At 42.7% G+C, this 144,179-nt stretch overlaps 3 protein-coding genes across 5 annotated transcripts in view; all 3 read left to right on the forward strand.

Annotated features, from left to right (window-relative positions):
- The first annotated feature begins 21,216 nt into the window (after positions 1-21,216).
- Positions 21,217-93,257, forward strand: grin3ba (glutamate receptor, ionotropic, N-methyl-D-aspartate 3Ba). 2 transcript variants are annotated; one of them, XM_069152692.1, is made up of 12 exons: positions 21,217-22,017; positions 58,540-59,246; positions 65,152-65,645; positions 66,693-66,964; positions 67,720-67,956; positions 71,218-71,364; positions 71,685-71,830; positions 74,894-75,009; positions 83,075-83,226; positions 84,445-84,609; positions 86,058-86,125; positions 87,056-93,257. In XM_069152692.1, the coding sequence occupies exons 1-12, from the start codon at positions 21,484-21,486 to the stop codon at positions 88,029-88,031; spliced, it is 4,014 nt and encodes a 1,337-aa protein (XP_069008793.1). In that variant the 5' UTR covers positions 21,217-21,483; the 3' UTR covers positions 88,032-93,257. The 2 variants fall into 2 exon arrangements, with proteins under 2 accessions (XP_069008793.1, XP_069008794.1); XM_069152693.1 differs by having other exon boundaries at positions 87,076-87,264.
- A 2,344-nt stretch (positions 93,258-95,601) lies between these two features.
- Positions 95,602-113,084, forward strand: LOC138200183 (phospholipid phosphatase-related protein type 3-like). Of its 2 annotated transcripts, none has more exons than XM_069152694.1 (9): positions 95,602-96,197; positions 100,312-100,415; positions 100,746-100,931; positions 102,386-102,515; positions 103,420-103,615; positions 104,992-105,049; positions 106,972-107,145; positions 108,064-108,888; positions 109,334-113,084. In XM_069152694.1, exons 2-9 carry the CDS (start codon positions 100,335-100,337, stop codon positions 110,438-110,440), a joined length of 2,757 nt encoding a protein of 918 aa, XP_069008795.1. In that variant the 5' UTR covers positions 95,602-96,197; positions 100,312-100,334; the 3' UTR covers positions 110,441-113,084. The 2 variants fall into 2 exon arrangements, with proteins under 2 accessions (XP_069008795.1, XP_069008796.1); XM_069152695.1 differs by lacking the exon at positions 95,602-96,197 and adding an exon at positions 98,702-99,776.
- A 10,133-nt stretch (positions 113,085-123,217) lies between these two features.
- The window catches only part of palm1b (paralemmin 1b), a 22,303-nt gene continuing 1,341 nt past the window's right edge, over positions 123,218-144,179 (forward strand). The window contains exons 1-6 of the mRNA XM_069152698.1: positions 123,218-123,640; positions 136,187-136,229; positions 136,912-136,992; positions 141,233-141,348; positions 141,756-141,826; positions 142,076-144,179. The exon at positions 142,076-144,179 is cut by the window's right edge and continues 1,341 nt beyond it. Coding sequence (XP_069008799.1) covers positions 136,188-136,229; positions 136,912-136,992; positions 141,233-141,348; positions 141,756-141,826; positions 142,076-142,494 — 729 coding nt within the window. The 5' untranslated portion in view covers positions 123,218-123,640; position 136,187 and the 3' untranslated portion in view covers positions 142,495-144,179. The remainder of the gene's footprint in view (positions 123,641-136,186; positions 136,230-136,911; positions 136,993-141,232; positions 141,349-141,755; positions 141,827-142,075) is intronic.

A 144,179-nucleotide genomic window follows, 5' to 3' on the forward strand; every position in this document is an offset into this window, starting at 1 on the left:
CTGGGACATACTAAATCATTTTCTTGCACTCTAAATAGTATTGTAGTATGGATATTGGAACGCAGGCTATATTAATGTGGTGGTCAATGCCGATTGGTCATGGTCTGCTCCAATAGTTTCAACATTAACCTGAGGTCTACACCTATTAGGATGCAATGACTGGAAACAATACCCAATGTAGTGTAACCACCCATATATTCACGCAGTGAATTTGAGTCTGGTAACCCCAGGCTACTGGAAATTGGCAAATTGCATTTTATACTTCTATTTTTTGTTTTGCACAAATTAACCAAATAAGTTTTTTTGTTTTTTTTTTACCTCTGAACAGCCAGAATAACCTGTTTCTGCCTGTTGCCTGTCTTTATGCTATAAACTAACCGTCTGCTGGCTCTTGTACATATTTACCACACAGAAATGAGATTAAATGACTTAAACTGAACTTAGTCTCTGCATGAAAGTAAATAAACGTACACTGTTTCTGAGATTGTAGTACTTTTGAAATAGAAGAGGGAGAGGAGAGAGGGGGGAGAGAGAAGAGGAGAGTAGAGGCCTTTATAATCTAATGGAGAGCAGTGACTGCAGAAGAAAGAGAGGCAGGGCTGGCTGTAAGGAAATTATATGGCTTTTAGATGATTTAGAGTTTCCCTTTTATGGCATTTGAGGACGATCACATCTTGTGTTAAAGTTGTTTGCCGTGCCCTTGTAAATCTCGCTCCTTGTATCTTCAGATTATTTACTGAGCAAATTCATCAAAGACTCAAGTGTCATTATTCAGAGAGGATTATGATCCAAGGTGTTACAACAACTGAAGTATCTGCCCCCGTTGGCTGCAATGCTGCATTTAGTAACATTTTGTAAAATAAGGTAGCATTAAGTAGAAAGACTTCATGGAGCAACCATGATCACATATATTGGAAATGAATGCCTGCGGTTAATAAACCGAGTCTCAAAGTGACTGCGACTGTTTCTGAACGGCAGGAATGAATTGGATTGCTTGAAATTTGTTAAATTACAAGTCAGTCAGACATCTACTTTATATTCCTTACAGTAAAAGATATTTCTGTCTTTGATGTGAGAATTTCCATGGCAGGATTATTGATTCCCTTCAAGTCCAGCTGTTAATTGGGTCCAATGGAGAGGAAGCTTCATGAATGAACTTGTTGTATGCAGCCAACTCAATCTTCTTGTTTGGCTTTGTTATACACCTCTGCACTGTTACCATAATGCTTCTCAAATCTGTTTACTTGACAAACAATTTTTCCAATGTCAAGCAGGATTCCCAAATTACATTCAGCGGGATGAAATCACGTTTCTCATTAGCGGCTACTTTTGAATCAGTCCCCCCCCCCCCTCCCCCCTGCCTGTCTGAGTTCTCCGTTCACACGAGTGGATCAATAAACAGCTCTGTTTATGAAACAAACACACCCAGCAGGCCATTATTCTGGCTCTCGGTGTGATAGTAAAAAGGCATCATAAACATCTTCCAACTGGCTTGATGCCTGGAAATTGATTATGGTTTTATTGATACCGAATATAGCTTGTCATAGCAAAGGTAATGATATGAGCAATATACCAACAACACAATCTTCCCTTAAGTTTTCTTGTGAGTAAACGGTACAACACATGAGAGTTCAAATGTGTCTCATATAAGCGAGCATCTCGGTCATATTCTGTTTAAAGTATTGACCTTTTTTTTTTTCCTCGTGCGTTCAGTATTCATTGCTTGTCAGTTTAGAGCTTAATTATGAATAGTTATAATTAATGTCCTGCTTGTATGATGAACGGTCATCATTGTGCTGGGTGGCGCCCCGCGCCGGCGGCTACAGCAGTTTACGATATGGTTTCTCCTCTGAGCCCTTGGCGAGTTCATTCCCTGTGACCCTGAGCGCCCTGTGCATTTTGTGCCTCTGCAGACTGACTGCTAATCGATGAGCCAAATTGTCTTGTACATAAGAAATGATGCAACAGTGCATGGAGGTGATGCATCACTAATGGAGACTTGTCTCTGGGAACTGATGCATCTTTTTTTCCAAATTCTTCAGAATTCATATTTTCTGTATCGACAGAAAGTTAGCAATGTATGAAAGTTATTTCAGAGCACTTCAAAGACTGAGATGGATATAAAACTTTCCCAGCTGAATTATCAGCATGAAATGTTTTTATAGCTTAGTTACAAAAAATATTACAAAATCCCGTTGCTGGAAATTTTCCATAGCTTTTAGCTGCATCTTGTACACATCAGACTGCAGCAAAGGATGGAGTTACTCAGTAGTCATGGTGATGATTTAGCTGTTGTGACCTAAGTAAGGACTTTCCGTCATGTGCAGTGTTGTTTGATTGGACTTGATTGGAGTAAACACGATCAGTCCAGTTACCTCTAGCTTTCTGTCTTGTCAATATAATTACACATCTGATGAATTATAGCGGTCTTCAAAAATACAATAAAATAAAACCTTTTAGAAAATGTTGCTTTAAACGTCAACATTTTTCACGAGTAGACGTCATCTGTTTTGTCTTTTTCTAATGCAGCTGTGACAGAATGATAATTGGAAAAAGCTTGAACTTAATTGTACCAGACTGAAATGACATTTGGCTTTGACAGTCATCAGATATCGGTCATTGCGTGTCACGATGAGTCTGCTGAACTTGGTGCCCTGTTAAGCTATCTCAAGCATATGACTTGTATCAAAGGATTTATTCAAATTTATTGAAAATAGCAAAATCTCTTCTCAGTGGAAACTTCCCAAATGATACAAAAAAGTTGCTCAAACCAAACCACGCACTTAATTAAATATTAAATAGCCCAACTGATTTTTAGGGGTGGTTTTATTATGGTTTTAGGGTGCAATGGGAGCGTTTCAAATCAAAGACAAAAGCTTGCATACCTAAAGAAGTGAACACTTATTCATTTTAGTGAGACACATCCAATCACAGTGCTTAAAATTCTGCACTGCTAAGAGAACAGAAGCTCAATATTGTAGAAGTTTGATGATACTGTTATCAGTATCAACAAAATTTTTGATTTCCTAGTTTGGGTGAATTAAAAGAATAACTGAAGCGCAGTATGTTTGTAAAGTGTGATTCTGCCCGACTGGCACCCTTTTCAACAGCAGCAGCTGAAAATCTCCCAGAACGAGCAGCTCATCCGCCTTGTACAAGTAGACATAGGAAAGACATTTTATTTTTATTGAAAAACTATTAATATATTTTTAAAAATGAAATATACTTTAATAGTTAAATGTAATCTAAATACAATACGATGGAGAAAATCGAAAGAGAAGTATAGATCCCGGGAGACTCGACATGACTGCTTTTGATATTTGTCCCACTTGAGTTCCTGTTTCAACAATTGTTGAAGGGAAAATGACATATTTACTGCCTCTGGATGTGGACAACAGGCTGTAAATTAATGAAAGGTAAAGAAGCTAATGGGTTGACTTGGGACCGGCACCCTTTCCACTACTTTTACATTTGACTAAAACATTTCATTTCTTGTGGGACTGGAAATCTGTTTGGTCTTACACGTATGGAAATGTGTGTTTTCCAACATAAAGCTTCGTTCCCAGGAGACTTTTGAAACCTTTTCGAGTTGTGCGAAACCACTGGTCTTCAAATGAACTCTGACAGTTTGGTTTATGTCCCCTCCTCAATGGGTTATCACTCACTATCAGTGGCCCCTACAGCACTGGGAAAGAGAGGGTTGGAGAGGTCTTATTGGATCTGTGTGTGTGTGTGTGTGTGTGTGTGTGTGTGTGTGTGTGTGTGTGTGTGTGTGTGTGTTATTGACACCAATAGAAGGACAGAAACACCCCCAGGTTAAACGAGGATGTAGCTTTCTCTGATTTATTTTCAGTTCAGGCCATACCTCATAGGAGCACCTTTATAAAACCCTCATATTCATTTACAAAGACAGCCCCACACACACACACACACACACACACACACACACACACACACACACACACACACACACACACACACACACACACACACACACACACACACACACACACACACAGATGCTGCACTGTAAACACACAGCCTCACTGAAATCCGAGGATTAAAAGCTTCTATTTGGTCACAAATTAAACGTGTGTGCCTTTTCTGTGACTGTGACTGTGTGTGTGTGTGTGTGTGTGTGTGTGTGTGTGTGTGTGTGTGTGTGTGTGTGTGTGTGTATGTGTGTTATTAGTGTGTGATGAGAAAGAGAGAGAGAGCGAGAGAGAGAAGGGGAGATTTTTTTTTAAGGCTGTGTGCTGAGCAGAGAGAAGGTTCAAAGCTGTGGGATTTTTTTTTTTATTCCCATCTCCCTGCTTCAGCATGTGCACCACCAATGACCTCAATTAGCTTTGCGTCTGATAGACACACACAGAGCACCCTTAGATCACACGCACACATGCATAGCCCACACTAGCAAATACTGAGATGTAGTGTAAATAATCAGTGTGTGTGTGTGTGTGTGTGTGTGGGGGGGGGGGGGGGTCATCGTCATCATGATGATAGGATTAGAGGCAACCACCTGAATGTGCGGCTCAAACAAGTTTGTGTTTGTGTCTGTTTCATCATTAGAGATAAGCCATGACTTCCCTGCTTTTGCTGCCTATTGGCCAGAAAGAGAAGGCAAGTGTGACAGGAAAAGAGAATAAGAGAGAATGACAGTCCTTTTAAAAACAATGGTGTCAATGATTAGAAGTTTGTGGATCAAAGAGCAACTGTAAAGCAAGGAACTGAGGAGACAGAAAAAAGAGAGTCAAAGAGGCAAAAGAAAAGAAAAGAGGAAGTAGAAAAAGTAAAGGGAGTTTCAGTTCAAAGAAACCAAAAAAAAAAGGATGGAAGAATAAGCTGGAGAAGAACTTATAGGGAGGAACGATGAATGAATGAAAAGCAAGATGGCAGGAGGAGGAATGAATGAAAAGCAAGATGGCAGGAGGAGGAATGAATGAAAAGCAGCAACGTGATGTGAGAATATGAGGAACAAGTAGTCAAAGGGGAGACAAATGAGCACGAAGACCAAAGAGGAAGAAGCAGGCTGTGCACAGATGTAGATGGAGTAAGCGGGGATCTGTCAAACGGCAGGCACACGGGGAAAAAAACCCAACGTTCTGACCTTCATGGGACAAGCTGCTACCACTGACAAGAATTTATGTATCTCACTCTGTCTTATTGGTTTTAGTACAGTGAGAGTGAACATGTGTGCACGGCCACATGGTGTGTGTGTGTGTGTGTGTGTGTGTGTGTGTGTGTGTGTGTGTGTGTGTGTGTGTGTGTGTGTGTGTGTGTGTGTGTGGGGCCATATGCGGTCCGGCAGAGACTTAGGAACATGTCTGGCGATGTGTGTATTCGCTGTGTGTGGGTGCACGGCAGCCCCCAGCATGAGTAACGCAAAGACTGAGGGTTTTCCCCTCATAACACACACGTTCTCCATCCTTGTCTTTCATTTTTCTCTCTCTCTCTCTCTCTCTCTCTCTCTCTCTCTCTCTCTCTCTCTCTCTCTCTCTCTCTCTCTCTCTCTCTCTCTCTCCAGGAACTCCATTAGACCTCACTAACCGTGTTATCTTATCCTCGAAAAATAGCCAAACTGCCTGCGGTTCAGAGCAATTATAGTACACTGTATCTCAGGAGGAGTTACAAATTAAACATGGGTTGGGTCAGGCACGTTTAGCTTTAAGCAACGGCGTGCAAGCAAATGTTCGTACTGTAACATCCTGCTGTATTATACGCTATAATATGCGTCTGATCCCAAAGGTTCACACACGGAAAATTACTGAAAGAATGAAGTTGACAGCTCCTGGAGTATAGAATGAAAGAAAAGGTCATTATATTATACAGTATAAAAGTAAATGATTCATCACAAACAAGGGAAAGTATTAAACACACACTAGAGGTGAGGCTTTGATAGCTTTTGGAAAATATTTGAGAGTGAAAAATACTCTCTTGCTTCCAAACCCCTGAGGCAGTTCGTAGAAAAATTATTACATATTTTGTCCAAAGAATTTTTTCTGAAGGCATAAGTAGCTGACTTAATTGCGATATTTTGACTATCGCAGTTCCCTCCGCAACCAGATATAAGGTGGCCTAAAGCGAGGCAGCGGCTTTGAGCTGCTCAGTGAACCTCTCAGCGGTCAGAACTGTGATGTTCAACCCCTGCAGGAGTAAAAAGGAAAAACATAATTTCTAGTAAAGCTAAAAAGCAAAATGGATGATTTAAAGAGAGAATTATTTCCTTTTCATATTAAACAAATGATTTACTTGTGAAAGTGTATCTGTGAACAGCAATATTTCAAGTAAAGGGACACCTCAACACAAATCTTGCAAAATATTTGAGTACGGAACATAAGCAATTAACTATGTGATGTGAATACTTATTTATGGGAGGTTAAATGGTGCTACGGTTTCTTATTTTATGCTCCTAATTTATAGTTTTGAATGGATATGTTTCATTCTTGCTTATTCAGCACATTTGTTGGATGTTTTCAATGAGTTTGGAGGTTTATGGATAGTTATTTTACAGCTCAACATTATGTAACTGAATTAAATGCAGCCCATGGGGATGAATGCAGATGAACTGGGCAAGACACATTTGAAATGCTTTCCACACCACTGCTGTACTTACGGGGAAATACTGTAACCAAAACAAATTGCTTCCTTGTAGCTATCCTGCAGCACTAATGCGGGATAGCTGCACGCAAGGCGGAATCTCTACAATAGCCACCACTGCAGGTTCATTTTCAGTGAATTGAATAAATATCTGCTGCGCAGCTCAAAATGTCAGCAAACTTAAATAAATGTACACCAAGGGGGAAAAAAGTCAGTTTGCATACTCAGCTTTTTTATTGTTTATTCCCTCTGTGGTATCTCCTCTGATCTGAGTGTGCATATGTGCACATGTGTTTAAGGGTCAGGATATGTATCATGTCCCAGTATTTGTCTGTGTCTTTGTTTGATTTGCATGTGATTTATTGTGTGTGTGTGTGTGTGTGTGTGTGTGTGTGTGTGTGTGTGTGTGTGTGTGTGTGTGTGTGTGTGTGTGTGTGTTGCCCTAATTGTAGATGCTTGCACTCGCAAGCTGGCTGACATGAGAAGCATCTGCATCTTTGACGGCAGTCGTCCACCCGTTGTGTAAGCCAGCAGTGCAGAAGGCTTTCCAAGAGTTGGGAGAGAACAGGGAAATTATCACAAACACAGACCGATAGCTTCTGATGTCTGGCCATGAAGCCGGTTGGAGATTTGTGGCCACACCCCAACATGAGATTAGAAAAATTAGAGGACAAAACCTAGAGCTTCTTTTTATCTTCTCTTCAGCTGCGTGAAAACACACAGATACCTTTTGGCCTCGCACAAAATGTACAAATACCTGCAGACACTCGGCAGGGATTAAAACCCACACAACTAAATAGAAATACACCCAAAGAAACACACAGGCCAGAGGCTGTTTGCTGACATGTGATTAGTGATGACTCCTAAAAGTTAAACTGGCCTCTGGTCGCGCGCACACACACACACACACACACACACACACACACACACACACACACACACACAACACGCTGTACACACAGACACTCAGGTAAGTTAAAGAGGTTTTCTGCCCCGTGGTTGTCCTTGGGCAATATCATCACAGAGAGAATCAATAGAGCCATCGCTCAGAGTGAATGGAAAGAAGGAGAGAGACAGAGACGTTGAGAAAAATATAGGGGGGGGGTATAGAGAAAGATTGGGGAGGGAATAATATATGTGAGGCAGGGAAAGGGAGGGAGGATAACCAAAGATGAGGATGAAGGGGAGGGAGAGAGGGAAAAACAGAAATGTGAAAAAAAGAGTGCATCATTAGAGGGACTGAGAGCAGGAGAGTATCATGGAGGGATAAGAGGAGTCAGGAGCTGGCAAGAATGTTGGAGGCAGAAGAGCACAAAAGGAAGCTGGAGACAAAGTGACAAGGATGGATGAAGGAAGCAAGTAAAAGAACAGATGGAGAAAAAGAGGGAGGGAGTAAAGGGATGAGCATGTTATCAAACAGTGAATGGAAGAAAAAAAAAAGGTAAGGAGGAGGGATGTAAGGATGTAAATTAGTTGAGAAGGAATAAGAAGGAAGCTGCTGTGTAACATAATTGTGATTGACCCTGGTGCAAATATTTTTCTTGGGCTCCTCTTCTTGCCCCAAACTCTCCAAACAAAAGTGCACGCTCATTCATGCAATCACATTTTCCATATTCTTCTTGCTTCTTCTCCATTTGCTGAAGAGCTTCATGCTAAATACAATTCACGTCACAATGTCAATGAAAGTTATGAAGATTGACAGAGAACAAGGTCACTGGACAAACAGATCAGGCTTTCCCAGCAGGCTTTCTTCCTTAGCAATTTTGGAGAATAAAGCAACCAAATTGAATAGGTTTAAGTCATGGGTTAAAAATATTGTTTACTTTTTAATACACATTTAGCTTTGGAACATGTCAAAGATGATAAATGTAAATTAAATAGGTATGACTTAAATCCATTAGTGTTACACCCAAGGTGGGAAGGTGAGCTATCATAAGAAAATGGCGTATTATTGTTGACTAGCTACTTCAGAGACTGTGTGAAATGATAATTGCGTGAGGGAGCCCGCCTTGAAATTCTTACATGGGCCCTTGACAGCTTCTGGACCACGTTGATAATTATGCCATTGGAAGGAAGAAAGGAGGAGAAGGAGAGTGTGAATGAAGCCATGGAAGACGGGGGAGAAAGAAAATTAAGATGGGAGGGAGAAAGAGAAGGAGGGAGGGAAGGAGGGAATGAAGTGGAGATAGAAAAAAAGAGTGATTAAGCACTGTAGTGAGCCAATGATTAAGTGAGACAAAGAGTGACCCTGCAATCACGTCTTGTCAGATTCATGGTGCACCGTACATAAATGACACTTTATTATGTTTGAGGATCAAATTATGATGTAATTGCTCTTGTCAACATGGCCTGATCAGAGCAGGGATTTCTGCTCGAGCAGCAATAAATTTCATCCAGTAAAGCTGAAAGTAAAAAAACGTACAAATTTGTACAGTGCAGTAGAGAGCCGAGCCACTGATAAGAAGTTACAAAGCTGCACTTGTGAATATTCTTATATCAACTGTTAGTTAGTAGTTACAAGTCGTTCACAAAAAGATCACCTGAATTAGCAGTTCATGACAGCTCTGCAGATAATTTTAGCCTCTTTCAGCTCATTGTTTTGGTTTTGCAGACTGATGCCTCAGCAGAGTGGCTCCACCTGCACACGACTTCACACCTACCAAACAGCACACGGACAATGTTCGCAACTAGTAGTGTATAGTGAAGTATTTAACAACTAAAAAAGCAGATATTTTACTCCAAAGTTTGCAGACTAATCCTGTGTTCCAAATCACGTACTTCCCTTAGTACACTAACAAATAGTTCTCTTACATGTTAGGACATGAATTTCGACAGGGAAGTGTTTCAAATCGCACGCTGCCATTTTGCACTGACTGGAAATAACCGTAGGTTGTGAATGCTAACCTGCCAAAATATCTGCCGTCTTTTAATTATTTCACCCAGAAATGAACTTGTTATTGTGCCCTCCGTTTCACACAGTCACAAAACACATTGATGGCTTCTGGCCAGCAGCAGTATGGTGGTACTTAGTGAAAAATAAACACTTTTTTTTTTCATGTGTTCTGCAGCTACAGCTTTCTCATTTCGCAAGTGAACACAACACAAAACACGGGTAAAAGGAGAGGTTACTTACATTTATGGCCAGATTTGATTCCTAATTATGCTTATTTTACTCCATGTCTGCCAGATGTCGATACAGCACACTGTTTGCTAAGATGTTTACTCTACTTTATAGGGTGATCATGTCATTGCTGTATTTACAGCTTTGCTAAATCACTGGATGGAGGTAAAAACAAGACTCTCTCAACATTGTACCATGATGTATCCAGGGCTACACGGACAACGTAGGGCTGTGAATAAGTCAGTACTTTAGACATGCCAAGAAATTGTTAAGGGGTTAAGAAAAGAAAGAAGAGCTAGGAGTGTAGAAGAGTAGTAGCAAGAGGTGAAGAGAGCAGATGTGCTTCTGCGATGGTGTAATTACATTGGGCCAGTCCCGGCCAGGACGGCAGCCTGTCTGTCGTCAACTTCATTTGCAAGTCCCATGTTAATGCAGTGACAAATGGCCTACATGGGAAAGAGGCTGATTAGATTGAAATAGATCATAGAAGACACAGATTAGTTTATATTAGCCTCATACAGGACCTCTCATCATTACCCAGCTGGCCTGCGCTACTGCTCTGATGTGAGCTTGGGCTCCTCAGAACACCCCCCCCCCTGCCCATCCTCCCCCCCACCCAACCACCCCCCCCCTCCTTTCCCTCTTCCTCCTTATGCTCTTCCTCCTCATCCTCCTCTCTCCCATTCTACACATTGCAAAGTGCTGTGGACGCTCGGGGAGAGGCATAGTGGCCTATATTAATGTAATCCCCTGCACCTAGCATTGCCAGCTCAGCACAGTACAGCCTCCCCTATGACAATGGGAGTAATGGGCACAGCACTTACCTATTATCACAGCTCACTGTTAGCCAGGGGAACATTAACCTGTGGAACTCAACATGTACATCTTCCTCACCATGACAGTCTGCTACAGCCTGATCTCTCCCCCCCCACCTCATCTCACAGCGTGAAGAAACTGATCCACTAATGTTTAATGTCAGCCGCGTCTATACAGTACTGCTGTTCCAGGGGGAGTCTCTATCTCGGAAGGAAAATATTGGAAACATTTATTTTTTTTCCACAGCTAAGAGAATTGCATTTTGGAAAACAGTTGCAAGGTACAGCTAATCTTTCTGCCCTGTAAATTACCCCCAAAATGTAATTAACCCACACATCCCTCGGGCATGAAATGAACACGCACACACACTTTGTTCACACATATCAGGTTGATCAAAGACAGTTTGCTCCATATTTGTGTAGATCTTAATGATACAAATTCTTTTTTCAAACAGGCCTAAAACTTAACTTTTAGCTCAATCAGTCTACAAAGATTATATGGAAATGGGCCAATATTGTGGATCAAAGACTTGAATGTGATGATGAAATGAAGAGCATAATGGTGAAATGAAGAAATTAAGCTTCTTGAGAAATAGAAGGCAAGACCTCAAGTCAGACAAACTTTTCTCTTTTTTTTTTTTTCTTTTGAGACACTGAACTTTAGGAATTTCAGACCAAGTGGACACATGAAGGAAACAAAAACACAAAATGACTTTGAATATTAGTTAATATTGCAGGTGGGTGTCTGACAAAAACGATACGCAATAACAATTTGAGACTGATCCTATATACTTTACAGATCCTACATAAGGAAGTGAGCTGAAGAAACTTGTTAACAAATGTTACACATCGTCTATCACTGTCACATTAATTCTGAAACCCCGCTGTAATTACCCCACATAAATGAAACCATGGTTGAGAGGATTGGTATTGCCTCCATCTCATGCGCATAGTCTGTAGAGTCGTGCTTGTGCATCTCTAAATTGATATCACATTTCCCATAAAACATCATCACTTACTGCAGTAAAGCTCACACTAAAGCAACTTGTCACTCCTCCCCCTGCCTGGCATTGCTCTCTGTATGTTTTTATAATGTTTTTGTTAAGAGGATAAATATGTTGGAAGTTATTCTTAAGCTTTTCAGTCACTCTGCCATCTGCCGTCACGTTACATTCAGCTTCTGCCTCTCCCAGTTATGTGGTGTAAAATAGTCAGCCCAATGACATCCTTAAACTGCACAATTTTCATGCACACAGTCTTTATTTTTATAGTAATGAGTCTAATTTCCTGACATTTTTTTTTGTACTGCTTTATATATTCTTCAAAGGCACTGACCAAGTCAATTAAAGGCCAGTAAAGGAAAATCAATCAACATTTTAAAGTGGCATCAGTTTCTGTTTCACCACATTGATATGTTGTGCTCCTCTTTTTGCATCCAACAGACGTGGGAGCATTATAATGATTTTTAGTTGTATGTCAGGCTAGAGGATTTTGATTTAGATAAATATCTATTGTTACTTTGGCAGTATTATAAACTGAATTATCTGGGTGTCTGTGGTGATATTTCAGGGAAAAATCGCAAGCGGTACAACCGGCTTGCTCTTTAACTCCCTTGTGTGTGAAGTGGCCTTAAAAGAAGAAGAAAAACAGCAGTCTACTAATTTTAATGATCTCTGCTTATGTTGTGAGGTAACAATATTGATGCCTACATATGATGAAATTTCAAAAACAAGTGCAAATCCAAAGAAAAAGAAACAACTCCACAAAGGCAAAACAGTCTCTGAGATGTAAAGTCCAAAAAGCTGCAATTACCGTTTACACCCTTAGGGGTCACCAAAGAGATTTTTACTTAAATGTTCCATTATGGTCACCATAACCGCAACATGCTAACTTTGTATGTCTGTCATTAATTACTGGACTTGTAGTGTACAATCAGTTTATAAGAGCTTTTTTTTAGGGCAAAAACAGCTGCCTTTCAAAAAAAATGTAAGTTGCAGTGCAAAGAAAGCAAAACAATGGGCTAAAAAAAAAAAAAAAAAGGCTAAAAACAGCTGTAAAGGTGAGGGAATCTGTTGCGTCGGATGTTAAGATTGTTGGTTTGTTACTATGGGGAACTCCTTTCACGTTACACGTTTGATCCAGTGTTCAGATAATAATACAAATTAGCCCTGCTTCGATTCACACTTAACTAAATGTCCTTTTGATCATATAAATAAAACATGGCAAAATAACTATTGTCACAGCTGGATTTGTCTACAATTGTTTCACTTGTTTGTGAGCTGTCACAGTCCCCGCCAGCAGTGGCATGATTAAATGAAACATTTCATTTGAACTGAGCCAGTCTTTTCATAATGCATTCATGTGCAATCGTCAGAGATTGGGGACACCATGGGAATTTTTAACCGCCGATCAAAATGAGTTTGTGACAAGAGTGAGAAGGAATACAATACGTGTCAGCAGCCTTGATGTGACTTTTGTGCCTAAACAATCTGTATGTCATATTACTGATGACACAAACCTCGTCTCCTCTTTGACAGAAGGCTTAGTGTTGGAGCAAATGACTTGCAGGCTTCTCTGTAGATTATATTATCATTTTGAACAGTTCTTTCATCCATGGATTATAGTAACTTTTTTTAATCCATTTTCTATTCATATGTTTTCTTTCTCTTGTGTAAATGACGAAACAAAACACAAACAAGCTGCTCGTGTGCCGCCAGACCCCAAAACGTGCATCTGTCAGTTCTTTGTCTTTTGTGTACATCAGCAACAGGTGTTGTGTACCAGCTGAGATAAAAGACACGGAATATCAGCAGATGTCATTTGATGTATGTGCATCTTTCCTTTGTTGTTTTATGATTAGAACAAGCTTGTAATGTGTCTGAGACCTCCTTTTGAACGTGTTGTGTTAATCAAAGACCAAGAAGGAACAGAAAGAGAGAAAAAGCTGCAGGCAAGCTCCAACTTCCACCTTGGGAACGTTTAAATGATTAAAAGGCTCACGGTATCCCTCTGACCACCAACCTGCTGCTCATTATGCACGGTGTCCTACTATTGGACCTCATCATTTTCTATAATTGCCCCCATTGGCCGGACTCCTATCTGGCCTATTTTGTCCCATTCTGCTGAGAAATTAAGGCATTCCTCTGGCGACCCTGACCTGTCCCAGGCCTTGTCGTTTGACTGACAGCCCATTAGCGGATCATTGATTGGTTGAATCTTGGAAATGTGTGAGCCAACCTAATTAGGACTGAGTCCCCCCTCACTGAATGTCAATTGAGACCCTTGGAGGAAACAAAAGTGCAAGCAAATTAGGTCTTTTCTAATCCTCTGGAAGGAGACTGTTGTTTTTACACCGTCAGATTGGTGTAATTTACAGTTCAGAGACTTAAAAAGGAACAAGTGTGTTCATGGATAGAAATGTACAGAAATAATCTTGGATAATATTAAATACGCTCGCAGTATATTATGCACATATTAATCAGTACATGTATGCATCTTCTCAAATATACACCCACTTGGGTATTGACTGTGTATTACCTCTCTTTCACACATATATTCATCGAAACTTTTCCAGAGGTCCTGATTAACTCTTCACCTCGGTCACCTGCACAAACCCTCGATGTCTCAGAGGGAGGTGATCGAGCGGACACACACGTAAGTACATATCTGTATGCATACATTTACAGAAAGGAACACATCTCCTTTTCCTTGAATGCTAGTTTTGATATGTGTCACGTTTAGACACACACATCAGCTAAAACCCACACTGGATTGGGATACGTGCATGCATATTTTTTTGTGGCAGCTGCTCATGCCTACAGCATGTTTGGAAACTATTTGGACTAATCAGTGCAGCTCTCCAACACAGATGGTCCTTGACTGAATCTACTACTATCCTGCCATTAGTCATCTTACCTTGTTTTCTCCATTCGTGAACAACAACAATGTATTCCTCCCAAAACTCACCTTGACAGTTTGAGTTTTAATGGCTTTGTGAATTCAATCATGAAAACAGATCCACTTTTGTGGACATAGGAGGGCTCAAGATTATTATAATTGTATTTTTTTTTTTTTTACTGCAGGCGAGATGCTAATGGGATGTGTTGTTGGTGGAGGGTTTTTGTTGTGAAAGATTGGTGGCAGTGTAGATGACAGTTTATGAAGCTGGCTGAGGAGAAGATTGATATTTGTGTGGCGAAAGCAAGGAGGACCCATTTAACATCTAATATTACCTTGCTGTGTAATTCCGGAACAGGATCGAGTGTTTATTTCAGGGGTGAAATTTTTGTAGAGCCAGGCAGAGTTGCAGCAGAGGGGTGTTTTTGTTATTGTTGGTTTCTTTCTGAGGGTGCAAGGTCTTTTAAAGGACATAAACTTAACCTGATTTGCTGATCAGCCGTAGTTCTCCTTGGAAAAGAAGAAAGGGATAGCATATTAGGAAACACAATGCTTCAACGTAAACATACACTGTGTAATACAATTCTGAAGTGACCTATGAAATATTGACATGCTATCTAAAACATAAATGAAACAATATCTGCCAACTCAGCTCCACTACTACTTTATTCTGATATTAAATTGTTAAAACCTTTTTGTGTGGAATAATTTAGTACATGAGAGCATTTCTTTGTTATGAGGTCTGCAGTCTTATGAAAAAAGGTCACAGGAATCCATAACCATGCTATTGACTCTGTAGCTCGGGTTAAATGTTAAAGTCAGCATGGTACACATGCTAATCTTTCGCAGGTTTATTACTATGTTCATGGTTTTTAATTTAGTTACCCGAGTTAGTGTGCCAACATTGGCTTATTAGCAATTAACAGTCCATAAACCAAAGCTGTTGGACAAATTTAACCTTTGACCTGATGATGGTTACAGATTTAAGGGATTTCCAAGGTTGTTGCACCCTGAGGAGAACTGGAATGTGCCCAGCATATCCCATGGCAATCTGTCCAGAGTTTTTCATAACATTTCTGTTTTGTACATTTTGTGCCGAACCAATCCAAAGTGGACAATTGCAGTAGTTTCGGCAGGTACCGAGTCAATTCTAGTTACAAGGCCTCTTCCACCCCATCGTTCATGCTCAGCACGCTTCGTAAGTGAGGCAGCGTTCATTCATTCTGTTTGCGCTGTCCTCACCACATGGCTCCCACATTGGTCTACTGCAGATCTGCAACTCGTCTCCCCACCTCCCGACTCTCGTCTTGTATTAGCCAAACGTATTCCCTATTCATTCTGTTCATTATTTCACGTGTTGTGAATCTCAGGCTCCGCCGATGGTTTGGGATCTAAGGGACTGTCTGCATCCTGCTTGCTCAGATTATTTCAGAGCATCACTTAAGCACAGTCAACACCGAACACAAACGTTTGTCAGTCCGAAAACATGGTTTAACAATCCATGTCCCACCTTAAATGATAATTGACTGGATAACGGAACATTTTGACCTGTTGGTGGAGGCAGATAAAATGTCAAGCAATCACCAAAGTTTAATGATTTATTCTAATAAACCATCAAACAAAAGACAATTTGTCCAAAAATACTGAGGCATTTCATTCTGGACCAAAGTGGTGGACCAAGTGACCAAAGACACTGACATTGCCAAAACTAGATGTAAAAAATACCACTAAGAAAAATAGTATATATTTTTTTCAACTGACCAAGTAGCAAATACTTTCACATCGATAGGAGCTTATAAATAGGGCTGTCACAGTCATTTTGTTAATTACTTGTCATAAAAATAACTGCGATTAGCAATTTTATTATCTTTTTCAACTCGTTTTCGGCCAGACTGTAATATAAGCCGATTGATGGGTCAATACATGACAAACACCTTATGAGGAAGAAGAAACATTTCCTGGCATTAAACATTAGGACATATGCAGTCGTGTTTTATGACTGCTACCTTTTTGCTGCAAATCCAAAAAATAGCCTCCTCCAAGTTATTAGGCTCTCCTTTTTTCATTTGCCTTAAACCCAAAATGTGCTAAGAGCAGAACTGTGGTGTTTGCCTTTGCAACTAAATCCATAATGTTAATATCAATAGATGCTCATTGGTCAAACGTTAGAAATTAAGAAGCTCGAGCTTCAGTTGGTGGAGCTAATTATCCACACACTTGCCGTTAAACCACAGAGGATGACACATTAAGAGCGTTTTAATCGAACTTCAAATGGGGGAAAATCATGTGGAGACAGTGATGGAAATATGACGTCTGTTATTTTCATACAGCTGTTTAGATGAATGGAAACGATTCCAACGATTATGCAGAATGATCCCGGTCAGCTTATACAATTGCGATTCGATCTATATATAATAATTGTGAGAGGCACTTCTCTTAACACATGCATGTTACTACATAGAGTACACATACAGTTACAAGCCTACACGCACAGTACACATAAACCCAATTTTAAAAACAGAGGCACAGGCACACACACACACACACACACACACACACACACACACACACACACACACACACATGCTGGGTGCTGCTGTTGCTTCCAGATAAGTCTCTCTCCACAGACCACTGTCTTTGTACATCAGGGGAGAGCAGAGGGTGAAAGGAACTGAGAGGAATGAACTCGTGTCGTTAATTTGTTTCAACTCTAAAGACACAGCACAAGCCAACTCCAAATCTTCCCTAAACATTCCCACTCCTCCACAGTTCCTGCTCTCTCCAAGCCTTTCCAGCTTTGCAAACACTCCATTATTTGTCTTTCTTCTCCCCCTTTCTTCCTCACTGTCCTTGTCCTCCTGTGTATCTGTCTTGCTCCTTGTTAGCGAGCATTGTGCTAAAAGGTGATATTAGTGCCTTTAGCTCTGTGCCAGGAATACTAACTCACAGCTCTCTGGCATTTCCAGCAGCCTCTGTGCTACCTAGGTTTGCACTGCCAGATTACTTAGGATTACACTTATACACACAGGTGCGTGCACACACAATGAGACACACACACACACACACACACACACACACACACACACACACACACACACACACACACACATGGATAGACATAAACCATTCCCCCTCACAGAGGTGCACTCACCCTTATTCAAATTGGCAGTTGTTGTTGGCTCACCCCACGGCTGAACCACAATGTTCTCCGGCAGTCCTTTACCAGTGTAATTGAAGTTTCGGTTCAGGAATGAATCATTGATGTGGTTTAATGGTGTGGGTTACATGTTTGGGGGCAAATAGCAAATTTTCTGTCTAGCTCAAAGAGACACAAAATATGAAAAGGGGAGAGCAAAGGAGTCTCAAGAAGAGATCAGAGGGAAAGGGGATGAAGGTGAAGACATCGAGGGGAAAAATGGGGTGGAGCTCGGCAGATAAACGGAAAGGAAACGGATGAAGAGAGAATGTGCGTGAATTTAAAATGCAAAGACTGGGGGCAGGTAGAAGGAGGGCCTGTATAAAACAAAACCACAGAGGGCAGGAGGTGGTAAGTGAACAGGAGGAGGGATCCCACACTGGGAAACGGAGACACGGCCCCACTAGCTGAAGATGAAGGGCTACTTTAATTGGGTTTCTGATGCCGGCATAATCCTATTCTCAATATTAATCCCTTACAATGCACATAATCAAAACAAATACACCCATGGGGGAGAAACTGTTAATAGCAACAGAATACACACAGCGGGTGGTATGTGGGACACCTGTGTACACAAAGGACATGTTCCAGTCATCACTCTCCCTGTGCAGTCATTTGGCCACCAAATGTTTTTTTAATCTCACTTTAGAGTCCTAACACACATCTTCCTCCTCTGAGTGCATTGTGCTGCTGAAATGTAATTGTACCGCTATTCTATTCTTGAGCTTGCAAGGGAAGCAACAAGTAGAAAGAAGTCACCTTGCCCAAAAATAAAATTACTTCAGAGTGTGCCCTTTTATTTATTTATTTATTTTTTAATATCTGCGAATGCCAACTGCTGAAAAGAATTTATTCCTTTCTGTTTGGCATGGTGCCATTTACCAGCCGATAGAGTTGTGCCTGTACAGTTATTTTTTTTTTCTCCTTCCTGAAGGATTTGTTTTTGCACTGATTGCTTTGTGCCATATGCCCAACACTGTCTTTTGTTGAATGATCAAGCAGTTTTTTGATTGATACTTTAGAGTAGGGGGGTTGTGCTAGCATGGCTCCACCTGACTATTACTTACAGTTTGTCTTCGCTGTGATTATAGTCTGGAAAACCTGCTCACATTACGAACCAATGCGCAACCAGTCAGGGTGTCTAAGTGCGATGTCGTTGAAGTGCTGTTCCAACAATGGCGGCAGTGGTAGAGTTTCAGTGCACAGCCAGCAATGTGTTGGTCAGTGCCGATTGGTTAAAGCCTCCTTCAATAGTTTCGAAATGAACCTAAGGTCTGCCTGCGCCCATTATGATGCAACGACTGGAAACAATCCTCAGTGGAGTGTGGCCAGACCCGGATATTCATACAGTGAACTTGGGTCCGGTAATATCAGGCGAGCATGATGCCCCGCTTTAAACTTTCATCAAATTTGCAAGAAAAAACAAGAGGTTGCGGTCTCTTTTCAGTGTGTAAAGTCTCATCATGCAATAGCAAATATTCTAAACTACATATAAAGAAGATTTCCCCAAAATTATTTGTGCAGACTTGCAAAACTGGAGCACATAAAATGGCTTTTTTTTCCAGAGGACACCCTTCACTGCATGAAACTCATAAACAAACTCCACTTTACTGGCGTTTGACGTCACAGTCTCAGTCCCGTTTTGGTGTACCCCAGGGGGGGATCTCCCCCCTAAAAAAATCTTACTGTTATGTTTTTTACTATGTATTGTAAGATGCTGTGATGTTATTATCGTAACCATGGAGCATTTTGCAAAAAGTGATTTGTAAATCTGGTACAAGCTCTGTAATAGATGATTGACATATAATCAACAGAATAAACATCTGAGCTCTCCTTTTTCTTTTTTGTCAAATGCATGTGACATCAAATAAGATGTAACATGGCACCAAAGATGATTATAAGGTAAAAACTGCATGCCTTTTGATTACAGGTATTTTCTGTGTGCAGAACAGCTTTAACAGTCTTCTTCATTCCGATTTGCACATTTTGTACAGGTCACCTTGTACCGAACTTGACTTTACCAATAATCATCATATTTCACAAAAGAAACCGACGGAAACACATTTGGAAATACTTAGTTTGTGCTCCTTTTCTGCCCAGCTTCAACAGGTACCTGAGGGAGAGTGTGTGAAGAGCCATGCAAGTTTAATGCTGCCGGTTTCTGCAGTACAACAAAGCCCATTGTGTTTTTGTTTTTTTATCTTCTCTTCTATATGGAACAAGTGGAGCATGAGGAGGAGGGGGAAAAAAAGGTAAGAAAACACCCCCGCTCCTCCAACTGTCTCAGATTTGTCAGTAAATCGCACCGGTATCACACCCGGTCACCCAGCAGGCAGTGAAATGACTTGTTGATCCCTTGAATGTGTGTCTCTCTCTCTCTCTGTGTGTGTGTGTGTGTGTGTGTGTGCGTGTGCGTGTGCGTGCGTGTGTGTGTGTGTGCGTAAGTGTGCATAAGAGACAGACAAGAGAAAGGCAGGGATACTTCTATATCTGCAGGTTTCGCCATGAGAAACCTTTTCATGTCAGACCTCACTATAATGGCCCTGCAGCTTCCACCCCGATGCCAAAGCCACAGAGAGCGAGACGGAAAGAAAAGCAGGGACTGAAAAACAGAACATTTGATGCATCAGTGGTGTCTGACAAACAAGGAATTATCAGAGAAAGAGTGTGTGTGGGGGGGACCATGAGAACCACACCACAGCCCAGATCTCACTCAGTGGACATAAAGATTTACTGAATGTTCTGCTCTAACGATGGCAAATTAGATCAGGGGGACGGAGAAGGGGAAGGGGAACGCAGAGTGATTGAAGGAGGGACTGAGTGCTGTCCCTTTGCATGAAGCCAAATTAGCATGCACAGTAGATCTCTTTTTATGGCATTGGCGTTGTCCGTGGTGCTGAAAAAGATGTGGTTACACAACGGGTAATGTTCTACTTGGACGGCAGGAACGAAGTGGGGATAAATCTCAGGAGGAAAATTGAGATTTCAGCGAGTTATTAGCTTTGTGTTGGCCAACCTGGCAGGAACATCGTGGTGAGAGTGGCCCCTATTACCTCAGAAAACAAATGACCCCCATTCGTAAAATAATTCAATTTCAGAAAAGCTTCTGATCCTCTTTTTCCTCCGAATCAATATTTATGAAACTTACATCATAATACTTATTGTGCTGGGTGTTTAGAAATATCTCTGCCTTCCTTTTGGCTCTTTAAGTAAACATGATGAGCGCATTTATGCACTATTAAAATGCTTGAATATAAAAGTCAAATCTGGTGGAAGCAGCAAACTAATTTATAGATTGGATTGTCTATCTTAAAATAAGGTTCATAAAATAATGACAGGGAAACATCTTCCGATTGCTCCTCGTTTCAAATCTGAATGAACACATTAAGTGCAAATTCTCCCCGGGACCTGGTGGAGCGGAAGGAAATGTTACCCGACGAATTTTCATTAAAATTCAACAAGAGGCAAGCTCCGTGAGAGGTTACATTATTGGCGGGTAGGCGCATGGACACACACACACACACACACACACACATACACACTTCACAGCTGGTGTGCCTTCCTCCAGCAGAGACTGACAGAAGCGGGGCGACCGCTCTAAGCTGTGAGCGCTCATCTCTCCTCTCCTCCACCAGCGCGTCTTTTACTGTTGACATAAAAACTTTGAAGAGGTGAGAGGCGAAACGTCAAAACGCCGACAAATCACCGTCGACAGCGCGCATCACCAAAGAAGAAGGGGGCAGAGAAAAAGAAGCATCAAGTCCGAGAAAAGCGGTGGAGCCGGGAGAAAGAGGGAGCTATGCCATCTCCCGCCGAGCAGAGCCCAGTCCTCCTCTGTTGTGTGTCGGAGCTACAGCATGGTGTCTCTTTGTGGACTCTGGACCTACTGCCTCGCCCCGGGGAGAACTCATCTCCTGCTCCGCTCCGCCAGACCGCTCCTGCTGCTTCTCTTATTAACCGTCTTTTCCTCCCCGGAGCCCTGCTTGCCTCACCCCCAGCCGTGCCACATCCTCGCCCGTGTAGGACACACCGTGCGCCTCGGCGCGCTCTTACCGACCCGCCAGCCGGCACGGATACAAAACGCGCTCAACCGCGCCCTGGCGAGCCTCCGACACCAAAGTGGAGGGGCAGACTCCTCCACCACCACATCCCAGCCACCTCCGCTGCTGCCCTACAACCTGAGCCTGGAGATGGTGGCGCGGTCGCCCGCGGGAGGCGACCCAGAGTCGTTATCCCGCAGTGCCTGCCAGGACCTGGTGGTCAGAGGTGTGTCAGCCGTGCTCGCCTTTCCCCGCTCTAGGGAGGAGCTGATCCAGGTGGAGTTCCTCTCCTCTTTCCTGGAGATCCCCTTCATCTCCATCCTGGAGGACACAGAACCCCTTGTGACTAAGGTATGGCTGGATCGTAGCCTCTGTGTGTTTCTGTGCTGTCCTTTTTCACCTGTAGCAGTCATATTCTTAAAATAACCGAAAATCAAACATAAAACTGTAGAGTATGGTGATTTCGCTTCAATAAGCAAAAACACACAGCCAGATGTATTTTCATCTGAACATGCACCACAGAGGTGGCACTCACCACTGAACCTTGGAGTGACCCAGTAGCCTGTGAATATGATTGTGTTGTCTGAGCTGATGCAAAAATGATTAACAGCAGCTGCATATTTAGGCATTGGAACAGTGTAAGGAAAAGTAATTGTAACAGGCATAATAAGAGCAATTATCCTTAAGCTCAATCTAAAGAATGATTGACAGTTTTTGGAGCAGAAACACTGAAAATAAAGTATGACGTAGATAATTGAGAATAGCAGTTTAAAAGAGCGTTTGGTCTCAGATTGTTGGACTTTCAACAGTAAATGCCTTCTTCCAGCAAAGTGTGATGTTCAGATTGATCTCAGCTGGTGCACCTGCAGGCCCCTCAACATGCATGTTTAATATCTGACTTGGCATCGGACTGAACCCTCAAACCAAGTGATGTTTTTTTTTTCTCGTTAAGCTGTCTTCTTCTTCTGTGTGTGTGTGTGTGTGTGTGTGTGTGTGTGTGTGTGTGTGTACAGGCATGTCTGCAGATGCCTCTTGGCACCTTTCCGAGCGCATTCAAACAGCTGAGTTACTGATAGATGTTGTGGAGAGTTACGGCTCCTGCGGCTCATGCTAAATGTGGTATTGCATATGTTTACGTTGCTCTATCAGTGGACAAATTAAGTAAGCAATGATTGCACTTGTGTTTGTGTGTCATGTTAGTATTTCCAGCAGCAGCTCCTTAACCAGTCAGTCAATCCAGCTCCAGTCATATCCTCCTCTATCCAAATGAGCGACCAACTGCATCTCTCTGTCACACACACACACACACACACACACACACACACACACACACACACACACACACACACACACACACACACACACACACACACACATTAGAGTGTACACACTCTTGCACAGAGGGCAACCAAGGCACCACACACACACACACACAGGCACATGCACATAAAGAGGACTTTCAACTTTCACACAGGTTGAGACACACACACACACACACACACACACACACACACACACACACACACACACACACACACACACACACACACACACACAGGCTACACTGGGAGGCGGGTGAGAACGAGGGAGGAGAGAGAAGGGGGGGGAAGATCTATAGTTTAAGTCTGAAATCTTTGTCCTGTCGCGTCTCTTTGTCAACAATGGATTGCTTATTCGATTTCAATAAAGCATGAATGAGAAGTCAAACCACTTGACGAATGTGTCGGCAATGCGAGGAGATAAGCAGGAGAGAGTAGAAGGAGGGAGGGGAGAGTAGAGGGAGAGAGAGGGAGAGTATTTTGGATAGAGGAGAGGGTTTTTCTGAGCTGTGGGAGGCCTTTCAGTTCTACACAACTGTGCCAAGCAGTCAGGGGGCAAAACAGGAACAACCGTCACTCTTCTTCTTCTTCTTCTTCTTCTTCTTCTTTGTGACTCCGTGTCTCAGCTCTTTAGTATTTTTAGCAATAATTTCAAGCAGCATTTTTTTTTTGTATAAATGGATTCTTTGGTTAGCTTTTGTGTTTACAAAAGCAGTTCAGGCTTATATTAAATTCATGATTTCTTTTTTTTTCCTTTTTCTTTTCTTACTGCCAGGCTCATCTTTCTTGGTTTATTGAAGGTGATGTTTTCAAGATATCTGGGCCCAGTAGCATGTTTGTAAGCAGCGGGGAAGAATAGTAGCTGCAGTTTTTCTCTACTTGTGAACAGATTTTTTTTAAAAAGGGGCCAGAAATTGCAAATTCATCAACAAAAAAAAAAAAATCTCAGTTCTTGAGTACAATGTGTGACCATAGAAGGGGATGTCCAAGAAAATAAAGAAAAACTCAGACATTTATAAACAGAAATGTCATTAAATGAAAAGAAGAATGCCAGTCGAGAATAGCACAAATCCTTTTTTTCTGCTCTTGTTATAGTCTTGTTTAAAGGTTGGAGGGTACAGAAAGGTTTAGTCCATTAGTTAATCAATCTGTCAGTTGGTGAACAGTCAATAATTTCAATAGGTGACTTGTTGCTTTCCAAAAATATCTTTCATTGATTCCATATTCTCAGATTTGAGGATTTCACCTCTTTCTTCCATCTGTTTTTTTTTGTTTTTTTTTAAATTCTCTCTTTAATTCTCTCTTTATTTTTTTTATGACTATTTTCAGGACAGTTAAGGGTTGTAGACTGTGGTTGGACAGAGCACGCAATGTCAAGACACTGACTTTGGCTGACTGTGAAGGTCATTTTTCTCACAATTTCCTGACATATTAAACCCTAAAATATTGATCAGTTTATTGCAAAACCTCACAAGTGCTTCGGTGAGAATAAAAGCAGGCAGTGTTTGCAGCCCTAAAAACAGTGTGAATTTCAGTTGAATGCCCAGTGATGGATTGTAGTGTGTTCTCTTTTTCTAACACTCCGGGGTGCATCTCTAGAAAAAAAAAGAGCAACGTGAGGAATAAAAGGAGGCTGGTAGGAGGTGGGACAGGTTCTTAAACACACAGACAGAGGGCCAGAGGCAAGCGGGATCCGTCAACGGGGAGGTAAATTGCTAGCCTGTACAGACAAGGAACAACAGCACACAGGTTTTACTGCTGATAGCAAAAACACAGAAAGAGAAGATATAGTTAAAAATGCTATTTACATTTTAGCATCAGGAGGGAGGACTGCTCATGAGAGCGAGGAAGGAGGGCTGGAGAAAACCAGAAAACAAAACAAACGGCTCGTCCAAAAAAAATTGCTGGATCTGTCACAGATTGATCCAAACGAGGAGGATATTTTTGTTTGTTTTTGGAAGGAGCCTCTTTCCCTCCCCCCAGGGCTTTCTGAAATTGTGAAGATTTTTTCTGTAGGGTACTGGGAATTGAGCCCATGTTTGTTTTTTTTTCCTTTCTGGTGAACAGATCTCCTCCCTAGGCATCAGAGAGGTAGATAGACACTCATACAGAAAGAAAGAGAGAGACCTGCTGTGTATCCTTCCAACTGTCAAATAAATTTGAAAATACCACAAGAAAATAGTTGACTTGTTAAGTGGGCTTCCTTCACAGGGTAAACAGACCTCCTCAAGGTCAACAAACATGTTCACGAGAAAACAAAACAGCCTTTCAAGAACTAATTGGTACGTGACACACTATCTTTCCTTCCTGTCAGCTAATTTTGCCACATTTCATGTTGCATCTGAAGACTAAAACAAAGAAATATTCGTGGCACAGCCACATTGGAGGCGTCACACTGCGAGCGTGACATTTCTCTGAGGATGCGATGATAGATATTTTTTCCAGACCACCTTTCAGTACACCGAAAAAAAAGAAAGAAAACCCCAGCCAACCCAGCGGCTGAAGGGTTGTCATAATTTTGTAAATCTCCGCCATAAATTGTCACATGAAGTTTTTCTATTGTCAACATATTACTGAGTCACAAGAGTGGGAGCATTCCTGCACACGGTGAAGACAGGGATGAGAAAAAGGATGCAGACGGACACAAGGGTCGGTTGTCCGTTTGAGTTCTCCTCTTTCTGCTTAGTCAGTCGGAGCTCTGGGACTCTGTGATGCGTCTTAGCAAGGAAGTGCTTATTCCTCCCAACCTACTTAAGCTAATTAGAACCACTGTGTGACCCCTAACTGTAAATCTCTCTCGTCCATCGATAGCAGGCGGGGTGGGAGGAGAGGAGAGGAAAAAGGGAAGAGGGGGACAAAGAGGGGAGGGAAGAAGAAAAAAGGAAATGGGCTTCTACTTCCCATTAAGGCCATTACGGACATTTGGGCAGATGATTTATTCATCAGCAGCTTTTCACAGAATCAGAAGAAGAAATGAAATTGAGGATATTTGATTGTTTTAAAATTCAAAAAAATAACCCCACAATGAATCAGATGGCTTTTGAATTTGTACTGTATTAGTATGTTAGTGTGCGCTGCTAACACTGTCATCATGAATTCACATAATTTGTTTGTGCAATTTGCCCAAAGATGTAATTGAAAAAAAAATTAATGCCTGCAGCCTTTTTAAAAGCACGGCCCGACCAAACAATTCCAGATTGGCTGATAATATCACAGAAATTATTTTGTGGATCATGATTTCGATTCCGGAAATGTATTAGTAGGGAGAGCTGAAGGAAAATGGTTTTGCTGATTCCTGAATGCGATTAGGTCAGAGGGGTGGTATGGTATGAATTCATTATTTGTCATCCTTCACAGTGGAAGCTGTGTTCCTGCAGTTCACTTTTACTCGCAGTTACACTTAATACTGTTGAAATGCACCCTGAAATTCCCCTGTACAGGGCTCTATTTCACAGAACACTCATATTTTATTTCTTTATATAGTTCAGCTACCTCTGGAGGAGCATTTTATTCCTATTTAATAGAGTCTAGTTTCCCCACTGTTTGCACATATTAAAGGTACAAAGGCACGTTTTGCTTGACCCCTCCAACCCCATGCACCTGTTACATTGCTATGGTTTTTTGTGGCGCTGATAATTTTATCTGAATCTGCAGGTGAGCTTATTTTGCTGCTGAACTTTAAGTCCCTTTGAATCAAAGCACTACTAAAATACCATAGCTGCAACTGTTGATGCCCTTATCCCTAAAACATAATGAAACAAAACACCCTCATATAGTAATGCAGTGTATTATTCATGAGGTTTTTACCGTTTGTGATTCGGAATAACCTTTATCGTTCTGTTAGGGAACTACTTTCCCCCTTTGCCATCTATCCATCCTCCATTCTTTCATTAAGTCACTTCTTTTTTTTAATGACATACCTCATTCTGCTTAGTAAAATGAAGATTAGTACAGTAAAAAACCCAATTTGCGACTTTGAATGAAATTACATTTTAATCCAGGGACCCTGCTGAATAAGACACATTGTGGTTCTGAGCTAGCCCAGCTCTGAGGACACAGTCACACAGGCGTATACACACACACACACACACACACACACACACACACACACACACACACACACACACACACACACACACACACACACACACACACACACGCACGCATGCACACATGCACATCTGCAGAAAGGCTTGTGCACGGGCCCCACACAAATGTATACCTCCATATATAAAATGCCCTCGCACGCATACAGTGTCTGCTCTGTGCTCACTAAAGGTTATTAAGCCTAATGAGGCTTTACAAGGCCATGCTGCCTTTAGTGTTTTCTTTGAGATGATGAGGGGATTTGTGCCTCGACCACAGTGGAATAAACGAGTGGAAAGAGAGGGACAAAACTCGTGCCCAGTCAGAGCTGCGGGCAAACTGACAGTTTGAGACAAGCAGGCCATTTAATGCAAACAGCTCAAAGCTTTTTCTTTATTAGTGTTATGATGACAGTTCAGCGCAGTCTTGACTGAGCCAGATTAATTGAGCAGAGCAGAACCGGCGCAGTATGTATTACCAAAAGGACTGAGTTGCTCAGTATGGCATTTGAGTCGGGGTTCTAATGTTTGACTTGTGTTTGGCTTGTGTTTCTTTGCCTCTGGTGAAACAAATATCTCCTGCTATTCAGTCACCAGTTCAGTGGTTTTTTTTCTCTGTAGAGCTAAAAAAAAAAAAAGTAAATGAAGTAGACCAGTGATGGATAGAGGCACAGGGGAAAAGGAAGGGCTGCATGTATCAGGGAGAGGACTGGATGTGGGTTTCATTATATTGAGTTAATAGAGGGATTGATTGAGGTATGTAGGGATGAAGGAATGAGGGATCAAGGAAAGAAAAGGAGGAATCAGTTGGTTGTAAACGCAGAAAGGTCAAGGTTGGAAGAGGGTGTTGGTGGAAAAAAGGAGAAATAAATTAAGAAATAGAGGAATGATGTTGTCGGAAACATGGTAAGGAAGGATTGAGGTAGAAAAGGAAGAATAAGGAAGGACGTGTAAAGGAGTGATCATGGAAGGAACAGAGGGACTGCATGTAAGGAGACATTTGAAGGAAGGATCCAGTAAGAAAAGGAGGAATCAGTTGGAGAATGAGGAAGAAAAGGATGCATTGGGAAGGTAACAAGGAAAGGAAAGGACCAAATTGTGTAAGAATTACAGGAAGGAAGTAGGAAAGAAGAATGACAGGGAGGGATCAGGATATAAAGAATAAGGAACAAGGTAAGCAGGGAGAAGAAACCAATCACTGTTAGAAAGGAAAGACAGAGGAAATAGGGATCAAGGATGGAAAAGGAGGAATCATGCTCTTGTGGCTATGAAAGGGGAAGATTGAGAAAAAAATGGAAGAAGTGGGTGGGAGGTGAAAAAGGGAAGGAGGGATGAGCAGAGGAGGTCGGAGGTTGCAAGGACCGAAGAAGGGATGTCGGAGGGCGGGAAGGGCTTTGGAGGTATTGAAGGGATGCAGGGGAGGATGACGGAAGGCCTGGCCCTGGTGTTTTCTCTTCCATTGAGGAGTCTGATGGAGGCAGTTTTATCTAAACTGTGGCGGTTCATTAGAGGATTAGCGAATGATAACTAGGAGCTATCTGTGATTGAAAAAAACACCCTCGCACCAACATTTGCACACTCGTACAGATAAATTAATGTGAACACACACACACACACACACACACACACACACACACACACACACACACACACACACACACACACACACACCTATAGATTGTACTCTTGCAAACTTACAACTTCCCCATCCTCCTGAAGTTACTTGCGTCTTTTCCCTTCCATAGAACCGATGCTTGTGCTGCAGTTGTTTGTGTGTATACACATGAGAATGTGTGATATTGTGTTACAGTATGTGGCTACTGAGGCAGAACACCCACTATCTAGGCCAGGTGGGCTCCATTGATAAGGGCAGACTTGGAGACAACACACACCTACAGTGTGGCCCTATAGAAGCTCCCATAGGTGTAGGTCAGAGGTGAAAGACAAGCAGACGGGAGAGGCAGACAGGGGAGAAAAGGGGATAAAAGGTGAGAGAGACATGTGCTGATGTGAGATTAAACAGATGCTGACAGATGGCTGCGGGACACGGCTGAGCGGCAGCCAAGGCAACAGGATAGCCAAACACCTGCGGTGAAGGAAAGTGGGGTAAATGTCCGGAGAGAGGCAAGACGAAAATCAGGTTAAAAAAAAAAAAGGGTAAAAGAGTAAGCAAGAGAAACAGAACCAGACGCAGACTGAGACAGGCGGAGTGACTCAGACAGGTGGTGAGGTGGAAAAGGGAAGATTAAAAACTGAGGAAGAGACAGCAAAGTCAAACGAGCAAGCAAGATAAAAGAAAGAAGAAGAAAAAAAGGGACCAGGGGGTGTCAGAGAAAATGTGACAGAGCAAAAACGCTGTCAGAGATGAAGTTATTTGAGAGGCGGGCGAGGTGCAGGCAGGAGATTGAAAGATGGTAGACCCCAAGGTAACTTCTGTGTTCCTTCTGGGATATTTATGTTGGGAGTTGGCAAGAAAACAGGCTTGATTTAGAGCCCATCTGGACGGGCTTCAACACCACCTGCCCACAAAGGGAAAAACTGTCTGTAAGGAGACTCACAACAGTGGCACCCGCGCACATGTACACAAACACGCATCATTACATCGTTTATATCGGTTGCATGTCGAGAAAAAGCAACCGTTTACCCCGACTTGGCTCCACGCAGGTTGTTAGATTTGAATTTAAATGCAAACGTTGAAGACAATTATTTTCAACATAAATACCAGGTGATCAAGTCTAATTTAGCATGCGGGGCTCTTTCTGCCATGTGTAATGTTTGTGTTTTACATGCCAAAGACAAGACTGAGGGCAAAAATGCCCTCAGAGCAAGAAAGGAGTGAAAACAGCCTGGCAGGGCAACACCAAGGGAGGAACCAGATGTCTGCTTATGTCCAAAGAGCATAGACATCAAAAGAGGGTCGCTTTGTTTGAAGTAAAAAGTCGTCACTTTTACGTAGGAGAGCATAAACTGTAAGCCTATTGCAGCTATAGTAATTCAGTTAGCCACATCACATGGGATAGATTATTATGGAAATGCAGAATATGTGCTGCATTAATGTTTGATGTCTAGGCTCTGACCTCATCACTCCCCACAAGGAAACACAGAGCTCCACTCAGCAGGGAGTGGGGAGTCGGTATTGGTGTGTGCAGGCATGCAGGAGAAGAATGAGCAGAGCACTGACATCTTAAGTACGTCGCCGTGATTGGAAGGGTTTGTCGGATATGCGTTTTCTGCGTGAGAGGAGGATGTCATGTGTGTGCCGTAGAAGACTCAAAGGTGGACTGTGGTAAATAGCTTCCAGGTTTAGCTTATTTTCTTAGAAGAGGATGACATATTTTTGTAAAAACTTGGCACTGTGTGTGTTCATCCTGCATTCTGTTAGGGGCTCCAGCTAGCATCTTTCTTTCATGGATGCACATGTGGTGATGGCAACTTATCAGACGGTCGAAACTTACAGAAAGTTAGTCCATGATTGGAATCACAATGTGGTATAATAGCATTAATGGGGTCGCGAAGTAAGGAAGGGTGTATCGAGGTCCCAGACAGGGAAGCAACAGATAACGACTTTGGCTTCACATCTAGCTGCTGAAATTACTGCAGTGCAAATTGCAGTGCTGGCATTTGTAGCAAAAATTCACAACCGCCAGGCAACACTAAGTCAAATAAAACACCAAAACCAAGCATAAAATATTAATTATATTGATGTTTTTGGCAAGAATTAATTAAATTTTCAGCTCAACTGTCGTCTTAAACTGGAGAGCTACGTGTTCAAATGGAAACAACTTACTTTTAACAATTTCTCAGAAGCCATCAGTGTTTTGATTGAGAGTGTTAAACAGAGGGCAGAAAAACACGTTAATTTTGAGGTAAAATAATTAAAGCTACAGATATTTTGACAGGGTGATGTGTTCACATGCTGAGGTTATTTCCGGTTATTGCAGAACAAGCAGTGTGCGATTTGAAACAACACTACCCTGTCAAAATTCAAGTACTACACAAGTAAGAGTGCTAACATGTAAGAGCACTATTTGTTCGTGTACTAAGGGAAGCATGTCATTTGAATTTAACTTTATTACTTCATTTCAAATACAACCACAGAAAAAGACACCGCATGCTTTCTGACATTCTTGAAACCTTCACACACTTCCTCACAGAGATAAATGTACGCTGCACAATGCGGGAACACACTGCAGTATACTAGATAGGCATAGACAGCAGCTGTAGATGCAATTATACACACACACACACACACACACACACACACACACACACACACATACACACACACTTGTATCTGTACTCAAAATACAGATCCACACGCTCAGACATGACAGTCACAGCTCTGCCCCACACATGCATGGGTATGAACAAGTGAGTCGGATTGTATCTGGGAGCATCCATCACACACGAGCAGTTGTCATTTGTTGGGGAGTCCTGTTTCTCTCCTGCTCTCTTTCTTTGTCTCTCTCTCTCTTTCCCTCCTTCTCTCTTTCTGTATTGACCTCTGTGTTCGAGCTGCCTCCATAAAGCAGAGCAGAGCGGAACGACAGATAAATCCTGAGCGATATCCCAGTGCTGACTCCTGGTGCCGGGGAAAAGATCAAGATGATCTGATATTCATATGCACAACATCTAACACATAAACACTATTTATGGGATTGAAGGAGACATGCAGACACGGTGCAAGCGATACAGACAGTCACTACAAAATACGTGGTGGCAGGAAGAAGCGTTTGAAAGAGGAGAGTATGGATGGGTGAATGAGGCAGGAAGACTATAAATGAGAGTTTAAGGGTGTTGGTGACACAAAAAGAAAAGTAGTGACTGCGAAATAAAGGGTAAAAAGAAGTGTGATAGGGGGAAGAGAAACAGGATGTGATCAATTTTCCTTCCTCATTGCCCTTCACAACAGAGGACAGACCGTCCTCCAGATAGCGCTAAAGCAGCCTCCCTGTCGCACTTATCTCATGCCAAGTCACGCCAGAGAGCGAAGCAATATTTCACTCTAATTCAGGTCAGTAGCATGCATATATCTTGCATCTATCCCCCATTCACTTTGCATTTTTTTTTATTTATTTATTTTTCAAGAGAAACCTGAAAGCATAGTAAAAATTACAACTACAACACTTTTAAAGATTTATTGTGCAGCCGAGATTTCGGCTATTTGGAAAACAGAGTCACCCGAGCAGATAAAATAACAGTTTGACACAAAAACAAATCACTTTTAAATGATAACTTCATACCCGAGTACCATGTTTCCCCTGAAACAAATTCCACCAATCAGGGCTGTGTGCTCAGTGACCTAACTTGAGTTGGATCGTTGAAAAAAATTAGTTGTAAAGAAGCTGTTGCAGCAAGAAACAGTACAGAATTGAGCACAATCAATAAGTTGCGAACTACCCGAGGCAAGGAAAACCGAGAGGGGAACATATTTTAATTGAGAAAAAGAGAATGGGCAGCAAGTCTAAGGTAAAATGGCTTGTTACATTGCTTGTTTGCTTTCCCCCCTCTGTTTATGAGCAGCCCAGTGGACTAATATCAGTTCATCCCAGGTTACATAGATTTTTTTTTGCCAGAAGTGTTTATATATTTTTTTTCCAGCCATGACACACGAGTGAACAGGCACTGAGGCATGCAGGTGGAATGGTTTGGTAAGAAGATCCTTTTGAGACAGGCCAGCAAGGCAGAATGGTTGGATGGAGATATATTTTTCCGGCAGCTCATTGGTGACAACTGCTGTGAGTTGTCAGGTATAAAATTGAACCGGGGGAAACGATATCTCAAATTTAGGTGAGTTGCCACAGAAGAATAAGTAGATCAAAATCTCTACTTCCAAAAAAAAAAAAAAAAAAAAAAAAAAATAGAATTTCTTATTTAAGATGGTTGCCATGCAGCGTGTGATAATGCAACATACCCTATCTGCTGCACTGTTAGTCTCACCCGAGCAGCTTTGGGGAGAAGCACTTTGTGTTGCCTTTCATCACCCAACTGTCGACATCAAGCAACGGCATTCAACAAAGTGTCTAAAAATATTTACCCCCCTTCGTTTTTAATGCAGTGCTTGTAAAGCAAGTATAAAATTAGTGTTCAACAAATGGCTCCTGCTTCTTCTTCAGTATACAGAAATATTATACACAAGGTAATCAAATTCTGTCTATTTCCAGAAGGGTCACCTTGCTCCAATATCAGTAAGAATAGATATTAATGGAAATAAGGGTGGGCAACATTATGTTCCATAAAATCACAATATGCCAGGGTATTTCTGTGATAATATTCTTGACGATATGGCAAAAAACGGAAAAAAATTAAGTTCAAGAACGAACAATTGCAACCAAATAAGTGTTATGGTTGTATATGTCAACAGTTTACCTTCAAATAATGAGTAAAACTTACTTATTATTGCAGTATGTTGTACATCTGATCATTTGTCACCAAATCTCTTCTATACTGTTGAAGTTGCTCCACTTTTTGAAACCAATTCCTCCACTGTAGAGCTATTACATACATATAGATTACATCAACAAGTTTGAATATTTCCATTATCAGGATATAAACTTTAGTTTTTAGCATATTAAAATGATTCCAATATTGTCCTGAGAAATACAAAACGCCCCACCCCTAGTTGAAATATAATCATTTGTAGGCTTAAAGATGCCAAATTACTGAAATCATTATCAAACAGTGTATTTTGGCCCAGGTTTAACGTGTTGCAAATGTCTTACTCTGGAATCAGCCATCTTAAATTCTGGAATCCCACAATTCTCCTGTTGGCAGTTAAAAACTAGGATTCATTTTCCATGCGAGATTAAGCATGACAATTTTAATTTTATGCTCAGAATATTAATTTTTTGCTCAAACTTAATAAATAGTTGGATTTTACTGTAAGTCAGCAGGGAGACTTGGGACTTCCTCTCAGCCGGCCACTTGTGTTCGCTGTTATTCAGTTATGGCGTTTTTTTGTTTTGTTTTTTGCTTGTTCGTTTTATTGGCAGCCGAAACAAAGCGAAGCTTGTGAGTCAGCAATTTAATCGCCGTATTGGGCATTCCAGCTGCAGTCACTCAGACTTTGTTGAACAGTGTTAATTTTCAAAATGGCACTGTAGTACAGTTGCAGTGTTCACTGCCATGCTTGTCAGCTGTGGTTTAAGGATGCCTGATGGATCACGACGTCCCCGAACTGCCCAATGCAGTTCTCTGTCCCTGTTCTGTTTTAGCCTCGGTCCAACCATCGGATCAGCGGGGGGGGTAACAGGTCGACTGCCAAGGCTTTCCCAGCAGTGACGGAGCTCTGCCAATGTTACTGTTTGTGTTGCTGTGTGTTTAGTCGTAATGCTGGATGTGGAAAATGTTTTGTGGGGTCCATTTGTGTGTGTGTGTGTGTGTGTGTGTGTGTGTGTGTGTGTGTGTGTGTGTGTGTGTGTGTGTGTGTGTGTGTGTGTGTGTGTGTGTGTGTGTGTTTAGAAGTGTGGACATATCTGCACTGGTACACATTTCCTGTCCTCAGTTGGTTGTGTGAAAGGTTGAGTTGGAGCTCAAGTCTTGTTTTCGCATCACAGATCCAGTCCTCTGGGTCCGTTGAAGACTTTTTGCATGGTTCCTTTTAAAGCTAAGATTGACTTTTCTTTTTCAAAGTTGTTTTTTTCATCAGGTGGATGCAAAACCGCTCCATTTTGTCAGATTATCAAAGGTGTTGACTACTGGTTGTCGATTAAGAGATCCAGCTAACTCTGGGTAACATGAAGTATTTATCTGGACTTCGATTTCTGGTTTCTCGACTAATGGAAGTCTTAATTTTCACTCTTTTGTGTACGTCTCGATCTAAACTCCCGAGAAAAGTCTCCAGACCTTTTGATCCTCCACTCTGCTGTCTGTTTTCAGTGGCTGGAAACAAGTTGATGAAAGAAGAGTCTGTTTTAAAGAGGACTAAAAAGCTAGCCGAGGGATTTTTCAGGCTCAAGTGGTTATTCTCTGTGGGTTTATATGAGCAACACGTTTCACACTGTAACTGGATCCACTGCTGATATAAAAAGATAGAGTGCAGTTTTAGATTATTTCTAACTTTTTTTCTAATTCTGCTAGATATATTCAAAAGTATTTACACACCAAATTCTATTCCATATTTGAGTGTACATGAGACCATTAAATTCACTCTTACACTCTTTTCTAGGAGTTGATCTTTTTACCCTTTTCAGGAGATAAACCTGGACTGAAGTGGGAGTTCAACACTAATCCCATGAAGAGTAAAATTCAACTTTTACCTTGAGTTGTTTTAATGTAAACATTCATCACCTAAAAGTATTAAATGACAGTTATGGTGTTAAAATTTCATCACACATAAAGGTTTTAGATAGAAATGACAACAAAATAACAACATATTCATCACAAATTTATATTTAACAAATATACGCAGTGCACAACACTTAATGCTGCATGAATACTTAACAAGTTACAAGCCAACCAACGAGTGAGCGCTACTGTGCTAGATATACATATTTATATTTATACTTTTATTTATTATTATGCCTTAATTGAAATGTTCAAATGGCACGTTTTAACAAAAGCAAATATAATTTCTGTCCATCACTTAGATTGAATTTGTTTGTTCTATTCTCAAAAGTTAGGGAGAAATAACGAAGGCATGCTGGGAGATGCTAAAAGGGCAAAAACCTCTAGAGTAAAAAAAACAGGAGTCGTGTTGAATCATGCGCCGCAACACCCAGCGAATAAACACTGAAATATTACTCTGCCAAAGAGTCTCCCTGAACAAAAGTTTACCTTAGAAAATGAACTCCCAAAATGTAATTCTTCCACTCTGTTTTGTTTAGCTCCAGGATAGACCACTCCAGAAATCTGCTGTGTACATTTAATGATCCCTTTCAATTCTGGATTGAGTGTTGATCAAATGCTGTTGGACCTGTTCACCTCCTGCGTTAACAAACAACATGCATGCATGTAAGTGTGAGTGCAGTGGATATGGGTCACTCCGTATAAGGAATGCTGGTCAGTTGTAATTCCTCGCTGGCACTTAAAGGATGAGATATTGATCGCGGCACACACAACTTATTTTCCCGCTTTACGTAAATCAGTTTATGATTGACAGCTCCCCCCGACCCGGAGCTGTCCCTCCCACCGACTGTTGATTTCATCTGCATACCTGGCTGCGTTTTTCTCCAGCCGAAGCAGCGGTTTAACCCCAGCTTTCAAATTAGCATCAGCTGCTTCTCCCGGAGCATTTATTAACAGTGGACATTTTCCAGAATTTAATAATACAGCTGTTTTTTTTACTCTATGGTGTGCCTGGAATTGCACAAGCCTAAGTGATTAGTTTTACGCCGGCACAATTCGCTCAGAGGTAGATTGTCAGCGGATAGTGCACGAGGTCCTCGGGAGGAAAGCATTCAGTCCTCCAGCTATTTAATTATGAGGGCGGCAGACCCGTGGGCTTCATTCTCCCACAACAGTGGCTCACTAACAAACTCAGTTGAGTGCCTTTGATTGATCTGAAGCCATTTGAGGTGGCCGTGAAAAGACAAAGGCAGTGACGGAAGGAGGGAGGGGGAGAGGAGAGGAGAAGAGAAGAGAGGAGGGAGAGAAGAAGGGGAGAAGAAGGCAGGGAGTGGAGGAGCGGAGTGGTAAAGGAGGGTTGGAGGGGAGAAAAAAGGAGAGGGAGAGAGAGCGAGAGAGAGGGATGTCAGCAGGGAGAGAGAATGAGGGATGAAGGTGAGCAAGGCGTGGATAGATGGCTGGAGGGATGGGGAGGGGATGGTGGTGTCTCTTTCCTGGCACAGCAGTTTCCTACCACACAACGTGCACACAAGTACACACACAGCACCAATAGGTGCATTTTACACACACACACACAAGCCCACACAAAAACACACTTTGTTAAACTGTTGTTAGGGCCTTCCACAGTATCGGGGGAGCAGAGATGTGGATGTATTTGCATAAGTGGGTATTATGCTCTGAGCCAGTGGACAGCAGCGATGGCTAAAGCAGATAAGATAAACCTTTCATTCTCTCCCTCTCCTGCCCTGTTACCACACACACACACACACACACACACACACACACACACACACTCCGTTTATTGCTTACCCTCTTTCTTTTCTTTTTCTTTTTTTTCTCTTTTTCACTCAAGGCAGAAAAATGCTCTCTTCCTGCGTCTCCAACTCTGTCTGCCTGCAAACATCCTCACCCAACAAATACGCTCATCTTGTACATTCGTTGTTGTTGCAGCGAACATTTTACGCTCGCTCCAACTTCACCCTTCTTATCTGTTTTACTTAACTCCCAGTGTGAGAACTTTTTCCATTATCCCTGCCTCTACCTCTGAGGGGGTTAGGGAAGGAGGCACTGTTTTGGCAGGATAAAGAGTCCGCAGAGGAGAGAAGGGAGCGAAAGAGAGGGATGGAGGCAGGATAGGGGGAGGGAGGGGAGGAGAAGTTAAGGGAGAGATTCCGCAGTGACTCTGTTCCAACAAGTCATCTTTCATTTTTATGACTTCAATCAAGTGTCCTTGAAGCCTAAATACACTCAGATCATGCACTCTTATCCTGGCTAGAAGGCTGGGATACCTGCACTGCCCACTGTGTGCACGCACTTTAATGACTGTTACTTCGGCGCTGTCATTTATTAGCAAACAATGTCCTGTCCCAACTCCGATTGGCACAAATTCAAAAACCATTGACTTTCCTTTCTATTTTTTCTTTTCCTCTTGGTCATTGTCTCTGAGTGTGTGTGTGTGTCTCCCTGTTGTAACCCCTCCCACACTTTTACCTCTCCATCTTTTTCCAACACGGCGCATGCACACGCGCATGCACACACACACACACACACACACACACACACACACACACACACACACACACACACTACCTATCTTTCTCTTGGCAGGACACCACTGCAGTTTGTCACACACTGTGCAATATGGTACAGATTGGAATCACTAAAAGGAGTACGTTTGTGTGTGTGTGAGAGTGTGACTGAGTGAGAGTGTGAGTGAGTGTTACTGTGAGACAACTGTAAACTGGCCGAGGATATAACCTTGCCCAGAGAACTCAACAGATTCAGAAAGTCACTGTCACCCCTTTGTGTGTTCCAGCACAGTTACAGAGTCACAGGAGTGTGTAATTCCATCTGTCAGAGTCTACCTCACTGGGATGCACTCTGTATATATGTGTGTGTGTGTGTGTGTGTGTGTGTGTGTGTGTGTGTGTGTGTGTGTGTGTGTGTGTGTTTGCTATGTGTGTCCATCCAAGAGTGCGCACAGCAGGACGGCCTCCTGTTCCCTTAGGCGTTCTGATTCCCTGGTCCCATTTACATCCCTGCATCCCTCTCTTTCTTATTAAGACTCGTTCCCCCCCCCCCCCCCCCACGCCCCTCTTTCCTGTTCCTCCATCTCTCTCCTGTTCCTCTCCATTTCCTTATTCATCTCTCTGCCACACACACACTTCTTCTTCTTCTTCTCCCTCCTCTCCACCTCTACTCCTCGGTCTATCCATCTCCCTGCGCTCTCCATTTTTGTTTTGCCTCTTTTCTCTCCCCCTCTTATCGCTTTGCCTTCCCCTCTATTTTCCCCCTACTCATTTCCCACCTGTATGGGATTGCTGTTCAGAGCCATCGAGCCCACAGCTTGTAATACCCTGACCAGAGTTATTTAGCCGAGCTATGACAGGTAGGGAAATGAAATCACCACTTGGCTTGTGTGTGTGTGTGTTTTTTTCGTTTCATTCCCCTTTACTGTTTCTCCTTCCCATTTATGAGACCCTGCTGCAGGGCTATTTTTAGTCGGCTGCCACCTTCTCACTGGCTTGTAAAGCCGACCGCCAGAGGTTCACTTAGGCTGAAATTCTCTTTCATGATTGCGGGATTGATGAATGATATTGTTATCCACAGTTGTGTTTTGGCGTGAATACAATACACACCCCTCCTCTCTTTCTCTCTCTCTCTCTCTCTCTCTCTCGCTCGCTCGCTCTCTCTGCCGTGGTCTGTCATGTCATTTTTAAAACTACTTAGACGAAATATTAACAGCTAAATCATTCTGTATCATAAATTACAATAAATCTAAAGTGACTTTCCGCTGTATGCTGATGACTGACTAATGATGAATCGATCAATTCGTTTTCTGGTTCATTCACTCATGTGCATATCACACTGGCAGCTGAGTTCCAGGAGTGGCCTTGATGATCTATCTGTCTTTCAGACACTTTTGGTTCACACTGAAATAGCTCAACAACTTTTGGATTAATTGTCATGTTGTTTGTTTGTTTTTTACAATTATTGAAGGTCTCCAGGGAAGGAATCCTGACTTGAGTGATCTTTAGCACCTCTCGTACCCACAGTAGTAGTCTTCGGCCCGTTGGATACCCGGCGATACTACGTGCTGTTCACCGATATGTATACTTAATATGCATATTATTGACTTGATGAAATCTTCACTGTGACTTGCGTTTCATTACTTTGCTTCTGTACAGTATTTTGATAGTCGTAACCTCACTGCACCACAGGCCTGTCAATAAAACAGAAAACACAGCTTTCTGAAGTTTTATTTTTGAATTTAATGACAGGATTATTTTCAAATGGACGGCCAGAAAATAATAAGAAGGAGTGACTTTAGCGAACATCGAAATAACTCCTGGATACATTTTATTGATTTTGAATTTTATGAGACTACTTGAATGGGAGTCTATGGAGCTGGAGACTTCTTGGACCCAACTTCTAGCAGCACTCTGTACTATTGCACTTTATGGCACTTCCTCATCGGCCCCATTTTTCAGACTTGGAAGCTACGTCCATTTTTATATACAGTCTTTTACCCGATCGCATTTCCCATCCCGTGGCCCTATAACCGTCATTTAGGAGGGCCCTCTACCGGAGCTAGAAGGGGTAGGGCTTAAAATATTAAAGTGAGTAAATGTGACACCACTCGTTGTATCAACAGCAGCTGCAATTCTCCTGAGCTAATTATTAATACATTTGTAAATTTCTCTGAAATTTCATTCTTGAATTTATGGAAATATACATTATAATCACTAAATCAATCTCAGGGAATCGGCTATTAATGCTCATGACTTCATTAAATCTGTTTGAACCAGAAATAACTTTATTATCCCAAAGCTACAATTTCAGATTACTAAATTAATTTGATGGACCATTTATAATGTTATGTTGCTTCAGTTTACAAAGCATTCTTCTGCCACTACGTTTGGAGTCTGCATCTGAATACACTCCGTTTGGAGGGCTAGATGGCCACTACCCCTCTGTACCTAAAAGAAAGGCGAAACCCTACCTTACACCACGCGTTTGCACAAAATGGAGCGTTCGGGCCAAGTAGAAGGCTAACGGAGGGAATTTTGTTTGGGCCTTAAACTGATCCTGTGAAACACATCAACATTTACCATAAGGATTGACATAACGTTTTGTACACATAATCCCCTGACCTTTCCTCTTGTGCCACCACGTTGACATTCATGATTTTAAGTGAAATTCCTCCCTGGCTGACATTAAATTGGTGCAAGTGATTATAGCCCTCTCAGGATGAAATCTAATAACAGTAAAGAGTTCCTGTGTTTTCATCTATTGTGCCATCACCTAGTCAAACTTTTTTAATTAGTCTAACATTATCGTTTATGATCAAATACCTACAAAACTCCCATCAGCCACAGCTTTACTTTTAATTTAGTGCTAATTAGCACATGTCAGCATGCTAGTACGTTAAATATGTTGATCATGGATTGTGTTATCATTAAGCTTAAACAGCCAATGTGCCCTGCAGAGCCATTATTATGGGCTGACAAACTTGTCTATTAATGCAGTCCAACACAAACTCTTACTTCCCACTGCGGAGGAGATTTGTGTTTTATGTACTCCTCACAGATTGCCATTGGCACACAGTATCTATATTTGTTCTGATGGGTTTGTTCAGCGAATCTTAAAAAAAAAAAAAAAAAAAAAAAAAAGTTGAGAAAATGTCTGAAAGGAACATAAAAGATGGAATTTCCAAATCTTGTAGGTCACGAATTATGACACAAACGAAGCTACAGTCATCACATCTTAGGAATTCAAGTCAAACGACTGAGCAAAGACAGAAGGGATTGCTGTTTGGTTTGTAGTTTAAACAAAAACCTATGCTGTCGAGGACATTTTAGGTGTTGCTAGAAGTAAAAATATACCAAAGTTAAGTATGGCTGTTAAAATGAGTCATGATCCCTTCAAAATGGCTGCAGATCAAGCAGGAGAAGGGCTTTTTGAAGGTACTTCCAATGGCAGTTGGTCTGCTACGCTCTCGCTTCCTTTGCCAGGTTTCCATTCTCACGTGTAATGCATACAGTTTGTGTTAGTAACAAGCAGGCCGGTCACCCCAACTCTGCAGCAGAGAACAGTGGATTATTCTCCGTGTAGCTCTCTCATAACTCAAATGTTTTGTGCCCAAACAGAAAAGGAACCAGAGGTCCTGATTCTAGAGTTCTTACATTTAATTCAAAGCATTTCACAGTCTCTGAAAGAATCCCGAACCAGTCCTGGCATACCATAAAACTCCTATGTGGATCGATTTGCTCATGCCTCCGTAAAGAAGCCGGTGTAGTACCTGAGAGGTCAGGGAAGCAGGTTAGCAGTGGATTGTCGCTGCTGGGAAAATGTGTTGAGAGTACAATATAAGGTGCATTTTTAGGCGAAGTGGTGGATAATGGAAGTGGTGTGACGGTGCCAAAATGGGAAGGAGGGTGAACACGACAAAGGTTGATTGATACTTCCTTCAAAAATTTACAGTAGCAAAAAAAGAGAAAATGTCTTGTTCTCTAAATCTGAAAAACTGGTTCACAGCAAAAGTCCCTTTTTTTCTTGAGGGCACACCATTTCCATCTGCATGTTTTCCTCTGAGCTCAGGTGCCCAGCTGAGGTGACAGATCGGTCCCAAGGAAAGGACAGGGCTGCCTGATGTTCAAGAATGGAAAGACGTGTGAAGTTCTGATCCGTAAATGTCATTTTATCTCTTGGCTATCTTTCAAAAATTCATTCTCTCTCTCCGCCTCTCCTCAGGATGTAGTTTCACACACACTCTCTCTCTCTCTCTTTCTTTTACTTTCTCCCTCCCTCATCCGTCAGATGCTTAATCTGATATTAAATATACTCCCAAATGCGACACTACCCTTCAGAGCTCCCATTTACCTCAGAGACACAGGCGTGCCCCGCCAATGACACTCCCTCCTTTCGCTTCCCTGCTGCCTCTCTCTTGCTTATAGTGTATATGGGGACACACCTGCCAAAGATATTGATTTCTTCCCCTCCTTCTCTTGTTCTTTCTCTCTGTCTCTCTCTCACTCTTCTCACTCACATTCACACTCACACACACTCACACACTCACACACACACACACACACTCACACACACACACGCACACACACTCCGATGTGCCAATCCCACAAAGCATCTTCTCCCCTTTGAGCAGACTCCTTACAAATGTCAGGTGGGGTATTTGGAGGTAGGGGGAGAGGGGGGGGGGGGGGGGGGGGGGGGGTTGGAGGAAGAGGAAGGGTGCATGTTGGGGGAGGATATGGGATTGAGTGAGAGATGCACACATCAGACACGAGGAGGATTTCACTTTTGCGTGAAATCACGTTATCAGACTGGCGCAGGGTATGCCAGCTGGGAGAAGAAAGCAGGAGGAGGAGGAGCGGAGAGACAGGAGGGGAGAAAATGCTGGAGACACTGTAGGCTTTCATATCCTGGCTACGAAATATAGTACACTTTGAAAAAGCAGAGATTTTATATTGATGAATTATTTCTAGAAAAAAAAAAAAAAAAGGCTCCCAGAAGTGTTTTAAATGGTTCATTTGGATGTGGATGCCGTCCGGCCAATGGATTGGGTGTCAATTTCATGGTTACTTTGTCTTGTACACCAACCTAAGCTTCAAAGAAATGTCTTAGATAGAAAGAGGAGCGTATAATCGCTAACATAATATGCGCTCACTCATGCTCATGCATACTATACGCGGGGTTCGCATAATCTCCCCTGCGTTGGCATATGGCTGCATACAGTGAAGTGTGAATACTTTTATTGTATATGTCTCATTTCATGCAGAATTTTCACACTTGCGGGACTTGATTAAATTGAGTAGAGACATTTATGTTTTATAGAAGTGTATGCACATGTGGCGCTCACAATCTCAAACCCTCACACATTGTGTTATGTGCTGTTTATTATTTTGTTATTCCTCATTTTGTTTGGGTAATATTAATTATTCATTGCTTTTGGCAACCCACAAATATCATCCCAGAAGATTAATATAACATTTATCTGTCCCACTTCCTCACCGGCTTGCTCTCATATCCACGGTGCACCTGACACTGAGCAAGAAGCCTATTTGCTATGCAGAGGAACCTCCGACAAGCCGGAGACCTAAAGTTGAGTTAATTAAACATTAGGCATTAATCAAAATGAGATCGTTAATCTCGACACGATTATCTGTGATATTTTGTAAATTATGTGCTGCTCCTCAGGCATACTGAGTGGAAGGGGAACGCACACTGGGGCATGCACGCAAGCTGACAGACGTATATGCACACACTGGGGATGCAGTTTCGCATCACCCGGTGTGCGCGCGCGTGTGTGTGTGTGTGTGTGTGTGTGTGTGTGTGTGTGTGTGTGTGTGTGTGTGTGTGTGTGTGTGTGTGTGTGTGTGTGTGTGTGTGTGTGGCCGTCGAGACAGTTCTCATTGCTCTTTGATGCCCTATACATGTTTCAATCAACATCAATCAGCACTTGGAATGCAGCTCTTCATATTAATTGAGAGTGAAAAATGCAGCTGCAGGGGAAGGGAGAGGGAGGAGGGGACATTCACACGCAGCAGTGGATATTGTTTTCCATTCAGTTACAATATAATGGGGTCAAATGTTACTGCAGACCACAGTAACTTTGCTGACCTGTGCACACGGCGTGCACAAATCATACAGCCTCACAGCTGCTCCCTCTAATTGAAATATCGCACATCGTGGAGGTGTTTGCCAACTAAGGAAATTAAGTTTGGCTCCTTAAAGTCCCCCTACTTAGGAAGATCTGACGTCTGCAATCAATTATATGAATCTAAATTAGAGGTGACTTTGTAGCGTGTTAAACTCTGAGCTGGCATTTGCGGAAAGATGATTGCCTTCTCTTTTTTGTCCTTTTCTTTGCTGCTCTGCTCTTCAGCTTTGAGGAGCAGAGCTTATCATTTGGTTTTGTCAAGAGACTGACTAAGTTTCTGGCTCCAAGGCGAGTCTGGGTCTTATCACTGGCTGACTTTGTTTCTGGATACGTCTGCTGCCTTTTAGCACGCGCACGAACACAGCGACACACACACACACACACACACACACACACACACTCATCCACATGGTGTGTTCATATCGTGTCATACACGCGCACAAACGTCAAAAATCAGTGTTTTCGTCACACACGCGTGGACGCCCAGGCGTACTATTTCACGCACTGCTCACGCACAATCATCTGTAAGAGTACATTCAGCTTCCAGCAAAACAGATGTTGCAATGCAATCCCTTTATTTTCCTCTGAGCTGACAATAGTCGCTTCGCACGTAGCCGGCCACCCTTGCGCTTTTCTTGATGATAAGTTATTTTCCACAACTATGAGCCGCTCCAATTACACCCCCTGGCTAGGAATACTAATGGCAGATAAGTGATTAGGACCCAGTGCAGAGATTTGCCCCATTTATTTGATGCAGCAATTAATACTGAAAGTGAGGTAACAGAGAGACATATCAGGGACTTAATTCTCCTCTAGCCAAAGCGAAGAGAAAATACCCAGTAATGGTATAATGATTACATTTGTACATAGATTGGGTGGAGGGGGGACTGAAAGTGCTGTTGGCTTAGACTCCCATGGATTCCGCCAGAACCTTTTTTTTTTTTTCTGTTTGACCCCGATTTTACATTCAGACAGACTAAAGACAAACTTTTATAAAAAGACAAGATGTTTATTGGTGAAAATATCAATCCCGAATTATACATGAATGAAGAAAAAGGTCTTAAAGCTTCTCAATTAGTGCTTCTGTGAAAATATATTTTTGATAACTATTTGATAACTATCATAACTATATCTAAATATATCCTGATATCGGTTTGATCAAATTACCATAATAATTGGCAAACAGCAAATCATTGTCAGAGTAAAGATAAGGAAAACTATATTAAAGATGGCTTGTATAGGCCACCACTATAATCTTTGTGTTATAAATACTTTGTTGTTGCCCTACATGATTATTAGGGCTGCCCTCAACTGAAGATTGACGAGCAGTCATTAGTTAAAGCCAATAGTTGACTAGTCATCGCAGGTTTATTATTGTAATTTAATCATTTACATATATTGGGGAACATTAGACAAGGGTTATATTTATATTATGTTATATTATATTTATTTACTGAGCTACATTACAGAGAAACAGAAAACCGTAATAATGAGCTTTAAAAGATAGATTTAGGTCCATCCACATAGCGAGTTGCCAGTAAATATACCATTCTAGTTTGTGAAATGATGAAGACATTTTTGCATGCATAGTTTGCGTGTCTCCTTCTTGGGGTCGTCCTTTACCCGCTCTAAATGATCCCACACTTTGGATGATGTCATGCCCAACGTAGTCCAATAACTTTGACGATGTCTCCAAGGATTTGTTTCTCCCCAAAGGAGTTTTAGGTCGTGCTGATGAGCTGAAAACCTGTTTCGCTGAACCTGGTTATTTGGCTGAGCTGGTTGAATCAGGTGGCAAAAGCAAATTGATCTGCCTTTGTCAAATTTATATTGTTTTTCTTTTGTCGTCTGTCCCAGTATGGTGAAAATAAACAGCCTAACAGAGAGTTGTTAAATCATCACGTCAGTAGTTAATAGAAATGACCTTTGACTGTCAGTAGGAAACAGGAAGCTAACAGTGGTCTCCTGTGTTTTTGTCTGATGTTTTGTTAACCAGTCTAACCACCCCGACCTCCTCCCACTGGAAGTGTTCTGTGGAGGGCATCATCTCTGCCATGTGTTCTGTATCTGTGCCTCAAAATGAGCACAAGGCTCCACGGTGGATTAATTAGCCCTGTCTATGATATGTGCATTAGTTATCATGAATGAACCAAACATGGTGAAATGTAATCACAGCTCATAAGTAAAGAGACAACGCTGAAATTGTCTGATGTGTTTTCACCTTCAGGCAGATTTGTCTTTATACGTGTTCGCTGTAGGTTTTATGAACAGTAATAAAACACTGACACTTTTTTTTTTTTGTCCTGTAAATAAACCCAAACATGTGCCTCTTTAAAGTTGCTTGAAGGTTACGTCTGAATGGAGAGTTTGCAGCAAACAATTAGACCTCTGTATGCAGGATGACTCATCAAAACGATTAATGGCATATTTCCAAGGAAAAAAGGGCTCAGGGGTTATTTTAAGTGCATAGTTCTTGCAATATTACCTGTAGTTTTTGTATTATCTTGATCGCCCCCCTGGAGTATGTTAAGTACACCACTTTAGCCCTGAAATCCTTGTTTATTTAATGTATTCCTTAAGTGAGCAGAATGACACAGAATGTTATTATCTTTTGAACACAGCAGTTACATCCACCATTTATTCATCGGCTGTATAAACCTGACATTTTTTTTTTTATTTGGTTCTACGTATCTGTAGTCACTGGGGTATTTGGCTCACTTTTCTTTTTTTTATTACCACAACAGAAAGTATAATGCTTGTTTCTTAACAGCATCACACGGCTTACAAAAGCACTCTGTATGCAGGTGAACCTTATTCTACAGGGCTTTGACCCTGAGATCAACATAAAATGTGAGAACTGTACTCTTCCCCAGTGTTCGAGTGAATAATCAAGCAACCTGCAAAAATATGACTGTTTACTATTATCCGAAGGATAAGGAAGAAAAACAGGACAGCATATCCTCCTCCTGAGAGACATTTACTGCAGTTTGAAATCTGCATTTGACAGCTGCACTGCTGTTGTTTATGTTTCGTAGTTTAGGCTCTGATGAAAAACATAGTGCGAGGGATACATAATGATAATGCAGCTGCTTGTAGCTCAAACAGCTGGTTGTCAAGGTCACTAGTTTGGAATCTCACGATATGCTGGAGTGAAAAGTGAATGCACACTTTGTTGACCCTTATAAATGTCCACTGTGGTGTCCTTGAGCAAGGCACTTACTTCTGAGGAGCTGCTAAGCGGTTAAGGTTAGAGAGATGCGGTTTGACTGAATATGACTGTGTATAAATGTGCAGTAAGCATCAACAGTTTATCGCTGTACAGGAACCTGCATTACTCTGCAAATCATCCCAGGATAAAAAAAAAAAACACACAAAAAAAACAGTTGAAATATAGATGTCACAATCGTAGGTATTACAGAAAAATGTCTACATCTATTCTGAATTTGTGCTGCAGCAGCCTCGGCAAGTAATCCTCTCTCGAAAGTTAGTCATTACAGCACCATTAGCACAGTTTATTCACAGTTTATTGGCAGACTGAGCTAATGACAGGGACAGATGCACGAAATTTATGTGACCATGCGCCTTATGTTTGCCCATGTGGCAGGAGAGGAGAGCCGAGACTTCGAGGGATATCTGGGTTTGATACAACATGGGCTGATTTCACAAGTTTTTTAAACCACCAGACTGGTGTGAGAGGAAGCAAAGGTGAACAGTAATTATTACCAAAACTGCCCTTTGTAAACATCTATCTTTATTTCTGTATCGCAATTTTGACTTGTTTATGTTTTTGTCATCTACGGTATTGTAATAATTTAAAAAAAAATTGTTATCTTATTTCTGTACCATTTTCTGTCAGTTTAAAAATAATAAAAAGATTTATCCCCCAAAATAGAAATTCCATCACTTTTAGAATATGTTCTGGGTTAAGCTCTTGTGTAGTGACATTTTTCTTGTGCAATTGAGGATCATAAATGCCTTTATAAGCTTGCTCCCTTCAGTTTTTACTATAAAATGAAGTTTAACTTTAACCTGTATCTGCAGATATAAATCCAGGTTAAACTGTTAGTTAATGTCAGATTGTCAGACTGTTCTTTTTCCTTCCCATCAGACCTTGTTGTAACAATATCACCATGTTCCCAGATCTCAGACACTACTTTGGGGAGTACAATTGTATCACCAGCAGAAGTGACCCGAGTTGTTATGATCTTCTCCTTTCAAATTCCATCTCAGCGCCGGGGCTTTCAGTGCAGCCACACTGCTCGAATCCATTTCTATCTGCATCTATGTCCGCGTCCTTGTCCACAGTTTTCCAGCACAGAGCTCATGTCTTATACTTTCTCAGAGCCATTTTTTAAAGCCCTTTATAAAAAAAACAACAACAAAGCTGACAGAATAAATCGAAAATCTCAGAGCGATACCTTTGTCATTTTGGTAGCCATCAGGGAGCAATGGATTGGTTTGGATTAACAAGGACACTGGATGTTATTTCCTGCGATTTGCTACGCATTCATTTAGGTGACTCAGTTTTATTGTAATACTGATCTAACCTCAATAAGTACCTGAAATGATTTTCAGAGTGGGTTTCATCTTTGTGTTTCTTTTTCCCAATAATTGATTGGACTGAAAACTTTTTTTTTTTTTAACATTATTTCTGCAGCGGCTAATTCTGCACTTTCAGCACTGCATATTTGATCATGTAGCACCACTCTAGGCCAAGCAGCACATGCTCATCTGGCCCCCCCCCCCTCCCCCGCCCCCCCAATCAGCTCAACTCACCCCGAATGGTCCCCTCAATCGACTGGAACTCACAGTCACATTAGAGAGCCACTTCTGGTATGAACAGGGGGCCATTTGTCAAGCATATTACCCCAGATTCAGATTTAAGTCTAATAGTCTTTTTTGTTCACTTCTTCTGTCTCCGTCGCTCTCGCTCCCCAGTTTTTTTTTTTCCCTCTTCTCTAATTAGCCCCTTTATGCTCGCTGTTGCACTTGAAATCGTTCAAACTCTTCTGTGCATATTCATCTCCTCCGTCGCTCTGCATCTCCATCTCTCCGTCATCTCTCCCTTATAGAGATGGATGAAAGGGGATATCAGGGAGTCTGGGTGGAGAGCTCAGCTGATAGGCTGAATCAAGGCAGGTCATTTACTCACCGCAAGCCCATCCATCCTGGAAACCACACATACATACCCTTTCTCACACATGCACACGCACATTCTTGACTCACCGCACACCCCCGCACAAACACACTGCCCCTAAATGACTTTCCATCTTTCTGGGTGTATTATTTCACTCCTGGGAAGTCTGGTCTGACTTTCAGTATTCACAGCGACTGCAAAAGGGACCTTTTCCATTAGGGATTTGTTTGTTTCACACATCTTGAGCACACACGCTCGCCAAAGCAAACAAAACTGCACACACACTCTAAGACTATGAAATATCATACATTCTCAGACCCGCACCCTGTGCTCAAAGCTCCAGACATCTCATTACTGGCATGGCGTGGTTTCACCGCTGGGGCGTTGTGAATAAATGTGTCCCCGCTGAAGTTTTTTTTTTTCCGTTTGCAACTCCGCTCCCCGTGGGCTGACTGTTAATGACATCACGCCACTCTGCATCTGCACTCGGGGAACCGTTGGTGTCATTCTCCCGGTAACTAAATAATGCCGCTGTCTCATCGGTCCAGCTGCCTGCTGGTCAAATTATAGCCAAGCAAAGGGTTATTTTCTGCCCCTGCAACAGCACCAGAACACCTACAACAGCTCCGCTTACCCCCCAACATGATGGCATGATTACTCCGAACGCTTGACGCCACCTCCAGCAGGTTGGCATGTCGGCAAGAGAGGAAGACGAAACTGGGCCGCGAGGAAGTGAGAGTTATGAGCTGGAAAATCGTGGGGATGGTGTTCCAGAGGGCGCATGTTAGCGCTCCATCGTGCGGTCTTCGTTATTGACAGATGTGCAGCGTAATCAGAATACAGCTTGTAGGCGCTACTGTAGAGTGGATGGATAAGTCGCGGGAGAAAATGCGATTACAGTGGCAATCATAACTCAGATTAGCCTTCCTCTGTACCTTTCTTCACCGTTCAACGCAGGAATCAATCACCATCACATTCACTACTCCGCCTCATATCGCACCAAGGGCCGCACCAAAAGGACAAATATTATTCTCTCCAGCGGAGAAAACAGCATTGTCTATCGAGCAAGGACAACAATCGGTCTCTTTAATAAATAACGGCAGCTATTATGATCATAAATAGGGAGGGGGGGGCCAGAGGCTGTTTGTAGGGGGGAGGATGATACATGAATCCATTCAGCATATTTCTGCTGTGGGCTTGTATCTCTGCAACTGTGGGGATCAAAGGAGCTCCTCACAAAAGAGGCGCAGATGCAGTGTGCTGAGATGACAGCCTTCACCAATGCTAGCAGTGCACTCAGCACTAACATTGGCTGACTAGAGACCTGACTAACCAGTCCAGAACAGCACATTCAGTCCCCCTGCTGTTTCCTGATCTGATTATTATTGATGACATCAGGACATTCGCAAGAGCCCGAGGAGGCCCATTAAATCACAAGTCAACTGATAATGAAAGTGAACATCCTGCACTGGATTACTTCATTGACTCAACGCTGCAGACTAGCATTGGGAAGCATTTGCATACTTTGATATGCACTTGCATTTTAGTAATTCCCCCGCAGATCGGCATTTGATTAAACTGTTGAATCATGTAGCAAAAAAACGTCTTCACGGGTAATGTACAAAGCCCAAAGCACTCGGTTGCTTTGAGTATGTGATCAGTCTGTCTGAGTTTGTGTGTCGTAATGTGTGCGTGTGTGTGTGTGTGTGTGTGTGTGTGTGTGTGTGTGTGTGTGCGTGCAGGAGCAGCAGTCTTTTCAGTCCTTTCAGTTCTACAGTAAGATGCGATGCTCGAGGGGGGGAAATGCTGATGTGCTCTGCGCCTTGATCATTGAAATTAATTTGAATCCATACTGAGAACAATATTCCATCAAATGGTTTGTAAATCACAGGCATGCACACACAAATACTCACGCGCGAAGATGAATACTTTGTATACGCAAGTTTTTACTCACACAGTCACCGATGATTTGACGGCGATGAACGAAATGAGCGAATCCTATTCTCTCGGAGCCCTTTTCTCCCATTTGGAATGACTCCCATAAACTCTGAGCCTGGAGGGGAAAGAGAAGACACGGGCCGACAATAGTTTTATGGCTTTTCCCACAATCGCTCAGGACTACAATGGTATTTTTTATGAAGTTACTGTACAGCCTCCCCCCACCCAAACCGAGGAAACTAACAAGGTTCTTATGTTTAATGGACTCGACACACTGGTCCCTCCAGCCGCCTCCAAATTGTCACAGCTTAGCTATGGAGCAGCCTAAACAACGAGCAGCCATTTCCCTCCAATCAAACTTAATTCAAAGGGCGTGTTACACTTTGCTGTTTCAATGCGCTCCCCCCCCCGCCGCCCTAAGGGCCACAATCCCCCACATACTTTTCCACTCAATCACCATATTGGCGATGATTGTGGGCGCATTTGGACCGAGTCATTGCGTTTTGCATATGTAATTTGGCGGTGACAATCGGAGAGACATGGCACCATCGTCATCAGCTGGTAACTGTGAAACAAGATTTAGCTCTACTTTACAATTCGTGGTCCGGTCCTGTGGTGGAGCCTAATAGTGTGTATCTTACAGCTTATCACTCAGTTTCTCTGAGCCAACAGGCTGTTATGCTTAGATAACCATAGTCATTTGCTGTGTTAAGTGGCCGATTGCCTCGCAGTTGTGGTTTCGCGTGCATGCGGCACACTTCCTTGCATGTGTAATCACGTAAATGTAATTTGCTGCCTATGTGTGTAGTGCATTTTGGGTCCTGTGTGTGTGTGTGATTTTTTTTCCGCCTGTGCCTCGGCTGCATACGCGTGCGAAACCGGCGCCAGCTTCTTTTTCCCCCCACCAAGCTTAGCTCCCGGTCCCCGGCAGCATGGCAGTGTAAGATTAAAGTCACCCATATTACGCTTAGCGCCAAGAGACATAAGGAAATTAGGAGAAAATTAAACAATGCTATTTGCATACAATTGCACAACAGCACAACAAACAGCCCAGTTAGCCAGCGTCTGGTCAACTACAGAGCGTCACTTCATCAACAATGCAAACAACTCCGACTGGCCTTGTTCAATCATGGATGTTGTTTGGCCTGTGAGTAAAAAAAAAACTCGGAAGAAAATACACGCATTCAACAGTTTCTTCTTTCATTACGTATAAGCTAATGCAAGTGTGTGATGATCGTTGCTCCTATTTTACTCAAGTTCTGCACTGCAGGTTAAATCGAATTTCTCAGGGCTGGTTTGAGATTATTTTATGCGTGTATGTAAGCCCACATCTCCTGACATTTTAGTCTGGCATTCAGGTTACAGTTTTCATCTCAGGTGTTTGAAATATAAAGCTTGCACCCTGCTGAGAAAATCTTCCTCAAGACACAGGCGCACCACCATCACTGTCTCTCTCGTTCCTTTCTGCTGCACACACATTCAGATGCAAACAGTCACCTTTTAGCTCCTTTCACAAATACGGATATTAAACCACGTATCAACTTCTCTTCCATCTTTCATCTCCGACATATATTCACATCTGCGTGCCGGTTTCTCTGTCTCTCTCTGCCTATCTCTCCCTCCATCCTTCCCTTACATACAGCCAGCTCACCTGGTGACAGCGCTGGTGAAATATTAATGTGTGCAGTGAAGTGTTGTTGTTTGGAGTGCTGCCCTGACCATGCGCTTTGTTTCTGGACAGAGGAAAAAAAAAAAAGCTAAGCAGCCATTCAGAGGCTCAGGCAGAGGTCCATACAGCTGGATGTAAGGGCAAAGGACAGCTCCAAGCAGACCCCCCTACACCATCCCCCACAACCCCCAGTCTATCCACCAGTGCTTTTCTCAATGCAAATGATTCATGCCTGCAATGTTAAGCCCAACTGGGGCTACAGAGAGCTTTTGCAATAAGTCAAGCTGCAGCGAGTTAAAGAGATCCCTCGCCTGAAGCTGTGGTGGAAGGACAAGAGGAGATACCTGCTTTTTTCTTCTTTTTTTTTTAGCTTCAGCTCACATCTGAGGTCTCTTTTCCCTTCGCCAGCCACCCAAACTCTCCGAAACAAACACACACACGCACACAGAACCGCACATGCTCTCATGTCCCACCTTCTTGTTGTTTCTGCCAACTTGCCTTTAATAAGCTTTGAAACTGCAGGGGCTGCTGTTTTGTTTTTTTCCCGTGCCCCTGTTTTCTTGTTGGGAAATCTTAATTTTTTTTCTCTTCTATTTGGCGTTGGATGGTGTGTAACTGAATGCACACCTTCCAAGTGTTGTTGCTTTTCTTGTGGAGGCCTAAATAAGGAATGAGCTTAGTAACTGGGAGCTGCTCCCTCCTGTTCTGATTCAACGCACTCCTGTCAGTTTGCTTACTCCACATTGCCCAAAGATCCCTGTGGGTTTATGCTCGAGTATTCACACCTCAGTGTGTTTGTCCTGTATCTGTGTGTTCTTGAGCGGGCGCCTGTGTGTGTGTGTGTATGCTCGTTTGTTTGGTGCCGGTCTGCTGTCTGTGTGTGTTTATGGAGGTTTTGAGCGCATGTTATTTTGTACACATATAGCTTGTTTGAAGACCTGAAAATCATTTGACTAGTCGAGCATCAAACAGCACTCCCGAATTGTTAAGTAGAGGTAAAGGTTCGGATCAGGGCTCCTCATTTGCAGATGTGTGAGAAGGCCGATGGATTTTATATTTTTCTCTGGCATAATGCTGACACTCCTTTTAGCTGTGCTTACCTTGCATGCATTGTTCTGAGTCTTTCAAACCTCATGCTTGCAGATGGAGCTTTTACCTGAGAGTAGAAAAAGATAAGAGCACAAAAATACACACATAGACACACACACAAATACACTGGTTTCCTTGCTGGTCGAAAATGTGTAGCTGCGAATCCATTACATGTCTAACCAAGCCTGAAAAAAAGACCTGCGTACTCTACAAAAAGATCAAACTGGGTCTGGACTGACCTGAGTAGCAGTGATGGATTCATTCAGCATCATGGTTGGCAAGAGCAAGCTTGTTTGTCTGTAGCTGGTCCCTGCGCACCAAAAGCAAATCCCCATAAACATCATAAACATGCCTCTGCGTCTCTGAAGAACCTGCCAATAGTCGGCAAAACTTTCCAGTTTCCAGACACTACAGACACCTTTTATCTTGTCTAGACTGTGACATCATAACAGATTTAGTGTCTGCGCTCCCCTCGAGATCAAAACTTAACTCTGGTTCCCTCAGCTCCGCTGAAAAAAATGACATTTTAAATTCAAATATCTGATAAGTGCAACAACAAAGTTGCCCCCGACCCAAGGCAGAAGCACAGGATGTCAAAAACAAACACAAACTCAGGCAGGCAGTTAAAGAGCTCTTGTAAACATTCACACAGCTGCATGCAGACGTATACGCATCCATACATTAAATCTGGTTTGTCAGAAGGATAAACACTGATGTTTCCAGCTTGTTTTTAAGACCCGCTGGATTAAGCCGGAGCGATCACTGCCAGGGATTTCATTGTTCTGGATACACAGCGACTCTTAAAGACGCCATATGTAGGGTGTTGTCGTTGTTTGATTGAAGATCTTTACAGCTTTTTGTGACAGTAAGTGGCAAACAGCTTCTTATTAGAATCCATAGTGTACATAAGAAAACAGTAAGTACTAATCAAAGGCAGACTGTCAGTAAACTGTTAGGGGCTTATCATGTGTGGGCATCCGCGGCTAGCTCACAGGATCATTGTTTTATTGTGGGTAAAGACGAAGATCTGGAACTTTCAAAGTGGAATTAATAGTTACAAAGTTATCTACCAGGAAGGAGTGCTGTCGTGTATTTTTTTTGGGGTCAATTCAGCACCTTACCAGATTACCAAGTATTGTGTTCCAGCTAAAATTGAACCTAGTTCTCATTTTTCATAAACTCATGAATACACGGAGCTGAAGGAAGGAAGAACCGTCGTGAGTACGTTTTCCATGTTACGTTGCTTTATCAAATCAGCACCTGTGTTATGCTTTTCGTCACCACCAGTGCATTTGATTTCACCATAAATGTGAAACTTGAGCTGAGAGTGCACATCAAATATTGTGTGAAACTTTTCAGGAACAGTTAGAAGTCGCAGGGCAACAAATGCAGTGCGTGAGGGTTGTGTGAAGTTACGATTGTGTTGTTGTAGGGGAGAAATTAAAACATTTTCAACGTGGTTGCCAGTGGGCACGTTGTCATATTGCCATCATGCCACAGTTCAGCTCGTTTGCACCAAATGTTTTCTTTCAGACACCAAAGAATATCACAGTTGACCTTGGGATTGACAGTCTGCCCTTCGGAGATGAATTCACGGTGCACAACCCAATGAACGGCAACAAAACCCCACTTGTTGCACTCCTGACTCAACGCTCCAGCCTCTTCGTTTTTGGACAGTGACGTTCTGCCCCTCCTAAAACATAAATGCCACTCAAAACACCTCTCGCCGCTCATTGCTTCATTGCCGTAGACTTTCTAAACCATGAGAGTTATTTATTGCTCCTGCTCCGCATACATTACTGTGCTGCACTTTGGAACTGTCTCAGAACTTTTTGATTGCGAAGAAGAATTTTTCCAAAAATGTAGGCAAAAAAGTGTTCGCCTTGTCTCAGTCCAACAGCAGCGGGGGGGGGGGGGGGGGTTTCTCTGACCTGACCATTTCTTTCATCTTCTGTAAATGACAACATTCACACTCACTTCACACATTTTATTGGCTAGATGTTTCTACTATTTGTCTTCAATTTCATGTGAACAGCCAAGTGCAACGCAAGAAATGCCTGGGGACTGTCTGACAATGCGCACCATTATCCCCAAAGGATATCAGGACTTTCCTGCTCTGTCATGGCTGTTTTTTTTGCTCAATCTTCCAGTGTCGCCTTCAGAACAGTGGTATGACTACATGTCTCAGGATCTGATCATGATCGAGTGTAAGCTGAACGTAATATTAAACACAGCTAGTTGAGCTCTTGGTTGAAACCAAGCAAGGGACGAGTATTTCCTCTCCCTAGGTTTGTGTTCGGGGATCTTTCTTGTTTGGTAAAGTTTTATGTTGCAAATTTGTATCTATAAACACAGCACAAAATGTTTCTCCAATGTTTTATTGCTTGAATATATCACTGGAATTAATTGTGCTGAAACATTCAAATGGCGAGAAGTGACTGCACTTGTAAGAGGTAATAACTCCAATGGTTTGCTTTTCACCCCCCAAAAAAAAAAAAGTTTCACTGGGTCCACTTTGGTGTTTGTCAAGTGCGATTGCCCTCAGAAGTCTTTCCTCCTCCAGTCAACACAGCAGAGTGCTGCCTCATCTTATAGGCTGTAACCCATGTCCTCAAGAAAAGGTTCATCTTACCTTATCTTTTTACAATCGCATCACGGCTTCCACATCTGCCTCCTCCATTCACGCTAATTTGCTTTCTCTCCAAACAGAAACAACTACAAACACGACTTCTATAATGCTCTAGTTAGCTCTTATTATTATTCTCACGTCCTCCCCTCTTGAAGTAATTCTGCTGTTCTGCTCGCTGTGAGTCGATTTGGATAAGAGCGCTGGCTAAATGCCTCAAATGTAATTGAAATTGTAAAAGTCAAGTAAGCTAACCATAAATGTGCAAGAGAAATAATAAAGTAATGCTGCTACAGAACGGCTGACACAGCTGTGGGATGTCCCACAGATGAACATTATTACAATTAATTTGACAATGATATATTCAGCAAGAATGCATCTCTGCTTTTCTAACAAGCTATATTGACTAAGAGCAAAATTTACAGCTCCCCCCCCTCCATGATGCACTTTCACTTTTCACGTTTATATTTGTCACACAATCTCCTTTTTGCAGCTTTTGGCATTTATTATATGTACTTTACTCAGATTTATAACATAGCCATACATTTAGTTGTACATTAATATTTAAGAGATTGATGTCTTAGATGAATCCTCCTCAAAGTAACCAAGGATGAGAGCAGATATAGATTTAAATACTAATTCCTCCAGCTGCCCTGAGGCTCCGCGTTGGTCGTCCGTCGTACCATTTTGTTTCCTCAGACAAAATATGCATTATGTTATATATTAATTCCTGACAATAATATACTGAATAATGCTCACACCTATAGCAGGCGGCACCTTCTAATCTTCTATTCCTCCGTGCCACCCACTGTGATTTCGCCAGCGGCCCCTACCCATCACCCACTTCCATCTTTCTGGCCCCTGACTGAGTTCAAACGGAGACACCTATCCTCACACGTCCCCTCTCTCACGCACATCTGCCTCTTTACAGCTGGATAAATACATACACTGCATTAATTCATCCATGTCTCTCCAGACTTCAAATAGTTTTTTCTTACTCTCTTAAGGGACTCGAGGACTCTGAGCAGAGGGTCGCTCTGTTTACTTTGTACTCCCGGGTGGGATATTTCCATTTGAATGAGTGTCTCTCAGTGTGGGTTGCACTTGGGCATAAATAGCTCATCTTCAGACACACAGGTGTCTATGTGTGTGTGTGTGTGAGTTTCTCGCTTGTACAGGCATTCTATACATACCTGCATGGAGTTATTATACACTTGTATGTACAGATTTAATACCTTATGGGTGTGTTGTCGGTCTGTGTGCACGCATGGATAGCTCATTAAATTCTTGAAAATGTGTATGCATTTGTGCCGGAGGGTGTTTATGAGCACGGTTTATGATGCATCCCTATCACCTCTGTTCAATGAGGTGGCGCCATTCAAAGCAAATCTTAAGTCATTTCAAGCTGAACTTTGGGCTCTCTATATAAAAGCAGTCAACCTTGCCTGGAGCGCTGATAGGATGAAAAATGGATAGAAACCCCAAAGGAAGGAGGGGGAAGGTCCATCTGTGAGCTGCATTCAAGGACAACAGTGTTATCCATTTTGGAACAGTATGAAACAAGCCAGTGTTTTCAGTGGGGTTTGGGAAATGTGGGCTTCTGGATGAACTGTGGATGCTACTGTTGTCTTGCCAAGCCAACTGTGATGTTGCAGATTAGATGCGAATCATTGACTCCTTGTTTGTATCGGCGCAGCTCTTCTCATTCAGAGTGAGAGATAATGAACAAATGTGACTGATTGTTTCTGATCTGTGTTGTGGTAAATTACCACAGTGGCAGGAATTGTTTTGCAGTACTGTGGTACTCATAAAAGCTGCGTTTAATGTGATTTTGTGTCATTCAGCCGTGAGGGGTTGGGGTTTGGCAATATCTACCAATCTCCGTTTTGATCTGTAATATATTTTCTCTCTTCCCTTTCTTCTCATCCTTTTTGTTCCCTCCTCCTTCATTTTAATTTTGTTTCGCCATCTTTTTCTTACTTCCTTTTCTTTGATCTTTTTTTTTTTTTTTTCTTCTTCATCTTCTCTTCCCTGTCCTCTCTCACAGAACCGATTTAACCTGCAGATGTCCGCCCGCGTGCCTCCATCCACTCTGGGTAGCTTATTGCTGACAGTCCTGCAGGGTGGAGATGGGGACAGGGACAGGGACAGAGGAAACCGGGGGGAGAGCAGCTGGGGAGGTGCCGCTGTGATCTGCCCTGGGTGGGACGAAGGTGGTGACGGGTTGCTGACTCACCTGCAGAGGCACAGCGGCTCCGCCTGGCATTTGTGGGACATAATCAACCTGACCCACACCACAGGGGGTAAGGATAGGAGAGGGGAGGCCAGCGAGGAGAGGAGGGAGGATCAGATGGAAGAAGAGGCTTTGAAGGTTATCTCCACCCGTTTCCTGCGCTCCCCCTCTCCTATCTCCTCTGTTCTCCTCCTGGGATCTGATCCCGAGTGTCTCTCCTCTGTTCTGCGGGCTGCTCAGCGCCTCACTCCATCACTACCGGCGCTGCAGTGGATCATGGGATACCCCTTGTCTCCAGATTCCCTACACACTCTCGGAGGTCCCCTCGGACTGCTGGCCTATGGGGAGGTCGGCCGTAAGCCAATAAGCTTCTACATACGGGATGCTTTGCAGCTGATTGGCCGGGCGGTGACCGCAGCGACCATGGTGAGGCCGGAGTTGGCGCTGATTCAGAACATGGTGAATTGTTATGACCAACCAAACCGACAGGAGCCGCTCTCTTCTGGACAATATCTTGCCAGGTATGCACGTATGTTCACTTAAAGTTACCAAAAGACCTTATCATGTACCTCTTAAAGTATCTAGTTAGGTAGATAGTTTTGTTTGTTTTGAGTACTTAAAGGAAAGTGTAATTTGCAAAAAACTTTAATGTTCTGACAATGAAGTGATGGGGGTGGAGGGTGACATCCACTACATGACAGACCCTGCGTTCCAATATCCATATCCATACTACCATAGTATGTAGTATGCCAGAAAGAGATTTAGTATGTCCCAATACATAGTATGTTAAACGTAGTATGCCAAAAGTACCAGAATGTCCTACTACATCTGGACGTATTTTGCAGTATGCAGGCCAGCATGCTACTCAAGCTGTTCTGACCCACAATCCTTTGCGCGCCGGATTATACGTCACATCGACAGAGCCGCCGCAACAGTTGGTGCCGCTAATTTTCTGCCCAAATAAGAAAGAAGAAGAAGCATTAAAAGGAAGCGTACTTGTTCCAAATCGCATCCTTTTTCTGATTACTTCAAATGTCACGCTGCAGATCGGGTCGGATATGACTACATGGGTCAAAGTTCAAGCCGCATTTTTATGATTAAGTAATATGTCCTAATTGTATACATAATACATCCAACAGTACATATTTCTTAAGGTTAGCTGCAGTACTTACTAAAAGTAAAAAAGAAATAGTATGTGACTCGAAACGTGAAGAGAATTTGGCTAAAACATTTTTTGTAGAAACAGTGATCCTGCTACGATTCCTCAGACCCCACTGTCAACATTTTTATAGAAATCTTTATCAAAAGTAGCTTTTAAATGGGTTTTTGTCTTTTATATGCACTCTAAGCAAGCTCACTTCCAAAGCAGTACCCTGCAGCTGATTTAAGATTTGTCCAAAAAACTCCAGCAGTGTTGAAGATAAAAGAAAAAAACATCTTGCTAAAGTTAAAATGATGCAGGACTATCAGTGCTTCCTGAAATACTCCTTATAACCCCTGCAGCAACTAGTCCAACTTATATTATGCGTCTCTTTTAAAATGACTCCTGAGCACCTAAAAATAAAAATCAGCAAATGCTTTATGGAAGACGCTGACAAACTGCAATTAGATTACGCCAGTCACATCACCAAACGTCTGTAAGCTCGTTAGCTCTCTGAGTGACACTTTGGCATTTTGCGAGGAGTCGCTGGCTCTGCTCGTGGTACTGTACGCTCCGCTTGCTGCCCTTGTCTGTCCTCTGCACCGTGGGGGTGGCAACTTCTGAATAACGCTGTCATACTTGGAGGAGGTCTTTATGGCATACAGATTCCCAGACTGACATCAGAGCATTTTGTGTGTTTCTCTTTTGCTGTTGCCACTGCTTCAATCCCTGGAGCTTTTCAAAAAGGCCTCTGACAGCTTTCACGGGTCTGTCAAGGTGCGGTCTGTGATAATAAATACACACACAGAAAAAAAAAAAAAAACATGTTGAAATACATATCAAACCTTAAACGTTTTCACTTAAAGCGGAGAAGAGTAAATCCTCAGGTTTGGACAGAGGAAAAAAACCTTCACACGTACTTAAAAAACCCTCTTAAGCCATGCGTGGCTTATACTGCGTGATGTAGCTCCGTGTTATAAACTCACTCTGAAGTTAAAAAATGTTCCCCTGCCAGTTGACATGGATATTCTTCTAATGGTACAATGGATAAAACAGTATGTTTCCAAATTCTGTGGTCATGTGGTGCTGGTGAGAGAAGGATTTGTGGTTGCCGGGCCCAGCTAGTATTGAGCACGCATGGAGCCTGCCAGCAGACACTGATCATCAACAACGCCCACATAATCACAAGCTGGATCCTCACAGCGCTCGCTCTTTCTGCAGTTTATTTGAGCCCTGGGATGCCAGAATCATTGGGCATGGAGTTCCAGTGGCTAAAACAATTGGAGTGGGAGTCGTATTACAAAGTAATATTATTGGCCACTCATTACCAGACAAGTTTTAGACAACTTCATTCGGAATTTATGTGATTAAATTGCTAGTTCTTATCTGCACTATCAAGATAAAAATGCAAAGTCTGTCCGTTGGCCCACCGCTGTGGTAAAGACTGAACAATTTACATTTCATTGATCCTAAATTATAAAAGAATATAGTATAAAAAAATATAATTTGTCCAATACATGGCTTTATATGACCAAATGCCTGCAAATTAATAATAATACCATCAACCCCCAGTTAAACTTTATTTTAGGACCAATAAGTTAATCTTAACATGCCAAGCTACAACATTTTGGATTCATTGAAAAATTAACTAAGTAAACCAAAAATGTTAAATGTTGCAATTATCTAAACTCAAATTTAAATTCTAATATCTCGTAATAAAAGTTGAAGTTCTAAAATCTGCTCTCGTTTAGGATTGTTTTGGTGATCTTTATCTTTATCTCCCAGTTTGATGTCTTGGGATGCCCAGTTTGTTTGAGTTCTTTGTCTGACGACCTTTGAGCTCCTCCCGAAGGAGGTGTGACCAATCACTGAAGTTGTACTTGAACAATATTCTGGGAAAGTCAAGACACAGTTGAGTGCGTCTGTCTGCTCGAGTGCACAATCTTAGAGTGCAAAAGGGCCTTTGGTTACTCTTGAGTACCTCTGGCCAAGTTACAAGCTTGTTTCTGCATGTTTTCCAGCCGTTTAGTCTTGTCTGTAGTCAGGGAACTCTGCCAAACAGGGACCCCAGCATCAAGCGCACGTAGCCTGTATAGAGGAAAACCATATCTGGGTTTTGAACATCGAATTTCTTAAGGAGACGCAGTCCAAAAAGCCTCCTGTCGACATGTAAAACTTTACATTTCTTTGAGTTGAATTTGATTTTGTGCTCCTCTGGCTGGATATCAAATCTGTTCAGGGTCAGTGAGAGAGTACAAAGTGGATGGGGTGTCCACATCTGTGCCACATCATCCACATATGTCTATTGCTATATTCTTGGAAGACTATAGGCCCTAGTACGGTTCCCTGTGGAATTCCTCATGTATTTTATGCCCAATCAGGGAGATGTCCTTCGTAGCACATTTTCTAACAACAGTCAGATTGTAGATATGTATATATGCTAATCATCAGCATATTAAGATTGTTATTGTGAGCACATGAGAGTGTTTATTTTAACACCACTGGGCATAAGTACAACTTTACATGGTTGTGGATGCTCATGTGGAGTCTTAAACTTAACGAAAAAGGAAAATGAGTGATGCTTTTTAACTGACTCAAACTGCATCAGGACACCAGGAAAAGTCACAGTCCTTCTGGAGGACCAATTAGGACATAGTCTACACTATCAGGAGAGACTATTTATAATAGAGTCCTCCACAATAAAGTGTCAGTGACCTTTGTTCCTGGCCTGTGAGAGACTGATAAAAGGGGTCGTCCTATCGCACTATTCAAACCCGTGCAGTTAGACTCCATGGTCTCCAATGTACTCCCTGATTCTTATCCCTCCCCTGCAACAGACAGACATGCCATTGCTCTGGAGAGCCCTAACAAAGCTGAAGGAAGTGAGAGACTTCCACATGGAAAAGGCAATTAACAGCTCAATGCCCAAGAGACAGAGTGAGCAAGGCAGGGAGGGGAGAGAGGATGTCTGGAGATATAAGCAAACAAGGAAGGTAAGAGGAGGATGGGGTGGGTGGGTGGGGGGGAGGGGGGAGGGGGGAGAGAGGAGCATAATATAACTGTTTCAGATTCAAAGCAGCGGAGCAAAGAGGATAAAGCTGAAGTAAAAACATGAGCAACTAGCCACTTTTGATGTTGTTCTTCTAAATGTCCAGAATCCCAAAAAAATCCCTGAGCGCTTATCTCCAAAAATACATGAGAGAAAAGTGGTATGTGGTCAAAGACAAACGGATAGATAAAAGACAGAGGAAGTTGGGAACAGCTGAAGGAAGATAGAAATAACGTCAAAGAAAAGGAAGGAGAACATTCTATGGAAAAGGGACGTGAGGGAGGAGAAAAAGAAGGAGAAGGGAGGGAAAACGGATAGAGGGTTTTTGTTATCGGAGTGAGATCTGCCAGTCAGTGCCATCTCCTTCGATACAGCTGCCACGCCGATTCCATCTCCCCTGAGGAGATTAAAACCACTGAAACAAGCAAGGCTCGTATCATCCCCGACAGACGGACAGAAAAAGACAGAGAGTAAACTTTCCCTCCAAACTAAAAGGAGAATGAGTGATAAGAGACAGAGATACATGGGCCGGGACTCTCTTATAGAGTCATCATTTACCGGCCACTCGGCTGACATTTACTCTTGAGCGCGTAAACCGGGGGCCAGGTGTTAGTGAGAGGAAGCCATCCCTCTCTGACACCGCTGACTGACTTATCAACCGGCTTTGACATCCACAGCCATTCTTTAAATGCAGCCTTCGGCCTGACGCAACACATCAACCAGCAGGACCCATAACTAAAAGGTGGCACCGCTTGAAAGTGGGATGTGCTTTCCACACCCCGGGTCTTATCTAGGTATTATTTCACTCTCCTATCTTACGTTCTTATCTCTGGGCATGAATCCAAACATGTCACTGTCGGAAAGGGGGCTTTCTTGCTCAGATAAGAGATGTAAAGTGAAGCATACTGTATGGTTAATTCTTCCTCTTTTTTTTGGCCAGCTGTAGCTATTACAGTATGAGTCTGGAGCTGGTTGGCTTGATGAATCTGCTGTCTGTTGGATATGATGATTCAGCCGCTCTATTACCATGAGTGATTTCAGCTCAAGGCAAGGCTAGCACTTCGGCTTTATGGTCACAGAGACAGAGAGAGCCGCTGATGAGGAAACATAAGTTAATGTGGAATGGGACGGGAACGACTTTCAAATCAGAGGCCTTTTTAATCAGGTTCTTGAGAATAATAATAAAGTAAATCATAATGTGAGGCAATGAGGCAATGAACAAATGCATAAGCAGGAAAAAAAGACCTTACATCTGTTCACCTGTTGTATTATTCTCTGCGTGGTGCAGACGGGCTTTAGTCCAGACCAAGCTTGGAGAAAAAGGTTAATGAGCCACATGATCAATTTAGTCTTTTCATTTTCCTTCGCATAGCCCATATTTAATAAAAGAAAGTTCTCCAGCAGCCGTTACAATATACACTCCTCAATTCCTGCATATAACTTGGGAGATGAGAGCGGGAGAAAAAGAAAACAGAGAATAAAACAAAGAGCAAGTGGTGGAAAGGGGTTTTTCTGTTCGGAAAAAGCACTTCGGCTCAACCACCCTTTTCCATTATCTGCAAGGAAAACTTGCCCTTTACTACCCCCGACCCAGACATTATCAACAGTCCCCGCACGGTTCAACACCCATCCCGAATGTAGTGATCCCTGCATACTTTAACATTTAAACAACCACCCTTATGATTTACAATGACCTCCTTACAATCCCCCCACTAATCAAGACATGATCAAACAGTACTTGTGTGGCTTCACAGAGACATCACCTGACGATGTCCGCATGATCGAACGGTAAGACTCGAGCTAACAATCCCTGCGCGGTTCAAGAGGCCAGGGCAGATATATGTGCAAATGGGGATGGCTCTCCCTAATGTATTCCACGGTAAAGACCAACGCGGGGACACCAGGCGAGTGAGACGAATAGCAATGACTCCCTGTATGGACTGGCAGATAGGAGGAGACCCTCACTGCACTGCATTAACTTTTAATTATGACTTTCTGGGAGATGCAATTACCCATCTGAGACTACACTTGCTTCAGCTCCACAACAAGACTCGGCCCATCTGCACCAGCATTTGTAGCTTGTTGCTTTTTCCATTTTTTTTTTTTTTTTTTTTTCATGTGTCTTGTTTTTTGCAAGCTACATTTCTAAACTGCAATACCCCAGAATGGGTGTTTTTTTTTCTTCAATATTTTTGTCTCTCGCTTATTGTCTGTTCTTCTTTCTCTGTCTGTTGAGGTTTCTCTCCAACACCTCCTTCACCGGCGCCACAGGCCTGATACAGGTGGATGCTGGTGTCTCTCGGGTCCTGTCCTCCCAGCTCTTCCACGTATGGAGTCTGAAGAGGGGTGCTCTGGGCCAGCCGGCCTGGGTTACTGTTGGGCAATGGACCCGAGGCCGATTGGAGTTGGAGGGGGGCATCCTGGGACTGGTGGGTTTCGGGAACAGCCAAGGACAAGGTCTCGGAGCTGGGGTGAGGGGAGGGGACGGCCAGGGGGACAGTAACGCCGGAGGTCGCTGGAGGCCGGGACTTTCTGTCGAGGGAAACCGCCTCAGGGTGGTGACACTGGTGGAACACCCATTTGTCTTCACGCGGGAGGTTGACGAAGATGGACTGTGTCCAGCTGGGCAGCTCTGTATGGACCCCAGAACCAACCGGTCCGACATAATCCACGCCCTCTTCAACCAGCTCCACAACCCAAACGCCACAGGAGCAGACTGGGAGGGCATCAGTGAGTTTCATTTTTCTGTATTTCTCCATAGATTACTGTGGTAAAGTTGCCGATATGCTGCAGAACTCCTGTAATACTACTCAAAAAATATTTTCACTCATGGGAGTGCCTCCATGCCGTCTAATTTATGTAAACTCTAAGCTTCTCTTATGTACACTCTTAGATCTTTTCAGTTAGATCTCAATGCTATGTGACTGGCTGCATCTCTACTGCATCTCCTCAAGTGGATTTCAGAAGTGCGATCAATAGGGGATCATGGCTGGTCAGTCTAGTTCAAAAACATACCAGGTTCAATGTCAAGGGCTCAGCTCTATAGCTCCATCTCAGGAATGAAGAGTATTAAAGGCATTAAATCAATAAGAGATCAATACGACTGTGTCAAAGCGATAGCAGGCACTATATTTCTTTGACTCAGGGGACTTTTGAGTGACTATAAATACAACCTACAGTATAGCAGAAAGATATAAGTCATTATAACTTTCTTTTACTTTAGATTGGTAGAGATTAGTAGATTGTAAATTGAAGAATTTGGCATTTGTTTTCAAGACGATGCAGTAATTGAGTTTTAGCCTATGATTTAAGAGGTGTAGGGTTAATTATAAAAGACATATTGGTGATTGGTAATTAAATCCAGTACAAAATGTCTACAATATCTGTCTACATAATTCTATATGCTCAGTGCCCTTGTCAGAACTAGTAGATACATTGATGTCAAGCAAGAGCAATTGGCATACTGCAGATTTCGATTAACTGAGATTGCAAAAAAGGTTTGCCAGACATATAAAAATGGCAAGAAATGTAATATTATAGCTTCTCCATTTCATCTTGCCAGCTCTTTTTTTTTTTTTTTTTTTTTTTTTTTTTTTTTTAATATATGTAGTTCAAGGGTTATTAATTTTTTTAGCCCAGGATTTAATGGGAATATGTGTAATTCTAGCCTTGGGAGCCAGGGTCATTAAAAACGTCCAAGACGAAGAGTCATGTGAGGATCCATCAAAATCTTTCATGATCCATTGTCATTCTCGTGATCACCTCTTTTTCTTACAGACCTACCGGAGGATCTAAGAAAGTGCTGCTACGGCTACTGTGTGGACTTGTTGGAGAAACTGGCAGAGGACATGGGCTTTACCTTTGACCTTTATATCGTGGGAGACGGGAAGTACGGGGCTCTGAGCGGGACGGGACGCTGGACCGGGCTGGTCGGGGACCTGCTGAGCGGAACCACTGACATGGCCGTCGCCTCTTTCTCCATCAACTCTGCCCGGAGCAGAGTCATAGATTTCACCTCGCCCTTCTACTCCACCAGCCTGGGCATTCTGGTACGATCGCTTGAAGTCATCATTAGTTTTGTCAGAGTTTTGACTTTACATTTTTATGACTGTAGAAAGCACTGCACTGCGATTCAGTGACAGCATCGCAGCACACTTCAGTGTTACTTTGATTTGTCCGTCTCTCTCTCTCTCTCTCTCTCTCTCTCTCTCTCTCTCTCTCTCTCTCTCTCTCTGCTGCTGCCATTATTTCAACATGATTTGATGATATGGTCTGCAACTACTTAATTCCGGCCTGCCCCCCTTCACCCTGGTCTTCTGGAGAGGGACAGGAGATCATTAGTCTGGGAATAATTAGTTTGTGGAGTTTTTATTGGGCATGTTAATTATAGAAGTTCAAAATTAGAGGCAGTTTAAGAGTGTATAATGAGTCAGAGAGCCATTTTTGAGAAGCCGTCGCAACAGAGTCCTCAAACATGCTGCAGTTATTCTTTGATTTGTTAACATCTCCCTCTGTGGCTGACAAACTGCAATGCATTATATGATCTGACAATATCCAGCTCAGTCATTTGAAAAAGCGTTTTTTTTTTTTTTTTTTTTTTGCCCTGACAAAATAATGAATGGTACAAAATAAAAGCAATGTATGCAATTCTTTTCAAACTAATTATGCCTAGGAGTGCTTAAGAGACATTTACTGGGAAGATGCTGCAGACTATAAGGAGAATAATAATCACAATTTTCTTTTCACAAAATACAATTCATGAGCTGTATCAAGTCAGTCTCTTGTCTGTTTGTGACCTGCCCAGGTTCGTAGCCGGGACACTGCAGCCCCTATCGGAGCCTTCATGTGGCCTCTGCACTGGTCCATGTGGGTGGGCATCTTTGTCACGTTGCATCTCACGGCGCTCTTCCTCACCTTGTACGAATGGAACAGCCCGTTTGGCATGACGCCCCACGGCAGGAACAGGCTGCGCGTCTTCTCCTACTCCTCTGCCCTCAATCTCTGCTACGCCATACTGTTTGGACGCACTGTTGCCACCAAGGTAAGGTAGCTCTCCTCTGTGATAAATAGGCGTCACGCAGGGTGGGGTCGGGAATGGAAAATTGCAGAGAAATGGGAGGGATGCGCATTTTGGGAAGGAGTAGACCAGTGAGGACAAGTGGAAAGAGAAAGTTAGAGCGGGAAAAAAACGGCATCGAGAAAGAAGATAGAGATGGCCAGGGAGGAGAAATGATAGATAGGGGAGAGGTTAAGAAGGTAGGCAGTGATGAAGTAGAACGGTACAGGGAGGATAATGCACATGCGGGGAGGGAAAGGGGAAAGGGTAAGTGAGCTGACAGAGACAGAAGGAGTTATGGTGGGGATGATGCGGATGGATGAAGGTAGTAAAAGAGAGAGTGAGTAGAGGTTAACTCCCCGAAGTAGCCAGACACAAAGTTGAAAACAAGATGGCAGGGAGGAAGAGGGCCAACAGGGGGAGGTAGGAAGTGAGAGGGCAATTCAGGAAACAGGTTTCAAAAAGAAGGCAATAGGTGAGCTGACAGAAAGACGGTGAGATGGGGTTGAAAGGCTAAGTGGGTGAGCAGAGATGAGAAAAGGAACATACTGAGGGTGGTTTGGTGGTAGGCAGATAGAGGATGATGTAAAGGGGAGAGGGCATGTGAGTAAGCAAAGTTGGAAAGCCCGGCGACAAACATTGTAATTGCTGGAGACAAATGGAAGTAAAATTTGTCTATTAACAAATATGAAGCAGCTTGAAAAACAATCTTTCCTTCAAAGATTAAAAAAAAAAAAAAGTAATCTTATTTTCATGTCATTTGTTCGGTATAAATATGTAAAGATATTAAATGTACCTTTGCAGTAGCAGCGTTCTTCAGAAACATGTCAGAGTTGACAGATTGTATCACACTCACAGTCACATGCCCAACCACAATGCCGATGAATAACGACTCTGTCCTCTGAATTCTTTGTTGTTTTTTTTATACAGCATCGGACTGTTACTAAATCCATCATTATGATAACTTATGCTTGCTCTTCAAATTTCCATGCAGCAACATCACGTGCTTAAACTATCTCTGTTCTTTCAGCGAGCATGCAGCCCATCATAATATTTCTTTAAATGCAATATTGTCCCTAAAGGAACACGTGCAAATGACTTATGTGAAAGGGAGGCCAAGTGATTAGAAAGACCTTCCCATAATTCAGAGGTCACAGGTTTTGATCCTTGCAACTGGCAATGTGTCAATTAACAGGTTGTGTTCATTAGCAGCCCTGTGACCTGTTAAAATGTCCTTGAGCTCCACTCTGAACCTCTGTGTGCTGGGTCAGAGCCAAACAGGGATGTTTATTCGGGCCATGGGGAGGACAGGGCAAGTAAAGTAATTGCTGAATCTTCAATGGAGAGTTCATTTTTAATGATTTAATGATTAAGTCACTTTTAAAACAAGTAAGTAAAATGAGTTGTGACTGTTTTTAACCCTTTCAGACCCAAAAAGACGTGAGCAGAATCATGAGGAATGGATTAAGAGTGTTGGTGCACTATAAACTGTTATCCTTGGTATATCTGGCTGCTGTAGGCAGTAGTAATGTTGCATTAACGTCCAAGGCAAGGAACATCATTAACCATTAGTTTGTCAGGTTACGCTTCCAGCAACTAGCACATATGCTGTGTAGCATTTCTCCACTGTGTGAGAGTCAGTGTTTCATCTTATTTGGTAACTCATCACATTCTGTGACCTGCACCAATCATCTCATTCCTCCTTCCTAACCAACACGCAGGTAACAGAAACTGTCAAAGTGTATCGCCAGTTCTGGATGCTATCAGAGTTTAGGTCAGCATAAGCAGCTCTGTCCTTCTTTTGAATTTACAATCGAGTGACACCTGCCAAACGTAATTGAGATAACATTGAGTTTGCCAACACATCATCTAATCTTTAAAGCCGTTCTTTTCCTGGGAAAAGCAAAAACTTTGACATTACAAACAAGCTCAGCCGTTTGACAGCTGAGCTGATGAATGGGCTGTTTCAAGTCACCCTTGACGAGCTTTGCATTGAACAATGCTGTTTCTTTATTTCTCCTACCTGGACATCTTCAACAGACTTTTCGCTTTGGTAATTACTTTGATATGAGTAGCATGCTGGCCTGCACACTGCAAAATACGACCGGATGTAGTAGGACATCCTGGTACTTTTGGCATCCTACATGTAACATACTAAGTATTGGGACATACTAAATCTTTTTTTGGCATACTAAGTAGAATGGTAGTATGGCTATTGGAACCCCTCACGGGGCTAACGTTAGCTGAACTAGCTTTCCAGTGACAGTAAAAATTCTGCCCCTGTTATCATTGTCAACTACATAGAACAGAAAGCTTGACAGGCGTGACATTTAATTACACTCTGTGTGATAGCAGATGTACTGATTTGTCTATTAATGAAAGCTTGTAAGCACAACATAAAAGGAACCTTTCGACAGAAATACACACACGGGTATACTAAAAGCGCCCTGATTGTTGTGTCTTCAACAAAACACTGTAGTGCAGAGAAAAGTTTAAACATTTTTCTTACAGATTCATATTTTATGAATTTGTGTTTATAATGTGCATGCCATCATCCCTTTGTCCCTTTTCTATTCACCAACTAATTATGCAAATGGTTAGAAACAGTCGGAACTCCTTTGTAATGATGGGTTACAACCTTGTTTGTATAATTAATGTCTCATTAATCTCGGAGCCTTTAAAACACTTGAAATTCATCTCTTTTTCTTCTCTTAAGTGGATTTTAATTGGTGGAATAAATAAATGATCACAGAGTTCAGGTGGATTCTTTCCCCTAAGCAGGCAGTTTCATGGAAAGATGTTTCTGATGTATCACACAAACAGTCGCACATTCTTCGATTTTATCTTCTGCATTAGATCCTCTTCTGGTTTGTTTTGATTAACTTGATTATGAGGGGATAAATCCGGATTTGGGGAGGAGGAGGAGGCTCGGGGGAGCTTGTGTGTTTTTGTTAACACCTCAGGGCACCTTTTTTCACACACTTATATTTTTTTGAATTTTTACCCCTGCTCTTAATTTTAATTTATGCAATTTTTTTGCAGTTTCTTCCATGTGGTTTAATGTCATTTGGTTTAATTTTCGTCCAGACATGATGACAGTTTTCAGTTTGGAGCTTAGATATTTTCAGATCATGAAGCTATTTTTTCTCTTTTTGATCTGTTTCATTATTTTGCATGCTGATAATTAGAAAAAAGGAAATGAAAGACAAAAAAAGGTCTCCCTTTGCGTACATCTCCCCTCTGCAGACTCCTAAATGCTGGACAGGGCGCTTCTTGATGAACCTCTGGGCTATCTTCTGCTTACTGGTGCTGTCCAGCTACACTGCCAACCTAGCCGCAGTCATGGTCGGGGAGAAGACCTTTGAGCAGGTTTCGGGAATCCATGACGACAAGGTTAGACTCGCATGCAAGGACGCAACTTGCAACTCTACGAATGTCAGCATGCCACACACACACACACATGCAGACACACAGCTACATGTGCACACAAACTAATCTCACACAAGGACGAGCTAATGAGCAAAGAGCGGAGTTATTTGTGAAGGATTATCGCTTTCCATATCTGTAAAACCCCGCAGGGAGTTCAGGACTACAGTGAATTTTGACATGAGCCCCATCATGATATCTACCCCACTCTTGCTCTCTTTATCACCCACCCTGCTACCATCTCCACCCTCTCCTCCACCCACGCCTTTCCGTGTCACGTCCCCCAGCTGCACCATCCCTCCCTGGGCTTCCGTTTCGGGACGGTGAGGGAGAGCAGCGCCGAGGATTACATGAAGAAGAGCTTCCCAGAGATGCACGACTACATGAGACGCTTCAACCAGCCCACCACCCCGGAAGGTGTTCACATGTTAAAGTAAGTCACAAGCACATCCATGCACACAATGTACATTTGTACTGTCATTAAAATGCAATCACAGCCAAACTAATCAGTCACATTTACTTCTGGTATCCGTGGTTTTATGTAGTCTGTGCACAGTCTGCATAACAATTCTGTCTACTGACAACAAAAGTAACAATTTACCACCATCACAGACCACCTTGATAAACAACCTGCTATATATTCAAAAAAATTGGACTTCTCTCATATCCTACAGATTTATTTTGTATTTTAAGGTGAATGCTTAGCTTTGCTTAAAGTTCTGCTTAGGGATGATTTTTGCTCTTTCCCACCTGCAGTGATGTCATGTCTAACCCATTTATCAGTGTTTCCTTATTACAGGGAATACGCTGTTTTGAAATTGCATTTGACACAGATGAGAACAAATACTCATTGCTTGAACTGCATATATTTTACACCGTGCATTTGCATGAGCTTTTCCTCATCCAGACACATTTGAGCACGAGAATATAAGTAAAGTAAATCCTTGTGGCTCACATACATTTCATTATGAAAGTCCTCGCAGTTTATGAGGTAAAATCATTTTACTTTTTGAAAATGAGGCATTGAATGTGAATGTGTTGAATAGAGCTCAGGGACAGACGTGATGTAATGAAGGCCGAATGAATGTCGAATGGGGACAGTGAGCACATGAAAGCAAGAAGTTTATTTTTACAGCACATTTAATTCACAAAGATAAATGAAAGTATGTTACATAATGCATTAAAAATATCTATAATAATATAAAATATAAATATTGTATATATACAACACAAGGCATTAAAAGCACAAAATTGGGGGTGGGGTAATTTTTGAAAGGAAAACAATATAAAAACAGGGACACAAATACAGCGGCGAGAAGTTCAGGAGGAGAAGAGAGTTTTGCTTCAAGGCAGTTCAGACCGTGAAGGTTGTGAACCTTCTGAAAAGTCGTCCCATGTGAGGGAAGTTTTTATGCACTGGAAGTTTGACTCAGCTCTGTGAAGCAAAACCAAATGTTGCTTCTCAGGGAGCTGTTTGGAAGCTGCTACCAAATGACCAGAAAGGCTGCGAAAGTCACATCAAGGAACCCAGGAAATAGAGATATTGGAGTAGTATCCCTGTTTAAGGCATTTTATGTTAGTTTTATTGTGATTTTGATCATTTTCCGGATCTGACGGGTCTGTGATACCAGCTGCCTGCAGTTGAGGACAAACCCATTTTTATTCCTGGCAGTCTGAATTGTTTTGTCTTCAATGGTCTTCTGGATTTAGCGACTCCATCTGATTAGTCAGATCAGATGTGATTATCAGTAATGGAGGATGAGAGTGACGATACATTCATCCTTCACATTAGCAGTGTCACACTCTCCGTTTCATTTGTACCTGCAGATGTCCTCAGGATTACATCCTTCATCGTCATATTTGATTTAAATATGACTTTATTTCAAGTTGAGAAGGAGTGAGCAGAGTCCATGTACCCTCATACTGATGTGGCATCGCATCACACAATATAGTTTCTCTTAAAAGTTTCTCATAAAAAAGTCTACCACAGAAAGAAGAAATAGGTCAGAACCAAACATTCTGTACTCAGCAAGTATTCAAAATTTATCAGTTTGTTTTATCTGGAAACAAATGATCTTTTATTAATAACTTATACTCTAATAGCTAGTTTTAAAAACTTCACATAAAACACACGTGAACTCGTGTATAGACGGAATACAGGAATAACAAAAGCAGGTTTTTCCAGGCCGCATAATTGTACTAAACACCGTGAATACACTCTTCAGACACAATGCCTACTCCACAGAGCTCCAGCAGAGATACTGAGATAGTGCATGTGCTGACTTTGTGATACAAGTGGGGTTGATACAAAGCGCTGGTTCAGAGAAAGAGGATGAGAACAGGGGAAGATGAAGGCGGCGTCTGTTTGCGCGCGAGGCGAAGCAGAAGTGGAAGTCACAGCAGTGCGGAGAGCCGGAGTCAGGCTGTAAAATACTGTGTTGGCAGAACTACTGACCCCAATACTGGGCTCAAATGTTAAAGAAGAAATAAAAAGACTAAAAAAAGATACTCCCGAGTCTTTTCCTGAGGAGGCAGAACGCCGAGGGCTACGCATGCAGCTGCACACAAATGTTGAAGCTCGGAGGAAATAATGCATGCTTAATCACATACCTGTACAAGGGGTTCAAACTTCGTAGCTGCACACTTTTAATGCACGTCGATGCACACACACTAATCTTCTTCCAGGGCCATGCATCGGATAACTTCCGACCCTCTTCCGTCCAAAAGATGCCTCTTTCCTCTCTCTTCTCCCTGTGCTTCCTGTTTGACAGGTCTAGACAGAGAAAAACAGACTTCTCCCCTTTGCCAACACAGCAAAGACTTTGTAAAGTCAACCTTTTGTTTAGCGCTAACCGTCCTGAATAACAACAGGTTTCGTGGTAATTTGATCAGTCTGGTCTATTTTTTTCCCCCCCATCAGACTGACTATGAGTGTGTGTGCATCTCTCTGTCATTCAAATCTGCGTGTATGAGTCCATATTTATGAATTTGTGTGTATATTTGGATGTCTGGGCATGTGTGTCAACAAATATGCATCTTTTCTTCTTTATCAGTGTGTCTGTGTGCAGGTGTGTTACTCAGACACTGTGTTTTTGCGCCTCATATCCGCTGTCAGTCGTCGTCAGCAGCTCGGGCTGCACACAGAGGAAGAGTCTATAATTAGTGGTCAGTTAGGGTCAATTGGATCGATATTGTCAGAGTAGTAGAGTCGTCTGCGGTGTGTATTAATGCCTTATCAGTGCGCCACAGAGGCTGTTGGTTTAGGTAATGATGTATGTGTTTACATAGTGCATTAGAATGCAGGTAATCTCATCCTCTGTATAAATGACAAAGTGCAATAACGGAGCTCAAATCCAGAGTTCCTGAACGGGTCTGGAGACTCAGAAAAAGGTTTTTAGGATTTATAGGTCATTTGTAAAAAATTTGAGGTTAGTCGTCTTTAATTAATGCTTCTCTCTCTCTTTGTCATGTCTGTGTTTTTGTGTTGGCGGTGAAGGACAGATCCTCCTGCCCTGGATGCGTTCATCATGGATAAAGCCCTGTTGGACTTTGAAGTCTCAATCGACGCAGACTGCAAGCTGCTCACTGTGGGGAAGCCTTTTGCCATTGAAGGTAGACACGCTCACACACTTGTTATTATCACTTGGAAGGAGTTGCAGTCACACTGGGGGACAGTTTTTAAAAAGCATCTTGAAACATTGTGCCTTTATCTTGATCATAACAGAATTTTTTGTTTTTTAACAAATTTTTTTCCCTTTGTTTTTAATATCTTTTTTTATCTTTATTTCCTTTTTCTATTTATACAGAACTTTGTTGCTCTTTGAAAAGTGCTATAAAAATCTTACTTCCTTGCTCATCCTAACTGAAACCAAAACCCCCAATGTGTCTGACCTTATTCTTTATAATAACCTTTGTCTTAACCTTAAACCTAGTCTTAATATTCTAAAATAAACAAACCATGTAGGAATTTCCTCTTTGATTCGTCCCTATAATTTGATGAACACACACACCCTGAAACTGGCTCGCTCATTTGTGTATGCAATCACACTTTTATACCTTTTTACTCATTACTTGCACATACACACACACACGCTGTATACACCCTGAAGCATGCACATCTGCATGTATCAACACGCACACGTATATTACAAGTCCCACATTCAGATCAAATGCTTTATTTAGGTACATGACTGACAGAATAATACGCTGCGTGAACTTATAACGCTGCAGGCTAAAAGCGCTCCAGCATCTATTATTAATGCCACTGCCCAATCAGAAGACTTTAGACCTGAAGCTCCCAGGTTCAACTTAACTGCAACACGGTTCAGGAATCGTCCTAACAAATCTTCCGCCGCTCAGAAAACAGCTAATGACCCACACAGGGTGTTAGCGTCTTTGAGCTCTCGTACGGTTGCTACATGAATGTTTGGGCTCATGCAAGTGTGTGTCTGAGGGTGTGTTCACTGATTTTTGTGTGCCTTTTGTGCTTTTCGCTAAGGAGACTCTTTTCCTTTTGGACTTTCAAAGGCGAGATATTTTTCAAAGCAAATGTTAGTGCTTTTTGTTCTGTCTGAAAATTGTATACAGCATATGCATGCATGGAAACGTGTACATGTTTTACGAAGGTGAATTTTAGAGTTATGCTCTCTTCTCCTCCCACGCTTATAACTTGTGTACGTGTGTCACTCAAACTAAATCCCAAAAAAGTTTTAATATTAGATTAATAGAAGCTTTTGAATATTCCCAAAACTTATATGCTGCATGTTGGCTGTATGTAATGTTTTAAATTCCAATAATCTGCAAGTACGAATGTGAGCAGCTTTGCCTCTGTTTGTCAAAATATCAGTAAGTCATCAAGGTCTTATTTCATTATGTTTTGAGGTTTGCATACTTTGGTTAAAAGACCAATTATATATCGTGTTCAACAGCTCATGACAAATCACCAATAATAAATCCTGTTTGTGATTGCTTTCCTTGCAAACGTGGTATTAGTTGCAGTTCCGTGGCAGGAGTAGGATTAGTAGCACTGATATGTACGCACACATGCACAAAATAAATTCTATCACTTTTAGAAATAACGGCTGCTGACGACTTGCCAAAAGAAATGATTTCCCGGCTCTCATAAAAGCCCGGTCCCCCCTTTTATTGAGGTAAATAAAAGGTTCTAGCCATTATTGAAAGTTTTACAGTATTCCAGTCACATGCCATCTGCATATCTGCACCTTCTAAAGGTGACTTTGAAGTGAAATTTCTGCTGGCGGAACACATTTATTGGATATATCAAACATTTAACCTCTAACCTGAACGCAGCTGAGTCACAGAAAGGTTTTTTTTTTTTTTTTACAGGGACTAAATGAGCATGCGTGCTCATCGATGTGCTTTTATGTGCATGCATATTGCTCTACATGTGTATTTCTTTTCTTTTTCTTTTCTCCCTGTATCCCTGAGACAGACACAAAAACACATATACAGACAGTAAATAGATACTCGTACGGGTGCCACATGAGACCAAACACCGACTTTGATAGCAATTCTCCATCAATCAAAGCGTAGCCTCGGAAAGACCCTACTCCCACATTCCCTCCTCTCCGTGCAACCCTTGTTCACTGGAGATTATCTGCTGCTTTCTTCACTGCATGAGACAAAATGAGCCCAGAGACATCGCAGTGGCATTACTCCCGATTGTCGAGATGAGAAAGCATGTCTCATTGGTGTGCAGAGTGAGTCAGTTTGATGACTACTTGATTTATTGTCTACACAAAAAATGCAGGCGAAGAATCTGCGCCACCTTCAAGTAGCTATTCACCCCAATATACTGCGTGAGGAAGAGTGGCATGGAGGTGAATAATTCTGAGCGGTATGAGAAGAAAGAGCAGGAAACAGCCCAGACAGGAAATGTGAGAGGGGGGGAAAAAAACATGAAGAGGAGGAGGAGGAGGAGATTATCGGGGGGAAAACGAAAACAAAAGACAGAATACGAAATGAAAAAAGTAAGTAAGAGAAAGAACAACAAAGGTGGAGAAAGCAAGGGCCAGTGAGGAGGAGGGTGTGTGTGAGGGAGGGGGAGGGGGGGTGAGTGAGGTGGGAGTTGAGCATAAGAAGGAGATAGAGGGCTTTCATTTGCCCACTGCCAGTTTGCGCCTTTCTGCACAGCGAGTGATAAAAGACCCAGCCAACAGAGTCCCCTAATCAAGACAAACCTTCACCCCCAGCAGATGGAGTGAGGGAGGGGGGAGGAAGGACAGAGGGAGCGAGAAAGGATGGAAAAGGAAGAAGAAGAAGGGGTGGGGGGGGGGGTGTTATTTGGGCCATATGTGGATGCCTGCTGGATTTATGGAGCGGTTTGTGGTCAGGAGATACAGAGGAAGGGAGAGACGGAGGAATTGGGGCTGTGGAGTCGCTGCAGGCAAGGTGCACTGCTCAAATCTTCAGCCTGCTTAAGTGTAGAGAGATGTGGGGGAGTCTCCGTGCGTCTGTTTGCGCTGAGTGCTGTTGGGAGATGTTTACGACAGCCTAGACACACCCCATTAATAATATTGCCACTGAACACAGAGCAACTCGCTGCTTGTTTGAATGTGTGTGTGTGTGTGTGTGTGTGTGTGTGTGTGTGTGTGTGTGTGTGTGTGTGTGTGTGTGTGTGTGTGTGTGTGTGTGTGTGTGTATGTACGTAAGTAAGTACGTACACATGTTCCTGTGTGCGTAAGTGGTCTACACAAGCTCAGTCAAGCAGGACAGAGCACGTCTGGAGATCAAAATGAGGCTGGCAGAAGTTTCCTTTGCCAGGGTGAGAGCGTTTGTTGGTCGGGTAGTAGTGACGTACAGATGCCTTTATCAGCTTTGTGTGTGTGTGTGTGTGTGTGTGTGTGTGTGTGTGTGTGTGTGTGTGTGGTGGGGGGGGGATGTGGCATTCAAAAAAAGAAGCATATTCTTATTCTAACAGAATGGACTGATAAAAGCCAAATTATGTTGAGCTGAAATGATTAGTTTATTGGCAGAAATCAGCTACTGTTTTGATAAATGATTGATAATTTATAGCAATTTAGAAGAAAAATGATAAACATTCCCCAGTTACAGCTTCATTTTTAGGAGGATTGGCTGCATTTCTTATCTCGTGATAGTAAACTGCATGTTTTGGGTTTTGGGTCAGACAACAACAAAAAAAAAAAATGCAGAGTAAAGATGTCACCTCAACTTTGGATAAATGTAGTGGAGATTTACCTCTTTTTTTCCTGCATTTTATAGAAGCAGGGATTAATTGAGAAAAATAATAATTAAACTACTCATTAATTGCAACCCCAAAATTGTGGATTTTATAAATATGAAGCACTTAAACGTAAAAACTTAACCTGGATGTTAAACCGTCAACATTGAGGATCTCTTTCTGACCCAGATTTATCCATAATACAAGTTTCCATTGACTGTCTGTGTAAACTGACAGCAGCTACAACAAGCATTTCTTTTCAAAAGTCTTTGAAAACCTGTTTTGTCACTCAGCGTCTGTGTTATGTGCTGTGGGCTCCTACAGGAACGCATCATTTTCTCAGGTTGGAGGTTTTGTTGTTTTTTTGCTTATTTTAGAATGTTCTGTCTGTGTTGTTTTCGTCTGCACTTTTCTCACTGGTTTGAAGTGGGCAGATGAAAGATGAAAGTCAGGGCCACATGAAGGTCACAGGCTATATATGCAGGCACCAATTAGATTTGTGGCCATATTTGGATGAGATATGTGGGACAACAGTTGCTTAGCTGTTTGTTTATGTGGTCTGGAGGAGATGCAGCTGTCAATCAAATCTCACTTTTTTTCTTTTCCAGACACTGAACTTTGATTTTTGGTTATTTGGTCATGACCATTTGTTGCTGAGAGATTTTACACCAGGTTTTGTGGGTCTTTAAGGAGAATTTTAACCCGTCAGTTAACCTAAATCCTTTTCACAACTAAACTAGAAATACATATTAGAAATGTAGGCCTGCAACATACCATACAACCCTTCTTTATCGCTGATTACATCATTATTATGAAGACCAAGTTCATTTCCTATATTTGAACTAAACATCCACAAAGACTAAGTAAAATCATGTGGTACAAAGAAAAACGTGTGTTTTATTTGTCTAATGGCAATTAATGAAGTACAAAAAGTTCATAAACAGAAATCCATGAAAAACACCTATGCCAGCCAAAAGCAGTGCTTAGGAGCAAAGACAACATGAACATGCAGCAGTTGAAAGATGAATTTAATATTAAAGTTATAAAAGATCACAGATTGCACAGAAGACAGGTGCGTGTTTCATATGTATTTTCAAAATAAAATAGTAGTTTTTGCAAACCCATGGAGTCCTTTTAAATACAACTTGACACGTGTCTCTGAGCGACTAGGTGTGTCGGGGATTTGACTGACAGCTTTGGGACTTGAGGACTTCTGATGGAATATGTGAATGTCTGGGGGGAAAGAATCAAAACAAATGACAAGTGGCTGCCCACTTGTATTTCACTATTTGGCTGAGAGCTCTAAAATGAAAATGTGGATGGAGATAGGCCGAGGACAGAAAAATACTTTCTGTATTTCTGGAGAAAAAAAGAAGGAGGAAGGAGACGTACAAGAGACAAAGCAGTGGACTCAGGAGAGGAGCTGCGAGATAAAGAGAAGAATGGAGTGAGGCAGAAATTGAACAAAAGTGAAGGGATGACAGCGATAAGGAGGAGGACTAACGGGGAGGGAAACGGCGGCAATGGTGGGAGAAAAATGACCTCGGACGGGAAAGGAGGAAGGATGAGGGAGAAGACCGGGGGCACATGAGAGGAGAAGCAACTGGAAGGGAAGTGAGGATAAAGGAGGGTAAGAGCAAAGGGAGGGAAGTGAAGACAGTCTTTGTTATGTAGGAAGCAGAGTGTGACAGTTGCGGGAACCTTTGCTATTCCCTGTTTCTGTCCGCAATCCCCATTAGGCTCACCTACCTTGACAGCCCTATAACACACACACACACACACAAATGTATCCTGACAAACAGCTGCCAAGTCTGAGACAACCACCAACGCTGTTGGCATGGCTGTGTCTTTTACAGATGAAATGAAACAAACAACCCCAGGAGGGCTTGTAGAGCAATAAATCTCAGAGAGGGTCTTTTCATTCAAAGCTGAGGGACATATTTCTTTCACTTTGTACCTACGGAAATGTTGCTTGTAATGCAAAATGCATGCAAGTCTGTGAAAGGCCGACATTTCTCTCCAGCTATCAAGCAGTGATACATAAATGTGCCGCGACAGAAATTAAAGCAATAAACACTGGTGAAAGAAAAAAGTACTCAAATCTGTTACTGAATTGAAAATATTGTAGTTCTATAATTTTATTTCTGCATATTTTATTGTTGTGCCTGTTCTCATTACTCCTCTTGTTTCACTGGAGGGAAATACAAAAGTCCAAGGCAATACTAATCAATTGATGATGTAACAGTTCCTACAAATCAAGTACAGATTAATATTTAATGAACTATAATAATGATTTAAATTACTGCCTTTTAAGCTATTAAATCCAAATCTGTGACACATGCATGTTAACCGTTATCAGTCATGCATCAGCGCTCAGATTTTGTACTTAAATATAGAACTATATGCAAACTGATCTGATATAAAGCCGGTGGAAATGTATTTTATTTATTGCTAAATGTGATGCATTCATTTTAAGATGATTTGCTTCCTCACAAAGTGTTGTGAACATGAAAATTAATTACTCATGCTTTTACAATAACCACCAACAACAAAAGGCTAGTTACATAACTGGAAAGGAATGTTATCATCGAGGGAACAAGATCTGTTAAGAGTCTATCAAATCAGCGTGTTATCAAGTTCTCATGTACATGGCGTGAAACTGGCCCTTGTTCGGCCTTTATACAAAACTACATCTTGTATCTGTATCCGGAGGGGATGAGTGTGAAGTGGAGTGAAGGATCTGCGTTATGGACTCTGAAACTGCTTTGAAACTGACAGCTCTGGTGATGAGGTTAGGATAGGCGAGAGGTAGGATGTCCAATTATTTTTGATGCTTTGTCGATGAATTTTTATGGAATCTGGAAATGTAGTGACAAAACGGATTCCGTAGCTGGTGAATTCGTGTATCCGCTTCAAAGTATGTGTCAACTAAAACTACCAGTAAACGGAGTAAAACACATACAGGTTGATGACTAAACTAGTGCGAAGTGCCTTGTACGTCTTAATATTCTTCACGCGCGCTTCAGGCATTCTCGTCGGAAAACTTTGGCTGAAATTGAGTTAAATCTGATCAAATGGAAACATTAAAGCGCACAGGAAAGAAGAAAAAGAAACCAGTGATGTTTATTCAGGGTGACAAGGGAAGGGAGTATGGGGGTACAGGTGAGAAAAGAGTAAAAAAAAAAGTCGTCTTTCTAGAGGGCTGATAACATAAAATACACGACTTTGACATTTCTGCATCTAAATTTTAAGTTTCACCTTGCAGCAGAAGCAAAGTTCCAGGAGGTGGTGTTTGAAATGTCATTTACATGTAAGTGATTTATGCAGGGCACAGCCATGTGACAGTAACCAAAGGGAATGTAACCGCACGTAAGAGGTGCAGTCAGGTAAAATATGAGCATCTTATCCACCGAAGGGAGTCAAGAGGGTGGAGTCAGACTTGAATCCCACTTCATTCCTTAAGCTGGGATCAGAATATTTGATATGAGCCTAAAAATTGCCTCATCTGACAGAATTTTAGGGGGGTGGTGAGAGATTGGGAACGGAAATCGGTATCAGCCATGACATTTTGCCTTCTCATGTAAAATTTCAAAATGGAAAACAAGTCCAGTCCCTCACAACACCCCAACAGAAAGACCAGAAGGGCCAAAAATGTTTGCCTTCTCTCACATCAACCCAGTATCATGCCAAAGCGTTAAATACGTTAGGTAGTTTTGAGTAAGTAAATTACTTACTAAATCAACATTGACTTTTGCTCTCTCATGGACTTGAACGTGAGTCTGCTGGGTGAAAGTCCCGTGTTCTGTCCAATAGCCCTCGACCCTCTCTCTATGTAGACTTACTCTTCGTACTTCATTTCTTGTACTTTCGACCCTGTGTACACCCGTGTCCTTTTCATGCCTGGGAGACACAAAACGTGACACTGACACGGTATCCTCTCGTGTACTGACAAATGCATTACATGCTTTGGCCTGACACATGGCTGCTCACAGTTGGACGTTTAAATCACGCCCCCCTGTTGACATCCATGACCATCTGAAAAGACATGAATGCCGTCCAGTCTGTGCTTCAGATTTGCTGACCGTTATGGAGTGAAAAGGTTCTCAGACAATAGCAAAGGGAGCAAACGGCCAACTATGTGTTCTGTACAACAATGGACACCTCCACTGGCTTTTGTATTTCATCTCCCTTCGCAATTGCTAGGCAGATAAAGCCCGGGACAATGTGTATGCACTCTACTTTGGCAGAAAACATGGTTGATTTGGATTCTAACTGAAGGGTGTAAACCCATAAATCTCCCTTTTTTTTTCCCAGAGGGCATCTACCCTTTGGCTAACTACAACCGGCTGACTGCATCTTTCCTGCACACAAAAAAAAGCACCAAGTTGGAGATTCTCTTCCTCGAGCTTTGCTGTAGCTCTCAGGTCTGTTACCTATTCCACATGTACTTACATCTATGTCTGTCTCGTCTTCCAGGCTACGGCATAGGCCTTCCCCAGGGCTCTCCTCTAACCCGTAATGTGTCAGAGTTTGTGAGTCGCTACAAGTCTGACGGCTTCATGGACATGCTACATGACAAATGGTATAAGGTTGTACCCTGTGGGAAGAGAGTCTTTGCAGTCACCGAGGTAAGTCATCGACGGGAGAGTGTGTTTATGCTCATGTGTTGTGTACGTGTGTTGTGTGCAAAGCGGAGCCTCGTGCCGCTGTACTTCTATAAATGAGACTCCCTTTGGGACACAGGCAAGATTGCCTGCCGGCTAAGCACACATACGTTGACAGACACTTTCACATATGGACAAAGACGTACAATCACATAAACTCAGGCCCATTCACTGACCTTAACTAGAGGTGCAGTTACGTACTGTCTGAGTGTCAATACTTATTTGAGTCTTGTGCGTGCTACAGAGGAGTACGCTGAGTTCTTGCACTCCCTTTTTTCTTTCACTCTTTTAAAAGGAACCGGGATTCTCTAGACGGAGCGCCCTGTCTCTGTCTATATCTCTTGTTTGTGAATAGAGAAGCGATTCAACTGCTTTTGGCCATCCCTTTCAAAGCCCACTTCAAAGTTGAATCATATTATTACACCAAACGCAATTACGCAGTCATAGGTTTCGCCAATGAAATGAAAACCTTAACTTCACCCTGCATCAGAAAGTTATTACCATTCATCCCATTTGAAGCCAAGCGAGTGGGCTGCTCTCGAACAATCTGGGCGTTAGTGTGAACTTGCCCTCTGGATTGGGAGCAAAAGGAGGTTTAGTGTTGTCGCTGATGAATTTGCCGAGTCAGCATGGGGCTAATTGCCATCGGAGGCAGAGCAGAAATGAGCTGGGTGGAGGCTGCGTGATTAGAGAGCACTGGAAAAACTCGCCACTGCATCTTCCACTTCCTCCAGGCTCATGAAAGCCTCATACGAGATAGACATTATGTCAAGAGGGATGCAGATGAACCAAATGGGAACAAACTGCTCCTCAATTAACCGCCATGTTCTCTTACCGTCTCCCTGCTAACTTCTGTTTCTTTCCATTACTCTCACTTTCGCCTCCGCCTTGTTCTGTTCCCTTATCGGCATCCTTTTCTTCCCAAACGTGTGTCTTTTACGCCGTTGCCGTCTTCCCTTCGTTTTCTATTCGTATGGGCTTACACAGCCAAACGAGATACGCAACAGCGGAATATCAATTGCACTCACAAAATGGCCTAAATGGTAATTATGTAAATACAAATCATCTATCTCTGTATTTTCCTCTCTGTCGCCTTAAGTCTTCACTAATCTGAGTCACTCCCCCAACTTCTCTTTCTCTTTCGCTCTCGCTCCTGCTCTCTTTCTGTCACCGCCCCCTCAGACTCTACAGATGGGGATCCAGCACTTTTCCGGCCTGTTTGTGCTGCTGTGTATGGGGGTGGGTGGAGCCTTGCTGACCTTGGCAGGTGAGCACACCTTCTATCACCTGGTCATCCCTCGCCTCCGGCGCACGCACACACTGCAGTACTGGCTGCACACCAGCCAGGTGAGTAAACACAGATCACATGTGCATGTATGAGCGCGCACACACGCACACGCACACGCACACACACACACACACACACACACACGCACGCACGCACGCACGCACGCACGCACGCACACACACACACGCAGAAAAGATGCTCAAAGACCGGCTTTAATCTTCACATTACATGGTGTTAGATGCACACGTAACGACACACACTTTACAAGCACACACACACAAACACAAAAGCACACTGCTGGGAGATATCCTTGCCCCCTGGAGCTCGTACTTTTCTTGCAGATAACCTGCTCCCTCTACTGTCGGAAACTAAAAATAACAGTCCAAAATTAGATTATTATTCTTAAAACTGTTTGTTTTAAAAGACAGATTCAATTAAACACTTTTAGTATTAAGCCAATTGCAGTAATTAACACAAATTAACTACTTTGTTAGTTACCAAATTAAGTTTTAATGGGCTCCATAAATTAACAAGTTAATTCAAACTATTTAAGCTAAGCAAAAAAGTTATTAACAGCTTCCCGTTGGCAGCGCTTTATTAACTGATTCATTACTGTATTCATGCCTTTGTTATTTTAGCCTTTTGAGGCTCTGAGGAAGATGATTTGTACACATCTTATACAGATCATTAAATGGTCCGATATATTCAGATTCCTGTCTGCAAAATAGTTTTAAATATTCTTTATTTTGCACGATATTCAAATCTGTTATTTTCCAACAAATGAACACAAAGTTAATTAATAAATATGATCCTCAAGAGGCTCGTTCTGCAATTAGAGAATCTGCGTTTATGACAACATACACGAAGGAACCACAATTTGGGAATTTAAAGGTCATATTTTGTTTTGTTTATGAAACTCCAGTCACTACCAAATGAGGCGCCTGTGGCGATATGTTTGAGTGAATAATGGAACTAGCATGGGAATATCAAGATTGCTCACATTTGTTTTCTGCGTCTCTCCAAAAGGGCAACCACTCTCGGGCAGCCTGTAGCTTTCATCACCAAACAAGCGCAGCTATCTAAAAGCGTGACAACTGTGGTAGTCCGTCAAGCTAATCCTTAGTGAAAGTCTCATTTTCCCACACACATCTTCCGATGTATACAGATCGGGAAAAATTAAAGCACAGTCATTCCTTAAAAGTTGGTTTGGAGATGTTCAAACTAACCTAAGCACTTTGGTACTTAAATCAGAAAGGGCTTAAGCAACTGACATTTTAACCTCTCTGAAAATTTTAAGCAGAAAAGAACCGTCTCTCACTGAATTACAATTATCTGATTAAATTATTCAAAAGAACACTACAGCAGAATTTGTGAAGAATAGCTGTCCCCAGTGTTCTGTACAACTGAATAGAATAATAGCTCTTAGAAATTCATGTCTCCTGATTTATTTCAGATCGGATGAATTCATAACAAATTTCATTTTACTAATCATATTCTGTGCTTGCAGAAAATTCACAGAGCCCTCCACACCACGTATGAGGATGTTGGGAAGGAGCTGACCGACCTCGACCAAAAGTAATGAAGTCACTGACTTAAAGATAGTCACATTTTGCCATTTTTTCAAATTCAGGTTGCCATTAATTATGAACATATTTCATGGAATAGCTTCATTTTTCATTTACCTTAAATCTTTGCTCCTGTTGTCGTATCTGTACCAAAAATAGTTTGGTTTTTTTCCTTGAAAAATCTGCAGCCAGTTTCTGAGAAGTATGCTATTTTGCTTTCTTGCTTGAAGTTAGATGAGACACCACTCGTATGTCAGTGATGTTACATGAAGCTACGGCCAGCTCGGGAGAAACCGCTAGCCTTGCTCTGTCCAAAGGCAACAAAATCTGCCTACCAGCACCTCCAGAGCTCACTCATTAAGGCCTTTACATATCTCGTTTAATCTGCACTTGGCAGCTGCTGACACCATCCAGTGTTTCATCAATCTTCTCATCCAACTCTCGGCAAGAAAGCGAGTGAGCATATTTCACATGACGTCAAACTATTTATTTTAAACAAATCAATCCGTATAACAAACAGGTTGAGTTGGTCTTGCTGCTTTGGCAGATTGTTGCACTTTTATGACTTGACAACAAAATTCATTTTTAAGGAGACTTTTTGCAGTGACAGTCCTGTGGTGCATTCAGTAACCCAAAAACTGGACATAACCCCTGTCTTAAGTTAAAAAAAAAAAAAAAAAAAAAAAAAAAAAAAAAAGATGGGTTTTTTTTTTTTTTTTTTTCAAATATTCCTATCAAGACAAAGCATGTAACATGATTTAAGTCAGATAATTTTGCTAATTCTACGCTTGAATCATATTTCTATTCTCAAAACAAGACCAACTTCATTTTAATTGTAGTTATTCTATTTAAATATGTAGGAAAATGTATCCTTGTACTGCTGTATAGTGTATCTCACTGGATATATGCCCTTTGCTGTGATCTTCCTCTCTTTCACTAGCCCCTCCTCTTGTATCTCAGAGAACTGCACCCTCCACAGGAAACAGCATCAGCCTCCTCCACCGTCTCCTTCCACATCCCTCCCTGCTTCCACCACAGCTGGGGACACCGGTAACTCCTCACCATCCCACGAACCCAAGGAGAGACGCGTGCACTTTGACCTGGAAACGCTCCACAGCTACCGCCTGCGCACACACACTGCCTCGGTGCGCGGCAGGCCCGGGATGGTCGGCCGTCCCGGGCTCGGCCTCGGAGGGTTGGGGCTGGGCAACCTGGGGGGTTTTATCTCTCCTCCACAGATTAGCCTCCATGCCAACGGGGGTCCTGTCTCGACTCTGGTCTCCACGGGTTTGGTGCTCTCCCCGCTGGGAACCAGGGCTGCTCAGACCAGCCTGTGGGAAGGGGAGCTCCAGGAGCTGCAGGGGAAGATCGAGATTTTCCGCACCCAGCTGAGAGAGGCTCTGGCGAGGAGAGCTGAGATCCAGAGCAGCCTGGAGAGAGAGAGGAGCGGACACGTACGCAGGGATACCAGTCTGGAGAGGGAAAGGGACAGACAGAGGATACAAACTATTAACACAGACAGAAGTAGCTCTGCTCAGTCCAAACTCCCTGAGAGAGACAGGACCAGCCAGCTGCAGACCCTGAATAATCAGCAGACAGGGAGGGGTAACCAATCGGGCGGGCCCGGGAATGTCGAGCATGGGAGAAGCAGCCAATTAAACACAGTTAACAGTTTGGACAGAGGGAGAGCCAACCAGTTACGCCCTGTTAATACTTTAACGGGAGAAAGGACTGTCCAGTCGCGCACTTCCACTAGTTTGGAGCGAAGTCGAGTCAACCAACAAGGTGCTGGGAACGTAACTGTCCAATCACGGAACACTTCCAGCCTGGACAGACAGAAAGCCAACCTATCACGCACTCTGAACACTTTGGAGAGGACAAAAACCAACCAATCAAGTGGCAGCAGTGGGACTTGATTAGCTCTCTGAAGCCGCTGGTGTGTAGGACTGCAGGGAGGCCAGTAACGGTGTTCCTTACATAGCCGCGGGAAGATGGCTTTGTTGTCATGGGTTACGTTTGCTGAATAATCACAGTATATGTTTACTTACCTCGTTACTCACTGCAACCTAATAATTTTCACACTCGCTTCAAATTATGACTAAAAAAGTTTAACTGCAACTTAAAGAGCTGGTAAAATGTCTGCATCATCCATGCAATCGTCAATAAGCAATGAAATGTTTAAATGAAATGTAAAAATAGTTTGAATAGTATTGCCACATACCAGATCAAACAAATTGAAATGTCAAGTCTAAAACCACAGTGCTTACTATTGAAACCAGTGGTTCACACGAGAACCACAAATATTCAAATGTGGCATCTTATAGGGGCTAAAGAGGCCTACAAGCACATATGAACATCAGTGACAAGAGCACAGAAAAAAATATTTTTTTCCCAGAGAAACAAAACAGTAATTTAAACATTTCCCAAAAATGTGAATGATTAAGAAAGGAATAAAACTTTATGGAAAGAGTGGCACAAACCTGAAACAATCTACTTAATGACCACGTGAAATTTAAGTAAGCATTCTGGGTGTTTATAATTTGTGTCCTTACGTGTTATTGTCCTGTAATTGTTATATGCCCCATGTGTCAAAATTATGCTTTTAGATATTTTTATAGCTAAATTCTTTCAATCTTCACCCTTCTCTCTGTAAAATCTTTCAAAACTTACAAATCGAGCAATTCCAAAACAGATGCGTTGAGATGCTAATTTCCATCTGTGATTTGATCAATTCTACCTAAAAGGTAGGGACCATTTTTGAAAATTCACAATAATGGAAACATGTTTTTTATACTCTGTAGTGAAATGGATTCAGACCATTGGACCCAAATATAAATCTCCATCCCGTGATTGCAAAGTTTAGTTAACTTTAAGTATCAAACTGTGTATCTCCATATTGTCCGTTTTTTATTAGTTCCATTATTAGCAAAGCCAATGAAAAAGACATGCATTTTCAATGTTCCTTTTTTTTTTTTTTTTTTTTTTTTAATACACAGATGTCAGTCAGCTACACGTCTACTCAACCTTGAAAACAGATATATAATGTCCTCTGTAGAACAGAAGGGAACTTGAGGTTGGAGAAAATAACCACCCACTACTTCCAATACATGAGAAGGATTTTGAGACTTCAGCTTTATAGCAGAGCTTGCATCACAAGTTGTCGAGGCCAAGGGAAGTCTGTTTGAAAGATGCTGTTGGGAAATGTAGGGCACAGTGTCGGGATTTTTTATTTCATAGTTTGACCCATGCTCGAGACTGATAGCCCTGTTATCTCAGCCTCTGCTGCTTCAAGTTTTACCATCTTATTTTTACAATTGGTCTCTTGTGGGTACCCCAACTTTATGAAATTATCAATACTAAATCTCTGCAGAGCCCCTTTAAATGAAATCCCAGCCCTCTAATAAGTGTACGGGGTGTTTGGAGTCTGAGTTTGGAATGATTATGCCCAATATTTTTATTACTGAAGGAATCGTGACAACAATGTTGCACTCAGTGCCTGCTAAACTGATTGAGATAAGTGATACCTTATCTCGTTTTTTGTGTTTTTTTAAACATATCATTATCAATTATTAAAATAGATTTTCACTTTTACACTCTTTCTTCGCATAAAGTATAACATTCTTCAGAAACTGGCTGTATTTGGGACTCCCATTCAGTTACTCAGTCAGCCACTAGAAGGAGCTGCATCCCTGCTTCCCGCGGCTACAGACACTGCAGAGTTTGGATTGAGGTTTTGCTTTAGCGAAGTCATATAAATTAATCGAAACAGTCGATTTATGAAGAAACGATGGCAGGCAGAGGCTTAATTTCGTCTCCACTCCAGCACTATACAATGCAATGCCACCTATTGAGACGCTCAAGTCTTGTGTGTCTCAATGCTTGAAACATGTGTTGGGGATTTGACAGAAACAGATCCTGATATCGATGAAGCAGAACTTGAGGCTTTTACGATGGTAATACTGTACATTTAAACGTTTCAAAGTTTGCCGTGGTGTGAAGTGGTTGTGTTCACATGCCATGGTGTCTATGAGGAAAAAAATATATATTTTAGGTCTTTATGGAGGAAGAGCTTGTGGTACTGAATATTAAAAGAAATACTTTTAAATTTACCCCTTATAAAAGTTATATCAGCATATTATTGAACTTTACCATAAATGGTCATTCTCATATTTTGAAATAAACATTTATATACGTATTTTCTTGCATTATCTCATATTTTTAACTTATTTTTTTAATGGACAGACGAAATCTTTGAGCTTCTCGGATAATTTAAGGATAATACACTGGAAGTAACAAAGTGTCCAGGCTGCTGTGATTAATTTGAACTCCATTAGTACCGTTTAAAATCCATTAATCCACTAATTTCCCTGCATAAGTGCATGGCCATTAGACCAAATGTTATTTTAATGCATTTTGTAAACATAAGGTGTCATTCAAAATTGTTAAGGCCACTTCCTACATGAATCCAAACACAGTTTTTGCAAGTAACACTGGCATTAAAAACTCCCAAACTACCAAGGTCAAAGTGTGTCGTCGAGAAATATTAAGTTAATTTTGTCCAAAATGTGCAAAAGTGTATCCATTTCAACCTTTCGGTTCATCAAGAGTGCAAAATAGAGCGTCGGCTTCAACACGTTTTTCCCCTGGATGAGCTTTAATTAGTAACGAGTAACGTGTGAGTGAGCAAGACCCAGTAAATCATTAGGAGGTTCTTAAAGGAACATCGAAACCTTCTGCTAACAAAAGAGATTTTCAAATGCAGTCAGTCACAATGAATAAAAAGCTCAAAGATGTGGAAATGTGGTGACCTGAGACGAATGAACCACAATACATGAATGTGCAGTAGTTTACAGAGTACTACACAATGAAAGTGATTCTTTTATCTACCTTTGTATAATTGGGAAAGAGAGAGCTAAGAAAGCATCTAGAGCTAAACAGGATCAAACCAATTTTTTCAGGTAAACTTTATTCTGGATTTGGTTTGCGGTATGCCCCACATGTAATGCTGCATTCAAATGGGGTCGTATTTCCCGCGCACATGAGAAGAGTCCACATGAACACTCTTGTGGTATTCACGAAGTCAGAACTCGAAATTTTCTATAACTCCAGAGTTTGAGTTGTGACGTGTTTGTGACGTTTACAGAAATGGCAGAGGCCACGGAAGTTCATTTTTCGGTGGATGCTAATATTTTGTAATTTTAGTCATGTAGAGTTTTCTTTCATAAATTAGATAATAGCCTACGTCTGATGAAAATGTTGATCTTCCCAACGGCCTCATCTTTTCTCTCTGTGACTTCTTGCATTGCGTTACCCCCCCCCCCCCCCGCCCCCGTTAGCTTACTAAATTGTTAGCCTCTGTAGCTTCTAGTCACCATCCATGTTGCCATTGCCATAGCAACAGTGTTTTTACGACTTGACCACTTTAAACGCCAAGCATACGGTGCTACAGCATACGTAGAGTTATATATGTAGATTTTCAAATGACTATTCTTCCTTCCCACACCTGTTTCTCCTTAACAATTATCGCTCACCCACAATAAAATATTAACATGTGCTGTTGCTCTGTTTGACACTACTGATGAACAAATTAAAGTCTAAACCCCTTGTTATATTCTAACTTTTTGGACAACTTTTATTGACCAGAAATTTTTATCTCAGGTTTTGGGGGACTTCTTAATGTCTTAATTTAATGTGCAGGAGATTCTTCATCGCTGTTTGTACTGATACTCCTGACTTGGTCTGCCAAACAAAGCAAAGCAGTGGTGAACCTGCACTCCTGCCTTTCACGCTCCACAGACTTCCCAGTCCTCTATTAAACAATGGTATTTTGAGATATATGGTCTCGCAACAGTACAGTCAAAGTCTTAGTTGCACCAAACCTCAACAACAAAAGTAAATGTTTCCACAGTCAGTTTGCTTTAAACTTATGTAAGAAAATGAAAAGTCATAGCAGGTCTAAAAATAACTCAACTTTTACATTTTTGTTAAAAATAAATAGAACTATACAGTCAATCACTGCTGCAGGCTTAACCTCGAGGTGCAGTCTACGTTACAATGCAGAGTGTATCTGCTGTATAAAGTTGTGATCTGTCCTGACTAAATAAACCCACCCACTGTTCCACCCACTATAGCAGAGTGTTACCATGGAGCACTTAAGTGATTGATCTGTGTGGGACTCGGATGATTATGATGTTTATCTTGTCAGGAAACTGATAAAAAAAAAAATGTAAGCAGTTTGTAAGCCCTTAATCAATTTCCTTAACACAATTCAACTGATTGAAGTCTCAGTGAAATTCTCTGTAGTAGAAACAAGCCCCAATCAAAGTAAAGTGTAACACTGAAACTCAACATTTGAGATGGTAATCACAGGTGGCACAGTCTAATTGACTTGTCAGACAAATGTCAGTGTTCCTTAGGCTACTTAAGTGGAGGTTTAAGCGCTCCTCCTCCTGAGTCTCTAATGGTATTGTTTAACTTGTCATGTAGTGACAGCTTCCAGCCACACAGTGGCACTTGAACCTGTCCCTAAGCACATGAGAGAGTGGACTGTGCAGTGGCTCTACCTGCAGAGAATGACTTTGCATTATGGGTATTTTATTGAGAGTTTGATGGTGAAATGCATTAATTTCCATTTGTTATACATAAAAGAAAAAGCCACCTTCAGATGTCTTATGTAAATCTGATTGTCAGATACATTTCATTCACTGCATGGAGTGGTGGCCAAAGCAAATCTTTGCTTCATATTTCATCTGTATTGATTGCATTTCATATTGCAGAGGAGTATTTTCTTAACCACATTATCATAGTAGCATTAATACTCTTTTAAGATACTGTTTGCTATATAATACAAAAAAATGTAGTGCTTATGTGAAACCTGACTCTTTAGTGAAGGCACGACTGGAACCGGTGCCACAAAACATAATTCTGCAGCACTGATGAGAGCTAACAACATGTGGGGTAGCTAAAGAAGAGGATGAGAGAGAGAGAGAGAGAGAGAGAGAGAGAGAGAGAGAGAGAGATGGGAGTAGCATGCTGATGATTTAGTGCCGGTGCATCGACCAGACTGTCTAAAGTGAAGATAATCGCACGTCGATAAAGCCAATCAATCATGCATCCTCTGCACCTGCACTTTGGTTAGATTCTCCTTGTTGTAATAAAATAAACAATGCACTCTTTGTCGGGTGTCTTCAGAGCACTCGGGGTATGCTGAATGGGTTGTAAAAAAAACAAAATCAATCAGAGTCCAATCAGAGAATTGTGTGGGCTTTCATATATGGATAGGTAAATTTGTCAGCATGCAATGATGTAAGTAACCTAGATGCTTTCATGCAGCACATACAGTTGGTGATGTGTTCCAACTTACATGTATCTGCCTGGAGGTCTGCAGCCACTGAATGTGCATGTGGACAGTATGTGTGTGCCCCTGTATGTGGACAGTATGTGTGTGTCCCTGCATGTGGACAGTACGTGTGTGCCCCTGCATGTGGACAGTACGTGCGTGTCCCTGCATGTGGACAGTACGTGTGTGTCCCTGCATGTGGACAGTATGTGTGTGTGTGTCCCTGCATGTGGACAGTATGTGTGTGTGTCCCTGCTTGAATGCCTACGCCTGCATTAGCCATGCAAACGAGCACATGTGCTGCATGTGTCTGAATGCGAGCGTGCACATGCCTGCATTTGTATGTCTGCTCGGAGATGGTCTGCCTTTTTGCTCAGACGAAGTAATTGGGTCACATGTGTGAACAGCAGTCAAGAAGAATTTTAATCAAACTTAAGAATCCCCAATGTACATCCTCCCTCCCAGCATTCAATTATCATCCAAGAAGGGTCAATAGTAAAGAGTGCTGATATTGCACTAAGTCTTTGTGAGAGAAAATATGTGAAGTTTCTGTAGCTGCGTTCACAATGACTCAAATTCACCACGTTGAGAGGAGTGTGAGTGGCCTGTGGGAAGCAGAGAAGTGTTCAGCCACCTCCACCTCACATGTCTCCCTCCCTCCCTCTCTATAGTGCTTTGTCTAGTAGGTAAATAGGAGCTAGGCACTGTGAGTGATGAGTTTATTAGCTCCTACCAGCTGGGACCAACCCTTGGGTATTATTGGCGGGGTGGCTGTATCGGTGTGTGTGTGTGTGTGTGTGTGTGTGTGTGTGTGTGTGTGTGTGTGTGTGTGTGTGTGTGTGTGTGTGTGATGTTGTCGGGGTGGGGGCTCTGGGCAGGCCTAGGGGGGAAGGAGGGAGGGAAGGGGGAATCAGAGATGAGGGAGTACCCCATGAGAACCAGAGAAACTCCCTGGCAACTAGAGAGACAGGACCGACACTAAAAAGGGGCGCCCCATTCATCCAGCACTGAGCTGTGACACAGAGCCAAATGACAGAGATTGAAAGAGGAGAGGTGGGGTGGGGGTGTGGAAATATCTGAATGAGTGGAAAAGCATTGGAGGCTGGTCAGCAGGCGACTTCCTGCTCTGCACCTCCTCAAGTTAGTCAGCACAGATATTAACAGACAGGCTGCAAGTGTCCCTGAATGTGTCACAACACTCACTTAAAACAATTATTGACCTGCCACAGAAAAATGTTTAAAACATGTTGGTGCTAAATGGATGCTTAAGGTCAGTTTTTGAGCCCCATTAAGAATTGATAACCGCGAGAGCAGAAAATATGGATCTCTTCTGCAACCACATAAAAGTGCACATGTCAAATCACGCCACCTGCACGAAACATGCACGTACATGTGCACGTACATGTGCACAACAGCCGAACCTTTGATGTTAATTGCCGCAATGTCATTCATGATGATTCAGTGAATCGCAGAGGTGTCTGCAGGGCTACTAAAAGGAGCGTGCGCCGCGATCCCCATCACCTGCTACTCCGGGGGGGCGGGGCGGGGGATCGTAAATGCACCACGATGGTCAGCGCCTGCCACACCCTTCAGGGTAAACAAAGGCAGAGACCCATCTGAGCCATCAAGTTCGGGGTTAAACAAACCAATCTGATGGTATTTACAGAGGCACGAGGCGTATCTGATGCTCAGCCTAATATTATAACCACAGTGAAATTGGTTCTCGCTTATAGATGAGAGGTTATCTCCAAAACCGCCCCCTCACTTTTACGCACACATGCGCATGCTACGTTTACTCCTCTCTCTCTCTCTCTCTCTCTCTCTCTCTCTCTCTCACATACACACACACACACACACACACACACACACATGCGCACACACATCCGCACATACACATCCCAAATGCTCCCCCCTTTGTCTTGGTCGCCTCACAGCGGTAGCCCCGAAACAGGAATTCAGCGGGGAAAGGAAGAGAAGCGTGTAAGCTGTGTGGACCAGACTGTCTCCTCCCCCCACCATAAACGCACACACCACAACTCTCTCCTCCCTCTGAACCCCCCTCCCCTCCCCTCCTCCTCCTCTCTCCTCTCCTCTCCTCCTCCACACCCCTGCTCGCCCCCCATGCCTTTGTGTGTGTATGTGCGCGCTGAGAAGCTGACTGCGTACGCGAAAGAACCGTGTGACGGATGCTGTGCATATAAAATCAGCTATTTTTTTGGGGGGGGGGTGAAATTTCTTCTTTTTCGGTGTTACATATTCTGTGGGAAATAGGAAAAACCTGTAGGTGCGAATAAAGAATAAAGGAGGAACCGGGTGGACGCACGTGAATCTCACTTATCCAAAAGCAAGGAAATAGAAAGGAGAGGAACGCGTTGCCAGCAAGTGCGGCAAATTGGACTTTTCACCATCAGCAACTCTCCTCTCCTCTCCTCTCCTCTCTCTCTCTCTCTCTCTCTCTCTCTCTCTCTCTCTCTCTCGCCATCCCTGCTCTTTCTCCGTAGGTCCCCCCCCCCACTTCACTCCCTTCCTTCTTCCAGTCTCCCTCCGTGATCCCAGAATAGCCTCGCACCGGAGCGCTCCCTAAATAACAGTGAGGCTTTTTGGATTTCGGGGTGACTTGGGGGAGAAACTGGCGATGGATTAAAGGGACGGTGCACCGCAAAACTGGAGCAGCACACGCGACCACGCCGGGGGGGAAGGGGTCGACGGGACTCGGTGAATTCACGGAGCCCACGGGACAGAGGTGAGTGCCGTCCGGTAGTATCGTGGCTCTCTCTCTCCTTTTGCATGCAAAACCTGCCTCTCCTCCTGGCACGAGCTGAGAGGCGAGCGGGGGGAAGATCAGCACATGGTTTTCACGTTTCCATAATTGATGATCTCATACGCAATCTGCTGATTTCTGCTCGTGGAGGAGTAACTGATAAACGCTCATTTTAATATACAGTGGCTATTCAAAATGTGGCGAACAGGCTCGGTGTATCCTCCAATAGATGATCAACATCAATTAAAGCAAGTTGCATCTCCAGAGAAAGATGCAACCATCATCATTTGACATGCATGTTACTCAATTTATCTTATTAGAATAAAAACTAGCTTCAAATAACGTTTGGACTATTTCCTTCATTGTACAGGGAGGAGAGTTAAGTTTGGTTTACCCTCCTCCACAGCAGGTCGAGCATATGGCCCTTTATGTCTCTCTGCCTGTTCAGGGCCCTGCAGTGGACATGGCTTTGTAATAGCCAGCACACTAACTTTGTTGATGGATGCAGGATGAATATATAGTCAATTTTCAAGTTTATGTCTGTGAATAAGGGTTCATAAAAAAGAGCAGCGACTTTACACTTTGCATACTATTTTAGTGTTTAGTCAATGTCTTGTTAGTTTGAGCCATGAATCTACATGTCACTATATGGCTACTCTATTATACTATCCTTTACTGTCCTGTGCTATAATAAGGTAAAATGCAGAATCCTTTTGCTCCAACAGAATCAGACCTGTGTGGAATTATCCAAAACATCCCCTTCTGAGAAATAATCCAATGCTTTCTTTTGTTCTAATTTGGTTCAAATTTATTGTAATTTTATGAAAAACGTACTGTTACTGTTTCTTGACACGATTTAGTAAAAACACAAACATTTTCCCAAAAGGAAACATAAAACATTTGAACAAAGAATGGCACCATCACACAAACCATCACACAAGTTCAGCGAACAGTAAAGCCTAAGAAACCATTTTCTTTTCCATCAAAAGTCATAATAAGGATAATGTATGTAACAGAAATGTCTTCATGCCTTTTGAATCAGCTCATGGGCCCTGAAGTCCAAACAATCCACCATACGGTTATATATACAATGCCAAAGGCTGTAACAGGCTGTAACATATTACAGAAACTATTTAGTTGATTGGTTGATAGATTGGTTAATAGAAAATATAAACTATTCTAATGACTGACCAGGAACTTCCTCCTACTACTCCTTCCTACTATCATAGGATAGTAAACTGGATATGTTTGTATTTTGGGCTTTTTGTTCAGCATAGGTAGTTGCAGTTGTTGCCTTGGGCTCTGGGAGATTGTAATGAACAATTTCACTATTAATCAATTGAGAAAATAATTACAAAATGTGTCAATACTGAAAATAATAGCAAGTTGCAGCCTTATTTTAATATCTACCACAGAATGCTGTGATGGGTGACAAATTAAAGAATAAACAACTCGTGCAAAATGATGTTAAAAAGGGCATAAAGGGTCACCGACTAAGTATGAAAGTGCTCATATTTTGTGGTTCATTCCGGCCTGTTAACCAGCACTCTCCATGTCTTTTAGCAGAATGTTGTCCAACCCTCCAGCAGAGTTTACAAATCTCTGCCATTGAAGCTCTTCTGGAGCCTTGTGGTGGCCCCAGACACGTTAAACAGGGCTTTCCCTTTAATTTGTCACCCATCTGTACATTATACTGTCGAGTCTCTTGTCTCCAACACCGCCACCCGCACCCCCACCCCTGCAGCGTTGGTGGTCACTGAGTCTTGTATTTTCCTTGCTGTCTGTCGGATCGTTTCCCTCCACCGCGGGCTATACAACCGACCTCATTCATGCGCAGACCAGCTGTACACAAACTGCTTGGACTGTAGACACAAGTGCTTCCATGATGCTTGCAAGCGCGAGCGTACAGCGGGTCAAACTACACACATCTGCAGCCACACACCCAATGTGACGCGTCCCAGTGGACAAATGCTGGTGTAATAGATAAACAAGCCCCTTTCTTCAGTCAAGAGGCTCGCTGTGTGTGTGTGTGTGTGTGTGTGTGTGTGTGTGTGTGTGTGTGTGTGTGTGTGTGTGTGTGTGCGTGTGAGAGAGACATGAATTGGGGTGAGGTTTAAGTGCTGACTGGAGTAGGGCACTGAGACCAAGCAGCTGAGAGACTGAGACCCATGCAGGACCCGGTGTCTTACTAAGCTGCTTTCAACCACACTGGAATCCATCCATCCCAATATCCTCCGTGTCTCTGATCCTCAACCCCCCCTCCCTGCTTACCCTGACACCAGACACAAATATGTACACACACACACTTCAGTTACACTCTTGTGCTTCTCGTTTTTTTTTGTTTTTTTTTGTATCATTCTTTTCTTTGATCTGCGCTTATCTTGTCCTCTCATTTCCCTTCCTTCCTTTTCTCTCTCCTCCTCTCCTTTCCTCTCCTCTCCAATACATTTCTAGCAGTCATGGAAATTAGACTGTAGAAGTCTTTGATTTACTGTGTTACATTGCCTCAGGGTCAGGCCTTCTTGGAGAGAAACAGAGAGGCAGAAAAAGAGAAAGAAGGGAGAATAGAGAGGGAAAAAAAAGAAAAAAAAAAAAAGGAATGGGGTAGAGAGAGGTGGGAAAAAATAGGGACAGATGGTGAGAGAAGAAATGATGGAGAAAGGTAGAGGAAGCAGAGAGATGGGGATTTGTTGACATACACCCGAACAGGCATGAGAAAGAAAGATATAAGAAGGACCAGTGAGAGATAAATACACAAAGCTAAACAAAACCACAGTAAGCTGTAGAGACAGAAATACAGAGAGGTGGAAGATGACGGAGGCAGATGCCTCGACAGCTTTCAGAAAATGTGAGATTCCTGAAGGATGATGCAGAATAGTATTTTTGGATTGAAACTTCAGAATAACATTCGTGCAATCTGCTTTAAATTCGACCATTTGTGTGCCAAAAAAAGCAACATTACAAACAAAAAACTCATTTCTACCATCATGGAAGACTGTAATTCTCCATTAAAACTCATTCTAATAAGTATAAATGGTTTCAGTTGGGTCAGCGGGCCTTTGACTAACAAAGCAGCAGGCGTGCATGTTTTTGGGACAAACTGTCCCGACGCCTTTGAGCCAAATCAGATCCTCAAGTTAATCATTTTGGCCAGTTTATGATAAAAAATGAATGCCGACCCAACAAAAGGGAACTGACATAGGGATAGCCAATGTTGGAAAAAGAGTAAAAGGTGGAGAACTCGTACTGAGACAGAAAAGAGGCCAAAAGGGAAGTGTTGGTAACATGAAGTCAGATTGGTTGGACGAGGGAAGGATACAGTAGATGGAAAGTGATCGGGAAGAAGCGATAAGTAAAATGGGGCAAGAAGAGATGGGAGAGGAAGGGAGAATTTGGTAGAGGATGGGGATGCAGAGATAGGACAGTCACTTATGGGGTGAAATGGGGAGCTGTGAATATTTAACTCTGTTTAGTTTTCCATTTGAGCTCCTGGCTGTTGCTTCTCTCTCAGGCCCTCCGTTTGCCTCCCGGTTACTGATGGCAGGAGACATCTGCACACGTGTATGTTTATGAGAGTGTGAGGAGGATGAATCCGGTGTATAACAACCGTGTGGAAGTTTAAAAAAGCTTCCTTTTGAATTGGAAGCTTTAATCTTCATGTGTGTTTGTTGAATTAATTGTGGCCTAACTTTCAATAGGATCTTAATGAGCTTGTGTGTGTCTCAATGCATGCGTATTTGTAGACGTGAGTAATCAGTGAGTCTAGTCATTAAATGTGCTTACTTTGAATAATAGATCTAATTATTGAATGTGTCTGTGTCTAAGGTTGTTCATAGACGAATGCACCACACATTACTAAGCAGCACTGAAACAGAATGCATTTGAACGTTTCTGAGACAAAGTCTCGCTCTTCAAACTAATGCATTTCGATTTGTGCTACGTAAAACCTTTCAACCCTAAAACCTTTCGAACCCAGTTTGGCTTGAAGTTTGAACATCTTTTTGATGTTCTCAGCGACATTGATGGTGAAAATCCATTAAAAAACGTGCTGTGAAACTTCGCTCTGATGTCTCTTCTTGATCTGCCGTCCCTCCAGGCTGTGACTGGTCCCACCCCAAAATGACGTCCCCCAAAAACAAAGCGAAGAAGAAACCACCCAAAGACAGCATGACGCTGCTGCCATGCTTTTATTTTGTAGAGGTATGTCAGTGAATCACCTTTATTAATGTGCTTGGTCAACATTACTCACTACATTTACTGAATCAATCCCCCTTTTTACTGTACAGTCATACCGGCAGTGAGTGTTTATGTTGATTGCATCTGACCACCACTGAAAATATGGCATCACTTTCTTCTTTGTCCTTGTGTGTATTAGTTTGTGGTCAAAGCTAAGATGAAATATTGGATGAATAACCCTTATCCAAGCAAATATTAAATGCTCCTCACTCTTTGCTTTTGCCCTTGGCCTTGTTTGTGTGTCGGGCATGTGTGTGTGTGTGTGTGTGTGTGTGTGTGCGCGCGCCTTTCCAGCTCCCCATCGTCCTGTCCTCCTTGGTGTCCCTGTACTTCCTGGAGCTGACAGATGTGCTGTCCCCGGCCACGGTGGGCTTCCGTTGCCATGACCGCGACCTCTCCATGCCCTACGTGGAGACGGGCGATGAGCTCATCCCTCTGTTGATGCTGCTGAGTTTGGCCTTCGCTGGTCCCGCAGCATCCGTAAGTCCGCCGTATGCACATTTGTGAGGATGTTTGTAGGGGAGTAGTGGAGTGTGCGATTTTCCTTGATACTCGGTCTCAGACAACCCTGTGGCTCTTTCTTATCTCTGCATGCAGTTAGCGATCAAGGATATTAAAGTACTTCAGTCCAATCCAAGGCTCTTCGTGCGATCACGTGGGAAAATATGCTACAGTAACTGTCAGTTGCATACTTAAAGTAAATAAATGTTTTTATATCGTGCCGGTTATCTCCCTGTTTATGCACACACAGCAGGGATCCAGTGTAATGCATGAATATTTTAAAAACAGCACTTCCAGTTGCAGTACTTCCAGTTTAACCACTGGAAAATGCTTACTTTACTTGGTGAAACTGAGCCAGAGGAACTAAAGGTGCCTTTGGCTTTATCTGACTACACTTTCAATGTCCTCCATCAATTTAACAAAAATAATTCTACTTAAAAAAAAAATCTTCTCTGCCAAAAGTTTATCAGCGTTTAACTGTATTAATTTCGGGACAAGAAAAACACACACGACCTCTTGATTATCGTCGAAAGAAGTTGTTTTGGCTAAAGTGTTAGCAATCCTTCTCCCGCTGACACATCCAGGAAATAAAGAGGAACACTAGCATTCACTTGAAGTTCTTTTTCCAGACGTCTAATGACTGTAAGCAAACTAACTGCTCCCATTGTGGTGCTGCATTGGCTTGAAAACATGTGCAACTGATGAGAGTACAATTTGCAGGCTATACCACCAAAATGCTGGCTAACTAAAGCTAAAAACCTTAACTAATAGTCCCCTGGGTTGTCACCGAGCAACATTTATCCAATCCTGATGTTAAAATGATGCTTTATTAGGACAAACTCTTCCCACATCTGTTACTACGACAGAATTATGTCACAGGGGTTGAACGACTTAATGTGTGCTTTATAGTTTAAACACAAACATCTCACAGAAACACTTGTGTACATAGATCACGCAAATATGCAAACACGCAGCTTCTCGAACGCTCACAAAGCAAATTCAGTCTCCCCTCAGAAACGCTGGATCAATGAACACATTGATAAATATACACCTGACATTCCCGTACACATCATCCGCCATGCCACAGGGACACCCCCACCCCCCCATCCTAATCAATACACACACTCACACGCCGACACACACACACACACACTCTGCTAATCCATCAGCAGCATGGAAACGAACAGACCTCTCCAACACTCATCTATCACTCTGATTGGAAGTGATTACTATTCAATAGCACCTTGCCTCCACTCTCTGCCTGTAGATCACAATCACAGACGTTCAAGTCCAACATTAAATAGCGCTTTTTACACCCCCCCCCCCCCCCCCCCTTTGTCTGTGCTTTTTCTCTTTCTATCTCTTTGTCTTTTTATACTTGTCTCTCCGTGGACGCACTTTCTTTCTCACTTTGTCCCTCCCTCTGTGTGTAGATTATGATGGGGGAGGGCCTCATGTACTGCATGCAGTCCAAACTGAAGACCTGTCCCAAGTCGGAGGGCAGCATAAACGCTGGAGGCTGCAGCTTCAACTCCTTCCTACGCAGAACCGTGCGCTTTGTCGGTGCGTCCAACATCCAGTCCTTAAGTTTTTTTTTTGTTTTTTTTTAAGGGGTTCTTGTAGGAGTTAAGCTCACGTTGTTATTCAGAGCACACATACAGTCACATGTGTGAGGGTTCAGGAAAAATGTCTGTGGATGGACACAGTAACAGTTCTAAACAGCATCTATATCACGTGATGCGAAACAAACACCTCACTGAGGATGTATGAGACAGTTTACTGCGTAAGTGTGCATTGCAGAAGCAGTGTTCAGATTCACCCTTATTTGAAGTCTGAAAGTACTTTTCTCTTTATTTTTTTGCTGTTTTATGCTTTTCTTTGTATTTTCACAAGCAAGCAAAGTAAAATAGGCATATTGATACAGTGAGCAACCCGTCAAAGTTCAGTGGCAGGTGTGCAGTTTATATTTGGTTGGTTAAGGCAAACCACAAAGTTAACGTTCTGCTGTCAGTATTTAGGAGTAAATTGCTGTTGTTTTTAAGATGGAAGTCAGTTTTGCCTCAGACAAATTGTCCCCCTTACCGACTAAGCCCCCAACTTTATTCTACTTTTTAGAGCAGAGAAATAAGCTAATTACATGCATTAAATGAAGGGTGACTTGAAGTGAAATAGCCGTGATATAATACTCTACAGGAAATATCTTGAGGCAAACTTTGAGCTTTGAAGTGAAAACAGTAATTAATTCACCTTGCCAGTTTTCACTGTCTGTGGTGAAGCTTTAAAATGTAACAAACTGAAGGCCTGTGGTGTCACTTCAGGTCGGAGCGACCTCAGCGCTGGGTTTTTTTCTCCCTGCAACTGCACGAGTTCATAAATGAACAGCTCAGTGTGAGGAAACCACCAGGGGCTTTTTAGTTCATTTACCAAGGCTGTCTCGCCATCTCTGCCTCTTACCTCTCTCCCTCAGGTGTTCATGTATTCGGTCTCCTGGCAACAGCCCTGGTGACAGATGTCATCCAGTTAGCCACCGGTTACCACGCCCCTTTCTTCCTCACCGTCTGTCAGCCCAATTACACGGCCCCGGGAGTGTCATGTGACAACAACGCCTATGTCACACAGGACATCTGCATGGGGAAAGACCAGTATGCTATTATGTCAGCCAGGTAAGACTTTACGATTGGGGTGTCTCCATGTGCTGTAATTCAAAACAATACAAAAACCCAATGAAGGTGTGGAGATATGGTGCAATACAATAAAGTTCATTTTCACAGAATCTCACCTGCATGATTATCAGCTTTCTTGCAAGCTGATCTAATGCCTATTAATAGGAATACAGCAGTGTTTGGTACCTTAGCTTGCTAGCTGGTATACTGTATACAAGCCTATGCAAAAAAAAAGGCTTTATCAGAAAAGATTACTTAACTATATTATGATGATAAATGGATTTACAGTTGTACAGTTTACTGTATTGTTACGCATCTTTATCTTGCAGAAGTAAAGGAGTCATTCAAACTAATTTGCATTTGAAGAGGATTATATACGATTAAAATAGATACAGAGAAATTGTTGTTGTTACAGCTGCAAAATAATGTTGTTGCTGTTTAAAATAATGCATTTTTTTATTTGCTGTCGATATGCGTATAAGTAAATTTAAGTGTTTATTTGTACAATAATACTTTACAAATTCTCACCGTGCTCAGCTGCAGTGTGGCTAAATTTGGCTTTTAAAGTAACTCTTTAGCAGCAGAGTTTGTAACAAGCCGACATAGGTCAGACAAACAAGCTGCAGCGTATGGGCACGAGAGGCATAATAAGCGCATACACACAGGAAAGAGATTACAGCTAAACAGAGCTGATACAGGGATAATCCTGCTAGTACAAATGCACAAATTGATACTTCTGCACTTGTGGGGACCTATGTTAACATAATGCATTCCCATCCTCCTAATACAAAAACCTAAAGGAATAGCGAGGATATTTTGATAATGCACTTAAAGTTTTAGCTTTGACAATTAAAACTAAATGCCTTAATAAACTAGCCTGTAGGGCAAGCCAAAGTGTGCTCATTCTCAGAGAACACTCCCCTAACCTGTACACACCCACATAAATTCAGCCTGAAAAAGTGGGAGACGGTAAATACAACAGTTAAAGACAAGGATAAACTCGCTTAACAAGGCAAAGTAAATGAGATGTGTCATTCACTTCTATAAACTCAATTAGCGGCTATGACCTCAACTCATTCACTCCCCCCTAATGTTCCCACTAATGCCCCATGGTACTCTGTTTGTGTTTATTAATGCTCACATTCAAGGACACGCTCTCACTTTGACAAACACTCAGTCGAGCAGGCACACAGGTTTTAATGTCAAATGCGACCCTGACATAACAAGAGCAGCCGCGACAGTTTTATTCAGGTTTATTTCAAGAGGCAATAAACCCACTCAGAATACACACAGGTATCTTATATGAAACCACAAAATCTCTTTCTTTTATTTGCCTTTACTCTTTCACACCTAACTCTTCCACTTTCTCCCCTTAGGAAAACATTTCCATCCCAGCATGCAACGCTCTCCGGCTTCGCTGCTGTATATATCTCTGTAAGCACTTCCTTTTGCCTTACTTGCCGCCTGTGTTTGTTTAACTTGAGTGTGACGTATTTGCATGATGCTTATGTGTTTGTGATTGTGTGTGTTGGTTACTGGGTGCGTCTCTTATATAAACGATTACTTCATCAGAGCTTTAAAATAATGACTAGTTTTATAATTCTGCAAAATCTTGAGTGATACAAATCTTTATTCTTTTTTTCTTGTTTCAAAAATTTTCCTGAGCTTTTGTGGCTGACAATAATTACTTTTTTTATCTGTTCAATTATCTGAGTTCATGATAACTATCCAGACTGATTTTTAACAAACATGTGCTGGCATCGTAAAACATGTTCCCGCATATCAGAGGATTTCTCGCTGGAATGAAATCACTGTCACTTCATATATAAGTTATCACATATATATAACTGTTTGCTCACCGAGACATTTATGGATTGCAAACTATCCTCAGGCGAAAGAGACATCAAGATCATATGAAATGAAATAACAGGAAGTGTCTATTGAGGTCAGATTTCAGTGTTCATTGTTACATCCTGCTGCTCATTGGGTAGCTTGTTTTGGCCATTCTGCGGTCCGGTGCTGACTGCAGCAGGATGGGAACTGTACGGCAAAGTAGCACTGTCATTTTTCCATGAGGTGACACCCTCCCACACACAACAAGCCCACACACACACACACACACACACACACACACACACACACACACACACACACACTCTCCTCCACCAATGGCTATTGCAAGCTACTGGCCATATCACTGCTGCCTCACTGAGCTCAGTGTGTGCTCATTAAAGCTCACTAGACAGATTTCTGATGAGAAAAGGCGAAAGGAGGGAAGCAGCTGTTTTGGTTGCTAGAGTTATAACTCTACCCTAATCTCAGGTATATTTTTTTTTCATTACTGCCCACCACATTGGGACATTTATTTATTTATTAAATCCAATCTGAAAAACCCTTCTGGTATTTTGCAATGTAGTGAAATAAGCAAGTCACATAAGGAAGATCTCATCACAAGGCAGACAGTCAAGAAGTATTGAGAAAATCTGCATAAAAATTGAACTGAAATCTCCCCATGCTGACAGATTTTCCTTCTTGCTTTAAATAAAACAGGGTTTATATGTCCAGTATTCAATAGGGCAAGCTTGTTAAAAAATACATTTTTGCAAAGCCTGCTATTCTGTCACTCAGCTGTCTCCCACTCTATGTAATCGAAGTGCGGTCTGCATGCAGAGAATGTCAATGTACAGTAAATATATTCTTCCCCTTTTTCGGCCTCTCCTGCTCACTCATCAACTTTGCTTAACTGTCAAAGGATATTCTTCTTATGAAGCAGTTAATCCCATACGCATCATTAGGGCCCGAGCACCGATGGTGCGAAAGCCCTATTGTTCTACAAGGAATTATTATTCCGCGTTATTATTATTTTCCGTAAGCAACTGCATTTTTGGAGGCGTTATCATATTCAAAAAGCTCTCCCAGCGAAAAATGTCATATTTTAGTGGAGTCGTGAGTGGGCGTGGCCAAATGGTTCGCTAGCGCCCCCTAAACAGATGCCCCGGTGGCTACATTTACCTACATGCACGAAATTTGGTTCACATGTATATCACACCGAGATGTACAAAAAAAAGCCAAGCAATAGGCCTGCCGTCGAAGACCACGATGAGTTTTTACATTTCATTTTTGTACAGATAAAACAATTATATAGATATTAAGCTTTAGAGCTAGAGACCATCTCCTGAATTTATGCAAAGCTAAGCTAACTGCCGTCTTTCATATTTAATGAGCAATTTTAAGAGTGATATCTATATTCTCATCAGACGCTCACGTTTTACACCCAGCAGAGAGACCACCACAGTTTCTGTACGTCTAAACTGCCAGTCCTTTCCTAATCTATGCATATGTCTCTCTCTCTGCAGATGTATTTCAATGCCAGCATCAACAGCACAACTAAGCTGCTTAAGCCATTGCTGGTCTTTGCTTTCTGCATGGCGGCTGGTCTCGCCGGCCTGACGCAGATAACGCAACACCGCAGTCACCCGATAGACGTCTACGTGGGATACGTCATAGGAGCTGGCATCGGAGTCTACTTGGTTAGTTGAAGTTGAAACTTGCTAACTCCAATCAAACTTCTCAAGCTCTTTAAAATCTAGAGTTAAAATATATTACTGTGATTTATTATTTTGCTGGTTTCGAGATAACTTTTCCTTTTATGATACTGTAACTCGCTAAAAGACATCTGCAAAAGTTAAAATGTCTTGAAATGAGTTCCCCATTTTAGGCTGGAGTGTGTGAATTAACTGTCTGCATATGTTTGTGGGCATGTAGGGATTTATTTTATCCCCAGGGAGTAGTTAACAGTCAGCGTGCAGCGCGGCGGGAATGACAGAACACACATAAATAGATTTTTTTTTTTTTTTTTAATTAAGTGGTTTGGTTGTTTTGCTGTGACTGAACTGTCCTATTGTATTATTCCAACATGATCACAGCATGTGCTAACAAATGCTTTTTTTTCCATCACCTTGCCTCCCTGTGTGGCTTCCGTACTTTTCTCTCCCAGCATTTTTTTTTCTTTCTTTTTTTGGCAGGCTATATATAGACTTTTTCTATTACGGAGCGTCGGGGAGAGAGAATGAATAATCCGATAAGAATTCTCTGGAACAATTTCACACTTCATTTTCAGAAAACTTGTCGTTGCCATTTTCCACGCTTCCCTCTCTCCCTCTCTCGTCTTTTACTTTGTAAGAGGGGGAGCATTTCCTCCCTGTCATTATGGGATGAAAAGAGGGGGAAGAGAGTGATTCATGCTGACCTCAGACGAAACAGGAGGAAAAAGAGATGCCTATTCACGCACACTCTCCATGTTAATGGGAAAATAATTTTTTTTTTTCCTCATCCAAAGATTAAAGGAAATACATTTTCACTTTTTAGTTTCTGTTTAACATTCTGAGTACCTCTGTCACCTGATTTATTTCTCCTCCGTCTCTGTATCCCTCTCTGTCCTCTGTTAGGCTGTGTACGCAGTGGGAAACTTCAAAGCATCAGAAGAAGATGCTCCTTCCTTACAGAGACTGACCTCGGCTCATCAAAAGGACACCCTGAGGGTGTTGAGCCAGCGGAGTCATGACTCCCTGTACAGGAAGACTCCCAGGGTGTCGGAGAGCAGGGAAGAGTTGGGGGCGGGACTGGGGTCCGGAGCTCGCAGCAAGGTGCGGAGGGAGAAGGCGTCCCTGGCCTCCCTCAAACGAGCGAGTGCCGATGTGGAGCTCCTGGCAACCCGCGGCCCCATGGGTAAGGAAACCATGGTTACCTTCAGCAACACCTTGCCCCGGGTTGCAAACGGCAACAGCCCCATCTCTCCCTCGGAGGAGCCGGTCGCCGCTCAGCGTCACATGACCTTCCACGTGCCCTTCGACCCCCAGAGGTCTCGGCAGCTGGTGTCTGAATGGAAGCAACGCTCGCTGGAGGTCCGCAGCCAGACCTCACGAGACGAGGAGGAGGGGATGGACGGAGGAGGTGAAGGAGGAGCAGCTATGGGAGAAGGAGGCGACCAAGGGATGCCTTCATCCCTTTATCCCACGGTGCAAGCCAGCAACAGCACCGCCACGCCGACCGGAGCCAGGATGGTGGTAGCACCCCCACTCGTTCACATCCCCGAAGAGGCCTCTCGGCCACCGCCTGTCTCCCCGAAGAGTGCCAAGACCCGTGCCAAGTGGTTGTCACTCACAGAGGCAGGAGGGGTGAAAGAGCCTGGAATGGGGCCCATTGCTGTGTCGACTCCCCGGGTGCCCAACACGCAGCCCAGCCAGCCTCCCAGCCAGCAGAGAGTCACTCAGGTGGGGTAGAAATTACAAAATGAATGCCTGCAAATGACCAGAAGTACATTGTCCTGAGCGGTCATTTTTCATACTTTAATCTCATGTGGCATGCAGCCAGCTCTGGAATAATATATTTTAGACGTTAGAGGAGATTTAACAGCTGCATGATTTATTTTGTTGGTAAAATCAAAACAGAACAACATTGGTGGAAGCAATTTCACTGATTAGTTTCCAATAAAAAAAAAGTGCTCCCATAAGGGTTCAGACTTTAATTATAGTTGGGAGTTAAATCTTATTAGAAAGTCTGTGAGGGGTATTCAATGTTGGTATTACCGTTCACAATGTTAACTGTAATCAAAGTCCCTGAACTTTAGATTTATTTTGCCATAAACAATTTGCTGCTTTTAGTAATAGCTGCCTTTACAATATTTATGCACTCTGATGAGATTTCTGTGTCCTGCAGGTCATAGCGATGTCGAAGCAGCCGGGTCACGCAGTAGTCGCTTCATCCAATAAGACGTCAGAGGGTGGCTCCTCCTCCGGTGGTGGCTCCAACTGTTCCGAGTCGCCGTATTACCGCATCCAGTCCGATCGAGACAGCTGCACCGGGAGCAATCCGGGGAGCATCGCTGGCAGCGGAAGCATCGTCACGATCGACGCCCACGCCCCTCACCATCCGGTGGTGCGTGTGTCGGCCAGCAACGGCAAGCCGTGGGAGTGGAGGAACACCATCAGTGGTAACATGATGACTGCCGACCCGGCGGGTGACAAACACCGCGCGGCGCTGCATCGACAGGACAATGTCAGTCACTACCGGGATTACCGGACGCTCCCAGTGAAAACAGACTCGCTCTGCTCCTCCTCGGCCAGCGGCAGCGCCGAAGGAGGTGCGGAGCTGCCTCCCCCGCCTCTCCCCACATCCTCCTCCCCTTTGCCTCCTCCGCCTCACCTGTTGTCATCGCCTCTCCCGCCACCGCCCCCTCAATCCTCTTCCCCTTTGCCTCCCCCTCCACACCCGAGCTCCTCCCCAATGCCTCCGCCTCACCTTCACCCCGCCTCATGTCATATGCCTCCACCTCCTCACCCCTCCTCTCAGATGTCTCCACTGCCCCTCCCGTCATCCTCCCAAATGCCTCCACATCCTCACATATCTTCCTCCCAAATGCCTCCACCTCCTCACATATCCTCCTCCCAAATGCCTCCACCTCCTCACATGTCTTCCTCCCAAATGCCCCTGCCTCCTCATCCGTCCTCTTCCCCCTTGCCTTCTCATCCTCATCCTCTTCCTCATCCTCATCCTCATCCCTCCTCCATGCTTCCGCCACCTCACCCGTCATCTTCCCCCTTGCCTCCCCATTCTCATCCTCATCCCTCCGCCATGCCCTTGCCTCCTCACCCGTCTTGCTCCAGCATGCTTCCCCCTCCTCCCCACCCTGACTTGCTTATCGACAGCCACAGCCAGGCATTGTCCCGCTCCTCCACCCTGCCTCGCCGGCCCTCCGTGTCCGCCCGCAGCCATGCTGAGCAGGAGCACTACTACAAGGCAATGCAGAATGAGAGGATGTTATAGTACAAGGGGGGGGGAGACCACGGACATCATTGTAACATCAGAGGTTGTATTTGTGAAGACTCGGTTGAAAGAGAAGTAACAAAAGTAGCTTGTGACAGGTGAACAGAGAAACATGATTTGAAAATGACTAAAAAAGGTTGAGGCCACTGAATCCAGCAGGGGTGGAGGACTTATGGAAAGGTCTGGCAGATTACAAACCCAGCGGGGGATCTGTCTTTTCCCTGCTCACCCATACTGCCCATAGCGCCAGCTCAGCGGCCTTGACTGCAAAAAGAACAGACAAGCGAAGAAAAGAGGAGTCAAAGGAAAGCAGGGTGAAAAATTAAAAAGCCCTGGTTTCAGCACGCACATCCTCTGTGTTTCTCTAGGACACATTCAAAGGAGGAATTTCAAGAGGCTGCAGTTGAAAGAGAGATATCACAATGAACGGTCTGGGATTTGCTAAATCAAGTTTCCCTTGAGAGGAGGGATAAGACTGAGAAAACAAAACAACTACAGGCAATACTAGCTCTTCTTAAACTGGCGCAGCTGTTTGAGGTTGCCAACCATTACACACAGAGAATTTGCTCTTGTAACCAGCTGAGAAACTCGTGCTTCAAAGCACCCAAACAGCTCTGAATAAAGGGAAAGTATGTAGGACGGTCAAGTTCAGCCATAGGTTCAAGAGTATTAGCCACAAATCATAAAAGCATGGTAGTTTTTTTCACCCCTCTAAATAAACAAAAAACAAACGGGGAATTTGTGTTTGACGCCAAGCAAACGTGTCAGAATCCACCAGAGGGAGCTTAGGAAGCATTGCTTCTGGATGGGGAGGAGGAAGGAGGAGGTGGAGGGGTGGATATAAGGAGGATCATGCACAGTTGGGCACTCCTATACAGGCGTCACTGAATGGATTACTGTTGTAAACATGAGAGGCAGTGGAATAATTGTTCCTAAAATGAAGAGGGAGACAGGCAGACGGTCTGTCTCTGGCTGTGTGCGAAAAACCTGTCGCGGAAACAGAGCTCGAAGCTGCTCTAAGGAGATTAACGTTTGTTTATCAAACCAATGCTAGCCCGCTCTTCACATTTGGCCCCTCTTTGGTGAATCACAATAGTGACGGGAATGTTAATGGAAAGCTGACCGGCCGCTAGTGCAGCCCGCCATTACCACCACAACATAACGGCCAAAGCAATTGCTGGTTGGACGCAGCTAACTGACTTTATAGATTAGCATTCAAATGTTCTCAAGAACAACTTTGGAGCTGTCAGGTTGTAAAGAAATTTTTCCTTGGTGTTCATTTCTGTTTTTTTTTATCTTGCTGATTTATCAGGAAGAGCTCTGCAGGAGGACACAAATCTATTTATACACAACTTAGTAAGATTTACAACTCCAGACTCCATCTGTCTGTCCATTATCAATACCCATTCATCCTTTGCAGGGTCCTGAGAGATTCACAGTCTGTAACTGGTCAACCTTTTATTGAGAATGCCTTATCAGGAAGTTACACTTGTGGTTTTTTCTTTTTTGATATGACATACATGTCTAGTTTGTTGAACAAATGGTAATGTAAACAGCACAAAATCATCAACAAATGTAGTGTGCTAAGTTCCCACGGAGCTGCACATGTTCAGGCAAACTCTGGGCAAACTACATCTGCTGATAAAGAATATGTAATATAGCAGAAAGTTCCAGTACAACCATGTAAGTGCACCACAAATTGAGATTATTCTGGAAACTGGCCCTTGGAAAACAGCCAGGCCAAGAATGAGCGGTTAACCAAAAAAAAATGTTTAACGTAGATCTGTAATTATCTATAATAGCTTTGAAGCAGTTGACAGAAATTATTTGAAAAAAATGTTATACTTGATTAATTAAGTCATTTTTCAAGGATTTCAGTTTCATAAACATGAGGATTTAGATTTTTTTTTTTTTTTTTTTTTCTGCTTAATTGTAAACTGAATACTTGGGAGAAGAAAAAACAATATTGTTTTCGTATGGCCAATCAGTTATATAATATAAAAAAAAATCTGAATTTCGTCATTCCTAAATCTTACACTTTGAATCTACACCTATAAGCAGGAAGGACGTGTGCAACCTGTTGGTGCTCTTCCTGCTCACCTCTGCCTCTTGTGTGTATTTATACTATGTTGTATAAAGTTATCATCCGGTACCTTTCATTTTTCCGACAAGTGCTTTATTTTAGACCATAATTTGATCATAATACAGACACGCAGATTAAGTTGGCTTCCACACCACGCAACCCAACATCTGAAGGATACGTTGGATTTTGTAAAGTTGTTACTCGGAAGAGGCTGTGTTAAATGAAACAAGTTGTTTTTTGTAGTGGCGCTCCTCAGATGAGGAGCAGGTAGATAAAGTTGCTCGTGAGTTTGTGCTGCATGTGTGTACGAGCGTGTTTCTTTCTTTTCTTCTTCTTTTTTTTACTTCTGTGCTTCAAGTCTGCGCCGTTACTTTTTGACAGACTGACATGCTGGTGATTATCGTACTACTTTGCCCCATTTTGACTGTAAAAAAATACTTGACTTTACCTAATATTATTAATACTATTATTACTCGACAGTCCTCTTTTATGGACTCATGTTTTTCTATCTGTGGTGATGTGTAACATTAATAACCTTATTGAATAAAAAAAAAAACAAGACTTCTTAACTGAGGTTTCATCGTGTGGTACTTGAAAGCAGAGGAGCAGGTGTACATGGCACGGCTCAAAATAGAGAGAGAGAGTCAATGCGGTGGCAGCTTTTACCGCCACTCTAATGAAAAGGATCTCCTCCATTGATTCCTGGTTTATGAGAACTACCTTGCTCATTCATACGCTCACACACAAAACACCAAATACACACACAGCCAGACAGATGTAGCACAGGCACATTTGTAGTGCAACATTTGCTCCTTTCCTGTGGGCTAGTGTCGGGTTTCCATAATGAATTCTGCTTGAATGTTGGTCAGTCCCAGATGACCTGCAGGGATGCAGCGATCATTGGATGAAGCCAGTGTGTGTGTGTGTATGTGTGTAAATGTGTACTTTTGGAGAAAAAAAATAGGATTTTGTGTGTTTGAATACAGAGCTGAGATTTGTTTATTCAGATATAAATCATTTCATGATTCACACGTATTAAGATGGATGATTATGCAGATAGTAATTTGTTTTTTGTGTGTGTGTGCATTTGTGTAGTGCACGGTCCAGATGTAGTGTCGTTGTGTGTCCATTCAGATATGTGTCAGTTTTCCATTTGTAATGCATGTCGGACTGTTTTTCTCGGCATGTATGCATATTTGTGTGCATCCAGTGCAGTGGAGCGTTGAGCTGTGTGATGAGGCTGTAGAGGTAGTGAGGGTGTGTGTGTGTGTGGGGGGGGGGGGGGGGGGGCAGATGGTGTACTGAGGCCTGAGGATACTCAGCCTGTCCATGACTCACACTCAGCAAGCCAGCAGCTCTCTCTGTCTTCTCCCCTCTCTCTCTCTCTCCCTCCTTGGTGGCCCAGAAAGCACAACACAACAAGTGTGTATATGTGTGACTGCAGGAGGCAACAGAAAATGCAGACTGAGCTGTCTTTATGCATGTCTATTTTTGTGACCGTGTGCCTGTATATTTGCTTATATCTGTGGCGTGTGTGTGTGTGTGTGTGCGTGCGTGCGTGCGTGCGTGCGTGCGTGCGTGCGTGTGTGTGTGCATTTGCGTATTTGTGCGAGTGGCTGTCCAGGAGAAGCTACTGACATCCTTTTCAGGACTGATTTACCGCTGCACAAAAAGCCTATTGTTCGCAGTCCCACTTTTATCTTCCTGACTTTGTCACTATCGTTCTACCTACTGCCGTTTCACTCAGCTCCGTGTCAACCTTTGCACATGGAGGAAGTAGATTTGAGGATTTGGAGCTTATATCCTGAACTTCCTCTGCTCTCAGTTTCTTGAATGAAGGATTAAGGTTCTTAAGGGTCATAAGAATCATGTTACTTTCAGTTAAATCAATACAGGGGATAATTTTTCTAAAATAAAATAATACATCGATCCTTTTGTAGCATGTCACATCCAAAATATTTCCTTCTGGTTAGGATCTACATTGAATAATGGAACCTGGTGCTTAATTTTGTATAAGTATTCATTACTGAAGTAGTTGAAGAACCCCCGGTTTAACAGCCTTCTTGAAGGGATTCACCAATTATGAAGAGGAAGTTAAAGTGATGTTTTTGTATTCCCAAGGTGTGATGGTTGTAAAAAAATGTTCAGCCTAGAATTCACACTAAATTGAATTTAGTCTCACAAGGACCAATTTAAACACGTTGGAAATCCTCTCATTTGTCGCCCCACCAGACACAGGCCTTGTACGGAGCTCTTTTGGATCCCAAACGATAACCTGCCTTAAAGTGCAAGTCCAATGTCTACCACCACAGCTGGGGGCTAAGAATGACATTTCTAGGAGGTTGGCTTCACTGAGTCAGTGTAGCTTTATTTCCAAAGCTGGTTTCTACCTGGGAGTCCAGAACCAGACAGCACTTACTAAAATTTCAGACAATCTGCTAAAACAGCTCAGAGGCTAACATAACATCCACAACCTCAATTTGCCAACAAATTTGCTGGTGGGAAGAATTAATTTCCCTCCAGTAGATAAATACTTCAAGATATATGTTAGCACTCTTGCTATTTAACCCACAGGCCATGAAAGGTGATAAATGTCTAACCAGGAAACCAGCTACACTGTTACAGCCCAGCTGGGAGCCAGACATTTTTTTATAGGGTTGTCTTCACTTCACGAGGCAACCACTGCTTTGTAGGAGGTTGAGTTTCAACCTCACTGAATCTTTAGGTATTCCTTCCTTGAATCATTTTTTATTTTTTATTTTCTGTCTCTGACTGACAGTCGACAACCCTGCTAACGGCTCTGTTAGGCTCCAGACAGTATAGTGCTTTGAGCTAAATGTTAGCATCAGCATACTAAATTGTTCACAATGACCGAGCAAATATTGAGCGGATAAAATGTTAAGATGTTTTTAAGACATCTCACTTAAAATCACAGACTCACTGTTGATGCTGGAGAAAAGTCAGTACAATCTATCTTCTGAAGACAATTGATGTGTTGCAATAGTTGTTGAGATATTTCAGATTGCGGTGGACCAACCAACAGAGCCTAACTGCCCTCACTTGTGCCACAATGCCTGGTAGAAGAAAACCTATGGCTGAAAATCTGAAAGTAAAAGCGTCTAAAAATTCCCCGAAAGTTGACTTTACACAGACGCGAGACTTTTATGCGATAGTATCAAGAAACACTCCAGTAAGAAAAGAATGTATTCAAGTCTTTTATTCCGCCTCCCTTGACTTCTCCAATTATACTTGATGTGTCTGCTTGGTTCTTCCCTTTTGAGAATTGATGAGATAACGACAGAGAGCGTATTCGTATTTTTGTCCCTGTATACACATGCACATGCAGAGACGCACAAACATAAACTCAAACACCAACACCCACGAGAGAGTTGTGAATTAAAACAAACTTCTCTCTTCATGTGCACAACCACACAAAAATCCACATACACAAATGCACATCGACTTCTGCCCTCGTGCTCTTTGTCTGCATGCAAAGACAGAATGGGGTGGCGGGGGCAGGGGGGGTGTCAGTGCAGTGTGTTTTGAGCATGAGCGGGCTGATGTGGTTGTGTCCTTACATGCATGAGTAAGACTTTACAGTACATGGCTTGAATACCCTACAGGCCTAGGAATGGGTAGTAACACACTGACACAGTTACCAGACCAGACTAATTGGGTCTGGGACTGTGTGTGTGTGTGTGTGTGTGTGTGTGTGTGTGTGTGTGTGTGTGTGTGTGTGTGTGTGTGCGTACATGTGTGTCGGAGAACCTTTGCATGTCTTCATGTGTATGAGTGACCTTTTCATCCCATTGCTGGGAACCTTACACACAACACTGCATGTCTCCTTCACTGTCCTCTCACCTCTTTTAGAAGGAAGAAATCCAGTCAGACTGAGATATTAGTTCAGCTTGTGTGTGTTTGCTTCCCTTCCCTGCATCCATAATGAGTGCATATCACATGAACTCCCCTGCACCTCTCCACCGTCTCACCTCTACTCCCATACGTCGTCTATATCTCTCATGCCTGGAAAATCTTTCAGATGTGTCACAGTTTTCATCTGGCAGCGCTTGGCAGAGGATCACGCACTCTTACAACTGTGTGACCCAGTTTCCATCCTCACATCCCCACAGTTAAGATGCTGCAGGATATAATGCATAATACACAAAAACACACAAACATTTGGCTAAATGCAACATTGCACACTCCAACGCACTTACCATGTCACAATTAAAATGCTCCACCAAATCTGCAAATGCGCAAAGAAGGAGCTCCTATGGGTGTTTCACCAAATCTGTATATAATCCAGAATGAAATTTAAAAAAGACACTTCCATCGTTAATCCAGTCTAAATCACTCAGTCTGGGAGCATCAATTTAATGAGTAAATTAGCGCCACGGCACTACACTCATTTGTACTCATGCCTGTGATCCATCCTATTTCATATCAGCTACAAGCAGGGGAGCAGAGACAAAAAAGGAATCTGACTTGGTTTAAATGTGGCTGACTGTTCCTGAGTGTTTTCTAACCTGGTAGTCATCCTCGATTTATTCATAATGACAGAAGTAGTGGGCGATGATCAGAGGTCAAAAATTGGAATCACAATATTCACTGAGTAATAGAAATTGAAGAGCTCAGGGAGGGAAGGAAAAGCAGGGACAAAGAAACACATAACACAAGAAGGAGGACAGGAATTAAAACAGAGAATAAAAGATGGATCAAGAAAGGGAAAGCTCAATAGAAGGATAGAAGAAAGAACAGATGGATGGATAAATGGGCATAAAACTCAGAAGAAACAAATGAAGGAATAAACAGCTTATCAATTTTTTTGAAGTAAAGAGAGATGGAGTTAGAAGGAAAAGGGAATAATAAAATGAATTTAGGGGAAGGAGAGAGTTAGGTATAACGGAGGCGAAAAGGAAGGAACAATGCACAAGGAGGGAAGAAAGGAGTGAAGAAGAAATAAAGGGAAGTGGATCAAAGAACCATTAAGGAAGTAATAAAAACAGAAAAAGAGGCAGAAACCAGGGAAAGAATATGATGATAGATGGATTAAACAGTAGGAACAAATAGTGGAAATTAGGGGGAAAAGGGATGTGCTAAATGAAGGAATAGAGTAACTAATAGGCCAAAGAGAAAAAAAAAAAAACAGGAATGAGAGGAGCAGGAAGTTAAATAATAGAACAAAGAAATGGCTAAATGATTGGTGCCAGACAAAATGTTATTTTTTCAGGATTGAAATGACTTTATGGGTGACAATAAAAGAGCTGTCACTTGTCTGTGGCTCCAAGAATGGATCACTGCCTTCGCCACAATACCCGCTGACCTGCATAACAGACAGCGATAAACACATGGTCACATCTAATGCCAGGGCACTGAGGTGTGTGTGTGTGTGTGTGTGTGTGTGTGTGTGTGTGTGTGTGTGTGTGTGTGTGTGTGTGTGTGTGAGGGGGGGGGGCACAAAAGTCAAACAGAAAAGACAGACAGATATTGAGAAAGGAAAAAAAAATAGGAATAAAGCTGCAGTGCCTTGCGGAAAAAAAAAAAACATGAGCGAGTGTGTCTTTGTGTGTGTGGGCAGATGCAGTGATGGGACAGTGACAGTAGGTGTGTTCATGATGTCGACTTATAATGAGGCCAACGCATCCTGTTCATACTCACACGCATCCACTGCATTATTATTCTCCTGTGGATCCGTGGCAGAGGCAGACTGATGGGCATTTTGTGGGCACATTCAAAAGGATAGGCGAAATTATGAAGACGCTATTCACAACAGATCCAAACGGGAGACCAAACGCTCGTCTTTCATTATTCATGTCGGGTTTTAGTGGCAGTATTCTGCCGCCGCGGAGACAAGTACAAAGAGAAGTAAAGAGTGAGACAGGAAGAAGGAGGGGAAGAGAGGAAGAGTAACAGAAAATGAAAGATGAGGAGAATCAGACAGAGATGAGGTAAAGCGAGTTGGAGAGAAACGTTATCTTTTGATCAAGTGAAACAGCTCATTACAAACCAGAGGAGGGGAAAAAAGAAAAAGAGTAGAAAAATTCTCCAGCTCCCACACACGCCCACATACACTGGCAAAACAGCATTGGAGAATACAAAACAATCTACAGTAGCCCACAGAGGCACGATTGACATTTTAAAGCATACAGCGAGAGACAGAGATGGTATAGACGGAGACAAAGAGAAAGAAGTGAAGCATTTGGGCTTTTTTGGAAGGGGTTGGAAGGGGGGGGGGTGCAGTGCACTGAAGGTTTTCCAGGATGGAGCGAAACTCTTTACACTCCTTCCCCCTCCTATAGGCCTCTATCTGCCTTTCAGGTCCCTCCCTCAGTTTCTCACTCACACTCTCTCTTATCCATTCACTTTCTCGGCACCCCTCCCCTGCTGCGTTGGATTTGCACCCGCCTCCTCCAAAATTCCACTCAGTTATTTTCATTTTTGGGTAATTTTATTCCGGCGATGTTTATTCATGAGCGAGGTTCTGAGAGAGAGATAAGAAGCCAAGTGCTGAGCTGGCCTCGAGGACTGCGAGGGCTCCAAGTCATCTGCATGCACAAACACACAAATCACATAAACACGTAGGAAAGCGCTTGCTGTGTAAACACACACACACACACACACACGTGTTTGCATCCATGTTCACATAAAGGTACACACTGTTTTTGGTTTCCTATCACGTTCAAGCCGAGATGTTTTTGTCCGTGAAGCTGCCTTATCTTTATCAAATTGAGACTGAGTCGGCTGCCTCCCTCTGTTGTTTCCATTTGTCAAGGAGAAAATAATTTTTTTGAGATGTCAGTACCAAAACACGCCTGACCCTCATCTGTCAGCAGTGTTTATCGTGATGTCATGACAGACAGACACACACACACAAGGGAGGTTGCGTTTCTTTTCCAAAATCCTACTCCTTGCATGTGGTTGTGTTTGCATGTTGCCTACTTGGTGCTTCTGTGTGCACACGTGTAAAAATGGCTTGCGGGAGTGAAAGCTGGGAGACGTGACGCGCATGAAGTGAGGCAGAGACGGGGAAACATGCAGTTCCTCAGAATGGATTAAAATCCCTTTTTATTCTCCTTCACGGGCTCCCAAATCTGCTCAGCCACTTTCCTTTCTCTACACCTTTATCTCAGTCTGGAGATAATAAACACAAATATGATCCTTTTCCATATCTCTCCTCTGCACCTTTTCCAAATTCTAAGAGGTGAACTCAAATCTGAGTCGGATTTTTTTTTTTGTCTGACAAGGGGGCACGTGGGCGTCGCAGGCACTTTGCAGGTGTTACCTATTATACAGAAAAACAATTTCAAGATAAAACTGCAAATTTTAGAGTGACTTTTTTTTTTATCGGGATCAGTCCAGGGCATACCTGTACAAATATCAAGTCTTAGATATTTTCCTTCAACTCGTAAAAAAAAGGGAATGAAAACAAAAGTTTAGCATTTTGTTTGTGTTGACTGTATGTCTACCCACCCACAACGTAACAACCAATCACAGGCAGATCGTCCCTCCATCTCCGCTTTCTTCTGCTCCGTCATTCATACGTGAAAGCCTTATTGGTCAAGTTACATTGATTGAACGGCCATCCAGCCAATCACAGCCATTTGACCGACACACCTGGCGAGAGAAGAGGAAACGGTCGAAGTTATGTTTGTGCTTTAAGCGTTATTATGCCACCGTCCGCTCAATGTTAATGTGGAACTTTGTCTCGCAATGTTTCTGCTAACAATAGTCTTTGAACATAAATAGGCGTACGTAGGTTATCCTAGTGTTTGTCCTTGGTAGCTCGCGAGCTGGCCTGCTGTGCAAGCTTGACAGTCTTTGCTGGAGATGATAGTTTGCTGCTAACATCTGACATTTTCAACTATTCCACTGTTGTTTTCTGTCCCGCGAGAGATCAGAAATGCGCAAAGCGAAAAAGGTGAACGTCGACTCCATTTTCAAGTCAAGGAGTCGTGTAAGTGGAGTTATTAGGACATGGGCTTGCTGGCTCTTTGCTTTGGAAGGAAACGGAGCTTGCATCTAGCCATGATCGCGATCATTGAGTTTTATAGTATTGTATTGATTCTGTTCTTATATTAATGCTATGCAGGTGTTCATTTATGTATTTATTTTAGCTTAGAATCTTTTTTTTTTTTTTTTTTTTTTTTTACTTTTTTTGCTACATCAACCTTATCCTGTCTTTTTTTTTCTGCGTGTTTTGGACAGGCAGTGGCGTCAGGCATCAATCTCAATGAGAAGGGAGGAAATCAAAGTTTTACTGGTGAGCAGTCAAATGAAATAAGTTTTAAGGTTTGTCTTCATTTCATAATTAACGCTGGGGAGCATTAATGCTGCGTGTCTGTGGTAGGGAGGCATTCAGGGGAGGTGTGGGGGGGGGGGGCGGATAAGGAAATGCTCAGAAATAATTAACACCCGAGTTTGAGTGTTTTCTTGAAATTATGTGCAAGATCTTTATGACAAAACCAAATTCTCAGCCACTAAACAAAATGAGCCAGATCCTACATTTGTGGTTCAACAGTAAAGTGGTAAAGTATATCCTCCACAGTAGTACAACTAGATTGGCTCCCTTTCAGTCCTGGTGTGAAAGGTGTGCAATGCTTTTTACTGCTGCAAAGACTGAAGAGCCTGCATTTATTCCATCAGCCTTCGAGAGCTGGAGAAAGATCATTCAGTTTATGTGAAAAGTCTGATTGTCACAAGACAGCCATAATTACCCATCTGCATGAAAACAGAGCACTTCAGTGTCAGCTGGCCAGCGTGGGTGCTCCACAGCAAGGGGATGCCTCTTCGAAATACAGGATGTTGTGCGGTTGTTGGCAAGATGGGGTTTGGCTCTCAGGCGCCATGATTCGAGTGAGGGGAAATCTTGATCAGCTACCGACATATTTAAGCAGAGGAAGAGTCGCGCATCGCCAGGTGGTTGGCAAGTCGAAGGGATGTTTCGAAATGAGTTCCTTCACTTGATTGGCGCCTTCATTGTCAAGGACATTGCTGACAATATTCAACCACTTCTCCACACTGATGAATGGCAGTCATTGTGCTTAAGATATGTTGGCTTGGTTGTGCGTGAGGTATTTATTGGCCCGTATGAGGTTTCATTGACCACTGGGGTGATGAAGGATGCATTGCTGCGCCTCAGTTTGTCCATCGCAGGCTTGATGGAGCAGACATCATGGCCGGTAAACGTTCAGGGGCACGGGCCGTCGTTCTGAGAGAGCAGCCGCTCGCTCCATATGTGCACTGTGGTGAACCTCATCACCCAGCAAGCCTGTAACGCCTCAGCTGCTCCTCGCACCTCCGGGGAACGGGTTCATGAGCGCCGAATTTTACTTGGATGGTTGGGAGAGCTGATGAACCTGGGGAGGAGCCGCAGCAGGCTATTAGACCTCTGCGACCCACAAAGTGGACAGTTCGTAGAAGTCCCGATACATGCTGCGCTGAACCAGTATGGGCATGTGTTTTGTGCCTTTGGTGAGATGGCGGCAGGCGACTCGGATGCAGCAGGCAGGGCATAGAGGGCTTCTATGACAAGAAGGGAAATGCTGTTTTTGGTCTATTGTTTGGGTTCGACACAACAGAAGAGTTGGAGACTCAAACAGTTCTTAAGGCCCTACACTGTTGGTTATTTCTTGAAATATGGTGAGCAATGGGCAACTGTGGCTAGACAACAAATTATACTATGGGAAAATTCACATAAGAATGAGAAACAATCATTTGTGTCATCATGTTAGTTTTGCTCATTGATATAGAATATATAAGCCAACAAGGACACAATTATATTTTTGTGTGTGTTTTCACCTGAATAGAAAGACTCAATAAAGCACCATATAGAGATCTACTCTAAAACGGATAAAAACAAGTTGAAATTAACCATCATATCTTGTGATTTTTCTGTGTGTTTTTTTTTTTTTTTTTTTACATATGAACAAGTCCTCTTGGTTGTTAAAAAAATGAAAAAAAATATACAGCCTATATTTTGTGGTCTTACCATTACCAATGAACTGGCAGATCAGGATTGTTTCAGACTGGAAACCTGGAATAACAAAAGAATACGTCTGGAACTCTAGCACCACCTGCTGTATGTTGGGTGCAGGTGCAAAATATTTTTGGATGATTTGAGGATGCAGATGTGAAAGACTAATTAGGGTCAGGCAAAACAACAACAACAACAACAACAACAACAAAAATTACAGAAATTAGGGATAACAAGCAACTGATAAATGATTTGAACGTTCAACGTATTTGACTTGATAAATGTAGCCGAAAGATGATGGAGACAGCCCAGCTCCGAATCACTGCTCGAGGCTTTTGCAAAGCCTTTCAGCTTCAGAGCCGGAGGTTATTTATGTAACAGAATGAAATCCCATTTTAAGGAGTCTTGACGTGGAGTCTCGTTCCGCCACTAGATGGAGAAGTGAGGCAGTAACGTCGAGAAGAATGGCGCTCTCTTCTCCGGCAGAAGAACTGGATCTGATCCCAATTTAAGGCTTGCACGTACGTACTCTGCTCCTCTGAAGCAGACGGGCCCGTTCCTCGCTCGTCATATGATAAGGCTGGAAGGGAGCCAGCAGGGCCCCCGTTTCGGAGAGGAGGACCCATATCTCAAGTCAACGTGCGCAGGCCAGGGCCCCCCCCCCCCCCCCCCCCTTTATCTCCACAAGGCAGGGAGGCGTATCCTCCCCCCCCCCATCCCCCCCCACCCCCTCTGCACAACCCCTTCACATACCACTCCGGACTCTCTTTCTCACCCGTGTGCTAACTAGACTACAACCTGCTCCGGACGACGCCCCGCCATCCCGTGAGATTCCCAGCGCGAGCGCCAGCCCCAAGTCCGTCGCGCGTCTTTTTCTGTCGCGAGGAAGCCGTCGGGGGGGTCTTATTATTGTCGGGCTGCGCGCGCGAGCTGCTGCCCGCGGCGTCACCTCCGTAATAACAGAAGGGGTGCCAGCCAAAAGAAGAAGAAGAAGAAGAAGAAGAAGAAGAGGAGGAGGAAGAAGAGGAGGAGGAGGAGGAGGAGGAGGAGAGGAAAGGGGGTGTCAAGAGTGCTCCGAAATAAACAACACGACACCTTGATTGGGAGACGTCAGCGGCGGGAAGGAAAAGGGACCTGCATCCGAGTAAGTCGTGCGATTTTTTTTTTTTTTTTTTCAGTGCGCGCTGCTTGTTCCAGTGTTTTCCTTGCGGCCGACCCGCTTTTGGCGATTTGTCCAGCGGCTGCTGGTTGTCCAGCCAGCGGCCGGTTTTTTGCAGCGGCTGCAACGTTTAAGCTTCCAGCCCTTACAGCATCCCTTGCCACGGAGAGATGACATAGCGGGACAGAGGGATGAAACACAAGGAGGGATGATGATGATGATGATGATGATGATAATAATAATAATAATAGAAATAATAATAATAATAATATGAACCATATTGGCGGTATCTGTCTCTACCGGAGCAATTCTAACTGTAAACACTGCGCGAGAGTCGCTGCGTTGATTCGAGGTTACAACTCACAATCACAACAGGCGCGGCATCCTTCAAGGCGCATACGCGCAAATTCAGAATAACATGCTCGCAGTAAAGTCAGCGGCAGATTTAGGGGAGAAATATCTGCATTATTATGTCATGTCATCCTTGTTTTTTTTTTGTTGTTGTTGTTGTTGTTGTTTTTTTTTGCATGCCTGGAGGGCCGCTGTACTTTTAAGACATGGTAGGGCCGACAGGTGTAACGGGAAATGTTTACGCCTTTGATCGATCATGTAATATCGATTTGTTTTTGCGAGGACAGTCTTTCAGGATGTCTTTTTTTTTTTTTTTTTTTTTTTTTTAATGTTTTTGAATTGATTTTTTTATTTCGCCGCGACGGTGAATTTCCAGGCGCGCCATCCGAGCATGGCCGTCACTGGCTGGGTGAGAGAGATGCTGACTGCTTCCAGCCGGTGGAGGAGAGGAGAGGAGAGAGCAGCAGGGTATTCTGTGTTGTGATGTGAGCAGCCCGCTCCAACATGGCGCGCATGAGCTGCTAAACCTTGGCCATGACATACTCCTGTTTGGAATTTGCACCAGTGCGGTGGACCCAGCCAGTTCGGTTTAGTGTTGCAGAGAATGAGGCTCTGCATCCTCAACAGATGGATGTTCGCCACAGAGGCTCCTCCATCCTCACACGATCACGTAGGCTTGTGTGTGTCTTCAGTTTCTATTCCTGTCTCTGAATAGAACAATGTCAACTGGACCAACTCCATTAATTTTCGCTCCGTTTTTTGCGATTACTTTTGATCGCAGCAGGTAGCCAGAATCGCAAGCGGACAAAGAGTGTGTTTTTGTTTGGTCTTGTGTCCATTGTTTCTCTGTCGGGGTTTCTGCCCTGAGAACAGACGACGTGACTGTTGTGGACAATATCTTTGTTGACAAGACCAGCAAGTGCAATGATAGCGCCTTTAAACGCAACACACCCATTATATTTCTCTGTCTTCGAAGTACAGCCGGGGCTTTGTCATATAAGTAGCCGTCGAGACACCTGTTTGACTATAAATGCTGGACAAATGTGTATTGAGGTGATTTCTACATCTCATCCATCTGTGATGTCAGCTGTCGGAGTGTCGATGTCGAAAAGGACCCCAATATGTTTGATTTCAAGCCCTGAGAGTCTGCTTGCACGATTCTTTTATTTTGAAAATCTGTTTTCATTGTCCAGTGTATTGGAAATGTGTCATTAGCTATCAGAAAATACACAATAAACAGGATACAACATGCCCTTAAAGAAAGATTATAAAAGATGGATTTTATGAAAAAACGTAGCCCGTCAGATTTTTTTGCAGCAGCAGCAGCAGCAGTACAAATACAAAAAAGAAGAGCAATATTTTACTGACTCGCAGCACATCTCTGCCTCTGTTTTTAGTCGGTTCTGTCGTTTTATTGTATGAGCGAGGCATGTTAAGCCCACCAAAGGCCTCTGCCAGGCCGTACGCGAGCTGAAGGTCTATATCCGGTTGGCCGCTCTGTGTTGTGTCAGCAACTCCCGGTGGAGCTGACAGCACTTGTCCTGTCCACCCAATCATCATCTGGCATCATGACTGTGGACAGCCACATTTCTGTCTTTGTATGCTTGCAGCTTTTTGGTGTGTGCATTTTAGTCAATAGCCAGCGGTCAGTTTAAATTTAGGAGTGAAGCCAATGGGTGGATTGTGTGTGTGTGTGTGTGTGTGTGTGTGTGTGTGTGTGTGTGTGTGTGTGCGCGTGTGTGTGTGCGCGTGTGTGTGTATCAGCTATCAGAGTGTTGATGTTGAAAAAGGACCCAAATATGTTTGATTTCAAGCCCTAAGAGTCTGCTTGCACCGCTTGTGTGTGTGTGTGTGTCTTAGTTGTGCGTTGACGACCGTCTCCTGGCCTTGCGAGCTGGGATGGATCTGCTTTCATCAATTTAAATGGGTGGAAATGGGCTGGTACCCGGAAGGTCATTTATTCCTACTCATGGGCTGTACATGAAAAATGAGGTGAAATATGACTGAGTCAGCTTCTCTATTCCCAACTAACTACAATCAAAGTGCCCTTCAGTCAGCTCTGAGGAGGCTGATACGCACCCAGCGTTCACTTGACTGTCAAGTCACAACAACATGTAGCCTAATTAACGTGGCTGTAATCAGCATCTTCAGATAAGCAATTGGCTGCATGGCTTCTTGTATGCGAAAGGTCTCTCTTGCAGTGACAGACCCGCACCGAAACATCGCTCAGCCTTCTGTTCCACGGAGCGTTTCGGTGTCATTCAGCTCATTGTTTTTGCTTTTGCAGCCCTTGTCTTTTCCGTTTTGCTTCGGTCTAACTCATCAGCTTCATTTCCAGACGCAGCAGGCGGTTGTTTTCCACCAACTGGCCGTGTAAACCAATGTACGCTACTTTGCCAGCGCCACACTCTCGACGGACAGAAGTTAGGAACTGTTTGCTGAGCACAGTTGAACATTTAGCTGCTAGAAGTCTTACCCTAAAGTTTAAAACACCTTCACCATCTCAACTGAAAAGGTGATCGTATTGTCAGTGTTGTGTTTACATTTTGTTGGCCAAAAAAAAAATCAGGCTAGAAGAAGGCGGGTCACACGATATTGTTGTTATTTTAAAGACTTTTACATATCTTTGACTCCACTGATTGGCACGGCATCATTACAGGAGGACAGAAGGCCTCTCACGGGTTCATATCCTGCCCTGAGCGAGTTGCCCCGGAGTGACGGATATTGCTAATTACCCCCGCTGACCTTGCTGTCATTAAGAGACCATTTATGCGGTGGTTCTAAAATCCGATCAGCAAGTTGGTCATGGAAAATGAATGGAATGCATTACAAAAGTGATGCTTTTACGCTGGAAGACAGTATTGACGGGTAAAAGAGGAAGTGGAAGTGAAAGCTTACTCAGCAAGCATACAGAGCGATAAGGAGTAGCATCTGGGCAGAAACAGATGTGCGATATTATTAGATACTACATAGCAATTCACCTCGCCCTTTCTGTCTCCATGGTTGTTGTTTTTTTTCTCTCTTTCCATTAATCTCAGTCTTCTCTTTTCCTCCTGGATAGTCACTTCTTCTTACCTTTTTTTTTTTTTTCTAAGGATCTCTCATTACACCCCCTCCCCTCCCCTCCTTTTGCTTTGTCATGACAGATAAGTCGGGAAAGGATTTTTTTTTTTTTTTTTTTTCACTCTCTTCCCAGCAGATACTCTGTCTTCTGATAAACTGTCATTTTTAGCCACTAAATCGTTTTAATCTCAGAGGGGAAAATGTGCTCGGCAGTACGTGTTTGCGCTTTTTTTTTTTTTTTTGGGTGTGTGTCTTGTGCCTGCTGTCCGAAACACGCGCACACCCACACGCTCATATGACCATCATCAGTGCCGTTGCAGAGATTATATCAAAAGCACTATTGATAAGAGGCAGAGAGGGGATAATCCATCTTTTTGAACTGCAGGCAACCTGAAGCGAACACCATGCACACACCTACACACACGAACCCCTGCTTTAAAATGAGGAAGGTGGATAAATATTAGACCGTGCCCCCTTGTAAATGACGCACAGATTGTTTTGTTTTCTTTAACAATCCCACAAGAGATCGGACCAGCTGATATTGGACAAACATACGCAGTATGAACAATTCCTGACCCTCTTGAGAGCCTTAAGTGGGGATTGGGATCTTGCCATGAGGGAAGGCGCCTATTAGGCCTAATGGTTCCTGCGTTAACATTGAGGGGCTGCTTCAATAATGCCAGTCCATAGGCTTCCGGATGTATAGAATTTGCTGATTGACCAGAGAGGCAGAGCGAGCGCACCAGGACGCAGGAGACAGTCCGCTGTGGAAATGGGTTGTCTGTAAACATAAAAGCAACGCTGTCAGCAGGTCATGTCGAGGCTAATGCTGTTGTTGTACTGTTTTTGATAAAAAGGCTGAGGTAAATGTCAGCAATTAGAACCGCTATTAATCTTTCCTCACTCTTTAATGCTATCCTAACTTCTTGAAATGACTTCGTGCCTCGCATAGTGAGAGACACAAATGGGCATTTTTGTGCAACATTTTTGTAACGTACGAACAATCACGTGATAGATTTCAAATCCACGAGCCAGGGAGAGCAACCTTTTGTCCAGAACACCCAGGTTCCCGCCCGTTTGTTTGAGAGAAGCTGCTGTTTTCTTGCTAAATCAAGTGACAACCACAAGTGCAAAGTGTCCTCAATGAGTCCAAAGTGAGTCTGTAATGCAGCTCATTGCACACTTTAGAGTAGGTCTGCATCGGACATGTATAGTTTAATCTGCCAATTGTTTTTCTTGTTCAGATGCAAAACTTTTTGTTAAATGTCAGAAAATCATGAAAATGCTTGTTTTATTTTAACCAACAGTCCAAAACATTAAAAAAAAAAAAAAAAAGAACTTTCCTTTCATATGAAAAAGATAAGCATCAAATCGTCACGTTTGAGAAGTCGTAGCCAATGGACATTTAGCCTTTTAGTTATTTGGCAATTAATCATTCAACGATTCAACTGACTAATCATTGAAGCTCTACTCTTTGCTTCAACCACTGCACGTCTCCAACTTTGCTTTATTTTTGGTGCGCTTGTGGACCTTTGTGTTGGGATGGTCAGAAGCTCGGAAACATCTGCATCTTACCAGTCACATGTTGTCTTTGCGGTAATTTGTCTCCTTCTGACAAATCTCCGCTTCCAAATCGGACCAGATTGTTTTTTCTAGTGCAGCTAAAAGGCCTTTACGTCGCTCTGTCCCCTGGCGGTTGCCTCTTCGCCCTGTTGCCCAAATTAGGATTTTCTGAACATTGAACCAAACACAGACCTATCAGGGACATCAAAGATGCCGTGCGGTTTGCATTTCTACCTTGTACAGGCTGAACCCGTGTTCTGACATCTTGTAATCAAAACAGCACGGATCGATAAAGCATTTGGAGCGCTGTGGCCTCCGCATGCATTCCCTGGATATGTAAAAAATTAACAAGCAAAGACCCCGACTCAACGGATTCGCAGCGCTCTCTTGCGCAAGGAATGAAGGTCGAGAGTGGTCGAGTGAAGAAATTCAGCCATGTGGCAAGTTTGTGACTGGGACTCCGGGGAGAAGAGACACGGGGTGCGGACGTCGGTCTCGGAGGCGGAACGAGGAAGGGGTCAGTGGGAGGCGTGTCAGAAATGAGACGGCGCGTTTTTAGGAGCAATGGGGAATCGACGCGAAGTTGGAAATATACCAAGGTGTCGGCATGCTTAAAAAAAAATTTTTTTTTAAAACTTGCATATTTAATGGTTGCAAAGAGCATGAAATCCCACATTTTAGCTACTTCAGAGCCGGAGGGAGGCCGCATCAGACAATGTTAGTAACTTTCTGAAAGCAACAATCTGACATTCATATCAGCTTTTTAACCTTTCTCCTAGTTTCTCTACAAAACGACTTGTGTGTTGCCTCGGGTCATGTGTGCTATAAACGCTATAAAAACCTTCAAGGAAAGATTGTAAACAGTGCTCCATCATCCCCATATTTGAGTTATTATCAGAGTCTCGTTCCTCTTTACGATGGCAGGCTTTTCATTCTGAATTCAAGTCAGTCCATCTGGAATTGGTATTGACACTTTTATCATCGGCCGATGATGCATGTATGAACTAGTCTGCCCTAAAGCACATCCCGAGCTCTAAAGGGGCAACTTTAGGGGCACGCTGTTCATCATCGTGAGAGGGAAATTAAAAAGTCGAAGTTGGGCAAAAATCAATGAACGGGCTTCAGAAAATACACAAAAATATTGATGTTGTAAAGGTCCGGTCATCCCACTGTGTTTTAGAAATTGCAAAACTTTGCTTGAAGAAGTGCCCATTTTCACACCTGTGCGCATCTGGCCAGTTTTCGAAAGCGGGCGTGGTTGTTTGCTTTTCAGTTTCAGAAAGTTACAACAATAGGGTGATGTTGATCTCTGTCCAGCGGTTTAAAAAGCTGTTTTCACCACCGGCTTGGGATTAAAGAGGAAAATCGCTGGTTTTGCAAAGACTTAGCATTTTCTCGGCAGGGATATTATGAAAAGAATATATTTAGTAGCTTGACCCATACCAAGAACTGAAGTAACATTCAGAATATTTCAGCCTCAATGATTGTCGCAATCCCCACTAATTTAGATCGAGTTATCATACAAAATCCCCGCAGTGCTTTTTCCGTGCGTGCTCATTTCTTTCCTCCGTGTATTAAAGCATTTACTTTATTAAAAGAAAAAGTCCTGATACACAAATTCCAAATCACAATCCATTCATTGTCGTGTCCCGGGACAAGTATTACATCAGAAGTGACTCTCAGTCCTCCCCATCCTTCCCCACGTGCCTCGGCCTGTGTGCGGCTTCTCGTTCGCCCCCTCGACATGGATGTCACACACTATTTCGCTCTCTTCTGTTCTGACAAAGCTGTTATTTACGGGCAACCTCGAGGGGAGAAAGGAGTGTTACCCTCTGACCCTGGAATACTAACATGTGACCTCAACGGACTTCCTCCAGTTTTTATTGGCACCGCACTGTTTATGTTTGGCACAATTTTGAGTTTCTGCCTCAGATAGAAGGATGCGGAGCTGCATGGAGAAGTCGTGCGTGTGCGTGTGCGTGTGCGTGTGCGTGTGCGTGTGTGTGTGTGTGTGTGTTCTGGCCTGGTGTAAGTGTGTGTGGCTAGGGCAGAAAGGCAGGGAGGAGTATTGTTGTCCTTGTGCTCTTTCGGCCTGAAGGAATGAAGCTCCGCATGTGTGGAGGAGAGAGAAGAAGCAAGAAGTGCCACTCCAACACAGTCAATGTGAAGGGGATTGGAGATTAGTTTCCTCTTCCAGAGTCTCTGTTTTTTGTTTTTTTGTTTTTTTTTAATGCAGGGCCTGGGTCATTAAGCTCAAGAGTCATTTTCACTCTCATCCATCTTTCTGAAGAGGCAGCATTTTGCGTTATTTTCTGTGTCTGTCTGTAAGTGCTTTCTCATTCAGAAATAGGCAGAGCTGACAATCCTGTTCACATCTGGGATATTTTCTAGATTTTAAGAGTGAGTCATACCACTTACTTACTATGTTGATATTTTTCAGCTTCCCCCATTTCATCTAGTTTCTGCACCGGGGTCAGTTTACGCGAGTGTGCACGGGAGTTTCATGATAGCTGCACAATATCAGTTAAAAGGTTCTTGCTGTTATGAATTAACACTTGAGTGAACACATTTCTTTCTCAGAGGGTGAGAAGGACTCAATGGAAATAGTTTATTAGCATGTGCATGCTGGCTCTCTATGACTGGAATCGTTAAAAAGCTTTTTTTCTACTTTATTTGTGTGAAATGCAGTTGCCACCTGCCAGGAGGGAAATAAAAAAAGAAAATCAAGATTCTCCTTTGTGTCTTTTATTTCTGTTTGGCTTTGTCTCCTCCACTTCTTTGGCTTGAACACAAACATCTCGCTCTAATTGTCGGACCTTCTCATTTCTAATTGGCCAACAGCCCTCCACCAATTCTCAAAAAAAACAATTCATACTATCTAGTTCACAGACATTTCAAATGAAGGGTCTTCTAAAGTATTCATGTTTGGGTAAATCATTCATAACACGGTTTTCAGTGGTGAATTTGGTGCACTGGAGAGTTTTTAAAGCTACAGGATGGTGTATATGTTATTGAATCGAAGTGGGCTTGTTTATTGTATTAAAGCAACATGTCACCCGACACAGGAGGTTGGATAATTGATGTGTCTTTGATAGTTGGAGTTCTATGGCTCAGAAAAATAAGCTCAGGATTTAACTCCACACTTATTAGTAGAATCATTTCATTGTTGGCTTTGGTCTTTTCCTTGGTTTTATTGGCAGTAGGAAACGTATAGAATATTACTAAACTTAACTTAAACCTATCTCAGTTTAGTTTGATGACGGGCTTTGTGAAAATTCTTAGATTTTGTTCCTGTTTGTGCATTGAAGTGTTTACTATCTAATGAAGCACAGATGATATAAAGACGAGCTTTAAATATATCTGTGCGTCTGAGTGTGAGCGTAGGAGGCAGGATCAGTATGTCACGGTGTCCAACTCCAGGTGTTTAAGATAATACTATGGTGATGGGAGCGAGTGTACTCTCCCAGACTGTGTAGCATAAACAGTGAATACATTTGTTTCTCAACCAAGTTTTAAGAGCATATTGGTTGTAAAAAAAAAAAGTGATTTCTCTTCACAAAAGCAACATGTAAAGGATTAAAAAAGTGGCCGTTGCGAAGTCCCGAGTTCTGAATTTAGCCGGCGCCATCTTGCTCGTTCCGAGCGGTTTGGAGCCGGTCGTGACCATATTTGGGTGAGCTGGAGGGGAGCTAGCGGTGGATCTGACTCGATCTGATTGGAAACCCGACAACGCTACGTCCCGCCCACCGATAGCCGTAAACTGACTGCACCACAGGCCTGTCAATCAAACAGACACGAGTTTATTTTGCAATTAACGACGGGATTATTTTTCAGATGGACGGCCAGAAAACGACGTCAGCTGACAACGCCGAGATAACTCCTCGAGAAATTGTATTGACTGAGAATTTTATGAGACTAGTTGAATGGGAGTCTGTGGAGATGGAGGCTTTTTGGAGCCAACCTCTGGCAGCACCCGGTAGCATCGCAGCTGAAGGCACTTCCCCATCGGCCTAATTTTTCAGACCCAGGAGCTACGTCTACTTTTATATACAGTCTGTGATTTGATGCCTCCTGCTCAATGGAAGCTTTTCTCACCTTGGAAAGGAGGGTTTAATAGTCTCAGTTGGGTTATTATTAATTTAGCTTCATAGGCAGTAAGTTGATTACTCTTAGGGCATTTCAGTGCAGAAAGAGTTTGCAAAGTGACTGCTGGTGCCGGAGAACCATGAGCGCAATGCTATTAGAAGAGGATGCTGGTGCTCTATGCAGGCAGTTAATGTGTTCCTGGAAACGGCAGCAGCGCACTCAACAGGGAATAGGCCTGGTCATTAAGTCCGTTTCCCTGACTTCTTCGATTATGCACCTGCCTTGACATATTGTCAAAAACATCCCGTTTGTTGTTCGTCTGTAAGCCTGCCTGCTAAGGTCACTTCCTCTCCCTGTTAACGTCTGAGTGATATTGTTGATCTATTACATTTATCTGCCTCAATTTGTCTTTGGTTCCACCGTCCCCGAGCGGCCGCCGGGCTCCCTCGACGTCATCCTTTTCCTCCGCCAGAGATGTAATTACTCTTCTAACTATGCCGCAAAGATGTCTGTCTTCGCGCCTGCTTCCCTTTCTCCCTCCGTGTTCATAATTTATGAGAGAGGCAGCAGGACGCAGGTCCGCGATGTCCCAACAGGCTGGACATAACCGGAGTTTCCCAATACGTCTTAAAAAATTCATCGCTACACCTGCCCAGAGGTTAGACAAGCAAGACGAGCATTGAAATTCAGCTTTGAATGGTCGGACAAGGTGGGAAGAATCTGCACTCTTAACCCGCCAGCTGATCTAATGGACCTTTTGTTGTTAACCTCAGCACAAGCAACATAGTTTTGAATATTATCCACTGCTGACAATGGGTATCGAACCTCAGTGCTTTCAAATATAAACTGTAACGTGTCTATAGCACAAAGATTGAATGCTGGGTCACATTCCTTTTATTATTCATCTTTAACTACATCATTTCTGGTAGAATTCATACCTTTTTATACATTTTTGAGTATTTGTCATTCACATAAAAAAACAAACTACAGCTTACCCTTGCACAATAAAAGATTTGATTGACTTTGACAAGAATTTTGTGAATTTGATAATGCTGAGTTTAAAATTAAAATAGTTACCGTTGTGCATAAACTGATAAAGTTGTAATGCATCATTTTATTTGTGTTTTATAGCTATAAATATTCAGTAACCTGACAACTGTCATATAAAGCTTGTATTTCCTGTTAATATGGCATAAAGTTCTTTGTTAATAGAAAACCCAAATGAATTTATTTTAAGACTTTAAAAGGTGGTTGAAATGACAGAAATGTGTGCAGTCAGATGTGGGTCAATATGCACATTTATTTTGTGTCAGGTGTACTGAAGTGTGTGCTGCTTTGAAGTAGAGTGAGCAACTTGGGTTTTGTCAGAAAGCGCTGGTTTATTGGGCGGAAAAGTTGTCCTGCATTTTTCGCCGCTGATGTATACAAAGGAGGTACCGACATTGATAGACTGACATGTGTATCGTTCTTTTTGTCGCTGTCGTCGTCGTCGTCGTCGTCATACACGTGTCGCCCGTCACGGCTGAGCTGTCGGCGAGACCTGCCCCGTCTCTGCCGATGCCCAGTGTGACCCTCGTCAGGTCAGGATGTTCAGTCCGTTCTAATAGCGGCAGAGTTCAGCCGGTGCTCCCAGGCCTTCATGCCTCCGATGGATCGATCCAGATGAGTTCCCAGATGCGCACTGTAACCCGGGCGACGGGAAGGGAAAGAGGTTCAGGGAGAAAACGGGCTATAAAACACTGCCAAGACGCGCTGTAAACATAAACAATGCCTGAATACATTCTTTAATGACGCGTTTGAATTTACAGCTTCATTTTGTCGATGCCTGGTCATTATTCGAGGTGCGTTTTAATGTTGACATTGCTGTTTTTCTTTATTGAGCCACATTAAGCCTGATTTTACTCGGTGCATCTCAACATGTCTTTTTTTTATTCTTCCTGTTTGTGCCGGATCAGTGGGGAGGGCGAAAATTAGAAAGAATTCGTCTAGACGGTACAATATGCCTCTGTGTTTCTGCGTGTGCTTGAGGGGATGATCAGATGATTGTGGTTTCACTTTTTCTCCAAAGGGTCTCCATGTGATGCTGATGCGGCCTGATGGGAGAGCAGAGACAAGTGGGGTGTTCGACTGTATGTGTGTGTAAGCCAGAAAATGGGACCCTGCATGTTCCAGATTTTCCTTCTATTATACATGCCTGAGGTTTTTTTAGCCTAGAGTTTCACATTAAACCGGCAAGCATGAAAGATGATGTACGCTTCTTTATTTATTTATTTATTTTGTAGAAGGGCGAGTATTGCGGCACTGCGTGGCTTTCTATGGGAAATAAAAAATGTCGCAACAGCAGGGGTGTGATAGGAATGGGAACTATTAACATGCTTTGGTTTGTTTTTTCATTATTTTGTTTTTGGATTATTTAGTTGGGAAGTGATGCAAGCTAATTCAAACAGTGACAGTGGGGGCCTCACCCCTCACCAGGAATAGTGACACAATCCGTTTTAGCACATTTTTCTGGCACTGGAGAGGGCTGCTTTGGGGGGGTTGAGCGACGGAGAGTTTATTTAGTCATAGCTCTTTTGTAATAGATTGATTTGGACCAGTGTAGAGAAATAAGGATCCCATATGTGTTGTCATACAGTTTCAGTTCAGGCTGGAAGAAGGTACACGGCTGCTAAGATTGCTTTGTGTGCTTCATCTACCATTTCTACAAGCTCTTTTACATCGCCACAAAATAGTATTAGGGGCTTCGCCACAAGCAACCAGAGACTGTAGTCAGAGTCAGAGAGGTCAATTTTCTTCTCTGGCAGTTCAGACAATTGATAATTTGACACCGAAGTCAGTGAATTTATAGTTAAGAAGTGCCGTAGTTGTTGGGTTACATTGCTTATCACATTTCACCCACACTGTAAGGTTTCCAGAGGTTAAGCACCAAACGTTTCTGAATGGAGGAGATAATGACTTTAAGCAGTGGATGTCCTCCTTCAAAGCTTAAATACAAATTCTATCTTTGCAACTACGTTCTCAGTCTGAATATTCAGATGATTCGCCACTTACGATTTGCCACTTAGACCAGATCATCTCAGCCATTTTGTACAGAAACACTGTGGAAAACTAAGATTTGTGACTTTTTTTTTGGGAGCATGACATGGCGACCGTTTTGTCCCATCTCAGTTGAGCAATAGTCGCAGTCTTTCCCCTCTGGCTTCAGCTCTGCTTCTGTCCATCCTCGAACTCTGGTCTGGAACCTATTAGAGCAGGAATCTCCAGCAGTGCCCTCCCTGCACATTAGCATGCCTACACTGACTCTTCCTGACAGGAAAGAGACACTGATTTAGTGCCAAACAGACATATTTAACCTCAGTCAGCAGGAAGTCGTTGGAAGGTAAACGGCTGGCGAGAGAATGTCAAACGCTGGTGGTCATGTGTGCTTGTATCTCTGTTTCACTCAACGTGTCTCTTCTTTTCCATCAGGATGGCCGAGGTGTCACAAGAGGAGAAACTCCAGGCCATTGCTGTAAGTTATTTTCACACACACACACACACACACACACACACACACACACACACACACACACACACACACACACACACACACACACACACAGCAGAGTGCACATCAGGGCACGCTGATGGCACAACAACAACAAATCATTGCTGCTTGTCAGGGTCTGACTGCCGTCTTAATAACTCTACCTTTTAGATTCTATCTTCTCCACCCATTAAAGGACATCGACTTCTTGTCTGCCTGTTATATTGTCTTCTTATGTTGTTTCTATCGCAATATCCAGGTGTGTATGTGTGGCATAATTGTGCATTTGTTTTTGATTTTTTTTTTTTTTTTGGGCCAAATACTTGCCACCTGTGGCAGGCATATTGAAACGCATTTGAATTTATTATCGTAGTTGTGTGATAATTAGTTTGTTTCACCAAAATCTCACTGAATGTGACTTTCATTTCATCATGAAGAGAGCAACACTAACGTCAATATCAGTTTGACTTCTCATCAACATTTCAAAGATTTTCATCATCAACATTTTTTTTTTTTTTTTTAAACAGAGCTATACATTGTTCAAAAAATGTGATCCTGATGTCGATAAAGTTTCAGTGCTCATGCCGAACATAGTTGGTGCCCTGAATTTATGAACGGTCTGCAATCTTTGTTGTTTTGTCCTCGTAATGTGTATTTATGGTCACAGGAGAAGAGGAAGAGGCAGACAGAGATCGAAAACAAGAGGAGGCAGCTGGATGATGACCGACGGCAACTCCAGCATTTAAAGGTACGCGCACTCTCACTTCCACATGCGTGCACATTTTGCACGTGCCCTGTTTGCACTGCTATACTTGTGAGAATTCTTGATATGTAATTATGTTAAACCATGGCTGAAGAGAACACACAAAAGTAGTGGTGTGCACAACAGGTGGATACGAAGAATCCCCGAGCTTTGATCGCCACAGTGTGCTCAGAGCACTATCAGTTGCCTCCTGCACTTTCACTTGCGAAACATTTTTATATGTTTAGTTGTGGTCTTTGGCCGCATGTTTCCAGTTTGCGTTTTTATTTTTTTAACCTTCTGTAAGCAAATACTGAGTGTGCTGAATTCGGTTCCAGGAAAGAAATCCCTTCACCATTCATCCACAACTTTCTTTTCATTCGGAGCATGGTACAATAGCAATGCACATGGTAATTAGCCTTTCTGGTATGTAAATATGTATTCAGGCTGTTCATTAATTTGTATAAATCACGATTAAGTCACAATCAACAATGTAAGTGGTGTAATGCAGAGCTACCTGAAACGAAGGGATGGATAGACTTTTTTTTTCTTTTTTTTTTGTAGTCATAGCATAGCATTAATTTAAATGTTGCTTTTAAATATCATAACGCTTTATCTTGACTCATAAAGTCCTCCACCTGCCATCCACGGAAAGAGCTGAGCCCGCAATGAGTGAACCAGCTCGTTTGAATCCGGCAACATGATTCACACCCTTTGCGAACACGGCAGTTTGACTTTGCTTGAAATGTACTGGAGCCCTTCACAGATAAAAAAAAAATTAATGTAAGTATGTGTCACCTGCACTCCTACACGCCTCTCCCGCACCACAACTTGAAACAAGCTGACAGAAACACTGCCGGTCAGTTTCTGTGTTTTTCGGGAATCGTGCGAGCGATGGTGGACGCCCACACAGCATTAAACATAGCGATTCCTTTCAGATCTATCAGTGCAACATAGTGAGATACTCCACAACTGCTGCCGTCACGGAATGTTCAGAATGGACAACAGATAACACCAACAGCTCCTCCACATGCTCTTTCTACACACGCGCACACACACACACACACACACACACTCATATTGTATCAGACCCAAGGCTTTTGTCAGCGAATGTGTCAGCACTATCAAAGCTATTTCAGCTCCGGACAATTCAGGAGGTCGCAGATAAGAGCAAAGGTCGAGGTGTGCGTGCGCCTGCGCAGACGAGCGTGTTTGTAAAAGTGCTTGTGACCCGCGCTGTTGCCCCCTGCGTGCTCCCACTTCTTCTATTTTCAGAGCAAACCATTGTAAATGCGCGTGTGCACATGCGTGTGTTCGATTTTTTTTTTTTTGCGTGCGCTGCTTCATAAAAGAACACAGAAGCCTCAGACAATGCAGCGGGCTTTGGCAGGGGAAACAGATTTTTGTCCCACTCCCACCAACAGGAAACGGCCCTTACACCCACCGCACCCGGCTTTCGTCTCGCGCGCACACGCGCATAGACACGAACACGCTGAGGGGAAGTGTAATCATGCTGTCCAGGAGTATTAGAGGGCTCTTTGTGCAAACCACAGCAAGTATTCTTTTTCCACAGGCGGCGTTCATGTGGAAAACCCAATAAACATCTCCGTTTACGTGCCGCATTTTTATAACGGTGTACCTGCCCGGCCGTTAAATCACACTAACACAGGCAGTCAGAAGAAAACGTGAGATGAGGTGTTTTAGTGTTGTTGACACAGAAAGCGTGAATAGCAGTTCTGTTTTTAATTAGCAAGCAGATATGATTATGCAAACAGGAGTCGGCAGTTCCTTCAGTTAAAACCTCTGACAGTCCCGGACAATTCTATCTGAAGCTGCAGCTAACTGCCAATCAGCTCAGCTTACCATAAAGACTGGAAACAGCCTGTCGCTGTCCAAAAGGAACAAAATCTGACTGCTAACAGCTCTAAAGTGCACTTGTTATATCTCGTTTGTTTCATCTGTACAAAAGCCAAAGGGTAAAAAGTCAATATTTTGGCTTGCCTTTGGACAGCACCTGACAAACAGTTGCCCTGTTTGTCAGCTAAACTTTACATCTCCTGGCTGTAGTTATTACCGTACAGATGTGATAGTCGTAACTTGTCATCTAACTCGTGAAAAGAAACCAAATAAAGTATTACCCAAAATTGCCAAACAAAGAAATAAACTTTAAAACAATTTCTGAATGCTGCGGTTGACATAATTATAATATTTACATCCACTGTAAACTTTATTTTGAAATAAGGCTTTCCTCTTCACAGCTGTTCACTACATTTGGATGTGTGCGTCGATGTGTGTCCGTGTGTGTGTGTGTGTGTGTGTGTGTGTGTGTGTGTGTGTGTGTGTGTGTGTGTGTGCCCGTCTGTGTCCAAGTTCCGCCCTTTGTCTGCTACGTTAGCAGCTTTTACCCCAAAGAACAATGGAGAGAGAGAGACGTAACTTCAGCACTCCAGCTTTACGACCATCAGCGTAGACTGGTTGTGTGTGTGTGTGTGTGTGTGTGTGTGTGTGTGTGTGTGTGTGTGTGTGTGTGTGCGCGCGCGCGTGCTCACACACGCGTGAGTGAGTACATTTAAATGATGTCAGGCGTTGGGGTAGCAGGGTGTGGCGAGAGAGCGAGCGAACGAGAGATCCGGAGAGTATGAAGAGAGAGAGAGAGTTGGAGAGTTGGGGAGTTGGGGGGTTGAGGGGTCGGGGGGTGGGGGAAGAAGCAGGTTTAGATTCAGTGCCCAAGAGACCATGCAGGACTGAGGGAATGAGGAGTGTTGAATTACACTGTTAGAAGAGTGTGCTGTAAAGCTCTGTGCAGCTGGGTGTCTGGAGCGGAATTACTCAATGGAGAAAGTGAGAGTTGAACCAAAACAACATTCATTTCAACAGATTAACAGAGATATAACGTGGAGATACACCCTGACATTTACAGCCCTGTTCAAGTTCATGAACTCCATGATGGATAGAGATGCATTCGAGAGAGAGAGCGAGAGGAAGGGGCAGGGTCCGGGTCTGAGAAGAAAAAACAAAATACGGGGGGATTTTTTTTTTTCTTCTGTAGAAATTCTTGTTGCATCATTGGAGAGGAATTTGCATCGAGCACAGGTCCAGGTTTTCAGGCCCAACTTGTTAAAACAAGAGCTTTTTCTTGCACTTTTCCATATGGCCAAGCAGGGTTGTCTTTTGCCGCACGCTCTAACAGCTGCGCAGTAAGACGCACTGTTATATTTACTTCAAAGCATGCCAAGTATTCGCTTTGATATTCACTTATCTACGGGAGGGAATGTGGATGGGTGTCGAGATAAGAATACACGGCTGTTTGGAAATTAATAGAAGAAGTAAACATTGGTTGAAAAGGAGATGGAGAAGTTGGAATTTAAGGAAGTAAAATGAAAGTAAAATACACAATAGAAAAAGCATATTCCCATGATGATGTTTAATTTAATTGATATTTGGGAATTGGGAGTTCATTATTTTGTGAGAATTACCTTTATCTACAATAATTACAATCAGGTTAACACTTTACAATCAGTAAATCTGCTCACATTCAGTATTCCTAACTTGCCCACAAAGATATTCTTGTAATCACTGTCAAGCTGCAGGAAATGTTTGATGCGGTTGAAGATTAGAACCATTTATTTTTGTTTTATCTTTCAAAGACTTATCTTGATTTCCAGTCCCATGCTCAATTTAGGAATAATAGGAGAATTATACGTTATTTTGGATTTTTCAGTTCAGTGCCAGAAGACTCTATCCTCTGGCTGGGAGCCATGTCGTCCACTTGGCAAACGTTTTGGCAGCAGTTGAAGTGCACGACAGAATCAGTGAGTGGCAGCAGTCAGTGCAGAAGTACTGGATGTACTCACAGGGAGAGTTTTTGTTTTAGGTTAGCTAAAGGGCTTGTCAGTGTGTCTCAGTGAGAGGGCCACTAATCTCTTCAGAAAGAAAGGAGACCAATGTCCAAGTGAGAGAGCGGCTCTGATACCCCGCAGCATTTTGGAAGACTGAAGTGTGTCTAATGAGTTAATCAACTGCTCCTGGTAAAAGATGCATGATAAAAGGTCCTTTCGCTGTAGCACACATACACTCAAATCCACCAAACACATGGAAGTATCAAGAACAGCCGGTTAGTGAAATCGTGTTCCTCTTCTTACCATTGGTTTTATCGAAAAGTGAATCAAATCGTCTGAGTTGCCTCATCACGTTTGTCCTTGTGCATTGTCAACAACAAATCTATATCTTTTATGTTGCCTTGCAGTCAAAGGCACTGAGGGAGCGCTGGTTATTAGATGGAGCCCCAGCAGAAGAGGAGACTCAGATGCGTCTGCAGGAGGATGAGATAAAGACCAAACTTCTGGAGCAGGTCATCATCAGGTGAGCATCTTTAAACATCTGCATGTCAGCGTGTCAACAACCATTATTTTAATTTCAACAGGGCTGATGTGCATGGCTGTTTGGTCAAATTGTAGGCATGCGTAAATATTGCGCTCCGGTTGTCTGGGTTGCTAATAAGACAAATCTTAAGGAATATAATTTCATATATTTGCGTGGTGGTGTAGTGTTCCACCCCGTATATGTCTTATCCAAGCATAAGTAGGTGGCATTTGAGCAACTGGTCAGTCGTTTTTGTACAATTTAGTATTGTTTTTTCTGTAGAACTTGGATTGTGACAGGGATATTTTCATAGTTGGCTTACATCTAATATAGTCTTTGTGGTTGTAAAGGAACTACAGATGAATTTTAATCCTTAATTTCTCATTTTGTGTGCATTTCTGAGCTAGGCTGGAGCAAGAGATTGAAGAGTTGGAGACAGGCGTTCCAGCCAATAAGGGTGTGGCCAAAGAAAATGGAGGTAAGTTTGGTGGCCATGGCAACATATCATCGCGCAGGAAACCATGGCAACGCAGCCCGAACACCTGTGTCAGAAAGAGAAAGCGAGCTAATAATAGACTCTTCATTTGCTCTATTAAATTGGTCCTCTCCACCTGAGGTTATTAAAACAATATTTCCTTTCTTTCTTTGTCTCTCTGACTTGCCCCGACCACCCTTGTTCCTTCTGCACGTCCCTGATCTCGCAATGATGCTCTGGTGCTCCCTATAGGTGAGAATGGAGTAGTGCAGACCTCTGGTCACACTCCCAAGAGAGAGGTGACAGGGATTGAGGCCAAGCTCCTGGGCCCCAGTCCTGACCAAGCTAGCGCAGACAACCCAGTTACTCTGGTGTTTATGGGCTACAAGACCGTTGAGGAGGAGCAGGAGAACCGCACGGCACTGGGGATGGAAGGGGTGGACGGCAATGTCAAGGCTGAGTTTGTTGTGATCGAGGATGGGGAGGGGAAAGCGGGAGGAGACGCGGCCACCGAGGAGCAGGCTCCGCCAAACGGGAGTATGGCGGAGAAAGAGAAGGCTAACGGAGGCGGGGAGGAGAGCGAGAAGGAGAAGGAGAAGGAAAAGGAGAAGGAGAAGGAGAAGGAGGAGAAGGAGAAGAAACAGACCTGCAAATGCTGCACGGTCATGTGAGCTGTGTGTGTGTGTGTGTGTGTGTGTGTGTGTGTGTGTGTGTGTGTGTGTGTGTGTGTGTGTGATTGTGATTGTGTGTGCGATTGTGATTGTGTGTGAGATTGTGTGTGTGTATCTGTGTGATTGCCTGCGTGTGGCTGAGTACACGCCTTCGCCTGTGCAGGCATGTGTACCATTGCATGTGTCTGTATCTGCAGATGTGTGTAACTTAAGTGTCTGTGTGGAAGTGTGTGTCAGGACTGGAAAAAACAACAACCCCACAAACCGAAGTACAGTTACACAGCCAATGTACCAACAATGAGAGCCAATGCAAGCTCCAGCTACAACAAGAACCACAAAGACTCATAAGTACACGTTACTCGCTATACTTTCTCTGATATGTATTTGACTTTTGATTTCTATTGATATTTTTCTATTTTTCTGTCTTGACATTTATATTGTATTCAGTATGTATATCTTTATTATGGGACTGTGTACTGTACGTTCATTGTTATTATTGTTGGAAAAAAGAAAATGTATTAGCTCTCTGGATTGTACTGCTTTCCTGTGGGAAAAATCTGGAAACTTTAAATCATTTAAGTCAAAACACCAAACTATGAAGGACACGAATACTTAAGCATATATATATATATATATATATATATATATATATATATATATATCTTTCTCTGTGTAGGCCTACCAACTATTTATCAGTCAATTTCATATTGCAATATTGTCTAAGATATTATTTTAAATAGTATTTTAATATATTGATATGAAATTATGTTTTATACAATGTATTTATTGTTTTTGGTTCTTGAGATCATCTCCAACCATTAACTGCATGTAAGCTTATAAGCACTACCAGATTCGCGTTACACTCATAAGTGTCTGTGCTTTCTTAGACTCGTATGTGCTCATATCTTTAGTTACACAAGTCTTTCTATCAGTAACAGTAAATACTGTATAATTGGCAGTGTTAGAGATACGCATTATGTTTAAAAAGAGCTCTACAGCGAGGAGACAAAGAGGAGAATAGGATCACTCACTATGTTGCAAGCCACATTAATACTAGATGCTGTATGATACATGTACATGAAGATCGCAGCTTTTTGTATTTTTTAAATAAGATGCATTCACTTTATGGTCATTAGATTCACGAGATCATGACACAGTGATTAGAAAGGCTTAAGTACTTCTGTTCTCTCAACAGTAGAATCAATGTAAATCTTAATGAGGTAGCACTGCATGAAGCCTTGCAACTTTTACCATTTATCACTCGTTCAGTCTTTTTATTATGCGCTATCACGTTCACATGAATGTAAACCCCGGGGGTTAAATTGGGATTCATTCTAGTTTAATGAGAAGAGGAGGGCTTCGGTCAGCTCACCGTTTTAAAAAAAAAAAAAAAAAAAGCTTCTTGTCTCTTTATGAACCAAATAAAATTTGATGATACTATAATTTCCCTGTGTGTTGGTCGGCTGCTGGTTTCTGTCCTGCTTACTCCCAGTTTAACCCCTGACTCTTTGTCTGTAGACCCGGGCCCGATCGTAGTTGAATAGATTTACAGAAAAAGAAAAGAGATTTTGGGTATTTGAGCAGACTTTCGTCACAAATGATACTTCTCTCCGGGGACCTTAAATCTTGTTGCGCTGAAAACATAGTACAAAGAAAAGCCATTTTGAATGGTGCAGATTGCGAGC

This window comes from Embiotoca jacksoni, unplaced genomic scaffold, assembly GCF_022577435.1.
Source record: "Embiotoca jacksoni isolate LCO1_2020_lvr unplaced genomic scaffold, fEmbJac1.0.p SCAF_18, whole genome shotgun sequence".
NCBI classification, from domain to species: Eukaryota; Metazoa; Chordata; class Actinopteri; family Embiotocidae; genus Embiotoca; species Embiotoca jacksoni.

Excerpts from the sequence above, each read along its gene's own strand:
- grin3ba (XM_069152692.1), top strand. The coding sequence starts at position 21,484 with ATGGTGTCTCTTTGTGGACTCTGGACCTACTGCCTCGCCCCGGGGAGA. Across the intron at positions 71,365-71,684 it reads CGGGAATCCATGACGACAAG|CTGCACCATCCCTCCCTGGG; the intron begins GTTAGACTCGCA and ends CACGTCCCCCAG. Across the intron at positions 71,831-74,893 it reads GAAGGTGTTCACATGTTAAA|GACAGATCCTCCTGCCCTGG; the intron begins GTAAGTCACAAG and ends TTGGCGGTGAAG.
- LOC138200183 (XM_069152694.1), top strand. The coding sequence starts at position 100,335 with ATGACGTCCCCCAAAAACAAAGCGAAGAAGAAACCACCCAAAGACAGC. Across the intron at positions 102,516-103,419 it reads CAGAACCGTGCGCTTTGTCG|GTGTTCATGTATTCGGTCTC; the intron begins GTGCGTCCAACA and ends TCTCTCCCTCAG. Across the intron at positions 103,616-104,991 it reads TATGCTATTATGTCAGCCAG|GAAAACATTTCCATCCCAGC; the intron begins GTAAGACTTTAC and ends TTCTCCCCTTAG.